General features: G+C 43.1%; 3 protein-coding genes across 3 annotated transcripts in view; all 3 read right to left on the bottom strand.

The window, feature by feature from the left end:
• Positions 1-2280: 2280 nt before the first annotated feature.
• LOC140504278 (protein-arginine deiminase type-4-like) lies at positions 2281-31382 on the bottom strand. The gene is made up of 17 exons (XM_072609050.1): positions 30893-31382; positions 29879-30059; positions 27996-28068; positions 23718-23782; positions 22115-22214; positions 19462-19581; positions 17281-17459; positions 16746-16849; positions 16076-16186; positions 14245-14356; positions 11510-11617; positions 10319-10467; positions 7055-7199; positions 6198-6321; positions 5240-5310; positions 4379-4534; positions 2281-2875 (listed from the first exon to the last, which is right to left on the bottom strand). The coding sequence occupies exons 1-17, from the start codon at positions 31024-31026 to the stop codon at positions 2642-2644; spliced, it is 2166 nt and encodes a 721-aa protein (XP_072465151.1). The 5' UTR covers positions 31027-31382; the 3' UTR covers positions 2281-2641.
• A 3439-nt stretch (positions 31383-34821) lies between these two features.
• On the bottom strand, positions 34822-81661 carry LOC140504277 (protein-arginine deiminase type-4-like). Its single transcript, XM_072609049.1, has 16 exons — positions 81560-81661; positions 62659-62836; positions 61742-61808; positions 58530-58597; positions 53098-53215; positions 52278-52403; positions 50572-50750; positions 49271-49374; positions 46901-47012; positions 46470-46577; positions 42971-43125; positions 42118-42262; positions 41331-41433; positions 38698-38768; positions 36185-36328; positions 34822-35338 (listed from the first exon to the last, which is right to left on the bottom strand). The coding sequence occupies exons 1-16, from the start codon at positions 81649-81651 to the stop codon at positions 35105-35107; spliced, it is 2004 nt and encodes a 667-aa protein (XP_072465150.1). The 5' UTR covers positions 81652-81661; the 3' UTR covers positions 34822-35104.
• A 27131-nt stretch (positions 81662-108792) lies between these two features.
• LOC140504276 (protein-arginine deiminase type-3) overlaps positions 108793-121896 on the bottom strand; it is a 45363-nt gene continuing 32259 nt past the window's right edge. Inside the window, exons 12-16 of the mRNA XM_072609048.1 lie at positions 121183-121327; positions 120272-120378; positions 116134-116209; positions 114122-114247; positions 108793-109818 (exon numbers count right to left, since the gene is read on the bottom strand). Of these exons, the coding sequence (XP_072465149.1) occupies positions 109585-109818; positions 114122-114247; positions 116134-116209; positions 120272-120378; positions 121183-121327 (688 nt within the window). The 3' untranslated portion in view covers positions 108793-109584. The remainder of the gene's footprint in view (positions 109819-114121; positions 114248-116133; positions 116210-120271; positions 120379-121182; positions 121328-121896) is intronic.

The raw sequence follows: 121896 nt of genomic DNA, 5'->3' as shown, positions 1-121896 counted from the left end.
TGAAATTGGAGCTAGGAGATGGGAGTTAGATTGCTAACACTTAACTGCTTTACTAATCCTTAGCAAAGTCACTTTTACTTGGGCCTTAGTTTCCTCATCTGTAAAAATGAGAAAAATAAACATTTCTTAGCACATTAAGGCACCCTAAGAGTCAAGGAATCCCAGAATTTGAGAGTTGGAAGGGATCTTAGTGCTCCAAAGGAATCTCCCCTAAATATTTAACAAGTGGTCTCTGCTTGAGGGTCTCCTATGAGGAAGACCCCCTCACCTCTCTTTCTCAAGGTGAGTCCTGTCCACCTCGAGACAGCTGCAAGCACTGGGAAGTTTGTTAGGTCTTCAAGTCTATATTCTTTTTTTGGTATAGTCTGTCCTGCTTCTCTCTCTTCCCTCTGGGGCCAAACAAATAAAATCTCATCTCTCCTCCACAAAACAGACCTTTACATACTTAATGACATCTATCATGTGCTCCTCCCACCCCCACAAGCCTTCTTTTCTGTGGGATAAATATCCCCTATTCCTCATAGGACAACCCCAAGGCTCTTTCCCATCCTAGTGACCCGCTTCTGGACACTAGCTAATCAGTGACTTTTGTAAACTGCAGTACCCAGTGTCGACCTCACCACTCCATCCATCTGAGCACCCAGTCTGAGCACAGTGGAAAGATCATTTCTCTATAGATCTCACAAGCTTATTTAGCTGCCATATCCCACTATAGTGTCTTAAGAACCCCAGATCTTTTTCAGAATAACTGTTGTCTAATATGGTCCTTCTCCACGTTGTGCTTGTAAAGTCAATGATTTATCCTACCAGATTTCATCTTCCTCGATTCACCGCAATACTCTGACCTTTTTGGATCCTGACTTTGTCATCCAGCATGTTAACCGTCTTTGTGCCATCTAAAAATTTTATGAGCGTGTTATAGATGCTATTATCCAAGTGATTAAATGTTTATCAGACTAGGGCTAAGACTGGAGAACTCTACTGGAGACTTCCTGCTATGATGTTATCAACTGTACTTTGGGACTGGCTATCATTCGAGTTTGTCCAATCCATATGCCCTCTCCTCAAGGCTAGTATGATTATCAGTTGTTAATAACTTCGCTAAAATTAAACTATATCCACAACACTTCCCTTATGTTAAGTAGCAAGTTTAACTAGTAAATACTTAATAGTTTGTTAATCCTATAAAAAAGGCACCGAGATTAGTCTCTTTTGTGACCTGTGCTTGCTGAAATGTCAGCCCTTTGTAATCACCACTTCTCTTTCTAGACATTAAGTATCCATCTTTTTAAGGATCCATCGCAGAATTTTCCCAGGAATCAAAGTGATTGTTTTCCTCTTCCTAATTTTTTAAAAATTAGGACCATGTTTATCCTTGTCCCATCTTACTTCTCTTTTTTATGACAAGCCTGTGAGGTAGGTAGGTTAATGATACTTAACAACTGTTATAAATAGACACCCTTACAACAGTTACAAGTAGACTTGTATGGACCATAACTGGCATACTAGCAGGAGACAGAAAGTCAAACTGTAGTCCAGTAAGACTTGAGACAGATTCCAAGGGGATAGTAAGAGAAAAGGCATTTGAAAGATTTAAAAAGGTCCAATAGTTTATCCAGCTATTTGACTGGTTGCTGCCATCTGGGGTAAACCTCATGAAAGAGCTATGATAATCCCAAGACTATAAACTAAAGAATTAGACAATCCTGCCCTCTGTGGGGAGAAAAACTACATCGTCCCTTAGTAGGTAACAGCAGAGTCTTACAACAGGGAGCAACTCTGTGATCTTAGAAGACATTGGTATCTCCATAGCATCACCAGTGGGAATTGCCCTGGCCACTCATATTTCCTGATCTCGCATTCCCTGTGGTTGGTCCTTCCACCAATGGTATAGTTACTGTTAAGCATCCCTGTGTGGAGGGGGAAATACATGTATTATTCTCTTTCCTTAAATGTCTTCCTCTGAATCTGTCCTCCAGTTGGCCTAGTGGGGGAGAAAACAAAAATAAACCCAACCTCCAAACATCTCAAATCTGGCTATGATAGCACAAAGGACGTAGACTGATACTAGGATCATATGTATGTGAGGATCAGACCTGCCCCTTGTCTCAACCTAGTACATTTAAAACCAGATTTCTTAACTTCCAAGTCCAGCATATTTTCCCTTATGCCATGTTGTTTCACACTTAGGCCATACTTTCTTCAGAAGGCTAAGAAAGAAACATTTAAATAGGATTTTTTTGTTCCCTAGCCCAGCCCCATAATAAAAAAGCTACCAGCTGGATGAAATAGGGGCTTTATTGAATATTTGCTCAAATTCTCAGCCAAGGTTCGAGCCATAAGTAACATCTCTAGGGTGGGTTATTCAGCCACTCCCACCACCATAAAATGGACTGGACAAGAGGACCAGATGGGTAGGCCAAGTGTTCCACTATCCAAGACGTCTCTCAAGGCAGAGATTATACCCCATTGCAGATTAGGGTTCAGTCTCCTGATCCGAAGAGACATGGCCCTTGACTGTCACTGTAGGCTAGAGATTGTCCAGAAGACTAGATGGATACAGCAGTAGTGGAGAGAGCTTCTGCTACCACCCTGTACATGGGCATCAGACAGGGCGGAGAAGAGAGCAGGAAAGGACCCATCATATTACAAAGTTCCACCATTTGTAGGGTAATGGTTCCCGGCGGATGTTGAACCAATAGTAGGCATCCCCCAGATCTTCTTGATGACCAAAGAATTCCCCAATGAAAAGACAATTCAGGCCCAATGGTTCCAGCAGGCTCTGGACCTTTTTCTCCACACAGCAGACTCCATTGACTAAGGGCCCGAAGGGTTTGGGGATCCCCAGGTAAGATCCTAGGACGATCATATTCAACTATGGCAAGAAGAAAAAGAGAAGGGTAGAGATCCCTCAAGTAACATCTGGGGGCAAGAAGTGCTAACCCCTTCACCTAGGAGACAGTCAACGCAGCGTGCAAATCAGCAGTACTGAGAATCTGTCACTTTCAAGCAAAAAGGTCTAAAAGAGAGGAAGGAAGACCTATTATAGACACACAGAATCAGAGATGGAAGAGGCCTTAGTGTCCCTTAGTGGCACAGTGGATAGAGTGCTGGGCCTGGTGTCAGGAAGTTGTCATTTTTCGATCATGTCCAATTCTTCAATACCCTATTTGGGGTTTTCTTGGCTTTTACTGGAGTGGCTTGCCATTTCCTTCTCCAGCTCATTTTATGGATGAGGAAACTTAGGCAAACAGGATTAAGTGACTTGCCCAGGATTACATAGCTAGTAAGTGTCTGGGGTTGGATTGAACTCAGGCCCTCCTGACTCCAGGGCTGGCACTCTTATCTACTGCACTAACTGCACCAGAGTCAGGAAGATTTGGGTTTAAATCTGGCCTCAGGCAGCTGTTTAGGAAAACTCTAGGTACTTCAAGTGTTGAAAGGTGACATACTGGCAGGAGATAAGTGTCCAAGTGCTATCCCAGTAATCTGTTGGGTCTTCCGCGTCCTACCCTCAGACAATGGGTATCCCCCAACATGCTGCCTTAGGCTCTTGCCTCTTAGCATCACTCATATCCAGGCCTTGGTCTCTTCTGGGTTCTAGTCCCATCTCACCAATTGGACATTTCAGACCAGACTCTTGCTGGGGCCCTCTACTCTCCTTCCTTTCCATCATGTGCTCAGTGATCTCTTTGGCTGGCACTGTTCATCTACCACTACCATGCTGAGGATTCCCAGATCTTCATGACCAACCCTAATCTTTCCCCTGTTGTCTTTAACTCCTCTCTCGTATTTTCCCCATAAATCTAATCTGTTGCTGGAATGTCATTGTATAGATAGATCTCTCATGGATTCCCTTTCTTTCTACTCACACATCCACTACCATAGCTCAGGTCTGCATCAGCATCACCTCTCCCCTGGATTATTCAAATGACTTCTAATTAGTATCCCTGACTCAAATCTTTCCTGCCCAGATCCATCCTCTGCACACCTGCCAAGGGGATTTTCCTGAAATGCAGGTCTTACAGTTACCTCCCTTCCCCACCTTCAAACTCCAGTGGTTCCCTATTACCCCTATGATCAAATATGAATCTGTTATTATAAAGGCTTCTTATACTTTACTCCTCCTCTTTGCACGATATGTTGGTAGCCTTGATGTTCTTCATGCATGATCCACCATTCCTTAGGCTCGATCACCGTGCCTGGAATGCTCTCTCTCCTTAGCTTACCCAACTTCCTTGGAGACCTAGCTCCAAACTCACGTATCTGCCCACCCCTACAGATAGGTAGTATGATGGATAGAGTGCTACATACAGAGTCAGGAAGTCCAGGTGTCAAATATGGCCTACTCCCTGCATACCCCTGCTGTATTCCTTACCATGTTGGGGAAGAGATGCCCTGCTCGGAGAACTTCTTTTTGGATGGTGGGATCCCAGATCCAGCCTAAGCGAAACAGCTGGGGAATATAGATGATGTCTCTCTCCGAGAGCCCCAATTCCACCTCTAGCACCCTTTGGTTATAAGCAATGCAAGTCTTGACATAGAGACAGAGGAAGAAAAGTGTCATAGGGCTAGAAAAGGAACTTTGTCACCTAACCCAACCTTCATTTTACAGATGAATAAACCAAGGCTGGGGAAGTCAGGATCTGAACTCAGGTTGTCTGGCTTCAAATCCTACATTCTTCCAACAATCTTCTTGAGATCTAAGTAGGAATTTTTTTTTTAAATGTTACAGACTTTGTAGCATTAGTCAGAGCTTAGAAAAGATCTTTGTTATAAATCCCATCCAACTTGTTCGTTTTAATAAATGAGGTTGCTGAGACCCAGAAAGGAAATGGGACATGCCCATATCATGTGGTGAGTCAGCGGTAGGCCAAGGACTTGAGCCTAGGTCTCCTGCCTACCAGCTCTTAACTTTGCTACAACACACCATCTTTCAGTAGAGGGGCAATGATTTTATCTGAAAAAGGAAAAAAAATGCTTCCCATGTCAGGCCTATAGCAGATGACTCACATTTGTGGATTTGGTTTCCAACTTAGCTTTAGCTCTTGCCCTAAGTCAGTCTTATAACACAGGCCAGGAGGTACAATATAGAAGAGGGGGTTAAATTCCAGTCTGTATCTACAATTAGTGACCAAGGGACCTCTGCCAGCCTCTGACCCTAGCCAGGAATGGGTAGCAGGCCAGGCTTGGAGACACTCTGACATGCTGACCCTTCTCCTTCCACCCTCCCCAATACCTCTACGTAGTCATTCTGCCTCTGCAAGAATTTATCAGCCAAGATCTCATCGATACTCATCTTCACCCTTTCTGGAGGAAAGGCAAGATAGTGTGATGAGAATCAACATTGCCAGCTGCCATCAGAATCATGAGAGGGGGAAGGAGGTGGTGGGGAGGGGCATGGATAAGGCTGGAGAAGGTCCTTCACCAGGAGAGTCATGGGGCAAGAAGCCAGAAAGCACCTTAGGACAGAGACACAGAGCTCCTGTTCCCCTTCTGACCCATAGAGGTGTGGTCATATCATCCTATCTACCAAGGCCCTCAGCTCCTCTTCCTATCCTTCCTCTGGGATCTCATTCATCCTCATAGTTTCAATTGCATCCATCCCTGCAGGCAACTCCCTGAACTACACTCATACACTTCCCCCAGCCTCCATTTCTCCCGAAAATGCCTGCTAGCCGCAACTACTCTGAAATCCCAGCAGCCATCTCCAATTCATTCTGCCCTGCCTGCGTCTCCTTCTCCACTGCCATCTATGCCCACCTGTAAGTATTCTCTTTCAAAAAAACAAAACAAAACAACAAAACCCCACAACTTTCCTGTAGCATTTTATTCTAGCACTTGGTACTTTCTTGGCCAAGATTGCTTAATGGCTGTTTTGGAGGGACAGAGAGTATAGGCAGATACACACACAGATACATATGTGTGTAGATACCTCCCCTACTAGAATATAGGTCTCTCCAGGGCAGGGATCATTTCACCTCCATCTTTGCGTGCTAATGCCTGGCACACAGTAGGTACTTACGAAATGCTTTCTGCCTGATCTGAGCTCATAGCACTGGGGTCAGCAGTAAGTAAAGGTCTACCTTTGGGTGCCTGTTAGACGCTTCCCCCCATACCCATGAGGCCTGTGCTGCGTTGGGGGAGCTTGTGTTATGGTTCAGATGGAGTTGGGGGGATGAGAGAAAGGGAGATACCAGCATAATGGAGCACGTTTTCATCCACTGTGTCTAGCACAGAAGCATTCCCGTGCCCTTGTCTTTGTTCCAGCTTGAACAGTTCATAGCAGGCCCTGGGACTAGCCAGGAGCAGCCGGAAGCCCTAGGGAGAGAAAGGACAGAGTGACAAAGGGCTGTTTGACCATGGGTCCCATTTGCATGTTTTCAGTGGGGGAAGACCTGATGGAGGGCAGAGCACAGAGGTAGGCACTTGCCATTCTTCCTGAGGTGAGGGGAAGGCCACTAGCTTCTGGTGGCTACTCCTTAGATCAGTACACAACAGGTGCTCAAGTTTGTGGATGTGACATTCTGAGGAAGAGGTCCTCATAAATCCCCTCACCATGGATACTGGCAGACTAGAGATTTAAGAGACAGATTGTGAGGAGAGGGCTGGGGGTGTGGACCTAGACTCATAATATCCAGGGTTTTTGGCTTTTTATTGAGTTTCCCCTTTGGAAGAGTAGAGGGATTGAGGTGACCAGCACAAATGAAGGGATCCCAACCTACTTAGGATCAGACAACTATGGCCCGAAGGATCCCTTGAGGCCATTTGAGTCCAACATTCATTTTAAAAAGGAGAGGAAACAAAGTCCAGAGAGGTTAAACTAATTCACCCAAGGCCACACAGCCAATTGTAGTAGTCAAAATTTGAACCTGATTTCTCCAACTCCAAAGTTTTTTCTACTGGACTGTTTGGTCACTAGTTTCTCCTTCTATGATGTGTGTATGGGTTAACTTCTAATCCACTTAGCTACTCGCTAACATAGTTCAGACCCTTTCCCCACACACTGCCAGCCTTAGCTAGGCTGGACAAACTGGGCATTTCCTGCCTGTACCTTTCCATCGTTGGCAGGGACAAAGGTCAGGAATTCTTTCACGTTGCCCTCCAGAAGCCATGCCGAGAAGAGCTCCAGGGGGTATTGCATTTTCTGGGCATAGATGAAGCTCCGCAACTTTAGGTTCACTTCTGGGATGTTTTCCCTAAGAAATACAAGAGTTGAGGAAAGCTAGGATGCACATAGGAGGAGGGAGGCAGGCGGAAGCCATAGGACGGGAATCCTGGACCTGGAGGCTCACCGCAGATTCTTCTTTGCCCACGTGAGGGATTCAGGTCACCATTCAGCATTGTACCCATTTCATTTTCCATTAAAAAAAAAAAAAACCTATACTGTTTTTATTACTCTCCTCAGTCTAAATAAGTCTACTTCCCTTCCCTGGGGGCCATTCCTTCTAATGAAGGATACAAGGACAAAATAGGGACTGGACTTCTGGCTTCATTGGCTGATGCAGGCTGGCACCTTCTCTACCATTTATAATCCCAGAGAATTATCTGGTACCCTGAAAGGTTTAAGGGACTTGCCCAGGGTTCACAGAACTTCTAGGTGTTGGAGGTCATTGTTGACCCTACATCTTTCTAAGACTGGCTTTCTATGGGGAGAGAGAAAGAAAAGAGACTAAGAAACAATTCCACAGAAATGACCAACACATCTACCAACTGAAGTGATGTGGATACAGAGGGTGCCCTAAGGGTTAATGTTAAAGGTTACTTTTCCTGTACCTTGGGAGACCCTCCTGGGCCCAAGGGTATCTCAAAATCTCTTCCCCTCATCTTGAAATACCACAAGATTTCCCCTTATCCTGGACTACAAAATTCCTTGTTTCCCTCATCCTGGCTCAAAGTTTCCTTTGTCTTTCTTAAAAAAAGAAAGAAAGAAAGAAAAAGAAAAAAAGCCCCTGTTCCTCCTCTCTAAATTGTTCATCTTTCTTCCAGGGCTAGCCCGCTGCTCCCCTTGGTTAGGGGGAAAAAAAGTCGTCTAAGTGAATTCTTTCCCACCTGAACCAGATCTCCCAACTCTAAACCTCAACAATGAATGCAGTATGTCACCCCCATAGGTCCCTGCCCCTACAAGGAGAGGAGGGGTCTCCCTCTGCCTGTTTCAAAGAAGGTAGACTGAAGGAACTTTAGTTTAAGTCATTAGGGTCTTTCCTAACTTGGACAGCAAGTCCAGAATACAGAAGGGAAGTCTTATGTTGTGTCTGAAGTCAGGGGACCCAATTCTGTTCCTTTGCGGGGTCTCAGTTTTCTCAATTGTAAGAGTGAGAGGGTGGGCTATACTTAGGATGACCTCTAAGATCCCTTCTAGCTCTAAATCCATGGATCCAAAAGATCTTTCTCCCCTCTTCCCAGAATCTAGATTCCAAGACCATCAGGTCGTAGGATCCAGAACCGGAAGTGATCTCAAGCACAGTTTGGTTTAATCCCACCCCTACCTCGTAAAAACCCAGGAAGGAGCAAAGCCCCACAGGAATAAACTGATTCACCCAAAGTTCACATAGAAAGTGACAGAAGTCTTCTGACTTCAAGTTTAATGCTCTTTTTTTTTTTTTTTTTTTTTACTATCACACCAATATCCCCCAAAAGCCTGATTTAAAGTTATGTCTTCCAATAAGCCTTTCCCCATCCACTTGAGATCAGTAGAAACATACAGTTATCCCTTCCACTTTGTGGCTTTCCTCATTTCAGCTTTGACATATCACAGGCCAGCAGAAGCAATTAAATGAGAATTTTTGGGGGGGGGGGGTGTTTCGCGGAAGCCGCAGACGACATGCAAAGGCCAACAGGTGACACAGAAAAAGTTTAGAAACTCAAAAATGCATAAAAGATATGTATAGTATTATATGATATCAACCTGTATTTCATAATGAAGTACTGTAAACATTCCATAAAAGAAAAAAATTCAAATTTCTTCTCTGATACAAAGGAAGGACCAAAAACATTTTACACAAATTTTCCAAATTGTGGGAGTGGAGGGGGCAGTAAAGGGGGGAGGAGAAATGTACCCCTAAACCCCTTGATGTAGAAGGAATATCTCTAAGCTTCTTGAGGGAGCTTCCTTTCCCCGCTTCTGTCTACCCTTGTCTAAATAGTATCTTGGACATCTTTAGGGACTTAACAAATACTCAGCAGATTAGCTTATAGAAACCCTTTTGGGGAAGTTCTTATGCACTCTATACTTGTTATATGTTAATGTATGTGTTGATTTGTCCTTCAGTCTTTCTCATGGTACAGGTCCTGATGGGGTGCTTAGACCCCAATTCTAAAACCATATTTCTCCCTAGCCTCCAAATGCTATCCCACGCAATTTCTCCCTAGCCCAAGAACAGCCTATCCCGGCAAAACATCATAATTTCTCTTCCTACTACAGTAGCTGGGCTCTATCTATAGAATTTATTCATTTGAATCAGTTATGTACTGGGTCATAACATTTACTCCTCACTGACCAATCATACATATCCTAGACTTAGACCTCCGTATACTCCTTTCCATTTATCTTGTCTAACAAGACATTGATGAGATCAGCCTGGTATTTCTGAGCCAGCCCTGACTGCTAGTTGACTTAGTGACTTTTCAGGCCTAAAACCACACCTCCATGTAGGCTCCCTCTTGGGCTATTTCCTGATGAATTTTGGGTAAAACACCTGTGCAGTAGATATCAAAAGTGCATGCTCCTTTAAGAATCACTCCTTAACCCCTCTTTAATCCTGCCCTGAATCACCTAGTAATCACACTTGGCATATGTCTTACTACAAAATATCCTATATAAACTTTATTTGTGCCCCATCCAAATTGCAGTTTCCCTAGGAACTCTTGCCCACTGAAAAGCGTAATAAGAATTTACCACCTTGACCTCAAGAATTCTTGAGTTCATGAATTCTCTTCCAAATGGCCCATGCAAGGAACTCCAGTCTTGGGGTTCCTGTTTCTTTCTTGAGCCCTCATCAGTCACACCATATCAACCATTGTTTGCTTCCCCTCCCCCCCATTAAATTGTGAGCTCCCTGAAGGTGGGAACTGTCTTTTGCTTTTGTTTTTTGTATCTTTGTGCTTAGCACAGGGCCTGCCACATATTAGGCACTTAATAAATGTTTACTGATTCTGGCTCTTCCCCAGCAAAATGCCTTGCATACAGTCGACACTTTAAAAAATACTTGTTGAATATAAATGACCAATTGCTGTCAAGACTAGGGACATGTATGGGGTAGAGAAAAGAACTTTTCCCATTCGCTATGTGAGCTAAAGTCTCAAACTTACTCCTTACCTGGGCAAGCTGCCGTCACCAATGAGAATCCTGCCCAAGGGATAAAAGACGCCATTGGCAGTGACTGGTGGGCTGACTTCCAGGAACCCAGTGGCATCCATATTAACATCATCTTCCCGTTCATGTATCACGTAACCAAAGGATGGTGGCTGGGGTAAGTCCCATTCCCCCAATTAGAGAAAGAGAAGTCAGTATTGGATAGTTGAACAAGTATCATGGGACTTATGGTTGAGAATTTTGGCTCATGAGTCAGAACTATAAAGGACCTCGGAAACAGAGGGGTTTCTGAAATCCCTTGCTTACACAGAAGAAAAAAAAAAAGTGAGACCCAAGGAGATTAGCTAACTTGCCATAAGTAAAATAACTAGTCAGTGGCAAAATTAGGGTTCAAATCCAGAGCTTTTGAATAACAGTGTTTTTTTTCTAATGTATCTACTATCTCTTTAATATGAATTTCTCAAAATTAGAGGAATAGTCTCAGAACTGGAAGAGACCTGAGTGTCCAGGAATCCCTTCTACAAACATACCTGACAAGTGATTATTTGGCCTCTGAAGACCTTGCTATCTTCCAAGGCAATCCCATTCTACTTTTCAAAAACACATTGTTAATCAAAATTTTCTTTTAGGTATAAATTTTCTTCTTTGTAACTGAGACTTTATCAGTTTTGGCCTTTAGGGCCAAACAGAGTAAGTTGATATTCTTCTGGGTGACAACCCTTCAAATACTTGCAGATCTACCATCTTGTTCTTGCCCGATCCATCTTCTCCATTCTCCAGCTAAATATCCCTAGGTCCTTACCTGTTCTGGTTACCTTGGCTGGACGTTTTCCAACTTTTCCTAATGTCCTTCCTAAAATGTGATTTCTAGGCCAGCATTTAGTTGAAAGAGAATTCCTGAGGTCATATGAGACCATCCCCACCTTCTAGGCAGGCCAGCCTCCCCTGCATCACTCTGCAGACCAAGTCAGAGGACTCGGGCTCAAGTGTACGCTCCCTCTGACCACTGCGTGCTTGTCACGTTTTTCCCCAATCTAGATCTCAAGTTTCCTCATCTATAAAATGGAGAAAATGAACCCCTTACATCATTGATCTCATAGTGCTGGGGTAAGGAAAGGGTTTTTTAAACAAGAAAGTGGTGGATGAATAAAGATTGTTCTTGACCTCATCGTGATAGGCAACCGAGCCACATACCAGCCTGTTTTTGAACACAAAGTGCTGCAGTCCCCTGGTCCAGGGGCAATCGAGGAAAACAGGAAAACGTCGTTGAGGACCGTAGGTGTATCCAATTGCCACCTCATTCTGGGAAGGAACAAAAAGGAGCTAGCATCTCCTTTCATGAAGAATTTAGAGGAAGAAGTAAATCGAACGATCTCTAACTCTTCCCGTTTCACAGTCTCCAGTCTCCCAATTGTCTCTTGGGCTCTTCTCTGCCAAAATTTCAGCACCTTAAACTCAAGTAATTGTCCTCTCCCTAAGCCAGCTCTTCTTCCTACATGCCCTATTTGTGTTGGGGGCATCATGTTTATCCAGACATATAGGTTTGAAATTTCGGAGTTCTCTTTGTATGTTTGATGAGCAAGGGGATACAATACGTCAAAGGTGCAAAGGCAAAAAGCGAAAGTAGTCCATGCCCTGGACAACTTATGGAATCTCAGAGCTGGAGACTCAGAAGGGACCCCAACAGCCATTTAGTCTAACCTAAACACTGTAAGAAGATTCCTATTAGAATAAGACAAATGGATATCCAACCTCTGCTTGGAGCTCCCCAAGGAGGGGAGCCAGTACCTCCTGAGGAAGTTCATCCTATATTTGGGCCTCTCTAATGGTCAATAACCACAGTATAGTGTTTTAAGTGTTTTGGAACACGTTTACTTCAAGCCCAAGTTTATCCTTCTGGATTTTCCTCCTAGATCGGGTCTTGTGTCAGGCCTCTTCTCCCTACTTCCATTCAGGTTGGGCATGCACTATTGTATGCCCCCCTCAGTGAGACACAGGGTGAGCATGTCCATTTCCTGCTCAGAAATGATTGTTGGCTCTCTATTCCCCCTAAGACAAAGTCCATGCTCTTTAGTTTGGATCTCCCACTGCCATCTGACTCCAGCTACTGTATCCTTGTATCTCCTCCAACTGTTCTACCTTGCAAACATCAGCTGGTCTGTGGACCCAGGGCTAAACAGTCTGCTCCCGTCTCTCAGAAGCTCTTGAATTAGCTCAGGTGTCACCACTTCTCTGAGGGCTTGCTCTGACACCCACCCCACCCCAAGCTAAAATTGTTACCTCTCTTTACAAAAGTTTCTAAAGTTATGCATCTTTTCCTTTGTGTTAGGCTACCCACCCCAACCCCCATCCAAGCTCCTTGTTCAGTAGTGCCCAACTCTTTGTGACCCCGTGGACTGTGTCCATATGGTTTTCTTGGCAAAGATACTGGAGTGGTTTGCTATTTTCTTCTCCAGCGTATCCCCATCTTACGGATGAAGAATTGAGGCAAATATGGATTAAGTGACTTGCCTAGGGTCACACAGCTAGTAAGTGCCTGAGGCCAGATTTGAACTTGGATCTTCTTGACTTCAAGACCAGTGCTCAATCCACGGCATCAACCTAGCTGCCCCAAGAAACCAAGGGAAACATTTAAATATGGCACACAAATGGGTATGTGAGAGGAGGTAGATGCAATGCATAGAACACTGGACTTGGAATCAGAAAGACTTATCTTCCTGAGTTCAAATTCAGCCTCAGACACTATGTCATCCTGGGTAAGTTATTTAACCCTGTTGGCCTCACTTTCCTCATCTGTAAAAACAAGCCAGAGAAGAAAATGGCAAAACCACTCTAAGTATCTTTGCAAAGAAAATTCCCAAATGGGACCATGGAGAGTTGGACATGACTGGGCAACAGCAAACAACAATAAATCGAAGATGCTGGAGCAGGAGTCAGGAGACCTAGATTCAGACCTCAAGGGGTGCTATTTACTTCTTTCATATAAGTGGGAGAAAGGAGGGGGGGAAAAGTATTTACATAGTACCTACTAAATGCCAGACATTCTACTAAGTGCTTTTTTTTTTTTTAAACTACAAACATTATCTCATTTAATCCTCATAACCACCCTGGGAGGTCAGTTCTCACTGCTTATAGATGAGAAAACTGAGGCAAACAGAGCTGAAATGTCTTGCCCAGGATCACATAGTTAGTAAGTATTAGAGGTTGGCTTTGAATTCAGGTGTTCATAGTTCTAGGTCCAGTATTCTTTCCACTGCTACCTTATAAAGGGGAAAACTACTCGACTTCCCTAAGTCTCAATTTTGTCAAACTTTTAGACGGAGAGAGAGTACATACATCAATTATCTTGGACTATTAGAAGAAATTTGTGATGATATCCAGTATTCTTATGACTCCTTACATATACTCTTGTTATTTCAGCTTCAGAGGTATATATGATTATTTCCACTTTTGTGGATTGGGAAAAGGAGGCCCAGAGCAATTATAAGCCTTGCCTAGGGATTTTGTAAGCCTTTAAAGGATATAGAATCAACTCATCATAATACTTATTGGTATCTAGCCATTGATTCAAAGTTTCCATCTACTGGGGGCTGACTTTATACCCAGACAACCTGAATATGAGTTATTAGCTTCAGTTGCTCAATCTCATCAAAAGAGACCCTTGCCAAAGTTAATCCTCTAAATAGCTGTCCTGAACAATCCCAAATGAGGTTCCTGATCCCCCTTCCCTTCCCACAGGGTTGTTAGCCAGGAACCAAGCCCATCTTATTCCACATAACGCATTTGCCCAATGCATCCATGCAGGGAGTAGCCCTGCCACCATGCCCCCTCCCCACTTCTGTACCTGATCCCTCCCGAACAAGAGAACAGGACCATTGGGATGAGGAGGGAAGCTCAGAGAGCTAGGCTCTTCAACCCATTAGCGTTACCCCAATCCATGTGTCGAGACGATTTGCTTCCCTAGGGCAGAAAGCCAGCTCACAGTGAGCTACATAGGAATAGTCAAGGACAGTACCCAGGAAGTTGGATGAAGGTATAGATCTGAAAGAAAACAAAGAACCAGCGCATTTAGCGCATTTGGGGGGGGGGGGGGAGGTTCTCCTATTATTTTTGTATCCATGGTCCTTGACTTGAAAAAAAGATTCTTTATGAAAACTTTGGGAAACAAAGCCTTGACAAGAGCTTTAACTAACGTGGTGCCACTGGGGACTTGGCCCAGAGTGCTAAAGGTTAGAGGAGGCGTACTATGCTCGTACACCTTCAGTAACAGAGGTACTATCAAGTTTGACAACAAGAATTTCTCAGATTAGGAAGCTGCCAAATGGATACGTGCTTCTTTTCTTTGTTATGACCCCGAGGAACTCCTCTAGCTTGCTCACAGGGGCTAATGTCCCAGGGTCTGCCTCTTCTCCCATTCCCTTGTCCCCCCCTAAATTAGTCATCACGCTGCTTACTCTGGTCAGTTTGCAAGTTCACTCTAGGCACAAGCAATATTGGCCATGATTCTGCCCTTCCTCCCTTTCTTCTAAGCACATCGCACCAAACCATCCATTCAGAGCGTCAAAGCCTTCTTTATCACCCTCCGTCTTTCTCCTTCAAAGTCTTAGCATGTCATGGAGAAAGTTTTGGCTTCCGAGAAGCTAAGCAGAGTAGACTACATCTAGCTGGAAGGGCTTAGGGTCCGATCCTGATGGTACACAGCCATGGACCAACCTAGCTGAGTGGGCTAAGGTGCCACAGAGCATTGGCTTCTAGGTGATAACTTGTCTCATTCATTTTATTTGCTACCTATATCCATCAGTTGTTTGCTATCCATATTGGCAGGTTGAGGGTAAGAGGAAGGATATTACCCTATATCAAGAAGTGCCAGACTAAGTTACAAATGTAAAAAAAAAAAAATCTTTGGAAAGTTTGCCAATTTGTAAACAATTGTTATTCAATTCAGCTCAGCACATATTGGGGGAAGGGGAAAGAGCACGTTTAGTCTTTTCCTCTTGGTCTCTATGGGTGACTTCTTGGTTTTAATTCCAAACCACCTTCAGATCTCTGATCTGGTCCATGGAATGAGATCAGGTGTTTCTGTAGCACAGGTCTGCACCCTAGGCTTTCTCTGCTTAGATTAAGTTATTCTGCTGGGGGCTGTTGGTCTTTAAACTCTAGCCTCATGGTGTTTTCCATCTCTTCTCTTCCATTCTAAAATTCAACTAAATTCAGCTAAAATTCAAAGAGGCAAACTCTAGGGCCCTTGTTCCAACCCTTGTACTTTCCCTCTCTCTCTCTATTTCGATCTGCTCTGAATGCAGTTAGATGCCTGGATCCTTGGCACAGGAAAAGGCCACTTTAGAACTCATGGGACATGTCAGACAGTAGGACCCGAGTTGATTAAGAAGTTTTCAGCCTTTCTCCAAGTTGGAAACTGCTGTCATTTGCCAGATATATAACAACCTGACTTAAATGTCTGGGGATATACTCTTGATTAGGTGAGGGCAGAGGAGATAGTTCAGTTGTTTCAGTCATGTCTGACACTGTGACCCCATTTGGGGTTTTCTCAGCAAGGTTCTACAGTGGTTCACCATCTTCTTCTCCAGCTCATTTTACAGATGAGGAAACTGAGGCAAACAGGGTAAAGTGATTTGCTTGTGGTCACACAGCTAAGTGTGAGGCCAGATTTGCACTTACAAGAAGGAGTCTTCCTGACTCTAGGCCCAGCACTCTAGCCGCTGAGCCACCTACATAAGACTCCAAATCCCTAGAACAAACCTGCATCTTCTTATGCTTGGCTCCAATGACCCCGTCAACCACTTGATAGGCGGTATACCTCCAGTTTCCCTCCAAAATCTCCATGGTCGCAAGGGCTGTTGCTCCAATTTTCTAGAAAGGGAAGTAGCAGAATAGCTCCAGATTTAGTCTCCCACATGCCAGGCAATGGGAGGTCATTGGGGCTTCAGAGATAAGAAACATTGGTCCCTACCCTCAAGAAGCTCACATTTTATTGAGGAAGAGTAACATGCATTCCATATACTTAATACACAAGCAATGCACGCTTGTATGTATGCATATGAGCACACTGTATGTATACATGAGTATGTATGTTCATGTGTCTCTATACACACACTTAGGTGTATGTGTGCATATATACACACATACATGTAGATAGAAAAATAGACACGTACACACAGATACTTACACACAGAGTAAATACTGAGTTATTTGGAGAAGAGTATGAGTGGGCAAGAACACTGATTGGCCCAGACTCCTAGGAAGATCACAGTTCATTTGGGGGTGGTATCTCATTCTAGTGGGGTCCCGAGTGGCGGGGCTGTGCCAGTGCATGGGAGAGAGAGCTGTGGGGTTGATGCCAGGTCAGGAGGAAGAGGAATCATCCAAGGTTTGTCGGGGCCTCTCTTGAAGCCCCCCTTCTCACCCTTACCTTGTGATATAGATCTCCACAGGTGGTTGGGTGTTAGCAATCATGATCCATGGTGCCACACGGAAAACCACTTCTACGTTATAAAGCGGAGGTTCAGAGGAATCCTATGGAAGGGAGGACAAGACGAATTTAGTAGAAAGCTGTTAACCTTTAGAGTTCTAGAATGCCTAGGTTCATATCCCTGCTCAGCTAATTCCTAGCTGGGTGACCCTGAGCAAACCATTTCCCCCTTTCTAGGCTGTGTTCCCTCATCTGTAAGAGATGGTCCCTTCCAACTTGCAATCTATGATCCAGTCAGCTCTCAAGCATTTCTATTTACTGGAGGCTGGAATCAACTCACCCTTCCCGAGTTTCTCCCCAGCCCTTTACTTAAAAAAAAAAAAAAAAAAAAAAAAGGTTTTTTCTTCTTATGGGATGATTTCTTAAATCATACCCATTGTTGCCCTTTTAGCGAACTCTCTCTTAACTTGCTCTCCAGACTTCATCAACTTCCCCCCACCCCCACCCCCAGTCCAGAGCCCATTCATGCACATACCGTACAAGTATTCTCCAGAAGGGAGACAGTGAAAGAAACTAGCCCAGAGAAGTCAGCATCTGGGAAGGAAAGTGCTTCCACATAATATTTCCGACTTTCTCGGTTTCTCAGATGTGTGACAACATGGGAAGGACTGTTTGGCCCCAGTACCATTCTGTAAGGCGGCTTTATGGAGGGTCCTAGGAGAAGGAAAGGATGAGGCTGGTTATAGGGGCAGTTGCCTGGTTCTGAGTTGGGGGTGGAGGGCAGAGTGGGATAGCTTGAGTTTCATGGCTCACTGCTACCCCAAGGTAACTGATTCAGTCTTCCAAATCTTTCGGCCCATCCGGACAAAACTAAAAGTTATTCCTTGGCTACCAATAGCCCTCACAGAGGTTATATGGTGGCACAGCTGCTCTTGGATGTTTGTTTGTTTTAAAGAAAGCCTAAAGAATGACTAGTAAGTAATATGTAGTTGGAAGACCAGGAGTCGGGACAGATGACTCCAGTCTATTCTGCCATCTGTTTCACTCCCATCTGTTAAGTGAGGAAGTTAAACTCCTTTAGGAGTTCTTACCCTGGGGTCCACAGACCTTCAAAGTACCTGGAGATAGATTTCAAAGAGTCCATGAACTTGGAGAAGGGGAAAAAAGGTCATCTTTGTTTCCTTGAAACTACTGAAATTTAGCATTTCCTTCAAATATAACATGTAAAATTACAGAAACAGGATTATAATAATATATAAGTATTTATGACATAGGAATGATGCCTACATCATTATGATACATGTATGTGTATACATGCATCCATGTATGTACAAGTGTATATATGTAATTTATATGTGTATACAAAATAGCTAGCATGTATATGGGGCAGCTAGGTGGTACCATAGCGCACAGAGTGACATCTTCCCAAGTTCAAATCCCAGCCTCAGACAATTACTAGCTGGGTGACCCTGGGCAAATCATTTACCTGTTTGCCTCAGTTTCCTCATCTGTAAAATGAGCTGGAGAAAGAAATGGCAAACCACTCCAATATCTCTGCCAAGAAAACTCCAAGTGAGATCAGAGTTAGACACGACTGAAACAACTCGCCAACAAAAGCATGTGAATGGTGCTTTGATGTTCTCACAGCACTTCAAAATGTCTCATTTTATCTTCACAAATTCCCCTGGAGGGGAAGGTGATATCATTCTCCCCAAATAGACAGAGTTTAGGTAACCTGCCCAGGGTCACAAAGTCAGGAGGCATCCAAAGATAGATTTGAACTCTGAGCTTCATCTACTCTGCACCTAGTAGCTTATCATTACTTTAAAACATTGTGTTGAGAAGAGATCCATAACATACAAAAAGAGAATCCCTAGACTAGATATTTAAAGTCTTTCCATGACATTGAATTTGACCTCAGTTTAATATTGTAGCTGGGGGGTAGAGTGGAGGGGATCTGGAGAAAGACATCTTTGGGTGTAAAGTTTGAGCCAGATGTGACTTTTAGAGACCAAGTCCAATGGTCTTATTTACAAATGAGGGAATTGGGGTCAAAGAACCTTGCCTCAATTCGTAGAGACAGCTAGCAGCAGAGATTAGATTTGAACTGAGGACCCCAGATCCCAAGTCTAGCCCTCTTTTCACTACACCACTCTGTTTTCTGCTGGCCCATACCTTACAAAACTGGCTTAAATCCTCTCCCATTGTCACCCCATGGTAAGTTCTCCTGAGAACTCATCTTCTACGCCTCTGACAGCATGAGAAGGCCCGCTATTAATCTGTCCTTTGTGATATTGTCCCTCTCCCCAACACCAAAAACAGGTCTTTTTGCAGGTAAAGGATTCCCAGTTACAATTGTCTTCTTTCTCTTGTCACGGACTTTTTGGTCCAAATAATGGTATGTGGGCAAAGTTTAGGGTTCTTTGGAGGAAACATTTGCTAGAACCAGATCTTTTATTTGTCAGTGCAAGGGTTGCACAAGCCCTTCTGTGTAACAGGATCCTAAATTTCAAATTGGAAAGAACTTGGAGGTCATTTATCCCACTCCCATTTTGTAGATAAGGAAACTGAACCACAGGAAGTCACTCCCAGGTAGTGAGTGACCAAATCTCCATTTGGAGCTAGGTCCTCTGACTCCTACCCAGTCTTCTCCCTCTCTCTCTTTTCCTACTGCCCTATGGGGTAGTAGGGTCCCAATGACCAAAAGGATACTTACGTTCAACTCCAAAGAGTCTCACTCTGTCTGGGTGAGAGCAGTTGATAACTAGTTGATGAGTGTTGAAAAATCCAAGTGGGGTATGTGTCTTCAAGAACATTTTGGACATTTGTCGCCTAACTGGGGAAAGGAAAAGAAGTAGTTAGCTCCTGAAGATCCGAGGATGTCCCTCCCCTGACTCAAGCATCTACTTGAATACTTTGTGGTACAGGGAACTCATTCTTTCAAAGTAGCTAAAGTCCATTTTTAAACAGCCTTAATTATTAGAAAGGCTCACAGATCCCCAGTCTTAACCTTGGGAGGAGACTCCTCTCCCCCTCCCCCTGCTAAGATTTGGTACCTCTACTTCCAGAGACCTCAATCTGAAGCACGTAAGCTGATATTTAGACCTATCAGGATTGTTAGCTTTTTTGAGAGCATAGTACTCACTCTCACAGTCTTGCCCATGGGGATGTCATGTGAGACAGTGGAGAAGGTTCTGAATTTGAAGTCAGAAGACCTGGGTTTGAGTGCTCCCTCTCCTTCTCCCTCTCCCATTTTACTACCTATGCTCCCTCGGACAAATTATTTCTACCTCTCTGGGTCTCAGTTTCCTCATCTGTAAGATGGGTAGGGTTTCTAAGGGAACCTCCAGCTCTAGACCTATGATGAGATTTATAGCAAGCCCTCATCCCCCACCTTGTTCAAGCAATTCTCTCTTGTATGTAGGATAGGGTATTAACTTCTGTTTGCCTCTTCTAGCCTTTCAAAGCCTAGCTCCCGGCTTAGTACCCTCTTTTTTTTTTTACTCACTAGGTTCTAGAGCCCATCTTTCAAGGCTTTTTGATCACCTACCTCTACTATTGGAAAAAAATTTGCTCACATATCCAATACATACATACTTTCAAATTACATACATATGCTACTATACTAACAAATATGATATTATAAAACTTACACAAAAGCTGACATTTTAAAATGGCAAGATGAAATAATATTTGATTTTGAGAATCATTAAGGGACCATTGGAGCTCATTAAGTAGGGGCATGTGATTGGACTTATGTTTTAGGAAAGTGACTTCGGTGGGCTGTGTGGAAGATGGATTGGAGAAGAACTTGAGACATGAAAATCAATAAAAAGACTTAGGTTATAATTTAGGCAAGTGATAAGGGCCTAAAGTGGGAGCCAAGTGAAAGAAGGGGTCAGATACAAGATCCTGAAGATATAGAAAGGACAAGATCTGGTGAAATGAAGAATTTTGGGCGTCACTGAAGTTGTGAATCTTAGTGACTGGAAGTATCCTTGAAATACTATAGGAAGGTTATGAAGAAAGGTGGCTTTGGGAGAAAAGATATTATAAAGAGATTTATAATGTAGAGCACAACCCATCCATGCTTTCCCAGCTTTTGGGATTTACTTTCTCCCCCTGAAAATAAAAAGGAGAGCAGCTTTTTCTTACTAGCCCCTATACTAGCACAAAGTCTGCTCCTTCAGGTACCTGCTGTAGCCAGAAGGTAATCTGGATGGGGATGAAGAAGGGATGCTGGGTGGAGAATTTCACCTGTAAAGATGCTAGAGAGGTCATGGTTTTTTCTATCTCTCACCTGGTCCAAGAGGACTTATGTTACATCTAAACTTACGTAATTCAAAGTTTGCTTATACTTCTATTTAATTAGCACTACTACCACCTCAGATAAAGCTTGGTCAATTGTAGCTACTTCTGATCTATATTTTTATGAAAACGAAATCAGAGAGGCAGCAGGCGAGTAAGGTACACAGATATGAAAAGAAAGGAAAGAATACTGGTTGTTTGGATGATTGGGGGCTCCTGAACTATATGAAAGAGAATCTACTGACATATAGCTTCACAAACTTGGGTAAAAAAAAAAAATACATGGATCTGGCTCTTTTCTCTCTAGGCTGAAAAAAAAAACTACTCTTTTGGCTTGTTTTTTTTTAAAAATAGTATTTACATAGATCTTTAAGATTGCCAAGTAACTTATAAATATTTTTTCATCCAATCCTTATAACAACCCTGGGAAGCAGGTGCTATTATTATCCTGTTTATACAGATGAAGCAGAAAGATTTATCTGCCTAGGGGTCCCACAGCTAGTAAGTGTCCAAGTAGATTTGACTTTAGTTCTTCCCAACTCCAGGATTAGTTCCCCATCCACTGTGTACCTAACTGCCTCTAAATTAGTAATTTGGTTTCATGGTTGGGCTTGGGGTTTGCTTTAGCGATTATAGCCCTTTACTTCACTGTTCATCAAAATCCATTTTATGTTTTTTTTTCCTTATTTGAGAATGCATTTTCCATTCCCCTAGGCTGTAAAGCTCCTTGAGGACAGGGTTTTCATTTTTGACTTTGTATCCCCAGCACAATACCTAAAGCATTGTTAATATTTGATTAAGGCCTTCCAGTTCTAAATTGAGTGTTCTTTCCTTTACCATCCTCTGGCCCCACTCCAAGTTCTTCTAATATAAGGGAAACTTTATTCTAGATGGGGATGGGAGTGGATTATGGAGCACTTGCCTCAGACTGGGAGCTGCTCTAGAGGCAGAGAAGCATCTCCAAACTAAACAAGGGGAGGATAAATTCACTTTTCTGTCTTTAGTTTGGGGCCGGTCCAAGATTAAGGTTGCTCCATAAATTGGGAGATGTACCGAGTTACCTTTTTTGTCAACACTTTCTTCTGTGTTAAGTGGGTATTTGTTGCTGGATCCACAGTTCACAAGCATGATGGGCCCCTTCCAGGGCGAATAGGCACTTGTCTGAAAAGACAAACATGGGCTCCAGAGAACCATTCCCCAACCCCCAGCCCAGAGTTATGAAATGAGTCCTTTTGGCGACTCTGCCTGGACTCTGCCTGGGCAGACAGAAAGACTAAATATGGGGAGAGGGGAAGGGAAATAGGCATTTAAACATCTCTTACGTGCCAGACACAGTGCTAAGCATTTTATAAATATCTCGTTTGAGTCTCACAACCACTCTGGGAGAGAGGTGTTATGATTATCCTCATTTTATAGTTGAGGAAACGGAATCAGACAGAGGTGAAGGGACTTGCTCAGGGTCACAGAGTTAGTAGTACGTGTCTGAGGCTGGATTTGAAACCAAGTCTCCATGACATGTCTAACGTACCACACAGCTGCCTATAATTTGCCTTATATATAGTTCAGAATTTAGGAAAATCTAACTTGTAACTCAAAGGTAGAATTTTCAGTATAGAAACCAAAGAAATTAACCCTATCATATTCAAATATTTCTCCTTGCCTTTCCTTTTTCCAGAGATCCTCAACATCCCTTCCTCCTCAAAGCAGTAGAATAACCGATATACATGTTTGTTTGTTTTTTCCAATATTAACAAAGCTTTTTAAATACTTGTTTGATTGTCAACATACAAGGCCATAAAGTCCTTGGTCTGGATTTCCAATCCAGCCTCAGACACTTACTAGCTGTGTGGCCCTGTACAAGTTATTTCATCTGTTTGCCTCAGTTTTCTCATCTGTAAAATGGGTATCATAACAGGACTTCTCACAGGGTTGTCTGGAGGGTCAAATGAGATACTTAGTAAAGTAAAGTACTTAGCACAATGCCTGGTACATAGGAAGAGATATATAATGTTAGTTATTAATATAATTAGTTTCTTCCTTACCTACCCACTTCCCTACCCTTCCCACTGACTCCTTTCCTTTCTCCAAAGACAAACAGGTTGTTAACAAATACAGGATGTTCCAAAATGTGCTGAGGCTTTTGAGGTACCATGTATTTATTTTCATCCATTCTTTCATTTGAATCTTTAGCCAGCTCTACAAGGTAGGTGACTAGAGGCATTAGGAGCCCCATTTTTTCTTATGGTTGGGGAAATGGAAACTCATGGAGTTAAATGAAAATGTTCAGGGTAGCATACTTAGTGACTATTAGTGGCAGAATTTAGACCAAGGAACCTTTCTGACACTGAAGGCCAAGCCTCTCTCTGGTTTTTCATGTTGACCTTTCCCCACCAGTGGATTCCATCAGTATGGTTCTTAACTTGAGGTCCATGACTTAGTTTCTTTGTCAAAAAGGTATTTTAAGAACCAGATTTTAATATAACTTGTTTCCTATGTAATCTTATATATTCTATGTATTTAAAAACATTGTTCTGAGAAAGGTCCATAGGTATCAAACTGCTGAGGGGATCCAGGACATAAAAAAAGATGCAGAGTCCGTAGTCTATGAATTTTCCCTCCCAAGTATACTTACTTCCACTTGAAGTAAAAGCCCAGCCCCTGTACCTTATTCATCTCTCTCTCTTGGTTCTGTGTTTTTTCTTGGTAATTTTCCACTGTTAGAGAGATATCTAGGAAAAGAAGCAAAGAATAGTGAGGGGTGACCAGCAGCCCACGGCTGCTCTGGGGCCAAGAACACTCTCTACTGATCCCTCAGAACCAGATAGAGAGATGTCCCAACCCACCCTTCTTCTAATAAGTCTAGCAAGTGTTCCAAGGTCAACTCTTCTCAAAGGCTTGATATCTTGGGAGTTCTTTGGCAACTAAGTCACAGAATGGAAAAGGACTTTGATGATTAGGCTTCAATCTCTTCCTGAACTGGAATCCTCCCAACATCTCCACTTGAAGACCAAGAGTGGCAAGGAACTCTCGAGACAGTCCTTCCTACTCTTGGATAGTGCTAATCTTTTGGAGAATTTTCTTGTACGCCTACTGGAAGTTTGCCTCTCCATAGGATGGCAGACTATAGAGGAATTCCACCGCCCCTTCCAGACTAGCCCCTTCATTTTACACACATGAAAACTAGGAATGAGCCAAGTAAACTTTTGAAGAGCTAGCATTCAAACCTGGGTCCTCCAACTCAAAATATCAACGCTGCTATAATAATGTCTTTTTTTAATACCTCATGCTTCTAAGGCCTTTGTGACTGGCAAAATGCTTTCTAGGCCGTATATCATTCAAGCTACTATGTGTTGTTATATCCCAAGATTCCTTCAAATTCTAACTCTTACAATCCCCTACTCCCTTGACCTTGCCTCTACCACTGTCATGTAGCATCTCTTGTCCTTGGGGCTCACATTATCAAAATCTCCAAGTTATCTACAGGCTCCTCCACTCCAAGTCATTCTCAATCCTTTCCCAAGGAATGTAGGACCTGGTTCAGTTTTCTAAACCTGATGACTAGCCTTATACTAGGCTACTACAACATATATACTGGGGCCTCCAGCCTTCATGGTTCCACCTTAATTCCAATGACCTGTACCATTCCACCTCAGCTGATGTTTATACCCTTGATCTCATTATTACCCACAAATACTCTATTTCCACAATCAAGAATTTTGAACTTCTTTCAGATCATTATTTCTTATCATTCCATCTCTCCCTATTCCCCTTTTCTCTTATTCTTCATCCTCAACCTGACCTGTTATCCTCTCCACCTTCCACTTCCCACCACTTTCCTCCTTGGCCACCATCTTTGCTCTGGTTATATGCTTCATCTCTCAACTTTTTATTGTCCACTGCTCTCAAATACCTTGCCCCTTGTCCAACCAAGTCCGACCCTCTGTTCCCTCTACCTTCCATTTCCTCCATCCCTACTCCTATGAGTTGTATAAAGTCACAATTCATTCCCAATTTGCATTATCTAACCTCAACTAAGGGGGCAGCTAGGTGACTCAATGGACAGAGTTCTGGATTTGAAGTCAGGAAGACTCATCTCCTCTAGTTCAAATATGACTTCATTTATTAGTTTTGTGACCCTAGATAGATCATTTATCCCCATTTGCCACAGTTTCCTCATCTATAAAATGAGTTGGGGAAGGAAGTGACAAACCACTGCAGTGTCTTTGCCAAGAAAGACGCGCCCCCCCCCCCCATGGGGTCATGAAGAATTGTACACACCTGAAAATGACCCAACAGCAATCTCAAAAAAGTCTTCCTTATGGTAAGGCAATCTTTTTTCTTCTCCTTAATTGATTCATAACCTACACAGCAATTGCTCCAAAACTTCTCCATTCTCATGCCTCCCAAGTACTCCCTATCTCTCATACTGGTTTCACACTCACATATGGTCTCATATTATACTGGGAAAATAGGTCATTGGCCACCAGTTCCTTCTCTCATAACATCTCAGTACAATGTGTCATCCCCCCATTTTCTCCTTCTTTACTCCAATCTCTGATGAAAATGTATTCCTTCTCCTAAGATCACAATCTTTCTACTGGTACTTTGGCTTCCCATCCCTTCTGGCACATTTCTCCCATGACCATGTCCTTTCTCTAATCTTCATTTTCTCCCTAACTCAGTCCTTGCTCCCTATAAACAATTCTAATGAGGGCTTAGAAGGAGGGGGGGGGGGGGGGGGGAAGGACACAGGTCCAATCAACTCAATATTCAAGTCATCATAAAAGATTAGCAGAGAAAATATCAGGTACTGGTTGTAGTTACGTCTCGTGGTAAAATTCTTAAGCAAAGAAAGTAGAAAGGTAATGACAAAAAATAAAACCAGTAAACTAATGACAAAAAGCTGAATTTTTGGTTAACCACATCAATACAACTAGGATAGAAAGGCTCATTTATACAAAGCTTTACATCAAGTATCTGATGAGGGTTTAATATTCAAGATAAAGGGAACTAATTAAATATATAAGACTAAAAGTCATTCCTCAATGGCCAAGGGCTCAAAGGATGTAAACAAAGGATTATCAAAAGAACTGAAAATATATTAACCTTATAAGAGATTATTCCAAATCACTATTGAGATTGAATTAAGACAACCATGAGGTTTCATCCCACACTGAACAAACTGGCAAAGAGGACAAGACATGGGAATAGTCAACACTGGAGGCATGAGAAGTCAGATATCCTGTTGGTGAAACTGTGGGATAGTCCTTCCAGAAGAAAATTTGAAATTAAACTTAAAAAGTGACTAAAATGTCAATTTTAGTCAAAAACAAAAGAGGTTTTGTTTTGGTTTTTTAAAGATGTGCTCTATTTTGGAGAGAAACTATAGAAAATGGGATCAACAGAACTGGTTCTATCACTCTGGGTTCTAAGGGCCCTCTGTTCCACCATGAAACCACTAGAGAGAAGATACACTTTGGAGAAATTCCTCATGTTCTTAGTTCTGCCTTAGCCATCTACTTTCAGACATAACCTGAAAGTTTAGAAGATATCTACAGAAGCCCGTACCTTGACAAGAATCTCTTGTACCATAGACCCAAGAAGTTGTCCATTCAATCTCTGCTCAATGCCTTCCAATGGAGGAAAGTCATGATTCCCTGAGGCAGCTCATTCTACATTGGGTTTGCTCCAATTAGATTTTTCTTTACATTAAACTTGTCCCTTTGCATTTTTCATTTGTTATCTCTGGTTCTGCCTTAGTGATACTATCAAGGTGACCAAGATTAATCCTTCTTCTTGAGAGCCCTTCAAACACCTAGAAACAGTTATGTCTCTCTCCCTTGTCCAAATCTGATTTGTTTAACCCAGTCCTCAAATTGATCTGCTTTGGATTACAACACCTGTCTCTGGATGTTCTCTGCCTTATCAATGTTCTTCCTCAAGTGTGATGCCCTCATGCAGTCCAACCTGGGCAGGCTACATTGAGTCCATTATCTTCTTAGTCTTGGGATCTAATTCCACCTTGGACTAGCTATGCTACCAAAAATAAGTCACTTTCTCTTCTAGAGTCTCAATCTTCTAAGCTGTAAAATGGGGATAACTATAGTAGCTACCTCACAGGCATATTGTGAAGTTCAGATGAGAACATCTGTAAAGAGCTTTATAAAAACCTGGCAAAGTCTAAGACTATAGAAGCTTTCTTGGCTAATCATACTCTTAAATCTGTATTGAGCTTGCTGTCCACTAAAACTCTCTAGGGTCTTTTCAGAAAGAAAAAAAAAAACCCACAGTTGGGCAACATTTCCCATTGCACTCTCTGGTTCTGTGACCCAAAACATCCTGAGGAAAATGGATATCCTTGGAGGAGGTGTCATCTGAGGAAAGGTTGAAAATGACCTGACCTCCTCAAACTCCTCCTTGGCATGACTCATCCTATTCTCATTGCCTATGGGAGTCATTGGGAACTACCACCCACCCTGTCAGCCCCATCACAAATTGGGGAGTTCCTCCCAGCATCTCCTTTTTAAAACAAGCTCCCTGAGATCGGCCAGCCTTCCCTTCTCCTGCTTCTGCCTTCTATTTTCTGGACCACAACACTGTCCTTATGTGAGCACCTTCATTCCCAGTCCCTACTTTTCACCTTCTTGCTACGTATTGTCTTCCTCCACTGGAATGTAAACTTGCGGGCAGTTATTATTGTTATTATTTGCATTTATAGTAAGGTCCTGGAATCCAGAGGGCACTGCTTATTTCCATGCCTTTATTCATTCTGACCCCCTTCAAAAGGGCACTGACCAACCGTGGCATTCCTCATGTAAACTTCAAGCCTTCATTCTGCAGCTAATGTCTTGTCTTCCCCTGTCAGGTGGTCTAATCGAAGCCTGTGCCTGGAGCCCATCTCTTATTCCCCATTCTCTTTACCCCTTTAAGCCGGTTACTCACTGATACAGGTGATGTTCGCCATAGCCACACAGTCGGAATGTTCCTCCCCACTTTTAAAGTAGGTAATTTTAACCTGTAAAGACATCGATATTTCAGGGATGGGCTGTGTCTATAGCTTCCAGGTCCATCACAATGATACTCAAAGTAACTAGGGACTATTAGAGTCGTCTGGTTCCAAATGATCTTTCCCCATCGTTCTTCGGTAAGCACTCCCTGGAATATATTCCAGGGAAAATGGCCCATTGGTTGGTTCCCTAGAGATGACATCCCATCTCTCATCTCTGTGCCTTTAAAGAGACTATCTCCATACCTGGACCATTGTCTGCCCCCACAGAATACTTAGTTTTCTTCCTAAAATACGTTAGGTACTACTTCCAGATCTTTCCTGATCCCTGCCCCCTTCTCCCACTTACTTTGTATTTACTCTCCCTATTTTGAGAGGCACCTTGGTACACTGGGAAAGAGCCAGCCTCAGAGTCAGGAAGGCCAGGTGATTTAAGTCTATTGGGGAGTTTCAGCAACATGACCCGTAAAAGGTCATTTGAGGTCTCTCAATGCCCCAAGCTACTTTAGAAGTGTGAAAGCAAATGCTATAGTCCGCGATGGTAGAGGAATTTTTAAAAATTTATTTATTTTTCAATAATAAAAATCTTTTCTCTTCTTCCTCACTGAGGAGGAAGGGGAAAAAAAAAACACAATTCATTAACAAAACTGCATAGTTGAGTAAAACAGACTCTCCCTTTGTCCACGTCCATGAAATATGCACATTAGGAGCTTCATCAGGGAGAATTTCCTATGCCAATGAAATTGGGGGTCTGTTCCCACCCCCAAACCTCTCCCTCAAATTATGTGCACCTGTAGTCCCTCCCCCACGCGCCCCCCCCCCCCCCCCCCCCGCAGCCACCCAAATGGATCGTAAGCTCCTAGGAAAGTGAGGTTAATTTTGTACTTTGATTTTTTCCCCTAGTGACCAGCACAGTGTTTCAATAAATGCTTGAATTGAATAGATTTCTGGGGGTAGACCCTGATATAGCTAACATTTATTTAGCTCCTACTATGTGCTAAGGTAGCATTTCACAAATATTTGTCACATTTGGTTCTCACCACAACCTTGGGAGTAGGAGTTATTATTATTCCCATTTTACAGTTGAGGAAACTGAGGCAAACAGAGATGAAATGACTTGCCCAGGGTCACACAGCTAGTATGAGTTTGAAGCCAGATTTGAACTCGGTTCTTCTTGGTTCCAGATCCAATGCTCTATCCGCTGTGCCACCTAACTGCCTCAGCATATTAGATATGGAAAGAATCTGGAACTGTGGTTGGGTGACCTGGATTCCAATTCCAAGCTCTACTGCTAACTAGTTGTATGATCTTGAATGCATTTCCTTTCCTCTAAAGGCTTCAGTTTCCCTCTCTGCAAAATTCAGAGATTAGAATAGATGGTTCCTACAGGTCCTGTAAGCTCTAAAGTCTGTCACACCTTTAATTGCGTCAGTGTCAAGGCTCTGACCTCAATACTCCTTCAGGAAAGGTCTCATCAGCTCCACTAAGTTCAATTATTTCTATGAAAAGAATTCGATTTATACATCCAGCCCATTTTGCTCTTGAGGTCTGGTTATTATAATTACCAACTTCATATTGGGCAGCTTTTTGATGTCCTTCCTAAATATGGTACCCAGAGAGCACAGAGCCCTGGCTCTGGGCTGAGCAGGGCAGGATCCAATAGGCCGATCATTTTCCCTGGTCCTGGACATGGCATCTCCCAGAAGGTGGGATTGTAGGACATAGCATCCAGTGAAAGGCAAGTTACTGGACAGATGAAGTGTATTATTTCCAAAGCAATAATTTCTCTCATGTCTCCCATGACCCATCATAAACTCACCCAATCTGAAAACATCTTAGAGCTGGGCACTAATGGCTTAAGGATGAGGCAGCACGAACGGCTCAGGTACCATCTGCTGGGATGTCCAACGAAGGCATAGTTGAATTTCGTACCTTCCACGTTATAAAGGAGTCCTTCAGAAGTTAATGCTTCGAAGGCCTTATAACGCTCAGGGGCAGTTCTGATATCAGAAATGAAGAACATGATACCAAGTTAAGTAGGCAAGGCCATGGTCGCATTCTCTACCCTTCCCCACAAGGCTTTGGTCCTAAGAAAGCCAGCCAAAGGAAACGTGAGACTCACAGCATGGTGCGTGGGGGATCACTCTGAACTTAGAACTGGGGGACTTGAGTTCTAATGTTAACAGGCCCTGCAGCTAATATGATGCATGACTCAGTAAATCGCTTCCCATTTCTGATTCTTCGTTCCCTCATTGGTTGATAGAGAGGCCTGAGCTCGTTCTTCAAGATCTCCATTGTCCATCCCAGCCAAGCCCAGAACAGGAACTGCACCCCAACTGGAACTGGACTGTATTAAAAGTTTTTGACAATTTCCTACTGGGGTTTTTCCTGGGGTTGCCTTGGTTCTCCCTCAAAGGTTTATGAATAGATTTGACTCTGGATTCTCTCATTCCAAATCCATTACCCATTCTACCGCATCATGCTGCCCTCAACCAATACTAACAAAGAATCATCAGAAACCCTAGGGCCCCACATATCTATGTGTGCAGCAGCCTACCATCCCCAGGGCTTGGGAAGAATTTCAGAACATCAGAGCCAAAAGAAGTCTTAGAGGTTGTTTGGTCTGGCTCCTTTACTTCACAGAAGAGGAAACTGAGACTCATAATAAAGGAAGGCAATGTATTCACTGGCTCTATAGCTAGTCCAGGGCTCTTACCATGACCTCTTGGCCCCAGTACCTTGCCACCAAATAGCCCCAGACATTCTAAACTCTTTAGGGCATTGGGAACATAGCACCTGGGCTATCAGTCCAGGGAAACTCCCTTGCTCTTACCTCACAACATCAACAGATACTGTAGCGTTCATTGGACACACTGCCTTGATAGGTTGCTCCAAAGATATAGGTAAAGTCTTTGAGATTTCCCTAACTTCTTTAGGTTCCTCAGTTGGGACCTTCCAGGAGTCCATGTTTGCCCCTCAGGAGACCAGATATCCTTGCCTTCAAGTCAACCCCTTCACACCATTTGAAGTTGTTAGCGGAGAGGGCCTAGAAACAAAGCCCTAGGCTTCCTGTTATAGATCCCAGTCAGCAGACTCACCTGCAGCCCTAATTAAGGGAATTATCAATCACCTAGCCAGATGTTTTCCATCTTTCTTAGGACTTAAGGCAGAGCATGATCAAGGGAAGACAGGGGAGAATATACTTTCCTCTTTTCTCTGGTCCTGGCAGGTTGAACAATTTATTACACAACTGTGGTGGTGGCAGTTGTTTTTCCTCTAGGGCTCTTGGAAAATAAGATTCTTAGGTGCCTTATTCTCATATTGGGTATTAGATAGGACCCTGACCCTAACTTCATATTCCCAGATGAAAGCCATCACGAGTCTAGGAAGCAAGGACCAGGGAAGAATTAGCCTGCCCACACCTACAGGTGTCTTAGATCATAAGGAGTCAATTTCCAGAGCTGACCAAGCTGAGGAGCTCTGACATGGAGTCAGTAAGACCCTGAAACACAGCTCTGCATGACCTTCCTCATCTGTACCTACCTCACAGGTATGTTGTGGGCATCAGAAGCACTTTGCAAAACTCAAAGCACCATATAATGATTCTATCATGATGATTATGATTTGACTGTCACTCCTGGGAGTTTAGACAAGATGACCCCTAAGGCATTTCCAGGTCAAACATTTTTTGTTCTGAGGCCCCAAGTCTGATATTCTAGTTCCCTTCCAGATTTGACATTCTGTATTCCAAAGTATTTTCTAGCCCTGCTATTCCATGTTCTAGATTCTTTCCTACTTCTAATGTTCTATGTTCACCTTTGACTCTAAAGTTCTCTTTTAACATTCTACATTCACAGATCCCTCCCAGCTCTGACATAATTATGTTCTAAGGTTCCTTCTGGCTCTGACATTCTGTATTCCAAGTTCTCCACCAGAGCTGACATTCTATGTTCTAGGGGTTCTTGTTCAGTCATGTCTGATTCTTTGTGATCCTTTTTTGGGGGGAGGGGCTTTTCTTGGCAAAGATACTGGAGTGACTCTCCAGCTCATTTTACAGATGAAGGAAAGGAAGGGGTTGTACAGAATATCAAAAGAGGGAAGGGTGTTAAGGAGAATTTCCCACCTTGGAAGGGAGAGAGTCCCATCTGTAGGTACAGATGAGGAAAGTCACACAGAGCTGTGTTTCAGGGTCTTACTGACTCCATGTCAGAGCTCCTCAGCTTGGTCAGCTCTGGAAATTGACTCCTTATGATCTAAGACACCTGTAGGTGTGGGCAGGCTAATTCCTCCCTGGTCCTTGCTTCCTGGACTTGTGATGGCTGTCTTCTGGGAGGTCTTCAGTTGGAAACTGGATGACAGGTGAATGGTTTTGTTGTTGTTTTTTTTAAGATGGAGATATTGACATATTTGTAGGGAAGGAGATGAGAGAGAGAGAGAGAGAGAGAGAGAGAGAGAGAGAGAGAGAGAGACCTAAGGATACAAGGTACAGTTTGAATGATGATCCAGCAAAGAAGGCTGAAAAGAAACAGTCAGATTGGTACAGCTATGAAAGAACAGATTCCAAAGAGTCTAGAGAGAAAACTTCTCTCTGTCATCACCATCCTCTCCTCCAGCCTCTTATGAGGTGGCCCTTCTAGGCAAGGCAAATCCCTCTATTTTTGTCCTTTGATGCTACCTTGAACATTTCTTCTCTAGTCTCTTCTATCAACAATCTTCCCCTCCCCTCCTTTCTCCTCCGCTCCCCTCCTTTCTCCTCTGCTCCCCTCCTTTCTCCTCCCCTCCCCTCCTCTCCTTTCCCCAACTCTAATATTCCTATTTAGCATTTCCTTCAATTATGAATGTTGACAACACAAATAAGAAAGCTTAGGCCCAGGAACAGGAAAGGGCTCCCTAGAGCCAGAGTCATGACTAGAGCCAAGCCTGGGGACAGCCGGCCTCTCCTCCCTCTGGGCTCCCTCTCCAGGCCTCTGCTGGCTCTTCTTCACCCAGGGCATGAAGTTCCAGATCTCCAGTGTACCTTCCAAAGCCTTCCAGCTCCGTGCCCCATGGGCCTCAGGTTTCCATTGGCTGCAAGGCCCTTAGGCTTTTCCCAATATTGTCCTAGTAGGGTCAGGTGGGAAGAAAGATCAGAGTGCATCTTGGAAGAGGGACTTTCCCTTGTGGAAGAAACCTTTAAGACCTTCTGGACCAGGGCTTCCTAAACCTTTCTGTGTCATGCGCATGTCTTTGGGGGCCCAATGAAGGCTGAGAACCCCTTCTCAGAAGAGTGTTTGGTGCCTCCCTTCGTAAATGAAGTGCTCAGTTGAAAGTTAAAGTAAATAAAGATGGAATTTTTTTTACTATCCAAATTTTTGGACCCCTCAGGGAGCCAGGGACAAGTTAAGAACCCCTGAACTAGAATAAGTCTTTCATGTTACAAGAAAAAACTGAGGAGGACTAGCTTTAGGTCACACAACTAAGGAGCTGCTGCCCAGACAGACAAAGACCAGGGCAGCAAAGGGGTACCATGGATAGCGTTCTGGGCCTGGAGTCTGGAAGACCCAAGTTTAAAGCCCACCCTGGACACTTACTAGCTGTGTGACCCTGGGCAAGTCACTTTTCCCTGTTTGCCTCAGTTTCCTCATCTGTAAAAGGGGGTGCTAAGTTGGGTGCAACTCTCTCCCAGGGTTCCTGTGAGTATCAAATGAGATAATTTTTGTAAAGCTCTTGTTTATTCGTTTAAATTGTGTTCAAATCTCTGTGAAGCCATTTGGGGTTTTCTTAGCAAAGATACTGAAGTAGTTTGCCATTTCCTTCTCCAGTTCATTTGACAGAGGAAGAAACTGAGGCAATCAGGATGAAGTGACTTGCCCAGGGTCACAGTAAGTACCTGAGGCCAGACTTGAATACAGGAAAGTGAGACTTTCTGACTTCAGGCCCAGTGCTCTATGCACCATAGTAGCTCCCAACTGCCTGTAAAGCTCTTAGCAAAGTGATAATATAAATTATTCTTTTGTCATGCTCTATGGTTTCTTCCAGCTCTAACATTACATTTTCTAATGGAACACGCAGGCTCTGTTCCCACTCTCTCAGGGACATACAGCCAGGCAGCCCTTTAGTCACATCAGCAAGAAAGTTAAATACTTTTAGGAATGTCTCTCCCCGGTGATGTCAGGTATTTCTTCTGCCCTGGTAAAGATTCATTGGTTTTGAGAGTCTGGCACTATTCTTTTTGTAGATGTGGAAACTGAGGTCAGAGAGAAGACATGATTTGGATGGCATCGCTTACCGAGTCAACAAGATGAGGATGCGGAGCAGCCTTTAGAACTGCTCTAGCTCTGTGCTCTCCAGAGAGCCCCACCCTTGTTCCTTCAGGCCTGCCATGGAGGGGGAGCTCTGAAAGAGGCCCTGGCTACCAGGGGAGGGGATGGAGCTTGTAAGTAGCTAAAACTTAGAGCTGAAAAGGGCTGAAGAACAAGATGTCAGAGCTTAGAACCCAGAATGGCAGAGCTGAGAGGGCCCTTAGAGCCCAGAATGTCAGAGCTGGGAGGGACCTTAGAACACAGGTCAGCATTGGGAGGGCCCTCAGAACTCACATAGTCTGAAGGACCTTACAAATTAAGCCCTTCCAGGCCTTCCAGAAGAGGTAGCTCAGGGTCAGAGAAAGGACTTTCCCAAGATCCCATGAGCAGTGGAAGTCAGAGCCCAAACCTGAGCTCTGGTACCCCAGAAGCTCCCCCCTCAGCACACAGCAGAAAACAAAGCACTTTGGATTGTCCCAAAGTCTACTTTATTACAATTTTCCCAGCTTATTCCAGCCGGTCCTGGGCTTTTAGAACACAATTCATTTCTTTCTTTGGTGGTGCTTGGTGGGTGAAGGTCTCCATCTCTCCAGCAGGACAGCGCATCACAGGGCAGCCAGAACCAGCCTGACCTCAGAAGGGTGAGGGATGAGGGGCAGGGGCAGACAAGGAGGGGTGTAGGACCAGAAGTAGAGAGGTCAGCCCTCTGGGGCAGGCTCCCAGATACTGGACGAGGAAGAGAAGGTGGTGTCCAGGGAGCCTGCTCAGGGGGTCATGTTCCACCATTTGAAGAGGAAGGGTTTTCTTCGGACATTGGTCCCACAGTGCACCTCTCCTGATCGTTTGTGATAGCTAAAATAATCATCAATGAACATGCACTTCAGGCCCAGAGGTTCCAGCAGGGTCTGAATCTTCTCCTCCAGGCAGCATCGTCCATTGATAACAGGCCCAAAGGGCTTGGGGATCCCCAGGTACTTCCCCAGCACAAGCATGTTCACCTGGGGCAGGAGGAGAGAAAAACTCACAATGAATCAGTCTTTTACACCCCTAAGGTTCTCTCCCCACCTTCGTGGTAAAGGAAGGGCTGGATTTGGAGGCCAAGGATGTGGATTTCTGAGATTGTAGATATATTCATAGATTTAGAGCTAGAAGGAAACCTAGAAGCCCTCTAAGGCCAGTCTGCCCCATTTTACAGAGGAAGAAACTGAGGCCCAGAGAGGGGAATTGACTTCCCATCCTCATTCAGGTACTAAGTGGAAGAGGCAGAATTCAAACCCAGGTCTTCTGATGCCAAACCCAGAGCTATTTCTCCTGCCCTTCAGTTCTGAGGCTGATTCCTCACGTTGTTTTAGGCACAGATTTCCCTTCTCTAGCCTCTGGTTTTGTGCTCTGTAAAATGGGTGATTTGGCCCCCCTCACTCCCCACTCAAAATCCTATAAAGAATGAGATCCCTCCAGCTGTCTCCCTGACATTTGGACTGTTTTATTCTTTGCTAACCCTGTGCTGGAGCTGAAAGAGGCCAGAAAGACCTGTACATTTTGCAACTAATCCAACTCTCTCATGTGAAGTGTTGGAGGCAGGATTTGAACCCAGGGCTCTTAGGCCTGTTTTCCACTCTTTTGCAAATCCTCTAAAGACCATCCCATTAAGTCAGAATTATGTCAGAATCTCAGAGAAGAGTGCTAGATCTCCTGGACTCTCACCTGGTCATCCTCACCCTGAGACTGCCCCCATCAGAGAATGAGCCCCATGCCCATGATGACAGACATCCCACCATCTTGACCCTTGAGGAGGTTGCCCCCAGGATCACCGGCCACACACCCCTCAGCTGCTGACTTCTTACCATGTCTGGGAACAAAGCCTCAGCTTTCAATTGATTTGTGGAGACTGACATTTTGAGGTGGAAGAGCTGGGGGATGTCGATGATGTCCTGCTCAGTCAGGCCTAGCTCCTCCTTCAAGACCTCCCGGTTCCAGTCAATGCAGCTCTAGGGAAGGGAGAGATGCAGGGAGAGGACTGTCTTCCATGTAAACCCAGCTACCTGTCCCCTAAGTGACTAGTCCCTAGAAAGGGATCCTGAACACTAAGCTCACTCAGGGGGTGGCTAATCCAGGCTGGGAAAGTTCCAAGGCAGAGAAATAGAGCAGCCCACCAGGAAGAGCACAGGGTATAGAATATCAGGGTGTCAGAGCTGGGAGGGCCCTTAGAACACAGGATGTCAGAGCTGGGAGGGCCCTTAGAACCCAGGATGTCAGAGCTGGGAGGGCCTTAGAACACAGGCTGTCAGAGCTGGGAGGGACAATAGAACACAGGATGTCAGAGCTGGGAGGGCCCTTAGAACCCAGGATGTCAGAGCTGGGAGGGACATTAGAACACAGGATGTCAGAGCTGGGAGGGCCTTAGAACACAGGCTGTCAGAGCTGGGAGGGACATTAGAACACAGGATGTCAGAGCTGGGAGGGACATTAGAACACAGGATGTCAGAGCTGGGAGGGCCCTTAGAACACAGGGTGTCAGAGCTGGGAGGGCCCTTAGAACACAGGGTGTCAGAGCTGGGAGGGACATTAGAACAAGGATGTCAGAGCTGGGAGGGCCCTTAGAACACAGGATGTCAGAGCTGGGAGGGACATTAGAACAAGGATGTCAGAGCTGAAAGGGGTCTCAAAGATACTCTGGTCCCACATAATCATCTTAGTGATGAGGTAGTTGAAGCCCATCATGTAGATAATAAATCAGCAGGTCAAGTCCTTGAGACCAGGTCTCTGACTTCCCTTCAGCACCCTTTCTACAGCAGGAGACCTGAATTCTAGCCTGACCTCTGCTTTCTCTCTGTGTAACCTTTGGCAGGTGATTTGCCCTCTCAGGGCATCTGGAATTATGTGCCCCTGCTACAGTTTCCCTCACACCCTCTGTAGCTCTAGCCTAGGCAATCACCACCCAGCCTCCCAGAAGGTTCACATTCCAATGCTTCTAAGTACGCCATTGTTATTTCTTTGAAGTGTGTTGAAGCGCTCGCCATTTGTGTGTGTGTGTGTGTGTGTGTGTGTGTGTGTGTGTGTGTGTGTGTGTGTGTGTGTGTGTGTGTGTGTGTAACCAACAAACAGGTCACCTTCTTCAGATCTTAGATGTTGTCTGTGAATGGCTGTGGCCAAAAACAGACCCACAGTCCAGCGCTAGTGCCTTTTTCTAAGTCAAAAGCTCTTAAGGGGGGTCCATGAACTTGGAACTCATGAAAAACACTTTCCAAAACTTACTGGACCATATAAATGTTAGCTATTATAACTTAATGTTTTGACAACTGTTGTTTTCTTGTTGTTCAATTGTTTTCAGTCCCGTCTAACTTGTTGGACTATATTTTAATATAACTGGGTCCCTTTGGGATCCCATGGATTTTATTTTTACGCATTAAAAAATGTGATTGTGTGAAGAGGTCTCTAGGCATCACTGGGCACTGCCTGATGGACCCAGGATGCTGAAAAGATGAAGAAACCCTGGTCTAAGGTTTTTCACTCTAGAAGGGCCTGTCAGAGATGGCCTCCACTATTCATGGACTCAAGAGTATTGGGCTAGCCCTGTGCCAACAAGAGACATTGACAAGGGGCTTTTGTGGAACTGATTCTATAATTCAAAACAGATAAACTTAGTGGATGACTCTCTATTTCCTCATCTGAAGAATGAAGGGTTTGAAGTCAATGGGACCAGATGTCCAGCTCCAACTCTATGATCTATCATATCCTAAAGAATAATTCTAACTAAAGTGTTCAAGCCACTAAGTTCTTGAACTTTTGTATGAAGGGCCTTTGGAGGTCATTAGGGACAGTCCCACATTTTACATATGAGGAAACTAAAGCCCCCTGAGAGGATACCATTTACTCTAAACTGATGGCAAGTAGCAAAGCCAGAATTAAGCCACGGCTGGTCTTGCTCTAAGAGAAGCTGTATGGCATGGTGGTTAGAAGGTAGGACAGGGAGTCAGGAAGTCCTAAGTTCCGATCCCAATTCTGACATGTACTAGCTGTGTGACCTTGTACAAGTGTGAGCCTTGAGCAACTCTCTGAAGTGGAAGGTTATCAAGTATAATCTGTATTGGTGGAAGGAGTTTCAAGTCTACCAGGGCTTCCTTTCTGTAGGCTCAAAGAATGTTAGAATAGAAATGGAACTTAGAAATCACCCAATCCAACCACCCCATTCAAGTGAAGAAACTGAGGCCAGAAATGTCATGAGACACTAAGGTCCCATAAAGGGTAGGTTACAGAAACAGGATTTGAATCCTGGTTTCACATTCTGTGGGTTTTTTCTTTTTTTCTTTTTTCTGAGATTTCACACCACCTCTCTCAGAATCCCAGCTCCCCATACCTCGGCATAGTGATTGTGCTCTCTCAAGGTTTTGTCCAACAGAACGTCTTTTATCATCATATTTCCTTTGCCTATAGAGAAGATAAAAGGGAAAAATGAGAAGGATTTTGCAGTAGGTAAGCAATCAGCTCTTTGCTTCAAGATGGTCAACAGAGTCTTGGGCTGTAATTCAGCCCTAGATCCACATATAACCTAGACAGCTGTTTGTGAAGGAAAGAAATAGATCCCATAGTGCTGGTGCCTGGTAAGTGGCAGGCTTACTTAGAACGGCCAATAACGGGGAAAAACCTCTAAATATTATATTCATATTATCATATATTAAATTTATTTTAATTTATAATTATAATAATACAATAATTATTATATATTATATATAATTATTATATAATATACAATAAAATTATAATAAATATATTATATATTAAATTATATACTTTATGTTATAAATATTAAAATAATAAAATAATAAATATTACAATTGAGGGTCCCTCTCAGAGTATCTCAAAGGAACTCTCTTATTCTGGCTATCCAGAGGATTGGAAGAGTTGGTCTGATGATAAAATAACACCACCTCCTTCAGAAAGTCTTCCCTGATACCCCCAGTCAGGAAGGAACTCATCCTCAAAGATCATCGCACTTTTGGGGTACCTCTTTAGACTTATCCTGGAATCGTTTGTACCATTGTTAGAGTTATAATTAGGAGTTATTTCTCTGGGGCAAATCAGCCAAGCAATTAACAAGCATTTATTCAGCATATATATATGCACCAAACTTGTAGATGCTAGGGATATGAAGTCAGAAATGACACAGTTCCTCCACTCAAGGAGCTTAACCCTGTTTGCCTCAGTTTTCTCCTCTGTAAAATGAGCTGGGGAAGGAAGCAGTCAATCACTCCAGTATCTCCTAAATGAATTCATGGAGAGTCGGACATGACTGAAAAAACAACTCAAGGAATTTATATTCTTAAGAATGAGGCATTTTGTACATATGTGATTCCTTATAAAATGTAGACATAATAAACGTGTGGTGGTTTTAGGAGGGAGGTCACTGGCAGCTGTGGGGAGTCAGGAGAGGCTTCATGTAGAAAGTGAGGCTTGAACTGAATTACTTCTGAAGTAGGTGACAAATTCTAAGAGGTAGAGGTGAAGAAGCAGAGCATTCAAGGCATGAGTGGGGGATCAACTCACGAGTTACAAAGTCATGGAGGTGGGAAATAGAGCAAGTAAGAAAGTATGGCTAGGACATAGACTATAGAAAGGGGAGTAATGTGTAGAAAGGGTGGAAAGGCAGAAAGATGACATGTAGCAATGATAACTGAGGAAAATCCATCATAGAAAGAGAATCTGGGACCTCATTCTGAAGGTTTGAGGAGCTGGAAGGGCTTAAGACAGGAGTACATAACATAGCTTCAAGACCCTGGTGGTGGGGTAATAGCCATGGGTACTTATGCCATGTGTCTGTGGACCAACAGAGGACTGTTGTCCAGGAATGTTTAACAACCAGCTCTCCATAGTAATAATAATATGTCTAGGATACACTTATAAGCTTAATTTGCTTTATGAACATTTTCTCCATAACTTGTTTTGAGTCTAAACAGTCAACCAAACAATAAATCAGACCCTCATTTGTAGAGTTTGTCAATTTCTGAGTATAATGCTCATGTGGAAAATTTAACAACACGCTCACCAGAATCGATACAAGTTATTTCCAGCATAGCCCTGAAGTACACTCTTCCAGTAGTCATCACAATTGCCCCATGCTATTTATAACTCTGATTACCATGACGGCAGGCATCATATGCTATCTGAACTTTGTGTCTTCTCAGTACCTAGTTCAGTGAATATATATTAGGGGCTTAATAAATTTTGAGGAGAACAGGGTAGTTAAGTGGTGCAAAGGACAGAGCGTTGGGCCTGGAGTCAGGAATACCTGAGTTCAAATCTGGCCTCAGACACTTCCTAGCTATGTGACCCTAAGCAGGTCACTCCACCCTGTTTTCTTCAGTTTCCTCATCTGTAAAATGAGCTGGAGAAGGAAATAGCAAACATCTCCAGGGTCTTTGCCAAGAAAACCCCAAAGTGGGCCACGAAGAGTCAACTGAACAGCAAATGTGTTTTTGACTGAACTGAGAAATGGAGGACTCAGGAGACCTGAATTCTCTCCCTATCTCTTCCACTTCCTGGCTATGGGATCCCGGGCAAGGTATTTTCCCTATTTTTACATCAATTTCTCCAATAGTAAAATAAGGGATCTGGCCTAGATGATGGCTAAGGTTCTTGCCAGCTCTGGCATTCTATGTTCTAGGGTATTTTAGGTGTTCTAACCTTCTATGTTTTAAGGCCTGTCTGAGATTTGATGTTCTAGGTTCCAGTTCTGATATTCTGTGATTCTAGTAATGGGTCCCGTTTCAACTCTGAGTTCTGGACTACATCTCCAAAGCAGTTCCACTTTCAAGAGATGACTCAAAGCCTATGTGTCACCTAATATGTGATACATCTTAGATTGGAACCAGTCACTGAGTCACAGAGTGTGCAGGGACTACCAAGGTCTCCTTTTGGGAAAATGGCTCAGGAGCCAAGTTCAAGATTGGGATGAGGAAACCAGCCCTCAGGAACCTTGGACCAGAAACTCACTCTTAACCCCCTCAAGAATCTTAGCTTCTCCATGTCCCTCCTTCTGTTTCTCCTCAAATAGCTTGTAGCAGGCGCTGGGGCTGGCCAGGAGGAGCCTGAATCCCTGGAAGAAGGAGACATTCAGGTCAGGAGATAGTTCTTCGCAACAGATGTTCCATCTTAACTCCAGCCCAAAGGGATCTTAGAGTTCTTCTGGTGACCCTCTAGTGACTAACCTCCAATGCATTTTATAGATGAGAAGACTGAGTCCCTGAGAAGTTCAGTGACTTACTCAAGGTCTTACAGTAAGTGGCAGAGTCCAGTCCAGCCCTTATTCTCCTGAACCATATTGCTTCTCATCTAGGAATAAAACTGTACTCTGGCTCAAGGAAACTGAGGCAGAGCCTTGGGGGAATAGCTCAGAAGATGGAGCCCAAGAATTGAGTGGGAGGTGGGACTGGGAGGGACTCTGAAAATGACATAATAACTCACTTTTCTCTAGAGTTTTTAGGTTGACAAATCACATTCCTTGAACCACTGGGGTTGGGGTGGGGTGGAGAGAGAGAGAGAGAGAGAGAGAGAGAGAGAGAGAGAGAGAGAGAGAGAGAGAGAGAGATTGAGTATCACTATCTCTAATTTACAGATCAGTCATTTGAGCTCAGAGCACTGAAGTGATTTGTCCAAGGTCACACAGGCAGCCAGGGTCAGACCCACATCTCCTAACTCACATGCCAGAACATTCTGTGACTCCTGGAAGGTCCCCTCCCCCCTCAATGCCCCCTTCCCCCATCCTCTCCCAGGGCTGTACCTTCCCATCTGGGGCTGGGACAAAGCTGAGGAATTCATCCACATGCCCAACAGACAACCAATCGGAGAAGAGTTTCACGGGTGCCTGAACCTTCTGGGCAAAAAGGAAGTCCTGGAGCACCTTAAGCATCTCTCTGCTGTTTTCCCTGGAAACCAGAAAAGTCAGTGACTATCCAAGAGAAAATGTAGGTAAGTCAGTGGGGTGAGCGCCATTTTGGAGAATGGAAAAGTCAAGGACCAGAGACGTTTCTGGTTATCAGTTACTCAGAAAAGTGAAAACAGAGGATCTCAGAGGTCATCTGTTTCAACCCTCTGACTGATCTGAGAAAATAAAACAAGCAGCCGACTTGTTCTTGACTACCTGCAGTGACAAATGACTCACTGGATAGAATTCAGAGTGAATTGGATCTGAAAAGGGTCTTAGAACACAGGATGCCAGAGCTAGAAGTGACTTTAGAACAGAGAATATCAGAACTAGGAGGGATCTTAGAACCCAGAATGTCAGGAGTCCTTAGAACATAGAATGTCAGAGCTGGAAGGGTCCTTAGAGCACAGAATTTCAGACCTGGGAGAGAACATTAGAACACAGAATGTCAGAGTGGGAGGAAGCTTGGAACATAGAATTTTAGACCTTGAATGTCCTTGAAGAATGTCATTGATGAATGATAGTTTGGAGGAGTATTGGGACAGAGAATTTGAGAGCTAAAAGGATCTTAGATACCAAATGTTAAACCTGGAAAGAAGTGTGTTTCTGTGTCTGTTTGTATGGGAAGAAAAAGATAAGGGGAATGAAGATTCCTACCCTGCCAATTCCCAGCCTAGCCATAGCCCTTTGCCCATCCCAGTGCCCTCACCTGGGGTAGCTACTGTTGCCGATGAGGATCCTGCCCAGAGGATACTTTTTATTTCCGACTGTGACAGGTGGGCTGACTTCCAGGTTCCCAAAGGAGTCCAGGCCAGTGATCAAATCTTCACTTGGCTCTCTCGTCACATAACCAAAATCTGGGCCCTGAGAGGTGGGGGGTGGGAAGGAGTGAAGTAACCCCGTACTCACTTATTTTACTACTAGGTCACATTGTTGACTCACACTGAACACCCATTCCATTAAGAGGACCAGATCATTTTCATGTAAACTATTGTTTAAGCGGCATCACTGCCATCCTCCCCGCTCATTCAGCAAGGAGACCCAGCAAGCTGTACATCCTACTGATCGCCTACATTCCACATTCTTCCTCTCATAGTCTCAGTGACTGCCTATGGTGGTCTGGAAAAGGTCCAGAGATTTCACTGATATAGGGACCTTCCAAAGGAGCAAGTTCGCTCTGCCAGAGCATGTCAGCACCTTCTCCAAAACTTATGGCCTTTGACTGGACTATTTATATAGTGGCCTTGGGGGAATAGCTCAGAAGATGGAGGCCAGGAATTGAGTGGGGGGGAGGGGTGGGGTGAAAGGTTAAATGACCTTCCTCAGCTTCATGCAGCCAGTATGTGTCAAAGGTGGGCTTTGATTTTGGGTCTTCCTGACTCTTTTTTTTCAAGACTGGTCACTCTCTGTTGCAGAGATGTCTTCTCCTCTTGCCTGGTACCCCACACTCTGCCATTTCTCTGAAGAACCCCAATCTGGAATTTTCCATGCTAAAAAATTCCATTTCCTATCCCACTTTGTTGATTAGTGCCTACTCGCCTATGACATGGGATGGGAAGCCAACCTGAGTGAGTTGCCCCCGTTTTTTAGCTGGTTTGTTTCTTTTATGGAAACCCCTCAATCCTCCGACCTTCCCTTCCTAAGCAGCTGTGGTAGATCAAGGCATTCCTCCAGCAAGGCAACTGCCAAGGTTAGGCTGTAGGATTTGTCTCTTCAGAAAGTTTCCCCACCCCAGGTCTCTGGAGAGGTTGTAGACTCTGCTCTGCTAGATTATCCTGGCAGAGTGCATCAGAATGAATCATAGCTAGCCACCTTCCCTCCTGTCCCGCTGGGCTCCAGCCAATGGAAGGAGATTAATGGCACAATTCTGTTGTCACTACCAAAAAATGATCCATTGGAGGGTTGGGGGCTCTCATCCTTGGGCAGGAATGGGTCTTTGCAATGCTATAGCCCACCCTGGTGGGCACAGACCTGGATTTCCTTCTGGCTGGGCCCCTGACTGGCCCTGTAGACAGACAGACAGACAAACCTACCTTCCATCCCTCAGGGGCATTGGGATGAGTACATAATGAACTGGGATTAGGAAGGTGCTGGGAAAAATAAAGAGCTGTGAACATGCCAAGGAGGATTATGGCAGTAATAGTAATGGTGCCAGCAATGATGATAAAAATAACAATAAACAACCATCTCACGGTGCAGAGCTGGGCTGCGTTCTGGAAGGTTATGCCAAGGAGTTCACCCTCCAGCAGAGCCTGACTGGTAACAAAATCTTGGAGCTAATAATGTGTCCCCCTCAAAGGCTGCCTTGAATTTACCCTGTATGTTTCTCACATATACATATATGCATCTGTATATGTGAGATATATAACATATAACATACAGGATATGTAATATATATCCTGTATATGCTATGCTACATGCCCCATATATGTATGAGTGAATGTGCCCTATATATATAATATATGAAATAGATATAATATATGATACATATAAGCATATGACACAAATCACACACATCATACATGAAATATCATATATATCATATATACTAGCACACATCACAACACATATATACCATCACATATCACACAACATATGTGTACATATGTATATGTGATATAGAATATTAGATGATACATAGTATACATCACATTTACTATATCACACATACACGCGTATACATGTATATACAGTATAGAATATTATATAATATATAGGATATATACTATATTATCATGTAATATACATTTATGTATACATGACATATAATATTATATGACATATAATATTGGATTGATTGGTTGGCTGTGCATGCCACCTCAGGACCATCTTCCTCTTGTGCAGAGGAGCTCATGGCCAGGACGTTGGCCACCAGAGTACACATTTTTCCATCCTGGCCATAGAAATGACTCTTCCACAAGAGTGACTCATCCTCTTTTTTTAGTGGTGTGTTATTGACTGCATGTGCTACCTTTTGGAGAACTCACCACAACCTCATATGCTACTATTATCCCCATTTTACAGATGAAGGAAATGAGGCCCAGAGAGGTTAACTGACTTGCCCAATAATCAACAAGTGCTTGAGACAAGTTTTGAACTCAGGTTTTTCAGATGCCAAGGCCAATATCCTCACTACTATATAATGCTGACCTTTTAGGGAATACAAGTATTGCTATCCCCATTTTACAAAAGAGGAAACTGAGACTTAGATGGTGTGACTTTCCAACACAGTGAGAAGTGGAGACAAGATTTGAACCTTGATCTTGCCAGAACTGTGATCATTCCACCATGATGCCTTTCTAAAAAGCACAAATGTTGGTGTAACCATTTTACAGATGAGGAAAGTGAGGCACAGAGGTGTTCAGTGACTTGCCTAGCATCCCATAGCTAGTAAATGGCAGTATTTGAAAAGAGGTCCCTTGATTTTAGGATTCCTGACTCCACTCCATCGAACTGCAGTGTGTGAAACGGAGTGATTGTTATCTTTGTCAATGAGTGGAGGGTGCAAGCTGATGAAGTCAAAGATCTTTCAAAGTAAAAATTGTCATTAACCAACCCAAACTTTCACCTACAGGGAACTGAGATCTTTGTCACCTGGTAGCCATTCTCTACTTGGGAATGTAATAATTCCCGTTTTTTGTAGCCCTTTAAGATTTATGTGCCTTTTTCTATAAAAAGAGAGGAAGGTCATGCCTGAAAATTATGCTCATTTTAGGGATGAGGACACTGAGTCTTGGAGAAGCTAAGAATTCCACCTAGGATCACACATCTAGTAAGTTTCAGAGGTAGGATACAAGCCTAGGTCTCTTGACTCCAAATTCATCCACCCACCCACCCATTATTCACTTATCCATCTATCCATTCAATAAAGACTGTAAGCTCTTCCCCCTATATCTATATCCTACCTCTAGACCTATACCCTATATCTATATCTATACCCTACCTCTAGACACTCAAATAGGAATAGACCCCAAAAGAACAAGGTCTCTGCTCAGAATCTAATTAATTCATCAGTAGGTGGTCAGGAAGACTCTTCTTCCTGAGTTCAGATCTAGCCTCAGATACTTATTAGCTGGGTGACCTTGGGCAAGTCACTTCACTCTAGTTTCCTCATCTAGAGAAGGAAAGGGCAAACCACTCCAGTGTCTTTGCCAAGAAAACCCCATATGGTTTCACAAAGAGTCAGGCATGACTGAAAAGCAACATACCAGAATAGTTTTGATAGGGAAATCTTTCAGTCCTCTGTTTCGGGGTGAGTCAAAGACAACAGGAAATATCTTGTGAGGGGCTTGGATATAACCAAACTCTATTTCATCCTATAAGGAACAGAAGGATAATTGACATAAATGTAAGAGCTGCCCTTTGGTAGTAACAGTAACATCATGTATCTAACCCCACCATACTGCAGGGAGGACAATTGTTTTCAGAGTTTCTCGAGTGTGGGAGTCACACTGAGCATCCCCACTCCCTTACTGTACCCAACTCTGCCATACTGCAGAGAGGACAATTGTTTTCAGAGTTCTAGGAGTCACACTGAGCACCCTCACTTTCTTTCTGAGTCCCCTTGGGCTTGCACCCTAGAGAAGTCAGGCCACAGGTACAGGCACAGTCTACCCAACTGTAGACCAGCTAGTGTCACCTGCATCCATATGTCATCCCGGTTTTCTTCTTCAGGACAAATGGTCAGCTTGCATTTGGCCTTCTTCACCAGAGCAGTGACAGATTCCACAAAGTTCTCATTATCATAAATCCTGGAAAGACCAAGAAAGAACCACTTGTCCCAAGGGACTTTGGGAACTGGACACATCAGTGACTTGGATTGTCCTGTTCCTTCAGTGCCACCAGGAGTCCAAGGGCCTCAAGGTGAGAAATGCCATCTTAAAGGCAAATATGCTCCATGGCAGAGTAGGAAAAGAAGACAGGTGACATCCCTCTTCTTCCTCATTCTCTGTTTGAAAACATAGACTCCCATCTCAAGACATGTCCTAGAGTAACTCAGATCAGCCAGTCTTGGGGAGCCCTCAGCAAACCTGAGGAGGAGGAAGGAGGCAGAGGGTCTAGTCCAATCTTGGTATATGGAAACTTGGAACAGAAAATCAAATCTGAGAGGGGCCTCAGAATATATACTGTCAAAGCTAGAAGGACCTTAGAACAAAGAGATTTTAAAATATGGAACATGAGGACTGGGAGGTATTTTAGAATACAGATAGCCAGACTCTTAGAACGTGGAAAGTCAGAATAAGAGATGGCCTTAGAATGTGGAATGTCAGAGCTGGCAGGGCAATGATTAACCTTGAAACATAGGATGTCAGGACTGAAAGGGGCTTTGGGACAAAGAATATCAATAGAAATGGCCCTGGAATATAGACTGTTATAACTGTCAGGGGCCTCAAGACAGAATCTCAGAGCTGGAAGGAAACTTTGAACATAAGATGTTAGAGTTAGGAATACCAGAGATGGAAAAACCCTTAGAACACAAACTATCAGGGATGAGAAGGACCTTAGGGTCTATTTATTCCAATCCCCTTATGCTACAGATAAGTAAACTGAGGCTGGGAGAAGGAAAAGGACCTGTTCAGGGTCACACAGAGAAAAATGGCAGATCTAGATCTAAAACCCAGATTATCTGACTCTGAGTCCTTTGTTCTTTCTAGTTAAACTTCTAGGTGATTCAGTGGATAGGAAGTTGGACTTGGGGTCAAATCCTGCACCAGACTCTTATGAGCTGTGTGACTCTGAGCAAACCCTTCTTGTAAGTCAGTTTCCTCATCTGTAAAATGGAGGTAATAATAGCACCTACCTCTCAGGGTTATTGTGGGAATCAGGTGAGATAATATTGGTATTACCTTAAATTGTTATATCAATTATTTCCACTACATATCTCTGCCTTCTCCTGTATCATACTTCCAAGAGGAGACATAGATATTGACAGTACCATGAACAGACCCCATTACTTGTATCTCAGCACACATCAGAAAGGGGGCAAAGAGAGAAGTCCAAAGAACACAAGACTAGATTTGATCCCCTCTCTCTATACAAGAAACTCTCAGTAGGAGAGTTGGCCATAGCTTCCTGCTGACCCTGACTGAGAAACAGTACCCAGGGCTGATGAGAACCTTCAGATTTAGAATCACAGCTGTTGGGGGTCACAATCCTGATTCTACCACCATGACTTCAGTTTCCTTCTCTGTAAAATGAATGAATTGGATTGTATGGTCTCCAATATTCCTTTTGTCTCTGACATTAGATGTTCTGAGGTTCCAGGAGAAGATGGTAGGAAAACAGCTCTAGGTTTGGAATCAAAGGATCTGAGTTCGAATTCCAGGTCTGCCACTTCCTTCTGAGACCTTGGGCAAATCATTTTCTACTCTGCACCTCATACTCTATAAAATGAGGGGAGTTAGACAAGATGACCTTTAAGGTTCCTTATTGTTCTAAATCTATGATTCTTGGTCCCTTCCAGCAATGTCATTCTAGGTCCTAAAGTCATTCCATACTCTAACATTCTATGTTCTACCATCTCTTCCAGTTCTGACGGTCTCTGATCCACGGCCCTTCCCAGTACTGATTTTTTCCCCTCACCTCTTATATTCTGTATTCTAAGATTCCTCTCACCTCTTACGTTCTGTGTCCTAGGGTGCCTCCTAGCTCTAATTTTCTATATTTTAATAGTCTATATTCAAAGGTCCCTTCTAATGTCTAAACTTGAAATCTAATAGTATCTTCATCTGCCATCCAGTGTCCTTTTCTCCCTCCCAGTCTCCTTCCCTCCGTTTCCCCTCCTCAGAGGCACAAGATTGGAGCTGTGGGCATTGATTGATGGGTCTCTCTTTGGGTTGTAAGTTATTGAAGTGGCAGATCATTATGATAGTCTTTTATTTGGATCCTGGGTGAAGGGAAGAGATATCCTGAAAAGCTCTGAGCAGTGGGGACAGTGATTACAACAGCCCTCCAAGGTCTGGGGCGTGCACCCTTCCCAACTCTCACTGTGGGACAGCATCTCTCTCACCTGCATACATACACCTCTTGGGGAGCCTGAGTGTTTGGAGTCATGATCCAGGGAGCCACACGGAAAACCACAGTGTCCTGGAAAAGCAGAGCCTTTGGGACAGGCTGCAAGAGGGAAAAGGAAAAGACATGGAGAACTCTTTGCCACCTCCACACCAGATAAGTGGAGGGTCGCTCAGACCTTCCTTCATTTGATGAAGGCCCAGGCAGATCAGCCGTATCTGTAATCTCCAGTTCCATTTATTCATTCAGCATATATTCATTTAATTCCTACCTGTGCAGAGCACTACACTGGGCGCTAAGAGAGATGCAAAGCTTAGATGTGGCGTGATCCCAGCTCTCTTGGAGATCATAGTCTTAGGTAGACGAGGTATAAACACAGATACCATAAGCACAATCTGGCCTGAAAACTGAGTTAGAGATGTTGAAAGCAAAGTCTGAGGGAGAAGGTTGCTGCAGATGGGGAGATCACAGAGGGCTTCCTGGGGAAGGCAGTGTCTAAGCTGGGCTTTACTGGATGGGCAGAAATTCAACAGGTGAAGAAGGTGAGTAGGCATTTTGTCTCTGGACCAGCTTGAGCTGGCACAGAGGTGAGAGAATATAGGACATGGTGAAGGGATGGATAGATGTGTAAAATATATAAATATGAGTGTTTTATATGTACATGTTATATACGTAATGTTTATATTCATATGATGTAAATATATATTTACATATATGTGTCATATATATGTGTATATATATGTGGGGCAACTACATGGGGCAGTGGATGGAGCACTAGGTCTGGAGTCAGAAAGACATGAATTCAAATTTGACCTCAGACACCTTCTAACTGTGTGACTCTGAGCAAGTCACGTCTCCGTTTGCCTCAGTTTCCTCATCTGTAAAATGAGCAAATGGCAAACTACGCCAGTATCTTTGCCAAGATAGCCCCAAATGAGTTGAAGAGTCGGACATGACTAAAACAACTGGACAAGAAGTTTATATGTAAGTATATGTAAATAAGACTGCAAAGATCAGGTGGCATCCATCCCCAATGTATGACAAAGGATTCTGAATCTATTCTTGGGATCCTCTGAAGTTTTTTGGTTCTTTTTTTAGCAGAGGAATATTATCAACAGATTTGTTTATAAGAAAAATTATTCCAGCAGCATCAGAAAGCATGAAGGGAGAGTAAAGCCAAGGAGTCTCGTTAAGTGTCTGAGCTGTGTTTCTCCCCAGCTATGCCCCACTGTCCCAGAGTGTCAGTGTTCCCAGCCTGTTGAGCTGGGATCTACTCCAGAGCTCCTTTCTAGGTCATACCAGATTAGAGATGTCCATCAACGAGACAGTGAAGGAAACAAGTCCTGAGAAGTTAACGTCAGGGAAAGAGAGTCCTTCTACATAAAAGATGTTCTCTTGGTGGCCGTCAAGCACCGTTAGGACGTGAGATGGCATCTTTGGCCCCAAGACCATGTTATAGTTGGTTGACAGATTCTTCCCTAGGAGAGAGAAGAGGGCAGATAAAAGGTCTGTGTTCCATGTGCTGTCACACCAGTAAGAAGGCAGGACATCAGAGCTGTGAGGGCAGGTAGACAGTGGCTGATGCCAGCATCCCTAATGCGGATACTTGCTCCTCCTACTCTGAGCTTGTCTGTAAGTAGCTTATAAAGGCGGAGATAAAGTAGGTTTTGGGCTGGGGGTTCTCAAATTGACTCATTCAGGAATGCGCTGGCGAGTGTTTAACAACTGAGTCTTAGGGTGAAATGATGTATTCATGACACTTTTAAGTTATTAAAATATTATTTGATACATGCATTATTAACATATTTCTCCATCACTTTCTTATGCCTAGATAATGAACATAATAATAAATCAAGCCCTGATTTGTAGTATTTGCCAATTTCCGTGGTATAAATGTTCACACTGAAATTTTAATGATTGATTCTTAGGCGCCATTTTCAGTTGGCCGCTAGCACACCACTGGCCTCATTGTACTAGAGTTGAGTGTGTTAACTTTAGGGGGCACATGAGAGTGACATGAGTGTCACATCTTATAAACAGATAAGTGAAACCTGGTGGATTTCCCTATGGCTTCTTCATCCTCTAAGTTCAATGTGTCCTTGGGGAAAGTCTTATGCATTGAGCTGCTCTGTAAGCTGCCTGAGGTCTTAGTTAGAGAACAGACCAAACGAGAGACCTAGGCTCAGAGGCAGGAAGATCTGAGTTCAAATCCTGTCTTAGACACTTAGTACACATGTGACTCTGGACAAATTACTTTACCTCTCTGGGACTCAGTTTCCTCATCTGAAAAAAGGAGGGATTTAGACTTGATGGCCTTCAAGGTCATCTTCTACCTCTTAATCTATGATCCCTTTCCTACTTTTAATTTTAAGTATTTTTTCTTCCTGCATACAGGCATTCCTCCCCAACAAACAATAAGGAAGTGGACCCACTGTCACCGTGGGGGAATTTATTTACAAGGATGATCCATCCATCTTTCTAATAATAACAATAGCTAGCATTTATAAAGTGTTTTAATGTTTATAAAGCACTTTACATAATTTTAACTCATTTGATGCTCAAGATAACCCTCTGAGATAGGTGCTAATATTTACAGATGAGGAAACTGAGGCCCAGAGATGTCAAGTGATTTGCCCAGGGTCACACAGTTAATAAATGGCTAACGCAGGATTCAAACTCAGGCCTTCCTGCTTCCAAGTTCCTTGCTTTATCCATTGAACCACCTAGCTGCCTGTCTGTCTGTCTGATTTTCAGAGGTCGTGCTACTCTTCTAGCTATCGCTGATCTTTGGTAAGCTCTGTTTTCACCAACCCACACCCTACTGAATCTTCTCCCTCAATACCCCCGGGGAAGACATTCCAACCTAGAAATGGGTCATGACTTGTTTCTGAGGAGATTGAGCCAAGCTGAAAGACTTGACTTATTGACAAATTATTGAAAATATCATTGGATGTTAACCAACAGAGACACTCTAGATGGTAGCCAATCATCATGGGCATACTCACGATCAGCTTGAAAGACTCTCACTTTATCCATCTCAAATTTGGAAACGTGTAGGATTAGCTCGTACTGGGCAAAAAAATTCTTTGGGGTTTGTGTGCTCAGAATCATGAGGGACATGTCTTTCAGATCTGTAAGGAAGGGAGGAGAAAAAAACCAATGATTTCTTAAGTGCCTACTATGTACCAGACCCTGGTCAGTACTTAAAAATATATTCTCTTATTTGTTCCTCTTAACTATGCAAGGTAAGTGCTATTATTATCCTCATTTTACAATTGAGGAAACTGAGGCAGGTAGAATAAGTGACTTGCCCAGGGTCACACAGCTAGTTAGTCTCTGATGCCAGATTCAAACACAGATCTTCCTAACTGCAGGCCATGAGCTGTATCCTTTGTGCCACCTAGAAAAAAGGATGTTGATGTGGGGTCTCTGATGAGAGTAATTTCACTGTTAGTGTAGTGTCAAAAGTGCAGGACTAGGAGCCAGAGGACCTGGGTTCTCATCCCAGCTCTCTCCTGTGCCAGTTCTGACTTTAAGAGAGACTCTTCATCTCTTCTGATCATTAGTTTTCTCATTTTTGAAATAAGAATTATGATACCTACACTACTGACCTCTCAGGATGTTAGTATGGTTCAGATAGTCTTTGTTCTAAGGCGCTTCCCAGCCCTGACATTCTGTGTTCTAAAGGCCTTTCCAGCTCTGTCATCTTGTGATTCAAGAAGGCCAAATGACTGTGGAAGCACCTGGTCTAGGCACACTCTCCCTTTCAAATGATTTCCACCCCCAGGTTTGGCCCAAGAGCAGGATCCTAAACCAGTCTTTTACCTTTGCAGCTCGTCACCTTCTCCAGCTCAGCATCCACTGTGGAAGACTTGGGACTATCCTTGTCACAGTTCACAAGCAGGATGGCACCTTGTCCATTGGGGCCCCACATCCAATTTCTCTGCAGACAACAAAGGGACACACAGAGCTATGTTAGTACCAGGAACCACAGAGCAGTATTTCTGAAAGTGAGACATCTTTAATAATCATGACAAAGTCAGCTAGGCAGTGCCAGGCCTGAAGTCAGGAAGACTCATCTTCCAGAGTTCAAATCTGGCCTCAGACATTTACTAGCTGTGTGACCCTGGACAAGTCACTTCACCCTGTTTGCCTCAGTTTCCTCCTCTGTCAAATGAGCTGGAGAAGGAAACGACAAACCACTCCAGTGTCTCTGCCAAGAAAGCCCCAAATGGGGTCACAAAGTGAAAGGACTGAGCAAGAGCAACCATGAAAGAGCTGCCCCGACCAGGGCAGCCTGGTGCAGTTCTAAACTAAGAAAGGTTGGCTACTGCTCCAAACTGGCTTAAATCTTTAACAAGCTGTATCCAGAATTTCCAATGTGACGCAAGTAGAGACTGTTATTGATGAACCACTAGTATTAGAGTTATTCACTCCAGAAAAGATTATTGAATGTAGAAAGGCAACCCAGAAGAAAGGAACCACCTCTGAATCTATCAAGAGAAAGAGGAAAGAAAGAAAGAAGGAAGGAAGGATGGACGGATGGATGGATGGATGGAAAGAAAGCAATAAATAGGAAGGAAGTGGTGGAATCCTAATAGAACTGCCTCCAATATTCTAACTTTCTTATGGACCCCACTGAACAGCTGGCCACTGCCCCTACCTAGCCACTCACCCCCTTCTCACTCAATACCCTAACTTCTTTGTATATACCTCACTGCTCACAAGAGCAGCAGGTGTGTCCCTGAACTCATATTTCTCACAGAAACAGGGAGCACGTCTGTGCAATTGGATCCCAGCTTCTAGGTAAACACTGCCCCCAGACCCAGTCTTCATATTTTCCACAGAAACAGCAGATGTGTCTCTCAACCATAACTACATCCATCTAGTCTGAGACAAGACCACAATACTCAGCCAATCAGAAAGCAGCACCACCAGGATGCCCAAGCAAGATGTGGACCCCTAAAACAATAGAAGGGACTTTCCCTAAGTAGGCGCCCATGCAGTAAGAGTAAAAAAACTGACTTTGAGTGAATTTATGACATATACAGGCTTATTATAATATCATTATCCTACATACATACCCCCCAAAATGTGTTTATCTGTATGCATTCTGGGCTATTGCATATGCAATTTCACGATGGCTGAGATCCGTCCCCTATTACCCGATTCCTTAACAACCCCCTCCTGCCTTTTTAATATTTATAATTTCTGTTACAGAATTGCATCTTTACCCTATAAAAATCCATTTTGCTTATTCTGAAGTTGCTGGTTCCTCTTGGAACTTAGCCCACTTCATGAGAGGCATCAATCTCACTAAATGCCTATACTTGGTTTAGAGGCGGTCTGATTCTGAATTCTTTGAGATGGTTCCACCACAACACATCATGAAACCTCAACAACAGGGGAGAAAGTTATAAAAAGGAAGGGAGAAAGAGAAAGAGGAAGGGAAGGAGAGAAGGAAAAAAGAAAGAGAAAGGTAGAAGGAGTGGGAGGAGGAAGAGGAGAGAGATAGATAGAGACAGATGAATAGAGAGGGTGAAGAAGGAGGGAGATAAGGAGGGAGAGAGACTATGATTTAACTCTCAGGAATAAATAGAAAAGGGAGAGCCTCTCTGTTCTCTGTCCTGCTCAGACAAAACCTGGAGGACTTTGTTCACTGTGGCCATCATATTGTGAGAACATTGTGAGGTGGAAGTGTCCAAATGAGAGAGCCCATGAGGGCGAAGGGCCTTGAAGTCCACATCCAATGAGGATCAGTTGTAGGAACTAAGAAGGTTCAGTGTGAAGCAGAGAAGACTCAAAGGGTACATGACGGCTGGGTTCAAGTCTTTGAAAGGTCCACAGGTGGAAGAGGGTCCCAGAGGACAGAAGCAGGACTAAGACAGGGAAGTTCCAAAGAGGCTCTTGCAGGTTAGATACTGCTGAGGACTGTGCTGGAGCTGGCTTAAACTTGCCCCAGTGAACCAACTATTAAATTATCTGTGTGGGTGTTTACACCTAGGACACTGGTAAACATGACAAATCAGGGCTTGATTTATTGTTTTGTTGCTTGTCTAGGCTAAAGTGATGGAGAACCCGTTAATGATGAAGATTACATTTAAAGTATATCTATCGCACTTTTTTTTTCTTTTTTTTATCCATAGAGCTAGTTGGTAAATATTTGCTAGCCTACCCCAGGATGTCAGGAAATGCTTTCTAATGATAGGAGCTGTCCAAAAGAGGAACGGGCTGTCTTAGAAATGTAGAAGGAGATTGACCCTCACTGGGGATCTTCAAACAGAGGCTGGATAGCCATTTCATAGATATGTTAGAGTAGATTCTTGTTTAAGCACTAGTTGGACTAGATGGATGACCTTCAAAGTCCTTCCCAACTCTAAGATTCTCTGATCCTCTCCCAAACGATGCTTGTGGTGTTAAATTTTGTTATTGCCATATGGTTGCTATGGTCATTATCATCATCACCACCACTTCCACCACCACCATCATCATTGTTATAGTCATCATTGCCATCGTCATCATCATCATCGTCATCATCACTGTTGTCATCATCAGCTTCGTCTTCACTGTCATTGTTATCAGTAATCAATCCATTCTTTTATTATTTGGAAATGTTGGAAGTGGAAAGACCTCCAAAGGTCATCTAATCCAACTCTCTCATTTTACCAGTGAGGCGACTTGCCCAAGGTCACACAGACAGAAAGAAGAGTCGGGGTCTCAATCGAGATTTTCTGTATAAAAATCTAGTATTTTTAAATACTATACATCTAACTTAATCATCTTCCTGGTTGGGTGAACCATGCTTGTTTGTGGCCTCCTTTCTTCTTATAATGGGGAATTGTCCAATGAATGCCCAGTCCTTAGAGCATCCACAGAGTGCTCTGACTGCCGTTGATTTAAGTTGGTGGGGAGATAATGGAGGAGACCCTCTTGTGAGGACATCTGGGTATCCTTTAACATTTCTCTGTCAATTTTTTTACTGCATGAGGACAAATAGCCTTTAACTGGCTAATGAACCAGAGCTAGATGTCATACAAAAGACTCAAACAGATGAAATCTGCCTATCTCCCCTTGTGAAGAAAGAAGAAATACTGTGAGCCTCTGGGGAAGGGGAAAAGAAGGTATAATAGCAGTCACATCTTCCTACCACAATTACCATGTGGCCATGCATTCTCTTTGGGTCTAATTCTTTCTCAATTTTGGATGAGTGAGTATCAGAAATGGAATGGACCTTGTGAACTTTGAAAGGTCAGAAGAGTCAACGCAGAAAGGGCCAGCAAACTACAGAGCTATAGTAGCTATGTCAGCCAAGCCCAGGACGGAGCCAGCCCTGAGGAGTACCCTGCCCAGCCCAAGAATGAATAGACTTCAAAGCCCAGACACCATGTCCTGCAAGCAAGGGAATGGCTAATCACAGATTATTATTCTCAGATAATGTAGCCTTTGTACACCCTGCCTTCCTCCTCTTTCTGACCAAACGGGTTTGCATGAAGTAACAGATTCTCTATTAGAATGTCAGTGCCTTGAAGGCAGAAAATGTTTTTGCTTTATTTTTTTCTCATCCCCAGCACTAGTTATGTAACAAACATTTAATAAATGTTTGTTGGTTGATTTGTAGTGTACAGATATACTTGTTACAAACATACATACATACATACATACATACATATACACATACACACATCTATACACATCTACACTCTGAATCATTGTAGAATATACATAATACATATATAATATATATTCTACACACATAATATGGTCAATAACTGACCATATTAGGTATGTAGAATATATTATAGAATTATTGTAGAATTATATTGACTCAATGTAATACTGACATAATATAATTAATATAATATAATATTAACTCAATATAATAAATACTCTGCACACATAATATTCTGCACTTACAATATATTCTGGATGATATAATATATTCTGCACATTCAATTATAGGTGCTACATGTAATATATATTTTACATCTGCAATAGGTATGTTACCTATGTTATAGCTAGATTCGACATATATACCCAACTACCTCCCAAGATTGGGGAGGGCGGAGGAATTGGTCCAAGCCGTGATTTCACTGGTATGAACAGACCTCTCATGAGACGACTTCAATGCAGACCAGCACCTTTTCTCCAACTGAAGTTTCGAACATTTCTTGGGGCACTGAGAAGTAAGTGACTTGGCTAGGGTCTCACAGTGTGCCTCAGCGCCAGTGTGCGTCATGTCTTTCTGACTTCAAGGGCAGGGCTTCTTTCACTATGTCATGCTGCCTCTCATTCTTGTTATGTAGCTGTTTGCTTAATAAATAAATATTGCTGAATTTCCATTTTGCCCAGAAAGAGATCAACTCAGAAAGGCTAAGGGGCATGTGCAAAGTCCCACAGGGAGTTGAGTAATCCAATGTCCATTTAACTCTGGGTCTAGAACTCTTTTGACTGTGGTTTAAGTAATGCAATCTGGGGAGTTATAGGTTTGAGGGTTTTTTGGGGGGGAGCAGATGACGGAGCCCTGGACCATCCAATCTTGTCCCAAATCAAACCTTCTGTCCTGTTCCTAAGACTTCTTTCTGACCAATCTAAGGCTTTAATCTAAGGTCATGGGACCTGCTCTCTAGGGCTGATAGTCGATGGCAAACATGCCTTGTATGAGACTACAACAAGACTGAGCTGCTATTCCCCACACTTTCCCACTATCAGGTGACACCCACTACCTTGGGTGGTGGTTAACAAAGTGTGTTCATTCCTCATTGCCAAAGAAGACCATGCCATCAGAGAAATGACTTGCATTTGACTTTGTTTCGAGTGAAGGAAGGTTGTGCAGGTCACCAGCCTGACTTCTCCTCCAGATTCATCTGAATGCAGTGACCAGATATTCATCAGGATGACTGGAGATGACCCAGGATGAGGCAATTGGGGTTAAGTGACACACCCAAGGTCACACAGGTAGTGAGTGTCGTGTCTGAGGTGAGATTTGAACTCAGGTCCTCCTGACTCCTGTGCTGGTGCTCTATCCACTGCACCACCTAGCTGTCCTGGTTAACAAAAAGAGTTCTAGTAGATACTAAGGTATTTAACATTCTCTAATTCTCCAAATACAGAGATTTTACTAGAGATCTTCTTTTTTTTAGAAGACTGGGAAATCTAGAACAGATTGGGAACAGTAAGTCAATAGCTTCACCCCTTCCAGTTCCCTGGAAGGGAGGAAAGGATGAGAAAAAGGATGAGGAAAAATTCCTCACATTTACCTTGTCAATCTTTCCATTGGTAGGTTTCACTTTGCCATTTCGATAAACGTCAGCATCCAGGGAGATTTCTGAAATAGGAGCCAACAGAAGAAATTGCTAATGAAATAAAGAGACTATAGTGCCCATACATTTTGACCCAGAGATCCTATGGCTAGGTGTATAGCCTGAAGTGGTCACTAACAAAAATAAAGGGTTCTTATACACCCCTCAAATATTTATAGCAGACTTTTCTGTGGCGGCAAAAAATTGGAAACAAAGGAGGTGCCCATTGATTAAAGAATAGCTAAGCAAATTGGGGTATATCAAATGGAATGGAACACCACTGTGCTATAAGAAAGGATAAACATGAAGATTATAGAGAAGCAAGAGAAGACTTACATGAACTGATGCAGAGAGATGTAAGCAGAAGCAGGAAAACAGTATGACTGCAACAATGTAAATGGAAATATCAACCACTCTAAAATGATCAAAACTGAAATTTTAGAAATTAGAAAGAACAAGCTTAGTCTCAAAGAAAATATATGGAAAAAACCCAACTCCCTAAACCGTTTTGCAGAGGTGGAGGTCCATGGGTAGGGAACATTGCCTATAATATCAGATTTTTTTGGTATGTTGATTGATTTGGCTGATTTTTTTTTTTTGTCTTCTGTTTAAAAAAGTATTATAAGGGGTGACTCTTTAGAAGGGAGGGAGATGGAGAAGAATGTTGGAAGTAATAAGGCAATTTAAAAATAAAATGTATCAAAAATTTCTAATGTTTATTTAAATTTAAAATTAAATTTTAGTTTTAATCCAGTTTTAAGAAGTTGTTAATAAAAGCAGAAACCATAACACAGACAAGATATAAGATAGCCAATCAAATGTGATAGGCTTCATAAAATCTGAAGACATCAGTCACTAGGTTAGGGAATTTTCCATTTGACAAGAACTGCTGAAAACTAAGCCAACTATCTATTATATTTGGAGATAATCTCGGTATATGGTGTGAGGTCTTGGTGTAAACCTAATTGCAACCAGACTATTTTCCATTAGTATTTATTCAACAGAGTCTTTACTCCAGTAGATGGCGCCTGTGGTTTTTTGAAACATAATAGCATACCTAATCTGTTCCATTTTATTTTTAACCAATACTAAATCATTTTTGATGATTACTGCTTTGTAGAATAGTTTGAGATATGGTACTGCTAGGACCTCTTCTTTCCCACTTAAAAAAATAATTTCCCTTGAGATCCTTGACCTTTTGTCCATCCAGATAAATTTCATTGTGATTTTTTTGTTGTATCTTGCTATATAGAGGTAATAGAATATTGTTGCATTGTAAGAAATTACAAATATGCAGAATTGAGAGAAATTTGAGAAGACTTGCAAGAGGTGATACAGAGTAAAGTAAACAGGACCAGGAAAAAAATGTACATAGTGTCTACAGCAAGGCAAAAGAAAACATTTTAGAATTCTGGTCAATTTAGTGATCTGCTCTGACTTCAGTGAAACCTGCCTCCCACCTTTTGCAGAGGTGGGGAACTGTAAGTACAGAATTAGGCAAAATCAATGATATGTGTGTGACTAAGCTGCAGGGAATAATAGCTAGCTTGAAGAATTATGAAGCTAGGGAATTTGTGAGATCATTAATATGTATGTTGAGGTCCTGTAGTATGAGGGCAGGAGATGAGGAGGACAGAAAGTCAGACAGGCACTCAAATCATTAAGGAAAGAAGAATATTCTGGATTTTATGCAAGCGGCAGAATTGGGATTTGACAGGTCCTGTGACTCCCACTACACCACACTGCCAAAATTATATTGTCTCTGATAATCTCTATACCTCCACACTTTTAGCAATTTGTAATTTCATGGGTTCAGGTACTCTCTGCACCAAGAAAAATAACAGCCTTGCTATGTTTTGGTAGATGGCACAATTGTTGTGTCTGAAAAAACTGAAATTGCTACAGTCAACCTGGTAATCAGCCTCTCCAAATTTAGGCAAGTCAAACAGCATACAGTTCCTTCCAGACCTGGAAGGCTTCATAAAATCAGAGAATTTCAGTGGTGGAGAGGCAGTGTGGAGAAGTGAAAAGAACACCAGACTTGCTGCCAGGAAGCCCTGGGTTCAAATCCTGCCTCCCACACTTAGTAATCATAGCTAGCTTTTATATAGCATTTATATTTATGTATATTATATATTTTACGTAGCATTTATACGGTACTTTAAGGTTTGCAAAGCATTGCACAATTTAATTCTCATAACAACCTTGTGGAGTGGGCATTATTATTACTATCCCCATTTTACAGATGAGGAAACCGAGGCAGGTGGAGATTAAAGTGACTTGTCCCAGGTTCATACAGCTGGTGTGTGTCTGAGGTAGAATTCAAACATGGATCTTCCTGACTTCCAAGTACCCACTGTGCTACTTAACTGTGATGCTGGGGGGTTGCACAAGGTTCCTTCTAGCTCTAGATTTGTCGTTGCATGATCTCAGAGACCACCTGGTTCAGCCCATATCTGAATGGATAAGCCCATCTACACCTTAACATCGCAGTGAAGTGATCCTCCGGTCTCTGCTTGAAGCTCCCCACCCCCCTTCCCCCTACCAGTGAAGAACCAACCACCTCCAGAGGCAGCCTCATCCACTTTGGGATGGCTCTAATTTATTAGAAAATTTTTTTCTGTCAAGTCTAAGGTTGGCATCTGTGACTTCGACTCATCATTCCTATCTCTGTCCCCTCGGTTTACCAGAACCCAATCTGATCCCTCTTCCCCAAGAGAGCCTTGTAGATACTTGAAGATGTCTCTTGTGTCTCCCTTGCCCAACTCACGTCTTCTCCAGACTCAACAACCCCAGGTCCTTAAGTTGATCTTCCAGTGACACAGATTTGAGGCCTTTCCCCATTCTGGTTGGCCTCCTCTGTACATTCCCCAATGTATTAATGGCCTTCCTAAAAGGTGTTCAGACTCAGTCCAATTCTCCAACCAACATTTTCTAAATATAGCCTTTTAGAAAATGGGGTTGCCTCAACACCCCCAAAAGGTATTCAGAGAGGATGTCAGCAGAGGAACAAGAATTAGACCCCACAAAATGGTCTTTTTTCTAATAGTGCCTCCCTCAACTCCCCAATATAGGCATCTCTCTAACTGCATTAACTCAAACCAGGTGATGAGTTTGATGGGGAGAGACCTTTTGAGCACTACCTCAACAGAATCTGAAATGTTACTTACGGACACCAGTGAGGTAGAGCAAAGCCTGGGTAGAGATTGAGTTGGGTCCAAAATAGGAGATCGTGACCTGCAGAACAATACAGAGAGGCACTTGTGATTTCAGTCAATGGCATATTATCTGCCCTCAGAAGGAGAGAGGCCAGCCACATGGTAGTCTAACGTTCACAAAACCCAAGAGCATTGGCTACTGAACCAGCTAAGGGGTGTAGCAGATAGAGAAGTCGGGAAAACCCTAACCCAAAGCAAGATAGATAGATAATTAACAGAGGGAAGGCTAGTTATAGTAATAAATGATAAAATTAGATATTATTTGTAAAGCTCTTTGTACACTTTAAAATATTATATACAGTAGCTATTACTAATATTATGAATTCCTGTTTTTCTGTACTCTGGGACCAAGGAAATCAAGCATAATCCCTCTTCTACATGATATTCCTTCCAATATTTGAAGACAGCTATCTCATATCCTATTTCAAGTCTTCTTTGTTCTAACCTAGATGTCCCCATATCCTTGAATCAGTTGCCATATGGAAGAACTTAAAAGTCTTCCACTATTCTGCTTGGTCTTCTTCAGACACTTTCCAGCGGGTTCTGTGTTTACTAAATGGAAGCACTCAGAACTGAACATAATACCAGATGTGATCTGACAAAGGCCAAATAAAGCAGGACCAATAGTCTTGAACACTCTGCCTTTTACTATAGTCCAAGGTCACATGTACTTTTCTTTTGCTGACATCATATCACTCATATTGAACTTGCCGTAGAGTAAATCTCCCAGATCTTTTTTAAGTCAACAAGCTTTTACTGAGTGCTCATTATGTGCTAGACACCGTACTAAACTCTGGGAATACAAATACAAGCCAAAAAAGGCAGACTACACCTAATTCTCATTTTCTCTCTTCCACTATCACATTCACCTTTTGATCATTAAGAAGGGTGCTTGGGGCTTTCATCTTCACCGTCATCTCCACCCCAGCCTCCAAGAGACATTTGGATATGCCTGAAGGTGATCTCTTGATAGGATGGCAGCTGAGGTCAACAACCACTCCAGGTGTGGCACAGATTTCAAAGAATTTGCATCCAGTGGGGGCACATCTGGATAGGGAGAGAAACAGGGAGAGAGATGCATGCAATCAAAGGACTAATGACTGTCACTGTGCTCAGTTTCCCCACTCCCACCTGGCAGCAACAGCTTTGTCATTACTGGGAGTAAATGTAAGTCAGTCATCTAGTTTACATTTGGCTATCTACTATGCTAGATATGAAGAAAGGGAAAGAGGGAGGAAGGAAGGAAAAAGGGAGAGAAGGAGGGAAGGAGGAAGGGAAGGAAAGAAGGAAGGAAGACAGGAAAGATGTTAGGAAGGAAGGAAGGAAAGAAGGGAGGGACAGAGGAAAAGAGTAAGTATGTAGTAAGCACTCACTAGGAGCTAGGCTCTTAACTAAGAGCTGGTGGTGAAGTTATAAGTATATAAGACAGTACCTGCCTTCAAAGAACTTAGATTCTAATAGAGGAAGACTCAACAAAAAGGGGAACTGGAAAGAAGGAGGAAAAAGAGTCTAGCAGCATGGTTTGGAATTGCCTGGGAAGGCAGGTAGGAAATGCAGGAGATAGAGCCCTGGGCCTGGACCAGGAAAACTTGAGTTCAAATCCATTCTCAGACACTGGCTACTCGTTGTGTGACCCAGGGCAAATCCTTTGACCACTGTTTGCCTCAGTTTCCTCAACTGTAAAATAGGGATAACAATGTTATGTACCTCCCAGGGTTATTGTAAGGATCAGGTGAGATGATTGCAAAGCAATTTCTGGCACTTAGGAAGGGCTTTATAAATATTAGTTGTTATTAATATTGTTATATGACATGGACTCCTGCTTCTGGGCAAGCTAAGGTCACCAATGAGATGACCCAGAGGCAGAGTCCAGGTTCTGGTGAAAGGAGGAGGAGGCTAGATAGAGAACAGATGGCATGGTTTGGAAATAGCTTTGAAGGAAGCTAGGTATTCCAAGAGGTGGAAATGAGAAAAGAAAGCATTCTAGGTACGGGGAACAAAAGCACAGAGACAGAAGATCGGGCAACTTGGATAAAGAAAATCAGTAGAAATGGTAGCTCCATCCCCTGGTTGCAGGGAGTTTACAATCCATGTAGAAAAAAATGGAAGGTCACTGCTTAGAAAATAACGCATCCACTCCATTGCCCCAGCATTCTGATGGTTCTATCCATGATCTACCTCAATGACACGGGTCCTCCCATCAGTGATGCAGAGAACAGCCCATGCATACGTGACTATCCTGGGCTTGTTCATGGGCTTGACCATGTACTCCTAGAACCCAACAGGAGGGGGCTTCCTCTCATTTCGTTGGCATTATTACATGGATATTAATAGACAACAGGTACTTGTCTATAGGGTTACCCTCATTTTTGCTGTGTGACCAGCTCATCATTTCCCCCCAGGGAATTCATGACACAAATAAAGTAACAACATGTATGAATTCATATGGTTAAAAACCAAGCCAAAAAAAAGAAAACAAAACCCAAACCAAACCAAACCAAACAACAACAAAAAAACACCTGACTGGCCATAATGCTTCCCTTTGTCTGCTTGTTCCTTCCCAGCTTTTAAAGTCAAGAGGCAGTGGGTAAGAGCAACAGTGAACTCAGCGCCAAAAAAATTTAGCTTGTATGTAAAGTTTCTCTCGTTAGCATGAACTGATGCTGAGTTAAGTTCCAAATCTGGGCTCTCTTTGTTTAATGTATCATCAATTATTAATTGCTTCCTTCCTATCTATCTGCAATTAAATTGTTCAGTCAGTAAGCATTTATTAATTTTATATTAGTAAAAGCCCGTAGGAATGCAAAGGTAAAAAATAAAAACAGACCTTGAAAAAAAAAGAATTAGCCTGCGTCCCAGCTCTGCCATTCACTCTATGGGAGTGTGCTCTTGGGCAAGTCACTCTCCCTTCCTGAACCTCAGTTTCCTCCTTTGTAAAATAAGGGGGTTGGACTCATTGGTCTCTAAGGATTCTTCCACTTCTAACATTTTAAGAGACAAATGTGACTTTCTCCATGTTGTTGTTCAGTCATTTTTCAGTTGTGTTTGACTCTCTGTGATCCCATTTGGGGTTTTCTTGGCAGAGATACTAGAGTGTTTTGTCATTTCCTTCTCCAACTCATTTGACAGATGAGGAAACTGAGGCAAACAGGGTGAAGTGACTTCCCAGGGTCACACAACCAACAAGTATCTGTGGTCAGATTTGAACTCAGGTCTTCTTGATTCCAGGCCTAGGGCTCTATCCATTGCACCACCTTGCTGCACCTACCTCTTCCACAGAACCCAAGCAACTATGACATTTCCCCATAGACCTTCATGGATCATTTTGTTGTGGTGGATAATGAGGATGATCCTCTCTTATGCACTGGAGATTCCATGTTGTTTGCATAATGAATAGAGAGCTCCTATCTCTCACATATATTGCTGATGAGAACCCTACCTCTGCACCCAGAAAGTCACTTAACTCTCCCCCTTCCCCTTCTTCCTTAGCAATTCTTTTGGATTATAAATTGTAGAGAAAGTGCTGACTCTCATCGGTAGGGGGTGTTTCCTCATGTGGGCATTCTCTATACTAATGAAATCCCAAGGCCAGCCTTTATCCCCAGCCTAATACTCTGATGAAGCAATGTTGTGTATTTCAGTTATCTGTATGCTTGGGGATTGTTCCCCTACTCCCCTCTCACTCCTCTCATGTCACTGGACAGTGAGCTCCATGAAGTCAGGCACTTGTTTATCTAAACTCTGAATGTCTCTCTGACCCAACACAGTGCTCTGCACCTACCATGCTTAATAAATGAGTAGATGCTCATTGAATTAAATCAAAAGGCAAAGCCACAATAAAGAAAAGTCCCAATGCATTTACCAACATTCCACATTTGTACAAAACTTGCTAGTTTTCAAAGGGGTTTCTGATCATTTTCTCATTAAATCCCTCCTGTGAAGCAGGCAAGGAAGGCATTATTGTCTCCATTTTACAGATCAAGAAACTGAGGTTCACAGTGGTCAAAGTGATTTGCCCAAGTCCTACCACTAGCAAACGTGAGAGCCAGACCTTGAAGCTCAGTTTACTAACTTGAAATGCAGGGCTTTTTCTCTCATCCTGGGCAGCTTTTCAGAGGCTACCCCAGGGAAGTGAATTTATGGCTGGGGTCTTGAGGGTATGGTGCCAGTACAGTTTCTGATGGTAAATGAATGCCATTAGCTAATGAAATCAGATACTATGAATTGTAGCAATCCCTCAAATGAAACTTGACCAATTTTGATAGAAGTTAAAACATTGACTAAAAAAAAAGAAATCAGATAAGTATTCAACAAGCTCTGAGAGATATAAAACACTGCTGATGCCAGACACAACAGACATTTGTTATCCTCATTATTTTGCTGTTATTTCACTGAGACTTTCTTTTCACATTTCATCACAGCACTGTGACCCTAGGTTGCACAAGGCCCAAACGGTGGAATAGAAGCACAGATTCTGCCAAACTCGAAAGACTTCCCAAATGGGTGTGAGGAGAATTTAGAGTCAGAAGACCTGGGTTCACAATGCCAGCTCTGCCACTTATTACCTGTATGATCATAAGTCACTTGTCTCTGAGCCTCAGGTTTCCCCTCTGTAAAATGAAGGACTTGGACCCTAACCTTTTTTGTGTCCTGGATCTCTTTTTGTCTGGGGATGCCCTCAATTCCTAGAAGCCTGGGGATGCTTAGGGACCCCTTAGAAGAATGTGCATGAAATAAAATGCAGAGGGTCATGAAGGAAACCAAGGATAATGGGATAGCCAATGAAATATCTTAAAAAGCAAGTTCATGGACCTCCAGGTTAAGAACCCCTGGACTAGATGGTCCTTAAGGACCCTTCTAATGCTAAGCCTGCTGATTTCGTGATTTGCTTATATGAATACAGGAAGTAAACTTCCTCTTTGGGATACACACCCTGTTCTCCTGTTTCTAAAGCCAATACATTATACTACCACACCAACTGGAGAATGCACCTCTACCTAGGGAGCCATCCCTTAAACAAATGATGAGAGAAAAAGAAAGACAGAGAGAGAGAGAGAAGAGAGGGAGAGAAGAGAGAGACAAGGGAGAGAACAAGACAGGAGAGAGGAGAGAAAGAGAGAAGAGAGAAAGTAGAGGGGAGAGGGGAAAAGAGAGAGAGAGAGAGAGAGAGAGAGAGACAGAGACAGAGACAGAGACAGAGACAGAGAGAGAGAGAGAGAGAGAGAGAGAGAGACTTTTCAGCAAAACTCACCCAAAAGCAATTGAACCTGACAGTATATGAAATATTCTATACCAGGGGTGTGGACATGTGCAGGGTGCAGTCTTTTGACTGAGTCAAAGTTTCACAGAGCAAATTCTTTTTATTAAGGGGGAGTTGTTCCGTGAAGTTTGGATTCAGTCAAAGGTTACACTTGAGGACCTAGAGGACCACATGTGGCCTCAAGGCCGTAGGTTCCCAACCCTATTCTATACCCATCGTCCTCCCACTTCTACAAAGAAGGGAGGAGGTATATTTTTTAAATCTCTTCTTCAGGGCTTAGGCAGGCATTTGGGCAGAGGTATGCAAGGATTAAAGGAGTATTAAGTAATTACAAGATGGATGGAATGGGAAGAAATAGGCCACCAAGAAACCAGAGAAGTTGTGCTAATTTGGGTAGCGTTAGGTAAGTGCTTGGAAGATCCATAAATAAAAGACATGAATCTTAGAAACACTTAAGAGAAGCTGACATGTATTTTGTGCCCAAGCACATCATTTTCCATCCACTGTTTCATTTAGATCTCACAACAATCCAATGAAACAGTTTTGTGATTCTCCCCATTTTGCAGATGAGAATATTGACCTATGGACCACACTTAGGGGAAGACTGATGAGAAAAAATGGTTGATGTTCACCTTGGATATTTAGTTGAGTAAACTTAGTGAGGCCAAGAATTGTTTTAATTTTTATTGTTGCATCCCAAGCTTAAATAAATGTTTAATAATAATAATATTTATAATAAAAATAGCTCGGATTTACATTTCTCCATAAGGTTTGTAGAGAGCTTTACATAGGTTATCTCATTTTTCTTCACAACAACCCAGTGAGGTAGATGCTAGTCAGGGTATGATCAAGTGACTTGCCTAGATTCCCACATCTAATTCATGTCTAAGGCAGAATTTGAATAGACATCTTCCTGACTCCAAGTCCAGAGCTCTATCCATTGCTTGTTGAGTTCAAGAGAAGAGGAGATTTGGGGAGACACAGTAGTTGTATTCAAATATCTGAAGAGCTATTACCCCAGAAGGGTGATTAGATTTGTTCTCCTTGGCCATAGGGAAGAGGTGAGAGGTCAAGGATGGACCTGTCAGTTAGGGAACCATCCCCACGCAGGTAGTGGTGGCAACCAGGTGAGCCAGATACTGCCTGAGGGAAGAAGATAGAAAAGGACCAAGGGCCAAGGACTGATCCTTGAAGGATGTCCCCAGTTCTCAAGTGGGAGAGTAAGAGCAGAGAGATATAGGAGGATGACCAACCAAAGAGGAATGAAGAGAAAATGGTTAGGAAGCAATGAAGGAGAATGGAAAAAAAGTCTGACTTTGTAGTCTGCAAACCTGGATTCAAATCCCACAGGTGTCACCTGTTACGGTGTGACCTTGGACAAGTCACTTAACCACTTGCAATTTCCTCACAAATGGGAGGAGGTAGGATGGGATTGGATAAGATGAATTGTTTTCCAACTCTCTCTAGAGCCATAAGAGATAAGGGGGTTGGGAAGACCAACAAGGGAGAGAAGCAGGAACGAAGATGGGGAAGATTAGGGATAAGGAGCTCAGTAACTCCTCAGCTGGGAGGGAAACCAGCTAGGTACGTGACCATGGAGTAGGGAGCAGAGATGGTGAGTCTTGTGACTTCTCTGAAATGTTCAAGTCTGTTACACATGACACACATTCCCATCCAGGAGGAACCTGATTCCTTGGCATTCTTACAAGAGTAGTTTATTCCCCCAGGGATGGATTGATCAGAATTCTACCTTCTAGGCTAATAGTGATTTCCTTCTGGTCTTTCCCCAAGGTTGTTCAGGGACCCTGGGAGTCCTAACATGGATTTTCCATGAGAATCATACAGCCTAGAAGCCAGGAATGGCACAAGGAAAAGAGCAGTGGTTCTAGATTCAGAGGTCCTGGGTTCAGGTCCTCCCTCGGTGATTGTTCCTCATGTGTTTTGGGGTAACTTACTTTGCCATCTTGGGCCTCAGTTTTTTCATCTGTAAAATGAGCAGATTGGACTCTATGGTCTCTGAGGTTCCTTCCAGCCTTAGGTTTGTGACCATCCATTTCTCCACTGCCCACCCACAAGAGAGCCTTGAAAATCAGCAGAATACTAGGATTTTTCAGATGGATATTTTGAGATGGAAGAGACCCTACAGATCTCTCCCCCTCTGTCTTCTAGGGATGCATTCCTTCTCACGCTTTAAAGGCCACCTCAGCCTTTACTTCCTCCTGAAAGCCTTCCCTGATCTCCTTGACTGGGAATAACCTTTCCCCTCTAACCTCATCCAACACCTTTCAGAGTAATTCTCTAAGGCCTGATTTGATGTTAGGTGATGACCTAGCATCACCTTCATGTTTAGATATTGCAGTGATGATGACTGTCCAAGGACTACCCCATCAGCGGGCAAACTGTTAGGTTCTATCAAGTACAAAGGTGTCAAGGATAGCACCCTGGGCTCATATTTTTGAAGCTCAAAGGGACAGAGTCTAACCCACAAATAAGGAAACTGAGGCACAGAGGAGTTCATAGGCTGGAAGGGACCTGAGAAGCCATCAAGTCTTACTCACATATGATGAAACTGAGGCCCAGAGAGGCAGAATGATTGCCTTCATAATCAAGGTGGGGATTTGAATTCATCACTAGGTGACCAACCTAGCATAGTTCATCTTTCCACCAGATTGGCAACAAGTGGATGGATATTTCATTCATAGCAACTCTCAAAGAGCTTCTCTTAAGTGATGGAAGTCTTTCAGGAATGTAGGAGATGCCCTTGCTGAGGACCCTCTTTAGAAAGGACTCTTGTTTAGGTACAAGTTGGACAAGATGACATCTGAGATCTCATCCAAGTCTGAGATTCTAGGGTTCTGGGAAATGTCAGAGCTGGGACTCGGACACTGACCTGGTTCAACTCCCAGAACACTAGTCTTTCTACATCAACAAAGTTTAGAGGTTCTTGGAGTATCCTGGAAATAGAATGAGAAGCCTCTAGGGGCACCACAGTGCACTGAGTGTTGGATCTGGAGTCGAAAAGACCTGAGTTCAAATCCAGCCTCAGACACTATCTAACTGTGTGACTCTGGGCAAGTCACTTAATCTCTATCTGCCTCAGTTTCCTCATCTGAAAAAGTTGGATTCAGTGACATCTCCAGTCCCTTCCAGCTCAACGTCTATGATGCTAAGATTCTCTAATCCTCTTTCCTTCTTTTAAATCACTGCTATGTATGTTGGTGCCTTATCCCACTTTCTAGACAGTGAAACTATGAGAACAAGACCCATGTCTTATATAAACATCACATTGATCCCAGGGCTGAACACAATTCTCCGTTTCCAGCCAGCATTTGAATATTTCTCATTCAATCCTCTCATTTGGCAGATGAGGATCAGAGATGAAGGATGACCAAAGTCACATAGCCAGTTAATAGTAGACCTGGATGGAGAAGCTGGAGCTCCTGACTCCCACTCCCATACTGATCCCAAGACACCTCCTCAGAAGGGGATGCCTTCCTGGGTCTCAGAAACATCTGATCTCTTCTTTGACACTGCTCCATCTCCCTGGGCTCCTGAAAAGCCGTTGGACAGGATCGGTGGGACGTGTGTAATGCTTGGATTGTGCAATCCCAGAGAGCCAAGGACCAACTCGTGCTCCAAAGCTGAGTGTCGCTGCCTGTGGGTATGTTCTAAGAACTCCTCACTGAACCTTCCATGGCCCAGGAAGTCACCAGCCTCAATGAGGGAAGTCACACCCAGTCTCCTCTGGCTCTCTCTAGCTAGTCATCCACCAAGCAAACACCCTGGCTGCTCACTTTCTACAGTGCCCCAATTCAGTCTGCTTTGGGGAACCTCTGAGCTCCCATCCAGTTTAACTCCATCAGAGACTTAATTAATCTAATTAAATTCATCTAATTAAAATCCAGCAGAGATTCTTAAATTGGGGCCCATGGACTTATGTTTTTTCCCCAAGATTTTGACTTCTTTCTTTCTTTTCCTTCCTTCCTTTCTTCTTTCCTTTCTTCCTTCCTTCCTTTCTTTCCTTCTTTCTTTCTTGCAATTGAGGTCAAGTGACTTGCCCAGGGTCACACAGCTAGTAAGTGTCTGAGGCTAAATTTGAATTTGTGTCCTCTTGACCTGGACTCTAGGACTGGTGATCCCTTGATCATCGTATTTGAATAAGATTGGTTTTCCTTTGTCAAACTTTGTGGTTTATTTTATATATCTAAAAGCATTCTTCTGAAAAGCCTTCACCAGACTTCCGAAGAGGTCCAGTTAAGAATACCTGATCTGGATCTATGAGAGTTAGGGAAAGGGGTGGGGTAGGGCAGAGGAGGTGTCAGTAGAATTAAATAAAGCCAGTAGTGAATATTTAATAACCAGCTTTTTTGGGGACAGAGTGGTGGTATGGGAGGGGATGTAACCCTGACATACTTCCAAGTTTAATTTGAATTATTAACTTTTTTCCATGATTTTCTTAAGTTTAGACAATCCACAAAACAATAGATCAAGTCCTGATTTGTCGTGTTTGCCAATTTCTGAACTGTAAACGCTCACAATGAAAATTTAACGATCAGCTCAGCACAACTCAGGCCCAAGCCCGGAAACCAATGAGAATGAAAATTTTAAAAAAAGGTGCTGAGCTGTTCTTGCCACTAGGAAAAAAGAAATAAGGTAAAGGGGTATAGGATGGAGACAAGGGCAGAGAGGGATGATAGAAGAGAGGGCAGATTGGCAGACAGGGGCAATTAGAACGCTCGGAGTTTTGGGGTGGGGGGAGGGGACAAAAGGGGAGAAAATTTGGAACCCAAAATTTTGTGAAAATGAATGTTAAAAGTTAAATAAATTTAAAAAAAAAGGTGCTGAGCTGGAGAAGTGCAAAAAGGGAAACTGGAGAGATTAAACAGAAGGAGCTCAGCCAACTAATGATAATATCTGAGAGATTAGGTTGTTGTTTAGTCATTTCCAGTCATGTTCAACTCTTCATGATCCCATGTGGGGTTTTCTTGACAAAGATACTGGAGTGACTTGCCATTTCCTTCTCCAGCCCATTTTACAGGTGCAGAAACTGAGGCAAACAGGGTGAAGTGACTTGCTCAGGGTCACACATCTAATAAGGATCTAAGATTAGATTTGAACTCAAGGAGATGAGTCTTCCTTACTCCAAACTCAGCACTCTGTGCACTATGGCACCCCCTAGTAAGGTTAATAAGACTTTGAGTTAAATCTAATAAGGTGAAATTCAGTGGAGATAAATACAAAATCTTCCATTTGGGGTAAAAAAATCAACTGGAGGAAGTGAGGGTGGAGGAGGGGCAATCAGACATGATGCTGTCCTAGAGGGCTAAAAAAGTTTTTGAGGCTCTTTTACAATGGCCCAGGGAGGCAGGAGCTACAGGTATTTTCATCCGCTTTTACAGAGGAGGAAACCATAACTCAGAGAAGTTAGAAGGTTTCCCCCTAGTCACCCAGCTCATAAGTATCAGAGGAGAGATTGGAATCCTAACCTTTGCAAGGCCAGCAGTCTTTCCATCACACATCACTGACAGTCCATCAGTCTTTGTAGGGTGTGAGAGTTCACTGAGTTGTCTAAATCCTGATGGATAGGTTTGTCAACTTGAGCAACGTCTAGAAGGTGTGTGTGTGTGTGTGTGTGTGTGTGTGTGTGTGTGTGTGTGTGTGTGTGTGTGTGTGTGTGTGAACAAACCCCTTTGTGGTTTGAGAGGTAGTTGTCCTAAACCAGTTGAGTCAGTTTTCAGTTCCATCAACAGATCCGCTGGGGTGGCAAATCTGTTCTGCTTCCATGAAATCTCACAAAGGCTTACAATCCAGGCCAAGGAGGTGAGAATCCAGAGGCTTCATAAAATAAGTCCAGAGGAAAGACTATGAAGTCAGATAACCTGGGATCAAATGCTGGCTTTCCCACTTTCTTCTTCCTGTGTGATCTTGGACAAATTACTAAACCTCTCAGTACCTCAGTTTCCTTATCTGTAAAGTAAAGGTGACTTCTAACTCCCCCTCTGACTCTAAATGAAATGAGATCATATTTGTAAAGCTCTTAATACAGCGCCTGGCCCATAGTAGGTACTACAAAGTGCTCATTCCCTCCCCCTTCCTCCCCTTTCCTAACTCATTGAGCTAGTTAAAAATAATGACAGTTAACATTTATATCACACTTTAAGGTTAACAAATTACCTTACAACCATTATCTTGATCATCAAGTATTTATTAAGCGCCTACTGTGTTCCAAGCACTATGCTAAGCACTGGGGAATTAAAATAAAAGTCTCTTCTTTCATAAAGTTGACATTTTAATAAAGGAGATGAAATGTGCCCGAGTAAATATAAGGTATATAATGAATAAATTCAACTTATCAAGAAAGGCTTCATGGAATAGACTACAGTCTTATCGATAAGCGGTCTATAAATAGTCTATGGTCTATTAAAACAGTCTAAATACTCTATAGTCCAATACCTACCATCAGGCCCTGTGCCAAGTGCTGAAGAAACAAATAAAGACAAAGGATAGTCCTTTTCCTTAAGGGGCTTGCGATCTGATCAGGGAGACAAAGAAGTAAGCAAATATATACAAAGCAAGCTATGTACAGGATAAATAGGAAGTGATTAAGAGAGGAAAGACACTGGAATTAAAAGAAGTGGGGGAAGATTTCCTGTAAAAGATGAGATTTTTAGATGGAAAGTCTTCTTTAAAGGAAGCCAGGGATAGGTAGTAGGTAGAGATGAGGAGGGAGAACAGTCCGGGCATGGTAGATGGCCACAGAAAATGTCCAGAGTCAAGAAATAGAGTGTCTGTTTTGCTTTTGTTTTGGAAACAATTGAGATTAAGTGACTTGCCCAAAATGCCACAGCTACTAAGTTTCTGAGACTGGATTTGAACTTGGGTCCTGCTGCCTCTAGGGCCAGTGCTCTATCTAACCTAGATGCCCTGAGTATCTGGTTTGTGGGACAGAAAAGAGACCGGTGTTCTGGAACATAGATTGCTGGACTGGGAGTCAATAACTTATCATGCATTGGCTGATATTTCCCTGTGGGTCCTCATCTTCAAATGAGACTATAAACTCCCCAAAGGCAAGCATCATCTCTTCTAATTCATTACATTAATCCCAGGTCCCAGCATGATGCCTGGTGAGCCTCCCAGCAACTTTTCACCTCCCTCTTTGGCAATCTTCTCTCTCCTCCTAGATTCCTTTTCCTCCTGTCAAGCGAACTGAGCTCATTCCGTCTCTTCTGAAAGGGCTGTTTCATAGGGTTATAGATTTAGACATGAAAGGAATCCTAGAGGACATTTCGTGCAGCCCCTTTTCATTTTACAGACAATGAAGAAGAGACCTAGAAAGAGGGAATGACTTGCTCACCGTCACAGTGGTCCTAGAGTGTGGATTTGGACTTCTGATTCCGTATCCAGAGTCCTTTTCTCTATAATGTACTGGCTACTCAACTCGTACCAAGGCACCCTTCCCCAGATGTTGGTGTCTTTTGCATCCTTGTCAACAGACAGTCCACCAGCGAGAGCATTACTGGGCACATCTAGCAAAGAAAGGTCCTGTTGTGGAAGCCACTGACTGGTCTTGTCATGGATATTAAAACGAGAAAGAAATGTACAGAGGTCTTGGAGCCTTTAATGAAGATTGGAAACTTCCATCTACCCCATATGTGTTTTCTATTATTCTAGTTATGTACATGGGGCACAGTGGGTAGTGTGCCAGACCTGGAATCAGAAAGACTCATCTATGTGAGTTCAAATCCAGCTTCAGACACTTACCAACCGTGTGACCATGGGCAAGTCACTTCACCCTGTTTGCCTCAGTTTCCTCATCTGTAAAATAAGCTGGAGAAGGAAATGGCAAACCACTCTAGCATCTCTGTCAAGAAAACCCCAAATGAGGTCATGAAGAGTTGGACACAACTGAAAAAAGACCAAACAACAAATTTATGTACATGGTATCTCCCCAACTGGATTATAAGCTCCTCAAAGGCAGACATTACTTTCCTTTTGCCTTTGAATCTCTATCGTTTCGCACAGTGCCTGGCATGTAGTAAGTGTTTAATAAATGCTTGTTGATTGACTGATGGATTGCTTGACTGGAAAGGTTTGGCATCCCCCAAACACAGGTGCACATTTGATCCTCACTTCACTGCTCTGCTGAGTCCACACATATTTCATACATAGTTTTATGTGTAGACCTGAGTCTTCAGGTGGAACGTAAGCTCCTTGTTTTGGTTTTGCTTTGTCTTTATACTTTCAGAGCCTATTACAGTGTCTGGTATACAGTAGGTGCTTAATAAATGCTTGCTGGTTGACCAATCTACCTTGTCACTGGCTCTCTCCAATGGCTAGCAGCCCATCTATGCTTTCCATACCTAATCACTGCCCATGAAGATGAAGCATTCCTCCCCCATCACCAAAGAGGTGGTGGACCTTTAGTTTAAGCTGAGGCATATGTGTCCAAAGATGGTCAATGTATGGATTTGTTTTTGTTTGAATGCACTTACTTGTTATAAGGGAGGGTCCTTTTGGATGTGAGGAGTTATTGGAAATGACAATGACATTTTTTGTTTTAAAGAAAAGTGCATTGATTTTTTTTTTGTGAAGAAAATAAAAACCATAAATGGTCCAAAGAACTAGTCAGAAAGGGGAAGAACTGAAGGTGATACCTTCCTCTTCCTCTAATATCTAGGACCCCTTTATCCCTTTCCTTTATATTTATAGGCTCACAGATTTAGAGTTGGAAGGGATGCCAGGGCTTATTGGATCCATTATACAGAGGAGAAAACTGAGGCTGAGAAAGAAATTAATGGCTCAAAGTAACAAAAACAGTAAGTAACGGAGCCAGGTCCTCTGACTCCGAGTCCTGTTCCTTTTGTCATAGTATCAAGATTATACCTTAAATATTATTTATTCATACATCAGTCAGTAAACATTTATTAAACACCTACTACGTGCTGGGCATATGAAGAAAAACAAAAGATGGTCCCTATTGTCCAGGAATCTTAATCAGGGAGACAATACTCAAATAACAACATACAAATTATAGAAAAATTAGAAATAATCAACCAAGGGAAGGTACTAGAATAAATGGGGATTGGGAAAAGTGAGATTTTAGGTGGGACTTGAAGGAAGGAGGCTATGAGCTCCTTGAATGTACGAACAGGTTGGACTTGTCCTCCAATGTTCCTTCTGTCTCTAAGACTATGCTCTTATGATCCTATGAGCCCCTTTTCATTTCTGCATGCCTGGTATGGAGCTCAAACAAGGTGATAGAGGAGTACACAATAGGTGCTCCATAGATGCTGGTTTACTTATCAAGTCCATCCTTGCCAGGGGAGGGAAGTCTTGAAGTTGGAAGAGACAGGGGCCACTATGGATGGTCTCTTCAAAGTATTGACTGATCAGCATTCATTTCCATTCAACAGGCATCTATTAAGTGCCCACTGAATACTGGACATTGTTTTTAACTCAGAGAAGATATCTATGTATATATACATATGTATATGTATATATATGCAAAGTACTGACTGATCATCATTCATTTCATTTCCATGCAACAGTCATCTATTAAATGTCCACTGAATGCAGAGCATTGTTCTTAGCTCAGAGAAGATATTTATGTATATATACATATGTAAGTGTGTGTGTGTGTTTGTGTATGTATACAGAGAGAGAGAGATTCAGACAGACAGAGAGAGAAAGAGGGAGGGAAAGAGCGAGAGAGAGAGCGAGAGAGAGAGAGAGAGAGAGAGAGACTTCTAAGGTCCCTTTCAGATCTAAATCTATGATCCCATGATCCTCAAGTCTAGCTAAGACCTGCCCCTACCCTCAAGGACTCTCACAAGTAGTATAAGATACCAAGAGATAAGCTTACTATATGAATATAAGAACATTGTTGTTCAGTCACATCCTACTCTTCATGACCCCGTTGGGGGTTTTTTCGACAAAGACAAGTTGCTGTTTACTTCTCTAGCTCATTTTACAGATGAGGAAACTGAAGCAACCAGGGTACAGTGACTTGCATAGAGTCACACAACTAGTAAGGGTCTGAGGCCAGATTTGAACTGAGGTCTTCCTGATGGCAGGCCCAGCACTCTATCCACTGCACTGCTATTAAAGAGGTAAAGTTCTGGGTTAGATCCAAGAGGAAAGCTCATTATCAAAAGGAAAATCAGGGAAGGCTTCCGGAAGGAGGTGGCATGGCATTGGAATTGAAAGGAAGGGGCAGAGTGAAGGGAAGACGAGCAGGGAGGAAATTTATTCAAGGCAAAGGGCAACAATGATTACTTTTCTACCTGAGAAGTGTTCTAATAATGAATCAACAAGCATTTATTAAGCACCTTCTGAGTGCTAGGCACTGGACCTGGAAACTCCCCAGATTCAACCATTCTTTCTTGAACGTGGAAGCGAACTTAGAGGACATCTTCTCCAAGCCTCTCTCTTTACAGATGAGAAAACAGAGGCTCAGAGAGGGGAAAACACTTGTGTATGGACACACAATAAGTATTGCATTGTAGGAAATGGCAGAGCTGGGATTTGAACCCACGTCGCCTGATACCAAGTTCTCACCCTCCTGCCTTCCATAAAAACATACCCTAAAAACCTACTTTGTCCCACAAGCAATGGAAGCAAGCTCATGCATTCTCAGCCCTCATTTCTATGCATGTCAGTAGCGACAGGCCATATTTCAGCGGAGTTTTATGACTGCCAAGCACCAATCCCCACAACAACTTCCTGAGACAGGTGTGAGTATTCCTATCCCTGGCTTAGTGAGGGTGAAGAGTTTTGTCTGGAGTCACATAGTAAGAACTGGAGCTGCTAAAACCATCTTCAAGTTGTTAGAGAGATAGAACATTGGGCCCACATTCAGGAAGACCTGAGTTCAAATCCAGCCTCAGATACTACCTTAGCTATCTGTGACACCCTGGGCAAATCATTACACTGCTGACTGCCTCAGTTTCCTCATCTGTAAAATGGGAATTGACCCCAAAGTGTTGTTGTAAGGATCAAAAGAGAGAAATATTTGTTTAAAAAAAAAACCCACTTAGCCCAGTGCCAGACAGACAGTAGGCACTATATAAATGCTTATTCCCTTTCTTTCCCCCTCATATATCTGACCATGTTGCTGTCTTGCTCAGAAATCTTCAGTAGCTCCCTATTGCTTTCAGGGGAAGACAGATACTCCCTAGCTTGGCGTTGAAAGCCCTTCATGATCTGGTTCCAGCCTATCTTTCCAGACTCCTTGTCTGCATTCCAGGCAAACTAGCTTCCTTCCCAAACTTGGCATTCTATCTCCTATCTCCAAGCCTTTGTCCATCTGTCCTCTATCCCCATATTGCTCCCTCAGTGCCATCTCAAGGAATTTTGGGTCTCCTTTCAATCTGGCCCCATGGAGGAAGTCTTTCCTGATCCCACTAATGGTCAGGGCTATCACACTGTTTCTCATATGATCCTGGATGTACTGTTAAAATATTTTGGAGATACCCTATCTTCCAGAACTAGCTAAGGCCCAGCAAGCAGGTTGTGCTCCTAATAATCCTTACATAACAATAATCCTTTCTGCTCTGAAATGATCTCATCCTCTGGCAGACCAGCACCAGGTGTTCACTAAGGAATTTGGCTCCCCCGATTTCCCAGGGTGACCATCCATCCCATGTTCACAGCCCCTGTTCCTTGTCACTGCCAGGTACTGCACTCCTGATCCCACCACGGAACTCTGGTTCTTTACCCTGAAGGATACCTATGACCTCCAAGACTTGAGACAATGAATGTTCCCACAGGACCCAAGAACACCTGTGTTGTTCCAAGGAATGCAACCATGAGAAATATCTCAAGATCTAGGAATGACTTTGCTATGGGCCAACCCTTTTTATGTAAATAAGTGGCCTCCTCCTTTTGGGGGGGGGGCTTCTATTTGCAAATGTCATTTTCCTCCCTCTGAAATTAATTAAACTTCTGTTTGTGTCCTGACTTTCCTGTCTCTAGTCTGCCCTGTTTGTTTGGCTCTGGCCACCCACAGGTTAGAGGCTGTTTCCAGTCTGGTTGACAGTACTTGTCTGTGAAAAGCACATTGACTTGGGAATCAAAGAACCTGGGTTCAAATCCTGCCTTTGGTGTTTATACCTCAGATGAAAGGCAAACCGCTTCATTTCCCTGGGCCTCAGTTTCCTCATCTGTCCTGGGTCACATTGTAAGAGTTACTCTGGGGATTGGCAAACTTCTTGGGCTAAACTCTGGGACAGGGATAGGCAACTGTGGCGTGGGTATCCAAGGTGACCAGTGGGCCTGCTGTGTCACCTCTTTCTTTTGGGAGATCTGTTGGCAATCATTATCATTGACCTTCCCCTGCCAAAAAGAAAGGGGATGGAACCTTAGCCTGATTCCTTGCTAGGGTTACTACTGCCGGTGCTAGCCATGAGATATAATTAATATCATTCATATTAATTAAGGAGCACCTAGGAGCACTATACTCAGTGGATAGAGCACTGGACCTGGAATCAGGAAGATCTGAATTCAAATCTAGCCTCTGACACTTACTAGCTGTGTGTCCCTGGGCAAATCACTTAACGTGTGCCTGCCACAGTTTCCTCATCTGTAAAATGAGCTGGAGATGGAAATGGCAAACTACTCGAGTATCTCTGCCAAGAGAACCCCAAATAGGGTCACAAAACAACAGAGAAAGCAGGTCTATGTGGAGCCCAGATGAGCCTTAGACCCCCTTCCAAATTTCTACTCCTTTGTGGAAGCTCAGTTCCACTGCCATCTCCTCCAGGAAGTCACTGGATCTCACTGCACGTCTCCCTGACACATTTGTCATTGGCCAGTTTACATCACATTCATCTGTGTTCGTGTTTAAAGAGCTATTTGAATAGAAATAATTCCTGCAACCCCTACTGCTACTACTATGAGACCCCTTGAGGGCAGGAACCAGGACTATTTTGTTTTTGTCCACTGGCAACAAGTCCAGGATTTTTATGTAGGGAATAGTTTTTAATTGTTTGTTGAAATGAATGAATGAGTTGCTAGTCAAGTCTTACTTAAAATCATTAGCTTATTTTAAAGGATCTCATCTCCAATTAGTTTCTTTTCTTCTTTTTTGGAGGCAATTGGGATTAAGGGATTTGCCCAGGGTCACACTGCTAGTAAGTATCTGAGGCTGGATTTGAGATGATGTCCTCCTGATTTCAGGCCGAGTGCTCTATCCAGTGGGCTACCCAGCTGCCTCTACCACCTTCTCTTTTCAAAGAGTCAATGTGTCATGTTGGATGGAAAGCTGGCCTTGGAGCCAGGAAGACCTGGGTACAGATCCTGCTTTTGGCACATAATGTCTATGTGACCCTAGACAACTGATGTAGCCTCTCAACACTTTGGGCAGCTCTGAGACCTGAAGTTGCAAAGAAAAGGCTGACTTATTTTGGTAGGAGGAGTTTCTTCACCCAGAAGGTTTCTATATTTATGAAATCACAAATTCATTTGGTCCCTAGCTTTACTTGCCACTTCTCCTTTAAGTCTTCCCCTTGGGACTTCAAACTCAAGGCAATTATTTTCCCCTTATGGGGTAAACACCATTCTCAAGGAAGACTCAAGGAGATCTCAAGCAACTGTCTGGGGGCTGGTGTTTGTGTCTGTTGCGGGGCTGGGGAAGCCTGGTTATCAGTCCAATGCCAGATTCCAGCCACAGCATGTAAGCTAGACAGATTTCAGCTCAATCAAAGCAATCCTAATAATTGGGGTTGTACTAACTGGAGTGGGCTAACATACATAAGTCACTGAGCTCCTCGTCACTGGTGGTATCCAAGAAGAGGCAGAAATATAGCTTGTAGGGAATGGGAGAGAGGACATTCCCAGATCAGCCCTGAGGCTGGACTGAATGAACTGTGAGATTCTGTGATTCTATTCAACAGAAATCAGCAAAAGTGTGTACATGTGCTCAGCTCAGGAATTAAAAAGGAGCTTGTTGTCTAATAGCAGGAAGGACTGAACAGACAACGGGAGACAAGGGACAGTGGTGTTAATGCAGAGGAGAGGTTGGGGCCACGGGCTAGGAGAGTTCCATACAAGAGACGAAACAGCCTAAAGTGTCCATAATGTCTGCATCTATGAAATGAGAGGACTGAACTAATGCTCCCTAAGGGCCCTCCCAGCTGTGACACTGTGTTCTAAGGGCGCTCCCAGCTGTGACACTGTGTTCTAAGGGCCCTCCCCACTGTGACACTCTGTGTTCTAAGAGCCCTCCCAGCTCTGACATTCTGTGTTCTAAGGGCCCTCCCAGTTCTCACATTCTGGGTTCTAAGGACCCTCTCTCATCCTTCTTTCCAGCTCTAGCATGGCATGGTCGGTGTCCTGTGCTTCTGCTTTTCTCCAGCGAGTAATTATACCCTTCTCAGGACTGCTCAGAGATTATTAGCTTCATTAACTGCTAAGCTGACAGCATTTACTGGAAGAAAGCTTCTGCCACACTTATCAGATAGTCAGAGCTACCCACCCACCTGAAACAGCAGAGAGAGCTCCCTCCTCCTTACCCATGCAGGTCCACCACCGTCTCGGTGCCCAGCACACACACAGCATAGGTGGGTCGATCTAGCGACACCCGGACGAGCCTCTTCTGGGCCATTTTCTGCGGTGTGGTGTCAGCCTATGGCCTTCAGCACTGCCCGTGGGCTGCTGTCTTTATACTGGGTAAATGAGTCAGCAGATGTGGTTTGGAGGTCACCGGTTTGCTCCTCCCTGTTCCCAGCCATGGGTCCTGGGTTCCTCTGGGCCTTTCTCAGGCTCCTAGCCTGTGGCCGAGTGAGTTGTCATTCAGCCTCCCCAGGTGAACAGAAGCCTGATATTAGCCAGAGAAGTCCCAGGTTTACTGAGTGGAAAGAGTTCCATCTGAGATGCCGCTGGTATCTAGAGCTGTCATTCCAGGCAGCCTTTGTTTGGAGTCTGGAGAACCAGCACTGAAAGCCCTTTGGGTCACTCGCTGGCCATAACAACCAATCAATAAAAATTTAAGTACATATCATATCCAGGACCAGAACTGGGAACTTTGCTAGGATGTAAAGACCAAAATGGAATAGGCCTGACTTCTCAGGGAACTTACATTCTGCTAGAGGAGATAGCATATGCTCATAGTGGACCCCTATATTTAAGTTAATTTATATTTACTTATATCTACATTTCCATTTAAGCACAAACATACCATATCTAAATTAACTGCAAAGTTTTTGGGGAGAGAGGCACTAGTAACTGGGCAGACTGTGAAAGGCTAGCTGCAGGTGCTTGAGTTCTGTTTTAAGAGGTAGAGGCAAGCAGAGGGCACTCCAGGAAGGGGGCATGGCTACAGTATAGACACAGAGACAGGTACAGAATTGTGGGTGTGGAGTAGCAGAAAGACTAGCTAGGCAGGATGATGGAGTGTGGGAAGGGGACTGATGTACAGCAAGGCTGGAAAGGGGCCATGTTGTGGAGTATAGAGATGCCCAAAAGATAATCGATTATTTGATCCTAGGGATAACAGAGAGTCAATGCAGTTAAGTGAGTAGGGGAGTGGCATGGCCAGACTTACATTCACCTTGGCTGTTGAGCAGAGGATGGCTTTGGGTGGGGAGAGACTTGAGAAGGGCCTGATTCCCTAGGAGACTCTTACAATAGTTTGAAGGAAAGTGGATGAATAGAGGTCTTGTAAATAGAGGCTTGATGCTATATGGCCTAGGGACAGCTAGATGGCACAATGGATAGATTCCTTGACCTAGAGTTTGGAAGACTCATCTTTCTGAGTTCAAATCTGGCCTCAGACACTTACTAGCTTTGTGACCCTGTGCAAGTCACTTCACCCTCTTTGCCTGAGTTTCTTCATCTGTAAAATGAGCTGGAGAAGGAAATGGCAACCCCCTCCAGTATCTCTACCAAGAGGGGTCACAATTGAATAACCACTATTCTCTTTCCAACTGGGTCTCCCAGGTGAGCTCCTGCCCCATTCACCCTGCTAGGGGACAACCTCCCTAACAATGAGTTAATGACATTCCTGAGTCTCTGTTTCCCTTCAGGGAGATGCTCTGAAATGTCTCCAGGAACAAAGCCTTAACTCACCCTCCAACTCCCAACTGCCAAATGTGGTTGCAAGGGAACAACTTCTCATAGAGTTTCCTCAGTCTCAAAAGGAGAGTTGGACTTAGTTAGAAGAGACCTAGATGGAACTCTCAATTCTTTACTATGTGATATAACTCATTGCCATTCTCTAAACCTCAGTGACTTCATATCTAAAATGGGGCTAATATAATGTACCATCTGACCTACCTCGTAGGGCTGTTGTGAAAAAGTCCTTTGTAAGCCTAAAGTGTTCTCTCCATATGTTTGTATGTGCATATACACATACATGTTTTATGTCAGACACATTATATGTATGTGTATGTAAATGTAGAAGTAGCCTTGGAGCCTGGAAGACACACACTAGCTACGGGACCGTGAACAACTGAACCTCTCAATGTTCTCGGCAGCTCTGTAAGACTACTACTTTTAATTTTCAGCAAAGGTACAGATCTGAATGCGTAGAGGGAATTTCCTCACCTAGAAATTTCCTTTATCAAAGAAATCATTGGTCTAGCTCCTATTTCCTTATGAGTGAATTTGGGTGCAGCATGGAGGACTCTTAAACCTATCCTGAAACCAGAAAGGGCATGCAGACCTAGAGATGACACCTTCTATCATCTAAGACATTGGCCTCCATAAATCAACCATAGGTTAGCCAGTATCAACCCAGAGACTCAGAAAGGAACTTTGCTGAGTCTAAAAAAAAAATAACCTAAAAGAAGAAAAAGTGATCATTAAATTAGTATGATCAAAAGTGCAACAACGATCTTTGCTTGAATAAATATGTTTATATAACAGAAATGGGAACAGGAAATGCTCAAAGAGCCAGAGAAATGCCGATTTCCCTAGTGACTAAGAAACAAGACTGCCCTGACCCTTCAAGCTTCAGGGCTTTCTGGCAGTAGTGACAAGAGCCTGGCTATCACTGATACTCACATTCACCCCCAGTTTTCACAGATCTCAAGGTGAAACTTTGGGGTTGAGGAGTAGGGGAAAGTCAGAAAATCAATTTGATTCCATTTAATAAGCACTGATTAGGCCCCTCCAATAAATAGTAAAGATAGTTTCCTGTACTCAGCAATGGAGTTACAAAGATGAAAAACAACAGTGACAGCTTTTAAGGAGCTCAGACTATATGTATAATATACACAGATTTATATATATATTATATATGTATGTATATAAATGTGTATATGTGTGTGTGCATGCAGGAGTATGCGTATGTATATGGATAAACCAGGGACATTCATAAATACCTGTCATAATTCCATTCAATGACCATGCATTGTAAAGATTACAAGGGTAACAAAACAATTCTTGCCTCCAAGGGCATTATATCCCACTGGGTAATAGTGAGCCCTGAATTTGGAGTAAGAGGTCTTAGGTTTGAATGCCAGTTCATTATCTGAGTGACACTGGACAAGTTTATTTCTCTGTTCCTCGGTTTCCTCATCTGCAAAATGAAGTGATCAGACTAGAAAGTTTCTGAAACCTCCAAATTCCATGACTTTCCATGATCTATGTGACCTTGGAAAAGTTAACTAATCTCTCTGAGCCTTGGTTTTCTCATTTGCAAATCAGAGGGATAGGAGCCCTAAGGTCTTGTATCACTCTGACATCCTATGATCCCATGAACAAACTATATATACTTCAGCCTTGAATACAGAGGAGAATGCAGGGGGATGTTCCAAAAAGAAAGAGGATTGTTTCTTACTGAGAAGATAATGTTTGACCTTGCAGTCAGCTCGACTCTTAGCTTATCATTTTTCCTTATTTGCTGGTCAGTCACCAGGCTTGACTTCATCTGTCTTTGGGGTAGTCATACCAGGATGTTTTGTGCCCTTCTGTGACTTCTAGGTGCCTTGCAAGACAGGACCAGGCAAGAAGTTGTCAAGGGGCAGCTCACTAAGGGTGTGAGAAACTCATAAAAGTCAGGCTTGTTTACACATGTACAACCATAGGTTCATAGAATATATCTTAAAATAGACAATGGTGGAGGCAGAGACAAGATGGCAGAGTAAAGGCGGGAACTGACCTGAGCTCTCCCCCAAATCCCTGCAAATACCTTTAAATAGTGAGTCTAAACAAATTCTAGAGGGGCAGAACCCACAAAAAGATGGAGTGAAAATTTTTTAGCCCAAGACAACTTAAAAGGTTGGCAGGAAGGTCTGTTGTACCAGAATGAGAGAGAAGCACAGTTCGGTACAGGCCATACTGGTGCAGACCAGGTCCCAGCAAACCCAGAACAGGCCTCAGGGTGACTGAATCAGTGGCAGTAGTGGTGGTTTCCAAAACTCTCAGCCCACAGATGGTAAGGGGGTCAAACAACTGGTCAGAAGGAGATTACAAGGGTCTCTTTGCTGGTACTGAGACTAGATTCTGTTGCTTTGCCCATACTTGGTTCTGTGTTGCAGTCCTGGGTCTTAGTCCCAGTGTGAGGAGGAGCACTAGCACAGAAGAGCTTGTGGCCACAGGGGAGCAGGAACATTGGTCACAGTTTCAGGGTTGAAAACAGTGCTTGTGGTCCCTCTCAGACCAGTGCACAGGCCAGGAGAGTAGTTAACACACTTCTCATTAGATCATACCACCTTGGAAGAGCCCCAAACTTACAGGTTCCCAGAATTACCTCTGAAAACAGCTGCACAAATAAACGTCAAACTTGAAACAGCACTCTCTCCACTTGGGAAGCAGAGCCCCATTTTAACACAGAGTTAAAAGTCAAGAAATAAGTTGGAAAATGAGCAAACAACAAAAAAAATTCTGACCACAGAAAGTGGTTATGGTGACAAGGGAGATCAAAACACACACTTAGAAGAAGACAACAAAGTCAAAATTCCTTCATTCAAAGCCTCAAAGGAGAATACAAATTGCTCTCAGGTCATGGGAAGAACTCAAAAAGGATTTTAAAAATCAAGCAAGAGAGGTAGAGATAAAATTAGGAAGAGAAATGAGAATAATGGAAGAAAATCATGAAAAAGGAGTCCATAGTTTGGTAAAGGAGGCACAAAAAAATACTGAAGGAAATAATTCTTTAAAAAACAGAATAAGTCAAATGGTAAAAGAGGCACAAAAATCCAATGAAGAAAAGAATGCTTTAAAAGCAGAATTGGCCAAGTGGCAAAAGATATACAAAAATTCATCGAAGAGAACTCCTTAAAAAGTAGAACTGGCCAAATGCAAAAGAAGGTACAAGCTTGCCTGAAAGAGATTTTACAGTGGAGGGGGAAGTAAGAAGGTGAGCACATGAACCTTACTCTAATTGGAATTGGCTCAAAGAAGGAATAATACATGCATTCAGTTGGGTGTAGAAATCTATCTTACCATATTAAAAAGTAGGAAGGGAAGGGGATAAGAGAAGAAGGCAGGGAGAGGAGCTGATAGAAGTGAGAGCAGTTTGGGGGAGGTAAAAGTCAGAAGCAAAATACTTTTGAGGATGGACAGAATAAAAGGAGAGAGAGAGTTGGATAAACAGAGAAAATAGAGTGGAGGGAAATACATAGTTGGTAATCATTACTGTGAAGAAAAATTCTCTGATAAACACTTCATTTTTCAAATATATATAAAACCAAGTCAAATTTGTAGAAATAAGAGCCATTCCTCAATTGACATATGGTCATAAGATATGAACAGGCAGTTTTCAGACAAAGTAATCAATACTATCTATAGTCATATAAAAAAATGCTCTAAATCATTATTAAGAGAAATGCAAATTAAAACAACTCTAAGCTTCTACCTCACTTTTAGAGTTAAAAGATCTAAACATGATTCCTGATTTTACTCTAGTGACCTTGGGCAAGGCCCTTGACCTCTCTGAGCCTCAGTTTCCTCATCTGTAAAATGAGCATAACTACTGTCAGTATTTATACCCAAAGGATATTGTTTATACAAAAATACTCCTAACAACACAATTCAGAATCACAGGGTTACAGTATCTCGGAGCAAGAAGGGACTTTGGTGGTCCTCTAGTCCAACCTGTATCTAAGTAAGCATCAACAACCTACCTGTCAAGCAGCCACCCAACTTTTGTTAGAAGACCTTTGGCCAACAACTCTCTTGGGAGCTTCCTCTGAGCATCAAGCCTAAATTGGTCTTTTCCTAACTTTGATTCATGACTGAGTTCTGGCACCAAGTAAAAGACTTCTGCTCCTTCTTCAACCCAACAGTCTGGAAATGCTTGAATCCCTTGATCAGTCTTTCCTTTTCCAGGCTAAATGGCCCTAATTTCTTCAGTGTCTTTCTCATGTGACTTGGTCTCCAGTCTTCTTCAGCCTGGTCACTGAATTCTGGATGCTGCCCAGATTGTCCCTCTTAAACTATTACCTCTAGCACTGACCTCAGTGCTCCAGATGGGATGGGACCAGGACTGTGGACAAGAAGATCCTATTCGCCATGCCAGGGGCTGTGTGCCTCTCTTGATGGAAGTTCAGATCACATTGGAGTTGGTGAACAAACAGGTGAGCCCATTAGCTCGGCTTACATTCCCAGCTCATGGGCTGTTGTTTGTTAAGCTGGGTCTAATGGAAATAGAGGCACTGTGTCTTGGTGGCTTTCAGATCTGGGATTTGAAACCTATCTCTTCAGTGTGCACAGAGAATGTAATGTGATATAATGTAATGTAATATAATGTAATGTAACATAATATAATATAATGTGCTCCTGAGAATTAAGGTTGCTTTCTTAGCTTTACTCAAGGCTCAGCTCCTGAGGCACTGCCTAAACAAAGTTTTTCTTCATCTCCCCAGGTATTACTGCCAATTCCTCAAAATTATCTTGTAGTTCCTTGGTAGATGGGTGCATATGCTGATTTGAGTTCATGTCATGTTCTCCCAGGAGAATGTAAACTTCTTGTGGGCAGGTGCTGCTTTGTTTTTTGATTTTGTAACCTCAATGCCTGGCACAAAGTAGTTGCTTAATCAGTGCTATAATTCTGTTAGTCCTCTCAGGATTTAGTGCTTTCTCAAGCACTTAGTTTCTTCTAAGAACATTTTTTAGCCAAAGGAAGTCATGCTCTTACTATAAAGCCAGAAGGGGCCTTATGGTTCATTTTGTCCAACAGATTTAGTTTCACAGATCTGTAAACTGAGGCCCAGAGAGGGAAAGAGACTTGATCAAAGTGAAATAGGTAGGTGTATGGTAAAATGAGGTTTCAGACCCAAGACCTCTGACTGCAATCCAGGGCTTTTTCCTCTTGGAGCCAGGGATCCCAGAAGAAAAGAATGTTCCTAATGCTGCCAGACAAAAGGATAAAGATGTGAACCTTGTTAGGAGGAAATGAGTTATTCTTGGGCAATGGTTTACATTTCCAGGAGCATTATACCTGATAATATTTAATATAAATTTTGGACTTTAATAAGGGCCAAAGCTTGAATTAAGAAGAGTCTGGACCTAATAATCTCTTTTGTTACTTAGTAACTTCCTTAGGAGACCCTTCTCCTGGCATCTTAGAGATAAGGAAAAAAACATAGATGTCCTGGGTTGAAATTTCAACTTTGTCAACTCTATTAAGATAGGGCCTCTTTATGACAGGATACCTATCATCAGAGTGGTGGGATTTTCTTCTTATCTTATGTCACAGAGACATGCTACAGAAAGGAGGTTCACACAGCTTGGGATCATAAAACTCAATTGACACTACTTTGTTAATTGTCTTGTCTTACTAAATTTATGATTTGTTTTCTCAGGGTAAAATGTAGATAAACCAGAAGATTTCTGTACCGAGTAGTCAGATAATTTCCTGACTCCATAATGCACTATATTACCATTTTCTTTAATAGGGAATTGATTAATTAAATCATAAAATGTATGCATTTAGCCTGTTGCCTTTCCTCTAACAAAGTTTTCAGGACAACATACCTGATGCTTCAATGGAGGATCCCAGTCCTCTTTACCCAGTAATTGCAAATGATTGTCATCTAGTAGATTTTCAGGGAGTCAGTCAATGAGGCTGGGTTAGGCCTGCCTCACGGGCCCTGTGAACTGATATCCAGGACCTGAGGGCTGAGGAGCACAGATCAAAGGCCTTGAGGCAGGGACAACGGATGCAGGGACAAGGATGGTGCAGAGTGGGACAGGTCTCTATGCCATTCATCCAAGGTTGCTTGATTGTGAAACTTGTCATTGGAATCAACATTCTCATGCTTACTTAAGAGATGTGGAATGTCAAAACTGAGAGTATACTTGGAAAATTGAATATAAGGACATGGAAGACCCTTAGAAAAAAAATTTCAGAGCTGGAGAGGGTCTTAGAACCCAGAATGTCAGAGCATGGAGGGCCCTTAGAACACAGAAGGTCTCAGAAGGCATCTTAGAACCAAGAAAGTCAGTGCTGCCAGGATTGACATTAGAACACAGAACGTCAGAGCTGGAAAGAATCTTAAAATATAAAATATCAGAAATGGAAGGGATCTTAGCCAACAGCTATTCAGTCTCTTCATTTGGAAACCAAACCACAGAAAGGGAAGTAAGTTGCAGAGCTAGGGGCAGAGCTGGGGCAAGTACCTGGCTGTCCCCAGTCCCAGCCCCAGCCACACAGGTCTTCACAGTTGCCTCATTTCTCCATTCTCCCTCTGGTTTCCTTCCCTGGGCCTTTCATTCTGAACTTCTCTCTGCCTACCTTTAAGCAAGTTTTCACTATGATAACACATTACAAAGCAAGAGGATTTAATCCTTCTTGTATCACGGTCCCCTCTGGCAGTGTGGTGAAGCTTAGGGGCTCCTTCTCAGAAAGTTGTTTTTTTTTTTTTTTTTTAATACAGAAAATAAAATCTAGAGGATTTCAAAGAAAACCAATTATTTTGAATAATAATTACCAAAATATTTTTCACAGACCCTAGTTTAAGTGCCTGTTCATAAAGGGAAATGTTTATAGGATTATAGCTTTAGAGCTAAAAGGGATCTTGGTCTAGTTCAACATGCTCCTTTTATGGAAAAGGAAACTGAGGCCCAGCAAAGGAAATGGCTTGTCAAGGACACAAAGTTATCAAGTGGCAAAGGGTGGGATTTGAACCTGGCTCCTGTGACTCAAAGGTCAATACTCTTTTTTTTTTTCTCATTTCTAAGAGAGATTTTTAATGGAAATCCCTCAAGCTAGACTCATGTTGGTTGGGCAGATAGCTGTGCAAGAAGAAGGCTGTCTCAGCATTCCATCTATAACCTGACTTGACTTTATTGCCTCTGCCCAGCTAGAAGCCCAGTCTTGAATTCAAGAGAAAGTGGGCTTCTCCTTCAATCCTTGACCTTAATTAAAATAAACTATCTAATTGCTCAAGTTAGCTGTGGGGAAAGACCCATGTCATTAGTCCAGTGTGTCAATTTCTGCCCATTGCCCTTGGTGTCTCACAGTTTCCTCATCCACAAACACACTTGCTCCATCACACACAGCTGGGCCCCACCCTACCAGAAAATGTATGAGCTCAGTCATCCTACAAACAGGGCACATTGGGAGGCAAACCAAGTAATAACAAGTCCTTTAGATTTAGCTCTAGGTTGGCTGATGGCCAGTGGTCATCAGTGGATACAGAAAGCCCAGAGGCAACTAGAATCAGTCATCAATGAGGGACATTGATAAGGGCGTTCACATGCCCTCATAGAATCCCCAAGTCACTAAATTTGACAGTTGGAAGGGACCTTGGTGACTAACTAGTCTAACCCATATATTAAAAAGTCCCTACTATCACATTCGCCACAAGTGGTTGTGTAGTGTCTGCTTGAAGACCTTCAAGGAGGAGAAGCTCCTTCAGGACAGTTGGCTCCACTGTAGGGCAGTTCCAAAGAGCTTGATGCCATCAAGCCTAAATATACCTCTTTTTAACTTCTACCCATTGTTCCTTGCTTCTCTGCAAGGCAGAAGAGTAGTAATCAGTAAGCAATGAGGACCTACTATATGCATTGCTGTTTTAGGTGCTGCAAATACAAAGACGGAAATGAAGTAATCCCGGCCCAGAAGGAATTTACCTTCTATCAAGGGAGATCATATGTATATCTTTAGGCACGAATAGGCTATGTATAAAAGAAGCAAAAGGTAATTGACATGGTGGGGCACTGAAGGGAGGTGCCAGTAGCTTGAAAGGTTAAAAGAAAGTTCATGTAGAAGGTGGCACTCAAGTTGTCCTGAAGGATACCGAGGATTTCAAGAGATACAACTCAGAAGGAAGAACGTTCCAGGTATGGGGGAACAGCCCACACAAAGATGCTGGGTGGGGGGATGCTATTATTTACCCTCACTTTATAAATAAAGAAACTGGAACTCAGAAAAATTAAGTGATTTGCTCAAGGTCACACAACTAGTGAGTATTTGTGGCAATATTTGAACCCATATCTTTCCAATATCTAATCCAGCATATTTTTCTAGAGGTAGTTGGGTGATACTGACTTCCCTGGATTCTTTTATGTCCCAACTAAAATCCCACCTTCTGCAGGAAAGCCTTCTTTAATTCTAGTGTCTGAAGACTGGAGTTCAAATTCAGCCTTAGGCACTTGCTAGCTGAGTGACCTGAGGCAAGTAATTTGACTTCTGTTTGCCTCAATTTCCTGGTATGAACCTGTGATTTCATTGCTCTGGGGAATGCCCAGGTGAGGAAACTCCCTCCACCAATTCAGATCATCAACACATTTTTAAAAAATCCTACAATGAATATGCAAAGTGATCCCAAAGTCTTAAGATTTGGGGTCACCCTATATATATTGGGGATCTCTGTTTACCAAAAGATTCACCATAAGGTTTCTTTAAAACAAAGAGTACTTTTCTCAAGAAAGTCATCAACTCTAATTTACTGGCAGCATAAAATTAAGATTTTCTTGCCATTATGAAAGTGAGGCACAATTCAAATGAATTCAGTGAGCAACTATTAAGTGACTACTACTTGTTAAGCCTTCTGTGTACAAGGACAAAAATGAAAGGGCCCCTGACCTCGAGAAACTAACATTCTAACAGGAAGATACAACAGATGCAGAGATGATGAAATACAAAATACAGACTCAGCAAATTGAATTTATGGGAGAGGTGATCAGAAGATTCCAGAAAGACTTTGTGTAAGAGATGGCACCCTAGTTGAGCCTAGAAGAAAGTAGAGATTCCAAGAGACAGAGGTGATGAAGGAGAGTGTTACAGGCTCAAGGGGAAGCCTGTGCAAAGGCACATGGGAATAGGGAATGACAAGTAAACCAGTTTGCCTGAAGTATAGAAGGCATGAAGGAGAATAACATGAAATACATCTGGAAAGGTAGGCTGGACCCTGGTTGTGATGCGCTTTAAATAGTAGTCAGTATTTACATAAAACTTTCAAGGCACTTGGCTTATATTGCTTTATTCGATCTGTGTTAGTGGCTGAATGGTAATGTCTTTTCCCAGATCATATTTATATTTTTAATAAGATCCTTAAATTTGAGAAGAATTAACATGGGAATTTCAGTCTGAGTGCATGGGAGAGATATCTCTCTTGGCCCTCAAGTAGATCACAGTCCAAGTGAAGTCATTAGCAAGAAAGCAAAGACTAGTAAGTAGATCTACAGACACAAAATGGGCAGGTCACTAGGGAAGGGAGAGGGTGTTTAGAGGAGGGAGGCATTTTTGCCTTTTCAGAAATATTGACGTATCTCAAATCAGAGACACACACTTTCTACGGAGCCAGCTACTGTCAAAGGAGAAGAGGTAATGAAGATGGACTAGTGGAAGCCTACACTGTGGAGATGGCTACAAATACTTCTCTTTGCAGCTCACTTTCCTCAACTGTAGCATGAAGAGGTTGTACTGATAATAGGAAGGCTCCTGGAGGTCCCTCCAGCTCAGGCAGCCTCTGCTTTAAGGTGGTTTCTCATGCTTATAGTCTACATTCTCAGGCACCCCCAGCTCTGACATTCTCCATTCTAAGGACTCTCCCAATTCCAACATCCTATGTTCTAAGGGCCCTCCCAGCTCTGATCTCCTATGTTCTAAGGACTTTCCCAGCTCTGATATTTTAGGCTTTAAGGGCCCTCTAAGCCCTGGCATTCTAGATTTTAAGCTCCCTCCCAGACAGATCTGACATTCTATGTTCTAAGGTCCTTCTTAGCTCCAACATTCCAGGTTCTCCCATCTCTACATCCTATGATCCTAAGAATTCTCCACTCCCACCTTGGGCAAGTCCAAAAGATCAATGGTTTTGACAATCAGGGAGAGAATTCAGGCAGAGGAAGGAAAAGGCCAGTGCTTTCAGTGGGCCACCTCCTTGGCAATATATGTGGTTACATATGAGAGCCACAAAGTTTGGCATCTTAGAATCCCCTCTCTTATCTAGACCCTGTCCTGCCTAAGTATTCACCAAGAACAAGGCTCTTCCTACTTCCTGAGGAAAAATGCTATTATCAGTCAGGTAACTGAAATGGTGGACTCTGGACACCGGATCTCTGGCTTCATCTTGAGCGAAAGTCTGGTGAGGAGACTTCCCTGAGCCTAGTCTACTGGTTATTAGGGTAACACAGGATAATTGGTCATCCTTGCCTTCCTCCTTAGTGATGATAATGATGACTTACCTTCCTGAGTTGTTTCAATGGGAGTGATTTGCATTTCCTTTGAAAACTTGATGATTTTTCAGAATATCAGATTTCTAGAAAGAAGAAGAAGAGAGAGATAAAAAAAAAAAAAAGGAAGAAGCTGGTAGAATTTACTTTAATCCCTTGAAAGCCAACAAGTTGGCTTCCAAGAACACTAACTCAGCAGTTTCAGTGATTCTTCATTCTTCTCTCAAGTCACTCAGTGTTGGGGGTGTAAGCTCAGTTTCATGTGGACAGTCTCGGGCAGGTAAAAGGTGAGGACTTCTAAACCTTAGAGTTCTCATGAGGCCCCCCAGGGAACAGCTGGGAATTGAGGCGTGAGACCCAGGCTATCTCGTGCATTTAACTGTCCGGCCTTGAGGCCGATGGGCAACCCGAGTCTTACCTTTCCTGGTCTTCGGCGGCCAAACCGGATAAACGTATGAGAGAAGAGACTTTCCAGAGTCAAATAAGGGTTAGGCTTTATTCACGGTCTTGGTTACATGTGCAGGATGAATTCTTCCTCAGGAGAGAGGAATCCTCCTCCCAAGGAGGCAAAGATCATACAGCAAGAGAATGGGAGTGGGAAAGGGGAGGGACCTTCTGCCCTCTAAGGGCCCCTCAGCGCTAAGAGAGCCTTCAGGCTTTCCTGACCCTACTTAAGCTCTCCCGCTGCATAGTTTGCACCTGAATACCATGCCTGCTCTCAGCCCTTAGCTAGACAACAACAAGTGCGCTCAGACCATGGATTAATCTCAAGGGTGGGATGCTCTCCCCAGCAAGTTTCCCATGGGGAAGAGGCGGAAATGCATGAGATAGCCCGGGTCTCATGCCTCAATTCCCAGCTGTTCCCTGGGAGGCCTCATGAGAACTCTAAGGTTTAGAAGTCCTCACCTTTTACCTGCCCGAGACTGTCCACATGAAACTGAGCTTACACCCCCAACAACTCAGTAAGACAATAAGCATTTTTTAAGTATCTATTACATGCCAGGCATTGTTCTAAACTCTGGGATACAGAGAATGACAAAAGACAGTTCCTGTTCTGGAGGAGTTCACAATTTACTGGAGGAGACAATATGTAAACAATTACATACAAACAAATGATATACAGGGTAAATAGGGAATAATTGATAGAAAGAAAGCACTAGAATTAAGAGGGATTAGAAAAGGCTTCCTGTGGAAGGTGGGATTTTAGCTGTGATTTGAAAGAAGTTAGGGTAGCCAAGAAGCTGAAATAAGGAGGGAGAGCTTTCCAGGCCTGGGATACAGCCAGCAAAAATGCCCAGTCTGGAGTCAGGAGTTGAGAGATGCAGTATCTTGAATGAGGAAGCCAGAGTCACTCGATTGAAGGGTACTGGGAAGAATGTAAGGTATAAGGTGTAAGAAGACTGGAAAGGTAAGGGTAGGGGAAGGAAGCTAGGTTGTAAAGGGCTTTGAAGAACAAACTGAGGATTTTGGTTTTGATTCTGGACATGATGGGGAACCCCAAAGTTTACTGATTCCCTACTGGAAAGGGGAATGGTGATGCCATGTTCTGACATAGGCTCTAGGAAAATCATTTTGGTGACTGAATGGAGAATGGAGTGGAGTGGGGAGAGACTTAAGGCAGGCAAACCCCCAAGCAGCTATTGTAATAGTCCACTTGTGAGGAGATAGGAGCCTGTACCAGGGTGGTGGAAGTATTAAGGTCTTTTACAACTGACATTTGCTGAATCCTTAACAATTTCTAGAAAAGACAAGTGTGAGTCTTTTCCCACCAGGAAAAGGAGTGACAAAACAGGAGTCAAAACAGGAGTGACTTCAGACATTGCAATTTGTCATCCAGAATTTAAACTCTTGCCCCACCCATCCCAAAGAAAAAGAAAAATTATATCATCAATAGTCAAAAAGCTTCCATTCTAATCCCCTGTTCAGATAACACTGTGCCCTCACTTTAGTTCAGATCATTGAGAACTGGTCAACCCTTAATAGGAATTAGTCTAGTTAAAATTTGATGACTTTTTATTTCATCCTCCCATTGTACAAGAATGAATAACAGTGCTTAGTGATCATCATGGGAGACAAGGGAAATGCAATATTCAGTCTATCAACACGCTTTTTTATCAAGTGGTTACTACATTCTAGGCACTATGCTAAAACCTAGGGATTACAAAGAAAGGCAAAAACAGAGTCCTTGTCCTCAAGGAGCTCACAGTCTAATGGGGGAGACAACTTGTAAATAACTAACTCACATATGATATATATAGAGAGAGTAGATAGACAGTAATTTCAAAGTGGAAAGCACTAGCAGGGGGTGGAGCATGAGATCTGGTAATGGCCTCCTGTGGAAGGTGAAATTTGAGCTGTCTGTTTCTAATTCAATTTCTAGTTTATTTTCAATTCAAAATTCTCTCCTTTCCTCTTCCCACTCTTTTACCCTTTGAGAAGCAAAAAGAAAAAAAAAATCAACCCATTTCAAATATATGTAGTTATACAAAATAAATTCCCACATTAGCCACATTAACCATACCCTCCCCCCAAAAAAAGGAAAAAAAGAAAGAAGGAATGAAAAAATAATGAAAGAAAAAAGGAAAGAAAAAGAAAAGAAAGTATACTTCAATCTATCCTCCATTTTTTATCTGGATAGTGATAGTGTTTCATCACGAGTCTTTGAAATTGTGATTGGTAATGGTGTTGATCAGAGTTGCAAAGTCTTTCAGAGTTGACCATTGTTACAATGTTGCCACTACTGTGTGCAGTGTTCTTCTGGTTCTGCTCACTTTACTTTGCATCAGTTCGTATAGGTCTTCACAGTTTTCTCTGAAATCATCCCCCTTACTATTTCTTACAGCAAGTTTTCCCTCATATTCATATGTTATAACTTGCTCAGCCATTCCTCAATTCAAGGTCATCCCCAATTTCAGGAATCCAGCAAAGTTAGGAGGCAAAGGTGTGGAGGAAGAACATGCCAAGTATAGGAAACAGTCAAAGTAAAAACAAGGAGTCAGGAGATAGAGTGTAATATATGCAGAACAGTCAGGAGGTCAGCAAGATCAAAAAGTGCGTGGACAGGAATCAAGGGTAAGAAGACTAGAAAGCTGTCAGAGCAGCTAGGTGCCACATACAAGCATGTCTCACATTGTATGCTCGAGAGGGAAGCATTTTTAAAAATTTATTAATTTTTAGTTTTCAACATTCATTTCCACAAGATTTTGAGTTCCAAATTTTCTCCCCATCTCTCCCCTTCCCCCACCCCAAGACACTGTGCATTCTGATTACCCCTTCCCCCAATCTGCCCTCCCTTCTATCACACCCCTCCCTTCCCTCATCCTCATTGTCTCTTTTTTCGTGTAGGGAAAGATAGATTTCTATATCCCATTATCCGTATTTCTTATTTCCCAGTTGTATGCAAAAACAATTCTCAACATTCATTCCTAAAACTTTGAGTTCCAACTTCTCTCCCTTCCTCCCTCTCCACCCATCCCCACTGAGAAGGCAAGCAATTCAATATAAGCTCTACATGTGTAGTTATGCACAAGACTTTCATAATATTCATGTTGTGAAAGACTAACTATATTTCCCTCCATCCTATCTTGGCCCCCATTTATTCTGTTCTCTCTTTTGACTTTGTCCCTCCCCAAAAGAGTTTACTTCTAATTACTCCCTCCTCCCATTTGCCCTCCCTTCTATTATACCCCCCATCCCAATTATCCCCTTCTCGCCTACTTTACTGTAGGTATGAAGGAATATTTCATATCCCTTGAATAAAGTAAGTTCACTCTGTCCTTTCAGTGACCTCTCAAGGAATATAACATATGTGAGTTGGCCATGTATTAATGTTCCGGGAACTAGCCACTCCCGGAACACATAGATAATACTTGGAAGATTTGGCTAATCCTCCTAGTATATGATTAATTAACTTATATCTTGTGGCCCCCGTATGATATCTCCTTGATGGACAAAACCTGTATTCCCATGGCCATGTGCCTGATCAGCTTGGAACAGTGTGCGGAGCCTTTGGCAAAAAGCCTTCTTTGTCTAGGTCCCTATAAACTTTCCTTGCTTAGTGTAAGTCCTTGGAATCTCACCCATGGAGGGGACGCTCTGCCTGGGACCACTTGCTCCCAGTTCAGACCCTGAAAGCTATATCCCGGGATTCCCCAGCTGAGAAAATTCAGGTGTTGGTGCTTCCCTGAATTGGTGATGCTTTTCTATTTCCTCTTATACCTATATTAATATTGCTATCATTATATTAGTATTAGGCTATATTAATTATTTGTGCTGTAGCTCTAAACTGTTCATGCATTTGCCTTTTCTGTAAATCAATAAAATATCCAGCTTCTTCTTCTCAAATGTGTCTTATTGTAGGTGCAAATCTGAACCATAAATTTCCTTAATCACACAAGGTAAGATAGATTTTCATGCCAAATTGAGTGTGCATGTTATTCCCTCCTTAAGTCAAATGTGATGACAGTAAGTTGAGGGAAGCATTTTTTTTTAGAAAAAATCAAATTAAACAATGAATATGTAGGGTAACCTCAAAGTTTTAAGATTTAAGGTTACCCTGTATATTGGGAAGCTTTTTTTTTTTTTTTTACAAAAAATTCACCATAGGGTTCCTTTAAATTGAAGAATCTTAATCCTAATTTATTTGCCACATGAAATTAAGATTTTCATAACTTGGTATTTCATTGCTCTGAGGAGTTCCCAGATAAGGAAACTCCTTCTACTAATTCAGATCATCAACAATTTTTCAAAAATCCTGCAAAGAATATATAGAGTGACCCAAAAGTCTTAAGATTTGGGGTTACCCTATATTTATTGGGAATCTCTGTTCATAGAAAGATTCACTGTAAGGTTTCTTTAAAACAAAGAGTACTTTTCTTATGAAAAGAATCAACCCTAATTTACTGGCAATATACAATTAAGATTTTCATATTTTTATTAAAGTGAGGCACAGTTCAAATGTTCAGTAAGCAACTGTTAAGTGCCTAGTGCTTGTCAAGCCTACTATGTACAAGGAAAAAAATGAAACTAACATTCTACCAGAAAGATACAAAAGATACAGAGACAATGAAATACAAAATACAGACTCAGCAAATATAATTTCGGGGAAAGAGAAGGGGATCAGAAGATTCCAGAAAGACTTTGTGAAAGAGATAGCATTTTAGTTGAACCTAGAAGAAGCTAGAGATTCCAAGAGGCAGAGGTGATGAAGCATAGTGTTACAGGCTAAAGGGGAAGCCTGTGCAAAGGCACATGGGAATGGGGGATGGAATATTTTGTATGGGGAATGGCAAGTAGACCACTTTGCCTGAAGTGTAGAAGGCCTGAAGGAGAATAACAAGAAATACATCTGGAAAGGTGGATTGGACCCTGGTTGTGATGGGCTTTAAACATTAGTGATAATAATAGTAGCTAATATTTTAAAGTTTGCAAGGCACTTTGCATACATTACTTTATTCTATCCTCACAATGCATGCTCTGAGTTATAGATATCATTGTTATCCCCATTTTACAGGTGGGAAGACTGAGGCTTAAATCAGGTAAGTGACTAATATCTTCTTTACACCAAGTTCAGCACTCTCTTCCATGCCAAAAAAGCTTGGATTTTCTCCAAAAAGCCATAGGGAGCCACAATAACTTCTTGATCAGTGAGGAAATATAGATTTGCACTTTAGGAAGAATATTTTAGCGACTCTATGAAAGGTGAGAACAGATAGAGGGTATCATAGTATGGAGTACACAGAGCACCAAGCCTGGAGTCAGGAAGACTCATGTTCCTGAGTTCAAACCTGGCCTCAGACACTTATTAGCTGTGTGACCCTGGGCAAGCCACTTAACCCTGTTTGCCTCAGTCTCTTCATCTGTAAGGAAACAGCAGACCATTCCAGTATCTTTGCCAAGAAAACCTCAAATGGGGACTTGAAGAGTCAGATATGACTGAAAAATTACTGAAAAAAAAAAGAAGGATGAATTGGATAGAGGAGAGACTGGGAACGCAGAGGCTAATTAGGAGATTACTCAATAACCCAGGGAAAAGGACCCAGCCTAGGGCTTCAGTGTGCTGCAACCAGCTTGAATTGACTCAAGAGAGCCAACTGTTAAATTTTCAGTGGGAGCATTTACACCTTGGAAATCAGCAAATGCTACAAATTAAGGCTTGATATTTTGTATTGCTGATTGCTTAGGCTTAAGAAAGTGATGGAGAAAACATGTAGATGACATTTAAAAGTGTATTGTACGTCCTTTTTTCTTTGTGTGAAGAGCCAGTTGTTAAATCTTTACCAGCATACCCCTGCATAGAATGGTCAAGGTCCTGTAATTAGAGTCAAAGGGAGGGATGGAAGAGCTATGATGGAGGTTGAATAGACAAGAACCTTAAAGGCCTTCTCCTTTGACCCCTTCCCTTTACGTGTAACCTGCAGGTCTCCTTGTAAGTAGAGATGAGGTCCTGAGAGATTAAAAGATGTGACCAACATTGTGCAGGTAAATACGCACCTGGGTCTGAACCCAGGTGCTCGGATTCTAGAGCCACTGAACTTTCTATTAGGCAACATTGTATCAATGGGCAATGACCACACACGCATGTGCATGTATGCGTGCACACACACATGCACACAAATGACCAATGGGAAGTTGATACCTAAGATAAATAAAGCAACACCAGAAGCAACAGATATAATCATGGAACCACTGTCAGGCTCCACAATCATGGCAGAGAGGGTGAGGGAAAGAAGGGATCATGGGAAAAGATTATGAGGAATGAACAAAGTATTATAGAATTGCTGCCCACATTCTGTAAAGGGAAGAGAAAGGAATCTGCAAACTGGAGGCCAGTGAGCTGGACTTGAGTTCCTTGCAAAATGATAGCAAGGACTGTGAAAGGAATAATTAGTAACCATCTAGGAAAGAAAGCAGTGACCACCAAGATTCAGCATGGCTTCGTCATGAATAGGTCATGCCAGACTAAGGTTATTTTCTTTTATGCTGCGTGTTACTATACTGGTAGAACAGGGAATACTGTAAACACGGTTTAATTAGATTAATAATAACAGCTAGCATTTATTTACATAGTGTTATAAGATTTGCAAAACACACATATGTTATTTTATTTGATCCATACAATAGTTCTATGAGGTAAATTATTATTATCCACAATGTACAGATGAAAAGGGTAGCTAGCTAAGTGGTGCATACATTATTGGTTCTTGAGTCAGAAAGACTCATCTTTCTGAGTTCAAATCTAGCCTCAGACACTAACTAGCCGTGTGACCCTGGGCAAATCACTTTACCTTGTTTGCCTCAGTTTCCTCATCTGTAAAATGAGCTGGAGAAGAAAATTGGGAACCACTTCAGTGTCTTTGGCAAGAAAACCCCAGATGGGGTCATGAAGAGTCAAACATGACTGAAAATGACTAAATAGCCACAAAAACAAATGAATAAACGGAGGCAAACAATTTAACGTCTTGCTTAGAGTAAGTGTCTTAAGACAGGATTCAAATTCAAGACTTCCTGGCTCCAAGTCTAGCACTCTATTTACTTTGTCACTTAGCTGCCCCAAAGTCTTTAGCAATAGAGTATGTAGTAGGATTATGAGAAAGATCGAGAGATGTAGGCTAGACAATTGGAGACTTTTATGGATTGGAAATTAGATGAACTTGGAGAAATTATCAATGGTTCAATGTTCACCTCAAAGGAGGGCTCTGGTTGAATGTATGCAGACCCAGAGTGTACTATAAGACCTCTCTCTGACAAAGACATAGACAAACTTGCTCATCAAATCTGCAGATGAAACAAAGTTGAGACTACAGTTTACACACTGCCTGAAGAAGTCAGGATCCCAAAAGATCTTGAAAAGATAGAAAACTGGGCCAAGTTTAATTAGTTGGAATTTAATAGAGATACATTTAAAGTCTTACAGTTGAGTTGAGTTTTTTAAATAGCTTCATAAGTACAAGAGCATGGCAAGATTGGACAGCAATTTGAATGAAAAGATCTAGTGGGGATGGTAATCAGGGGTGTGATGGTCAATATTTAACATCCAGCCCTAAAAATAAATACCCAACACACTTTTAAACTTAGTCTGAATTATATCCATTTTCTTCATCATTTTCTTAACTCTAGGCAATCCACAAACCAATGAACCAAGTCCTTATTTGGAGCATTTGCCCAAAATGTAACAATCAGCTCTCTAAGTAGGGGGGAGGTTCAAGCCTGCCACAGAGCATCCCTGGTTGTAGTGGACCACAAGCTCAGTGAGTCACCAGGGTCATATATCAGCCATGAAAGCTATTGCAAACTTGGGCTGCTTTAAGGGGGCTGTAGCTTCCTGGAACAAGGGGGCAACCATTCCTTTGTGCCCTGTCCTGGTTGCATTCGCTTCTAGGTAATACAATTTAAGAGAGAAATCATTGTCAGACAGAATGTTTAGAGGAGGAGTTGGTGGAGTGTCTCACTTCCAGGCTAAAGGAGGATTGGTTGGAAGTATTAGGGGTATTTGCCCTGGAGGAGAGTGGGACTAGACTAAACCAAGAAAAATGGGCAGAAATGACAAAGAGTTCCAGTGAGGCCAGAAGCAAATTTCTGAAAAGAACTACCCCAAAGGGTAACAGCTCACCAGGAATGATGGCAGGGAGGGGGTTCCCATATAAGAAGGCTTTAAACAAAGGATGACCTCTTGTCAGGCTAGGTGGGTGATAACAGTGCTTCTTTTGGGAGGGTTGGGCAAGATGAACACTAAGGTCCCCTTCCACACTAAAATTCTGTGTGATTCTGTCACAGGACACACAGTTAGATGTGTAAGAGAGCGTAAAACTGAAGGTAGCTATGAGAATACAAAACCTGGGTGACTGGGAGGATGAAGGTGGCCTACAAAAAAGTAAAGAGAGTTAGAGGCATTGGTTTGGGGGGAGATCTTTGTTTTGTACACGTTGATCTTGAGAGGCCTATAGAACATCCCAACAGAGATGTCCATTAGTGGTTGGACATATTATCCAGTCTAATACTCTCATTTTACAAATGAGGAAACTGAGGCCAACTTGTCCAATCTCCTCACTTTACAGATGAGGAAACTGAGGCCCAGGGACATAAAGTAGCTTCCCCAAGGTCATACAAGGTGCAGAGACAGAATTTGAACCCAGGATCTCCAATTCTAGTTCTGGCATTTTTTGATTTAGTGGGTATCTGCACAGAAAGGGTTGTTCAAATGATGGGAGCTCATGAGCTTACCAGAAGGCAAACCCTTTGGTAGACTAAGAAGGAGCTTTCCACTAGGTCGGAAGAGAACAAGGAAATAAAAGTGTCATGAAAGCTGAAGGAAAAGAACATGTCCCAGGTAGGGGAGAAGGTCAAACATGACAGAAAAGTCAAGAAAAATGAAGCCTGAGAAGGATCCACTTTGGAGAGAGCGGCTTCTATTGAATAGTGGAATCAGAAGCCAGATGGCAGTTATTGTAATTTATTTAGCCTCGGGTTGTCAGAGCCCAGAATATCAGGGCTGGGAGGACCCTTAGAACTTTGAACATAAAATACTGTGGGTGAAAGGAACTTTAGTCTCACTCAGTTATTCTGGAAAGAAAGCTGGGGCCCTGAGAGGCTACAGCCCAATTTCACAAGCAAAGGAAACTCTAACTTCATCACAGTAAATCAAGACTAAAAGATCAGGGATCCGAGTTGAGCAGCAGACTTGAATTTCCCCGGCCACCTCCCTCTCTCCAGGTGAGCTCCCACTCAGGATGAATCAATGGGGAAATCATGCCAACTACAACAGGAGTTGCCCCCCAGGTTCACTTTATCTGATCATCTTCTGAAACAGGGAAACAGGAAGGATTAAAAAGAGAATCATCTAAGCCACCCATGCTGACACTTCAGGGTACTTTTAATACTGGACAGCCCAGCTCATTCTCCGAGAATGTAATGCCCTTGACTCATGCTCTGTTCCAAGAACCCTGTACATTACAGCTCTCTGGCAGCTGGATAAACTGCAGGTCACAGAATAGTTATAAGGGGGAGATGAGAGGAAAAAAGTTAATGTTCACAGAAGTGCAGAGGTCAGCTTTAAGGAAAAGAGCGGCCAGCCTCTGCCCCAGTCAGACCCCTTCCAGAAGACTGCATGCAGTTCTAGGAGCCACATTTTAATTTAAAAAGGACATAAATAAGCTGGAAAGGACAGGAATCTCCTTCTGGAGGCAGTTCTGTGGTACAGTCGATGGAATGTCTCTACTTGGGGTCAGCAAGATGTGAGTTTGAATCCTGTCTGGGACACTTCCTAACTGTGTGATCCTGGGCAAGTCCCTTGACCTATCTCAGCCTCAGTGTCCCCCGCAGAAAAGAAATAGCCCCTACCCTCAAGAGTTGAGAGACCACTCTGGTTAGGCTATATATTGAATCCCTTTTTCAGCTAAGGGATGCAATATAGGGGGCTTCTGAGGTCCCTCCTAACTTGGAGGTTCTGTGAAAGGAGTAAGAGGTATGAACTAGGCCTGTGATTTATGTAATATAGGGAACTCCAGGTATGAATACTCCCTCTACCGATGCAGGTCTGTACCTAGAACACTAGAAGGTAAAGTGACTACTCGGGGTCACTATTCAACCAGTACATGTCAGAGGTGGGACTCCTGGCTCGGGTCAGCTCTCTATCCCCTATACCACCAACTCTTATGAGCCTGTAAACCAACATACGAACAGGAAGAGGCAAGCTTCTAAGACCTTTCTGCCTGATTTTCCATCTTTGAGAATCTAGCTGTTAGCTCTCTAGGATTTCCTCATAGCCTGATTGTGAGGTGCCTACATCAGTGAGTCTGCCCACCAACAGGATCTGCAGGAGCTTTTTCTCCACCAGCTTGGGTTGCCTCAGTGTTGGAAACCTGCTGGAGAAATCCTGAAATTACTGATTTTAAGTCCTATAAAATGAGTCAACCTGAGTCTGGCAAGGCATAGAGCCTGAAATCCTTTCATGATGAGAAGCAGCATCGCTTCCTTCTAGTTGGGTAGGAGCCCTGGAGGAGACAGGGAGTCTCATCCAAGGGCCTGACTAACACACAGGTAGACTAGACTATCACTAGGAGGTAGGAAACTTGGCTTCCATCGCCAGTGATGCTCAGGGCCCCAGGCTCTTCATTTGTAAAATGAAAGTATTGATCTACACAGCTCCTAAGGTCCCATGTTACTCTGATGATATTCTGTATTTGCGATTTCAGGAAGCCTCCCCCACTACCCACCTCAAACATATTGCCCCTCTGGGTGAGACTGAAAGTGTTCCACTAGAGACCCACTCTCTTGGATCCTGGAAATTTTTCATTCTCCTAGGTACAATGCAAACTACCCCTGGAAGGGATAATATCAGTGTTAGATGAAACAAAGGCTGGTACTCTTTTGCACAGGGTGTAGGTGGGCAGAGGACTCTGGAAGTTGAGAGAGGAGCTGAAAGGGAGGAACAGGAAGGCACTTAAAGACAAATCTTGACTCCTTCATAATTCTTCCCCCTTTGCTTTGTGAATGCCTGGAATTTTGCCTAGTGAGGAAGACCCTGGAGTCTGGATTTGATTCACAATTCTGCCACTGACTGACTTTATGAACTGGGGCAAGCCTCAGTGGCCCCATTTGTAAAATTGGGTTATCTCCAGTCATCCTGATGAATATCTGCTCACTGGATCCATATGGCTCTGGAGGAGAAGTGAGGCTGGTGGCTTTGCACAGCCCTCCCTCACTCAAAACAAAGTTAAGTGCAAGTCATGTCATCATTTCTCTAATAGCATGGTCTTTTTCAGCAACGAAGGACAAACACAACAACCTCTGAACAGACCCAGCTGCCTGAATGGAGACCCAGCTAGCTAGGTAACTCAGCTCCTCCTCTCCTCTCTATCTCCCCCTCCCCTCCTTCTCCTATCCAAAGGAAGTTAAATTTGGATGGCCAGAGGATGCCCAGTTTTCCTTTCCTCTCCTTTCCCTTCCCTTCCTCTTCCCTTCCTTTTCCTTCCCAAAACCTTAACTCTACTGTACTCTGAAGCCCATAGACTGTACCACACTAGACCCCTGCCCAACCTCCATTTAAGGGCTGTTTTCTGGACCCTCCTAGCTTAAGAGTGATTATCAGTAGTAACTGTTGATGTTTCCCTCCCAGCCTGATTTAGTTACTTTTCTTTGCCTCATCAAAGGGGCCATCCCCTGACTACTTCTTAAACAGGCCTATTTACTGAATGGGCGTTACCTCACCCCAAGTGAGTGTACCGAATAGGCCTTGGTCTAAAGGGGTCAACGTCTCCCATTGCACCCTGGGCCATCTCCAGTCATCCTGATGAATATCTGGTCACTGGATCCAGATGGCCCAGGAGGAGAAAGTGAGGCCGGTGACCTGCACAACCCTCCCTCATTCAAAATAAAGTCAAGTGCAAGTCATGTCATCATTTCTCTGATGGCATGGTCTTCTTCGGCAATGAGGGATGAACACTACAACAAAATAGAGCTATTGTTTTAGATGTGATATAAAGTCTCCTCCAGAGCTAACATTTTGGCCTCCAAGGCCTAGCCTCACCAGTCCTGACTTCTTTTCTAAGGTCTTTCCCAGTCTTAATATCTTCTAAGATCCCTTTAAGTTCTGATGTTTTATTTTTTAAGATAACTCACTACTCTGACATTCTATGTTCTAAGGGTCTCTCTGCTCCAATGTTTTATGATCTAAAGTTCCTTCTGCCACTGACATTCCATGTTCTAAGGCCACTTCTAGCCCTGACATTCTGTGTTCTAAGGTCCTCAGTCCTTACATTCTAGGTTCTCAGCTTCCTTCCTTTACTGGCGTTCTGTGATTTCTGTGACAGCGATCAAGTGTTTTCATGTAATTGCCAACCATTTGTGAAGCACCTACTTTAAGCAAGGTCAAAGGTGGACTGCAAATGACCCCTTCTGCCCTTCCAGCCTCATTCCAAGCTTGGAAGTTGGATGAGATCAAGAATGAATTTCTTGTGTTTTCTCTTGATTTATTGCTGAGTGTCAGCAGCTGAGCCAAAATCGCAGGTAACACACCCACTTGAGGAGAAGAGCCATGCCATCCCTGGGGCTCCATTGTCTGGGCTGGCACTCCCAGCCAGCAGTCATTCCTCGCTGCTCCACCAGCTCCAGCCACCATCTTTACTTGGCTGCATTGCCCCCCAGAAGTTCCCCATCCTCCAGCACACAGGTCTTAGAAATAAGACCTGCTGATAAAAAATCATGGCAGGGTTCAGGTAGGATTCCTCTACATCCCATGCTAGAAACAACAGACTATCTTCCAGCTAGCTGGATGCAGCCACCAGTCTTTTTACCCTTCTACATCATGACCCTGGTGTGTGGAAAGAGAATAGGGCCTGTGATGAAGAAAGTAGAGTCTGAATCCCTTACTGGTCTTGTGTCTTTGGACATATCTTTTCAGTTCTCTCAAGTCAAGTTTCCTTATCTGGAACAACAGGGATATAATCCAATCTGTACTCCATAGCACCATAGAAATGAGATTTATCCTTCTTCTTTTTTTTTCGGCACGGGGATATGGTTTAGAACTGTGATTTCAGGGGTATGTGGAACTCCCAGAATGAAAATTCCCCTCTCAATGCAGACAGGTGTCTTTTCCCTGCCAGAGTCTTAAAGAGTTGCCTACTGTACTGAGAGGTTAAGTGATTTGTTCATGGGCTCACATGGGCCTGTAAAAACGGGATGCCACGCCAAGAAATGGAATCACTTCCATTTGAATCATCTTAGGAAGATTCTGAGTATCACCTGGCAAGATAAGGTATCAGACACCGAGGTCCTTTCTCAAGCTGAGCTACCAGGTATTCAAATCCTACTACAGAGAACGTAACTCCAATGGGCTGGCCACATTGTTGGAATGCCAAACATAGGCTTGCCTAAAAGACTATTTTATGAAGGCAAGAGCTCACACAGAGGTAAGAAGAAGCAATGTAAGGACACCCAAAGTCTCTCTTAAGACCTTTGGAATTGATTATTTGACACCTGGCACAGGACAGCTCAACATGCCTGCCCACATCAAAGAAGGTGCTGTGCTCTATGAGTAAAGCAGGATTGAAGTAGCTCAAAGGGAACACAAGATGTGCAAATTTAGAGAGTCCACTCCAAATGTTCACATGGACTACTTGTGCCCAACCTGTGGTAGACATTCTGAGCTCGTGCTGGTCTGATCAGCCATAGTCAAACGCATCAGAATTTGACTCTAACTTAGTGATGTCATTTTGGTCCTCTTCAGGAAGGACAAACAACAACCAATCATGGGCACACAGCTAATATGTGTCTGATGTAGGATTTGAATCTGGGTCTTCCTAAATCTGAGGCCAGCTATCTACCTACCATATTAATGTAGTAATGTATTTTATGATCATTTTATTAATGTATCATTATGATAATATGTTATATTACCACATTAATAATAAAATAACCATAAAGGCCAAATATTTGAAGGCCTGTGGGATAGAAGAGGGATGACCCTCAGGGAGCTGAACTAGAGACAGAGGCAAATCAAGGACTGAGGTCAAGAGAAACTTCCTGACAGTTAGAGCTGCCCCAAAGTGGAATGGCTACCTGGGAAAGGAGTGAGCTCTCTGTCACTGAGTGGGTCTTCATGGAAAGGCTGAATGGCCATTTGTTGGGTTCATTGCAGAGATAATGCTTGTTCTGGTATGACTTAAACTGCATGGCCCCTCTCCAGTTGGGAGATCCTATGACTTTTCTTGCCCTGGAAGATGTCTTTTCCTCTGAGACCCCTTTCTCTGATTCGTCTGTTCTTCCTACCGCCCCCATTTTGAGAAAGTGCCTAGGTTAGCCAAGCTCCTATCTTTATCTCTCTCTGTTCTCTAAATGTCTTCCCTTCTCCAACCCTCCCACCCCCGGCTTTTCTCTTTCATAGGCTGTCTTTGCTCATTACCATATAAACTCGGTCTTTCTTTTTGTTTCTATCTCTCTCTCCCCATACTTAGCACTACACCTGGCACATAGTTAAGTATTTACTAAATGCTTGTTGACTTTTCCACTCTTCTCAATCTCACAGAATTCTTGGTATCTCTAAACTCCCAAGAGATCTCAGGTTTTCAGACCAGGAGTCAATTTCCTGAATGCTGGATGACAAAGAGAATCTTATCCATCTGTCAGAAACCTAGCTTCATATTCACACTTCAAAATAAACTCATTTATTTAGCACCTACTGTGCGCAAGACCTTGAACTCAGTACTAGGGGAGAGATGGGAAGATATATAACTGATACGTGTATATATATATACATATATATATACACACATATACCCATATATATGTATAATGTGACTTCTAGGAATTTAGAGTCTAGCAGAGGGACATTGGATTTTCTCAGAACAAAAGGACCATCCCTGTAGATATCTCTCCTATAAATTCTTCTCATTGTAACTTGCAGGCCCTGTTCTGAGGACTGAGCTACTGTGTGATGTGATTATGGTCTCCACCTGATCTTTTAGACCTTTTCACATTAAGAATGATTTCGCTTCCTAGCTCTATTGCTCTACTGGGTCCGAAGTAACTGGACCAAACCAACTTGGCTTGTGAATTTTTCCTTTTGCCTGGTGGTGTGAGCTTGGTGGGGCCTGGGGCCTAACTGAAGGAAGAAGATGACATTGCTGTGATACAACTGGAATTTTTCCAAAGAGGGGTTTACAAAAGGAAGAAATAGCAGGCAAACAGTTTGGGGGATTGGTTCTGAGTCTCAAATGTGAGAAACATGGGAATCAGCATAAGATGAGGTCATGTTGGACGGTAGAGAAGGAGGACCTGATTTCTGAGCTTTTCAACTCCCAGGTAGAGAGCTAATGTAGGGGAGGGATTATAGGGAAAGGGCTTGGTGTTTCCAGTGGGATTCATTATCTCTCAAAGGTTCCTAGGGTTGTTTGCTTTGTTGAATTTCAGGCGAATCCCCCCTCTGTCTCATACTGAAGTTCCCCAGCAAAGGAGAGAATGAGGGAAGGGAACCAGCTCAGGGGATCATGTTCCACCATTTGAAGGGGAAGGGCTTCCGGCGGACATTGGTGCCACAGTGTACCTCCCCATGCAGCATGTGGTAAGGGGTGAAGTCATCAATGAAGTTGCACTCAAGGCCCAGTGGCTCCAGCAAGGATCGAACCTTCTCCTCCAGGCAACAGCGCCCATTGATGATGGGCCCAAAGGGTTTGGGGATCCCCAGGTGCTTCCCCAACACGAGCATATTTACCTGTGATCACAGAGTAGAAAATCAGGAATGTTAGAGGGAAAGACATCACATCACCATAGGCTCTCCTGGCCACACAGAACTTCTGATATCCTGCCAAAATCATGCCACTCCTCTACTCCAGAACCTTTAGTGACTCCCCATGGCTCAATGAACAAAGGATGAGTTTCAATGATCCTGGCATTCAAGGCTCTTCCTTCTCTGCTTCTATACTATCCATCTAGCCTTATCTCATACAATTTCTTTTCATGTGTTGTACACTTCAGTCAAACTGGTTTCCTGTTTCTCATCCTGCCCTCTCCCAACTTTGTGCTCCTGCTCATTCTGCCCTGACCTCTGATTCTTGTAACAGTCTCCTTCTCCCTTCATCTACTCTGATTCGATAGAAGCTCCTCTTTCTCTCGAGACTTAATTCAGACGCCTGTTCTTCCATTCACCGTTCTCTAGCCCAACAGATTAAAGCTACCTCCCATCCTCAGATTTCTCCCAGCACTTCATCTATTTAGCCCATCCATAACTAAAACTTGATTCCAGAAAGCCTTCTTTGATCCTTTCTTTCCTCATCTCACCCTAATCAGTAAAAATCCCATCCTCAGTTAACAGAGGACTTTGTTTTCACCTCTCCAAAGTATGAAGTATTGTATTTTAGAGCTTTTGGGGTTGGGAGTCTCTTCTCCCTATCCTTATTAGGGACTACATCAGAGTAAGGATGGAGTCTAAGTTAAATGTTGGTTCCCTCAGTGACACACAGGATCATAAATTTAGAAATGGAAGGGGCCTCAGAGACCATGTAGTCCAACTCCTTCATTTAACAGATGAGGCAACTGAGGCCCAGAGGGATTAAGTGACTTGTTCATAGGACCAGAGACTTAGAATTGGAAGGGTCCTCAGTGGCTATTTAATCCAACTCCCTCATTTTACAGATGAGGGAACTGAGGCTGAGAAGGGGAAGCGACTTGCCTGAGGTTATATAGGTAGTATAGGATAGGAGTGAGGTTCAAATCCAGGCCCAGAACCTTGCTGCTTCTAAATTGAAGGCTGCTCATCTTCCTGTCTCTGACTCAGGGCCATAAGGAAAGACAGACCTATTTCTTGATCTCCACTCCCACCTGTAGGCTTTGTCTCTATCACACCTTTCCCAAAAGGCCTCTTTGTTCCTTTGGGGTCTAGATCATTCCCTTGTATCACCCCCCTCCATTCTTGTTATCAGTATCTTCTCATGGAAGGGTACAGTGATGCATTGGATAGAATACTGGATTTGGAGTCAAAGGCCCTGGATTTGAATCTTACCTCTTCCACACTCTCTCTATTTGTGTGACCTTAGGCAAGTGACCCCATCACTCTGGGCCTCTGAAAGTGTTGGGCTCTATGACTTCCAAGGTCCCTGACATCTCTCTTTCCAATGAGTTCAGTGCCTGACTCACCATCTTCTCACCCTCATCGTCTGCCATTTACACATAGCAGGTGCTTAAGAAGCATTAGTTCTTCTGTTTGTTGTGTTATACGTATTTATTGTATATAATCCACATTTCCTCTCCCCTCAATTAGTCTGTTCCCGTGCATAATTGTGAGCACGTTATCTCCCCCATTAGATGTGAGCTCCTTGAAAGCAGAGACTATCTTCTGCCTTTCTTTGCATTTGCAGTTCTTACTATGTCATAATAGGTACTTAATAAATACTTATTGACTGATGGACTGTAAGCTCTTTGAGGCCACAAACTATGCTGGTGTTTATTTTGGCATTCCAAATGCCCAAGAGAATGCACTGCACATAGTAGGCACTTAACGTATTTTTGCTGAATCGAGTGCTTTCTTTGAAGGAAACTTTGCAGACAGCTCCCTCTGACCTACCATCATTCGCAGCCCATGATTATTTAAGATGGGGGCCAGGATGGGCAGAAGAAAGAAATGGCTGGTAACCATTTGGGGTGTTTTGAACTCTTTTGCAAGATTATCTTAAATGTCAGCCACTGCTTTCACAGGAAGGAAGGAAAAGGAAATGATGTTAGGGGTTTCGGAACAAGGCTGAAATGTAGGGGCAGGGGAGATTTAACTGAAAAGAGGAAGGAAAGAACACAGGAAGGGAGGACAGGAGAGGAAGAAAGCCTGTATCTTTCATGTGCAGGAAGCCTAGGCTTCTATGTCAGGAGGCATCACTCACAGTCCAGTCTGACCACTGACTCAGAAAGTGACCTGGTGTAGACACCTGCCCTCCCTGTATCCCCTGTTCATCCCCCTGTGAAGGGAGGCCTCCTGAAAAAGAACTCAAGAGCTTCTAGAAAGGAGACCACAAAACATGGTAAATTACAGTGTTTGAATTAGCCAGCTCAGAAAGAAACCAGCCCACCTACCACCACCACCACCACCATCACTATCATCTTCATCATCATCTTCTTCTTATCATCACCACCATCATTATTATCACATCACCATCACCATCATCATCATCTTCATCTTCATCCTACCTCTAGTCACTTCCCTGGCTGATCATCCTCTTACCAAGGCTTACCTCTTAGGAGGTTCCTTGGCTCCTAGACTAGAAACTCAGCTCTAAAGGAATTAACTCAGTGCTGAGAGGGAGATGCCTCCCTCTCCCTTTGTTTGCCTCCATCACCCACCATCTTTCCTCTCTCCACCTCCCTCCCTCCATTTCCAATTCTGTAACCATAATCAAATCAACTCTATCATAAAATGGGTGTGTCAATCTATTCTTCTATGGCTTTATAATCGGGTAACTTTCTAAACGCAAATGCTTCTTCCTTACTACCATCGAGAGGAGAGAGATAAACAGATAGATAAACATGATAGATAATGAATACAGATATATAAATATTTAGAAGATCTAGACATTGCTTCCATCTATTAATATAAAAGCTCTTGAAGTCTTTGATTCTGTGCTAACACAACATTATTTTGCTCTATGTGTAACCCCAGCGTCTCCCCAGTGCCTCTCATACAGTAAGTGCTTAAGAAACAATTCACTGACTTTGTAGCTGTGTGACCTTGGGTCACAACCTCCCTGAGCCTCAGTTTCATTATCTGTAAAATAGAGATAATAATCTCTGTGGGGTCTACTTTTCAGGGCAGAGAGGGGGCTGGAGTCAGGGAGTGAACACAGAGTGCTTTGTAAATGTTAAAATGCTAGATAAATGTCAGTTATTATTAAGAAAGGCCATTCAATGTCAGGCTCGGGGATGATTTATAAGTGGCCTGCCTGCCTATGGACAAACTGGCCAAAAGAGCAGGTTCTCTTGGTTTATGGAGATTTTATTCCAGTCCTCAGGCCTCTGGAAGGGAGTTTAGTGCAGCAGAAATATCCCTGCTTGGGAGTCAGATCGCTTGGGTTATAATCCCCCTGGACACTTACTACTTGCATAATTTTGGCTGAGATGCTTCCCTGTCCCAGGTCTCAGTTTCTATTTCTATAAAATGGGAGGACTAGACTACATAGTCTCTTAGACCCCTTCCAGGATTGAATCTGGGATCCTATAGTTTTTGATTCTTCTTCCAGGTCCATTCTGGTCACTCATTGTGGCTGTGTTGTGATCCTTACACTCTTTCCAAGAAAACAAATAAATGATTGGACTTCATGCAGGTCAGAGGAAATCCATCAAGTCATAGGAGACAGCCCTGTCCAGTCCAATGGGGACAACATTTGAAGGAACTCAGTGTACTGGAAAGATTTAAGCTTGAACCTCAGCATAGCTACGTACTGATTTTGTCCTTCTAGATAAGCCATTTAACCAGTTCATGCCTCGGTTTGTTTATACTTCATAAAATGGGGTCATTGTGATATAATGGGCCAGAAGGAAGAAACACCAGTTTTGGAATCAAAAAGCCTGAGTTTGAATCTTTGCTTCATATCCATGTGAATTTGAGCAAGATGCTTCTTTCTTGAAACCTCATTTTTTTCATCTGGAGAATGGGAATTATAAGACCTGAACTCCCTCCCTCCCCACCAAGCTGTCCTGAGGACCAAAGGACACAGGAACAAATGCTTAGTATACCCTAAAGTACAATAGAAACCTTGGATGTAGCCAGAGGCAGAAACTGAAATCAGGCTCTCCTGCCTTCCAGATCAGATCTCTTGGAGTTTTCCATTAATTCTAGCCTCTTCTTGGCTTCCTTGTCCCATCCATGCCAGGTCAATGTAAAACACTTCCCTCTTCATTAAGCAGGGATGATAAGGCCTGCCTCCCTCCCTCCCAGAGCTGTTGCAAATCTTAGAGAGATATTATTAATAATGATACTAATAATCCCAGCAACATCACAGACCACCATTCATTCTCCTGTTCCTCCTTCTCACCAAGTCAGGGAAAAACGCCACTGCTTTCCTCCTCTCTGTTTTGAAGAGCTGAGGAATGTCAATGATGTGTCTGTCCAGCAGGCCCAGCTCTCGCTTTAGAACCTCTCGGTTCCAGTCGATACAACTCTGAGAGGGATGGGTGGTGAGCACCGAGAGAAAGACAAAGGCAGAGTTAGTGGAGAGAGGACAATGAGACCAAGGAAAATTCGGTTCCAGGAGAGAACCCACAGACAGCTTGAGTGAGGCTCCTCTGTATGATGTTGTCCAGCTCTATGGAAGATCGCCTCGTTTCACCCTCCACCATCATACAAACCTCCCCTGGGAGCCTGGCTCTACCGCCAGGTCTCCCTACACTCAACATTCCTTCTGTAGAAGCCACATCGCTCCAACTACAAGAAGACATGAGTGACTTTATCAAATGCTTAGCTAAAATCTGGGTAGATTCTATCAATAGAATTTCTCTGCTCAAGTAACCCAATCCCTGGCCACATCTTCCCCAAATGTAAGGTCTCTCCCATTAAAAATTAATGTACTTGATGGCTGAGACTGATTCAATTTTGCATATATGTCCCCGCTGTTGCCTTATGTTGTTGAGTCATTTTTGTCAGTCATGTCTGACTCTTCCTGATCGTATTTGAGGTTTTCTTGGCAAAGATACTGGAGTAGTTTGCCATTTCCTTCTCCAGCTTGTTTTACACATGAGAAAACTGAGGCAGACAGGATGAAGTGACTTGCCCAGCCAGCATCACACAGCTAGTGAGCATCTGAGGTCAAATTTGAACTCAGGGAGATAAATCTTCCTGACTCCAGGCCTGCCACCTAGCTGCCCAGCTATCATGCTTGGGGTATAGTAAGCACTTAATAGATGTTCTTTCATTCATACAAATAAATGCTTTTTTGTTCTCTCCTTAAAATAAGGTTCATCTGACATGCCCTCTTGGTGATGAAGCCACACTAGTCCTCTGTGATCACTGCCTCCTTTTCTAGATTTTTCACAAACAATCTCTTTAATGAACCATCCTAGAATTTTCCCATGAATCAAAGTCAAGCTCACTGGCCTATGGTATACAAACATCAATCTCTTCTTTGAAAATAGGGATGGTGACTTTCCCCAATCCTGCTTTACCTCCCCCATTCTCTACAGCCTCTTAAAGATCAATGTCTCAGAAGTAACATCTTCCAGTTCATTCCTTATCTCCTTGGATGTAATTAGTAACTGTGCTGGCGTTTGACTCCAGGTCACTGGATCATCATTGGACCATAGATTGGGAGGTAAAAAGCACCTTACAGATCATGTGGTTCAGCCCCTTGATTTTAGAGGTGAGGATCTGAGGGGTAGACAAGTAAAGACCAAAGTCACAGAGGCAGGATTTGAATCTAGACCTTATGTCTATAAATCAAAGGTTCTTTTTGTGATACCCAGTATCTTTTTCAACACCCTTCTGATAGATTAATCTATTAGAAGCAGATAATAGCTTTACATCTTGTCCTTTTCAAGTAATGTATGTACATTAACCAGAACCTTTTAGAGACCCCTGGCCAAAGGAGGGACTGTAGTAGTGGGAGCTTCAGGTCAGGTGGGCCACTCAGTGCCCCCAAAACCACTTGCCAGAGGCAACAAGCCCTTCTCCCTCAGCCCTGAGTCCTCACCTAGGGCCACACCTGGAGCCTCATATGGAGCCACACTTCCACAAGTCTTCCAGAGCAGCAGAGGGAGACAGTCCCTAATCACTAGCACTTCACACTGGGTCTTGCAACTGCTCTGACTCAGAGAAGTTACTGAGCCATACAAGTAAGTAAGGAACCAAGATCAGCAAAGGAGGCTGGGTGTGCTTGGAGAGACACAGGAGCCATGGAAAAGTGGCTTCCTTCTGGGGATGGTGGGGTCCTCAGCGACATTTTTTTTTCTTCTAAGATTTCTTTTTCTCTGTCTTCTGACTCTCTTTATTAAAAGCAATCAAGGAGACTTATTAATAAGTGTCTTCATCTTTCCCTGTTCCTTTCTCACTTACCTGGACAAATTTGTTGTAACTGATGAGGTTTTCATTGGAGAGGATCTGATTGATGGACATGGTCTTCACCTGTGAACTCCCTGTAGAGGAAAGAGGGAGGAAGGGAGGAGCCAGACAGAGACAGAGATAGGGAGAGAGACAGTGAGAGAAGAGAGAGAGAAAGAGAGAGTAAGAAAGAGGCAGAGAGAGAGTATGAAAGAAGAGAGAGAAAAGAGAGGAGAAAGACAGAAAGAAGAGTGAGACAGAGAGAGAAGAGTGAGACAGAGAGAGAGTAAAAGAGAAGAGAAAGAGAGAGAGAAAAGGGAAAACAGAGACAGAGACACACACAGACATAGAAAGAGATGGGGATAGAGAGATAGAAAGGAGAAAAAGACAAAGGAGAGAGACAAAGACAGGGGGAAAGAGAGATGAAACAGAAATGTGGGTAAAGGGACAGAAAGAGGGAAATCAAGTTAGAAATTACTGTCAGTAATTTTAAAAATTATTCCCTTAAAATCCTAATGCTTTGAGGGCTTTAGGTCAGAAGGCAGGGTTCAAGTTCTTAGACGTTGAGTCAGTGTATTTTTACAGGTTTACTGGACACTTTCTTACTTAGCAAAACAGTTTTGCAAGCATGTTTGTGTAGGGGGGAGAGGGAGGGGTGGTAATTCCGCATGGTGACCTCGTCTGTCAGGACATCTTATAGGTTTCTAGTGGCCTCAGTGCCTTTGAATTATAGAAAGCCTGAAATGAATTCCTGGAAGGGAGGTTAAGCCCTGAGGAACAGGAGAAAGGGAGGTCCAGGATAGGGTTGAGCTGGGCTAAGAGTGGGATAACACAGCTAAAGTTTCTTGCCCTAATATGGCAGAATCATTGAATTTCAGGGTTGGAAAGGACCACAGAGGCCACCATCCCAGTACAGGAATCCTCACTACAATGCACCTGTCTGGTGTTTATCCAGCTTCTATTTGAAGACCTCAGATGAGGGGGAACTCACTACCTCCAGAGGGGGCCCACTCTCCATTGGGACACTCATCATTGGAGAGGTTTTCTGTTTCTTTTTTCAAGCCTAAACAGACTTTTTGGTAATTTCTACTCACTGTTCCTGGTTCTATCCTCTGGGACCAAGCAGAATGAGTCAAAATTTCTCTTCCCTTATGAGATCACTTCATATACTTGAAGATAATTACTGTGTTTCCTTTATGTCTTCTTTTCTCCAAATAAAACCCCCAAGTCCTTCAACTGTCCTCGCATGACACGGCCAACCATTCCTCCACCAGCCTGGCTACACTCTCTTCTGGATACTCTCCAGTTTGTCAGTATCCTTTCAAAGATTTAGCCCCAAAGAGTGGATGAAGAAAGGTACTCGTCCCCCCTTTTTTGTAGAGGTGGGATACTATGGATGTGGAACCTTGCATATACTGGAAGACTCGCTTGATATAGTGATTCATTTTGCTTCCCCTCTCCCTTTTATTTCAGCCTTTGTTATAAGAGATGACTCCTTGGGTAGGGGAGAGGGAATAGGGATAATCTGGAAACAAAGTCTATATAAAGACAAATGGTATCAATCTTTTAACCTTAATATTTTATTTCCCCTCAATTATATGTAAAAACCAATTTTTAACATTTGTTTTTTAAATTTTTTGAGTTTTAAATTCTCTCCCTCCCTACCTCATTGAGAAAATAAGACATATAGGGATCAATTTTGGATCCCCCAAAAATGAAGTGTCATAGTCTGACCATGGCAGAGGATGGCAGAACTACCCCCACCCTCATTCTGAATCTCTGCTTCTATTATCTAAATCTAAAATCATAGTCACTTTTTTTTTTTTTTTTTTGCTGGACATGTCACAATACGTTCTAACATTGAGCTTGCAGTCCACTGAGACCTCCAAATCATTTTCACCCAAACCATGGTTTGGCCAAACTTTCCCATCCTGCAGTTTATCTACAAGTCCAATAGTTGGTTCTTTGAACCCAAATATAAGCCTTTACGTTTTGCTATTAAATTCCCTTCATTAGATGGGGACTAATAGTCTATCCTGGTGACATCTTTTTGGCCCTTAGTTCTGTCATCCAACATGCAAGCTACACCTCCCAGCTTTGGGACACCTACAAATTGGACAAACATTCTATCTATAGCTTCATCTGACAGCTGATTCTCACTAGTGGGTGGCTAAGCAGAGCAGACTGAATGAGTCAGGGAGGGTGGGAGCTGAGCTACCCTCCTGATACTCCTGGGGTCTCATAGTTTCAAAGGCAGGATATAAACCTAGTATCTCCTAAATCCACATCCACTCCTTTCCCACTGTATCATGTTCTCACTGGTTCCTGAGACAACTTGGGTTAATGTGGTTTGAGGCTGTGAGATAAGATCACATCATTCCACAGACAGCCAGGTATGTGCCTAGGGGCCCTGGGTGGGGAAGTTTCGGTGGCCTGAGTTCTTGGAACACTGCCCAGAGGCCTGAAATCCTTAGGATTTTGCTGGTCTGCTTTGGGGAGGATGTCTCCTCCAGGAAGTGGTACTGACCATCTCAACCCCAGAGCCCTCTATAGATCTTCCCTTGTGGTACAAAGCCATCTACCCAGCCTCTATGTATCTCCTCATTAATATGCTGCCTCCCCCATTAGAGTGGAAGTCCCATGAGGGTAGGCTTTTATTTTTTTGCCTTCTTTGTATCCCTAGTCTTAGAACAGTGCCTAACATATAATCAGTACTTAATGAAGGCTTGTTGAGTGACTCAATGACTCTCTGTCTCCTTCATCTGCCATTGGATATCTTCTTCTTGGAATGCTGAGTTATCCTTCCATATGCAGATAAGCTCTCTCACCAGCTAGACTGTGAGGCAATTGGTGATAGGTAATAAAGAGAGCTCCAAAGCTGCAGCTAAAAGGTCTGGGTTCAAGCTTCAGCCCTGGCACAACAGGTGGTCCATGAAGGAAAGAGACTACTAGCTCTGGAGTCAAAAATACCAACGTCCTGAGTCACCCCCTTCCCTGGGCCTCTGTTTCCTCACTTGAAAAATGATGGGGGTGTAGGGGCATACTAAAATCATACTAAGATCATCTAAATTAACCTTGTCAGCTGCAAGACTTAGACAAGCCACCTCCCCTTTCTAAGCCTTGGTTTTCCCATGAGCAAAAGGAGGATAATAGTTGAGCCTCAACTTTCTCATTTATAAATATTATTTGCCCCTCAGTTTCCCCATCTGTAAAATGAGAATAGTTGAGCCTCATTTTTTATCTGTAAAATGAGAATAATGTTATTTGAGTCTCAGTTTCTTTATCCATAAAATGAGAATACTATCTGAGCCTCAATTTCCCCATCTGTAAAATAAAAATATTTGAGCCTCAATGTCTTTGTCTGTAAAATGAGAAATAAGTCACAGGGCTCATGTGAGGAAAGTGTTATTATAAAATAGCCAAATGCATAGACATGGGAACTGTTATTCTTATTAGCACTCCTTAAGTCATAACCACTCACATTTTCTATTGTATTTTACTGCATATTTAAGTTTTGAAAACTTTTTTCCTCATTCTGGGGGGTATCACCATTTTACAGATGGGGAAACTGAGGCTTGGAGAGGTACCATGTACTACTCAAGGCTAATAATTGGCTAATAAGTGATCCTAGGAGTGGGGAGTCAGAAGGAAGTGTAGAGAACATCTAAGTCCAGACCTCTCATTTTACAGATGAGGAAACTGAATGCCTGGAAAGATGGAGAAAAGTGACTGCCCAGGGTCACACAGCTAAATGTCAGAGGCTGGCCTTCTGGCTTTCTCTCTGTCCTGGTGACCCACCTTAACGGTAGGGACTGCGTCTTCTTCTCTGTCCCCTCCACAATGTCTTGTAACTTGTTTATCGGTGGCTTCTGACTAGCCCTGAGAGTCAGAAATAGAGCAGGCTGGAGACTTGAGTGAGGGGACACTTCCTAATAATTAGATCTGTCCGTGAGTGAAACAGGCTGCCTTTCTGCAGGTCAGCAAAGGAAGGTCAGATGACTGGTCTGGGCCCTCCTCTGGGAGGGATGTTGAACACATTGGGTTGGAGGGCCTCCCTAGATCTCTGGTACTGGTGGGAGCTGGGGGACTGAGGTCATAGGAAGGGATGGGAGCAGGCTTAGTGGCAGGAATGAGAAAGTGCAATGGAATAAACTCACCAATAAGACCTTCAAACAGGAGAGCCCTCCCATGGCCCCATTTCTGTTTCTCCTGGAAAAGCTTGAAGCATGCTCCAGGACTGGCCAGAAGCAGGCGGAAACCCTGTATGGAGAAAGGCAGATTCCCTCACCCCGGGCCTCGGCTACAATCCACGCACCTAGGGTGGGTACTCTGACCCTGCTCTGCAGGCAGCATACGAAGAGTCCATGGCATCCAGGGCCAGGCTTCAGTGACCCCAGGGGCTGTGTCACCATAGGACCAGGCAGGACAGTCCCCAAGGGTTTGTCAACCTAAACATCCAAGGAGATGGATGCTCACAGAGAGAAGTACCTAATGCCAAGGGGTTACATGTCTTTACTCTGTATAATTATGAGATTACAGATTTAGAACTAGGGTCCAAGCCCCTACCATCCAGTCTGGGTAGTTCCAATCACCCAACAGAGTGCTCTTTGAGGGCAAAGGAATTTTTCCCTCTTTCTTCAGCATCTAGTACAGTGCCTAACATAGATCTCATTTTTACAGATGGAGAAGTTGAGACCTAGAAAAGCCAAGTGACTTTGTCTTCAAATATACATTCAGTCAAGAATCCAGGATCTTACAGGCCATTCAGTCCAACCCTCTCATTTTACAGATGAGCATACTAGAGCCCAGGGAGGCAAAGGACTTTACCAGAGATCAGACAGCTCAGAAGTAGCAAAGTCAAGTCCTCTGACCCCAAATCCAGCCCTAATTCCAGTGTGCCATGGTGCCTCTCGTCTGTGTTCATGCTTACGTAAAAAGAGCATACAACAATGGTGATCATAAAACCCATCACCTTTGCAAAGCTGCAGAAAGGTCTTGGAAGAGATGAAACCATACCACTGGACCCTCAAGGGCTCATGAAGGGCCTCCCTTTGAGGACCTTACCTTGTCATCAGAGACAGGGACAAAGCTTAAGAACTCATCCACGTGACCCACAGCCAGCCAGTCCACAAAGAGTTCTACGGGAGGCTGAACTTTCTGGGCATACAGGAAGTCCCGGACCACCTGCGTGACCCTCCTTCCACCAGATCTGGAGTGAAAAAGGTGGAAAAAACATCACTCAGAAGCGATCCAAATAACTGACTCGAATATTGGAGACTAAGTGCCCTTTCTCAATAGAGGAATGGTCCAAGGCATACACTGTTTTCAGAAGAAAGATGCGTTATCAGTGACCATATAAAAATAGGTAGCTAGATCAATAATAATATGAAAAATTGCAGATGAAAACCACTCTGAAGCTTCATCTCATATCCATCAAATTGGTAAAGATGATGAAAGATGGAAACTGTTGATGCAGAGATGCTATGGGAAGACAGGCACAGAAATAGACATTATTGGGGGCACTATGAATGGGTGTAGCCATTCTTGGAAACAATTTGGAGTTATGTGAGAAAGGTCATTAAACTATTCACACCCCTTGACTCAGTAATCCCAGTACTGAGAATATATACCAAGAAGGTCTGTGACTAAAGGAAATGATACACATACACGCACACACACACACACACACACACACACACACACACACACACACACACACACAGAGCCCAAATCCACACTAAGTATTTATTCAGACAAGATGAATGACTCAAGAGAGAT

The sequence above is a fragment of the Notamacropus eugenii genome, chromosome 5 (genome assembly GCF_028372415.1).
Source record: "Notamacropus eugenii isolate mMacEug1 chromosome 5, mMacEug1.pri_v2, whole genome shotgun sequence".
Classification (NCBI taxonomy): domain Eukaryota; kingdom Metazoa; phylum Chordata; class Mammalia; order Diprotodontia; family Macropodidae; genus Notamacropus; species Notamacropus eugenii.
The sequence above is the reverse complement of the archived record's forward strand: the minus strand, read 5'-3'. Positions and strand labels throughout refer to the sequence as shown.

Excerpts from the sequence above, each read along its gene's own strand:
- LOC140504277 (XM_072609049.1), bottom strand. The coding sequence starts at position 81,651 with ATGGCCCAGAAGAGGCTCGTCCGGGTGTCGCTAGATCGACCCACCTAT. Across the intron at positions 62,837-81,559 it reads ACGGTGGTGGACCTGCATGG|ATGTGCCCCCACTGGATGCA; the intron begins GTAAGGAGGAGG and ends CTCCCTATCCAG. Across the intron at positions 42,263-42,970 it reads GGCAACAGTAGCTACCCCAG|GGAAAACAGCAGAGAGATGC; the intron begins GTGAGGGCACTG and ends TCTGGTTTCCAG.
- LOC140504278 (XM_072609050.1), bottom strand. The coding sequence starts at position 31,026 with ATGGACTCCTGGAAGGTCCCAACTGAGGAACCTAAAGAAGTTAGGGAA. Across the intron at positions 22,215-23,717 it reads AAGAGAGAGAGATGAATAAG|ACAAGTGCCTATTCGCCCTG; the intron begins GTACAGGGGCTG and ends TTGTCTTTTCAG. Across the intron at positions 14,357-16,075 it reads CCAAGCATAAGAAGATGCAG|ATCTATACCTTCATCCAACT; the intron begins GTTTGTTCTAGG and ends GTTTTCTTTCAG.